We start from the raw sequence: 122251 nt of genomic DNA, 5'->3' as shown, positions 1-122251 counted from the left end.
GCTGGGCTTTACCCCTAGGGCTTCTGATTCAGTCCATGTGGGCGAAACCCAAGAATATGCATTTCTAACAAGTTCCCAAGTGATATTACTGCTGGTGGTCCAGGGACCACAGTTTGGGAATCACTAATATGGATAATACATAAACAAAGAAAAATAGTACTTCCCTTTATAGACTACTGGAGAATCACACTGAGCTGAGAGGGTTGGTGGAGGTGCATGGCCTGGGGTCAAAGCAAAGGGGTCACAGTGTGTAGTCTATCCAGGTTCATGACCTCAACCACACACTGAGGCAGTGGTTGGCACTATGTCACTCCTCTAAAGTGTGAGGGGACCAGTCACTCATTGGTTCTTAGAACAGCTCATCTGGACACTGGTAATTTTATCACATTTCCCATCTGGGAAAGTCCCGTGGGTAAGAAATTAAGTTCCTGAATCCCACGATCTCTGTTGATCTTAACAGCTATTCAAGTTACTTATTAAATCCATAATTCATACAAGAATATAGGGAGTTGGGAGAGGTTAAGTAAATCAATGAAACTGCCTTCTAAAGCCTACTTAGTATTGAAAGCTGGAATTATTCTAAAGCTTTTCCCCTTGTGTCTGGAAGCCTCAAGGATTCTGATGAATCTACCAAGGCAATTGATGCTGGCCAGGTGTTAAGTTTTTAAAATGGTGAGCTGTATTACTTTTCAATTATAATTTTATAAAAAAATTTAAAATAGGGTATGGCAAAAAAATTCAGTAAAGCTTGTCTGAGATGGCTACAGAAAATAATTGCAAATTGTATGTGGTTAATTCTCATGATTTATGATGCATTCCCAGTAGCCAATATAGAGAAGTGAGCAAATAGGGTAGGCAACCTCTAAGACTACCCCCTAGTGTTTGTGCATTTGTGTAATTCCCATCCTTGAGTATGAGCTGGGAATTGGAGACGGTAAGGGCAGTAGGTAAAGCTGGAATTACTCTACAGTGTTTCCCTTTGTGTACTGAAGCCCCAGATCTCCCAGTGCCCTGATCTCTCTCATTTATGGCAGGTGATGCTCTCCTGGGATTGTTCAGTTTCTGTTATAATTAACGGTATTTTAAAATTTATTTAGGAAATGTAAATAGCACAGGATTTGCCATTTTAATAATTTTGAAGTGTAGAGTTCAGTGGCATTATGTACATTCTCATTGGCTTGAGGGCGTAGCTCGATGGTAGGATCCTTGCCTATCATGCGCAAGGCCCTGGGTTTAATCCCTCCCCTCAATACATTCACATTTTGTGCAACCACCATCACCATCCATTCCAGAACTCTTCATCTTACATAATTGAAATTCTATACTCATTAAATTATAACTACCTATTTCCCCACCTCCCTCAGGTATCTGACTTCTTTCATAGTGGTTTATTTTGAGGCTCACCTATATTATAGCATTTAGTAGACTTCCCTTTTTTTTCCAAACATTTGTTGAGTTATAGATAGACACAATAGCTTTATTTTATTTATTTATTTTTATGTGGTGCTGAGGATAGAACCCAGTGCCTCATGCGTGTGAGGCAAGTGTTCTACTACTGAGCCACAATCCCAGCCCTTTTCTTCAATTTTAAAGCCAAATAAATTTCATTGTGTGGATATATCATGTTTTGTTTATCTATTCATCTGTCCATGGACGTTTGGGTTGTTTCTGCTGTTTGGCTAATGTGAACAATGCTGCCATGAGTAAGGGTGCAAAAATATCTGTTCAAGTCTCTTCTTTCACTTATTTTGTATATGTACCCAGAAGTGTAATTACTCGATCATGTGATAATTCTATGCCTAATTTTTTGAGGAACTTCCATGTTGTTTTCCACAGAGGCTATACCATTTTACATTCCCACCAGCAATATTCAAGTGTTCCAAATTCTCTACATCCACCAACACTTATTATTTTCTGCTTTTGTGACATATTATTTATTTTTAAAAATATCTAAAATTTTTTAATTTAAAAACTGTAGAATTTTAACAGTATCGTTGAAAAAAATCAAACATAGTGTCTGGCAGGAAATAAGCAGGTAATATGAAATGTAGAATATTTGCAAACTATATGGGGTTCATACCTGTAATACTTTAGGCACACTGACTTACCAAGAGATAGGTGAGTCAATGATGTTAACAAAAAATTCACTTAAAGAGTAATATCTGTGAACTTGGGATGTAGCTCAGTGGTAATGTGCTTGCCTAACATGCATAAGGTCCTGGGTTCCATCCCAAGCACTAACAAGTAAAACAAAGCAAAGTGAAACAGAGCAATATTTGTACCTATAAACATTAGGTAGTGAAAATAAGAGATATCATATTAAATGAAATAGGCACATTGAAGAATACATATACATAACATGATAATGTTATCAGCATCCCAAGCCAGAGGCTCTCCTGGGGTTTTGACAGACTGGATCCAACTGCTCACCTGCATAAGAAATAAGCAAGGAATGTAAAAAGGAAAAATGAATATACTTATAGTTTGACCCAAACTGGGAAGGTAACTAACCTACCTCCAGGGGTCCTACAGAAGTTGTTACAATTTATAGAAACAAAACCCAGGAGATACACATATATAGATTCAGTTAGGTTGTGCTAGCAATGTGCAATGTTACAATGGCAGTTTTTCAACCCTTGCTGGCATCTGTCCAGACTTTGGGATGAGTTCCTGTTTCCATTTTCATGAGATAACTCAGTTGCAGAAAAAATAGTTTTTCAGGAAATGTGGGCAATAAGGTTTTAATTTTAAACGTTTTCTGTTATGATAATAATTTTGAAGAATATGTATATTTTATGTAGATGTTGTTCTTTACATGTAAATTACATACAGAGAAACATGGGGAATATGCATACATTTTCAGTAAATATCTTTGGGTCAGGGAGGAAGAGTAAGGCAGATGGGACAGACAGTGTAAATTCAATTTATAAATGTACCTTTTTGTCTCTTGAAATTTTGTAATCAGGAAAATATACTACGATAGAAATTTGTAGAAAGCAACAATCTATAACCTGACTGACAAAAAATCATGTACACATTATATTTTGGCAATATGTGTACAATATACTGGTTTGTTGGAAAAAGTACAGAGTAAGGCAATTATTTTGGCAGTGCATCTGTGGGTGTATGTGTTTCTATGCCTCAAGCTTCATCATCTCAAATAATCACACACTCACACATGCAGCTTTCTCTTCAGCTCAGGCAGGAAGTGGAAGTGGATGTTTAGTTGTTGGGTTTAGAGACCAAAGAAAATCTTACATCCAGAGGATTGCTGTTAGTGGGTGGCAAATTCCAGAAAGATCTGGTTGATGTCAGGAAGTTCAAGCCCCTCCCTCACTCCCTCCTCCCCTTGCAAAGCTTCCTGTCTTAAGGCTTTCAGAACTGCAATTCTGATTCTCATCACCAGATGGCATCTATCTTCATTCTCTCATATTCTCTCTCTCTCTCTCTCTCTCTCTCTCTCTCTCTCTCTCTCTCTCTCTCTCTGTCACATTTTTTAGAAGGAAACATGTTATTTACAAATAGTGTTTTTATTGTTTATCCCCAGCTACAAATAGTGCTTTAATTTTGGGGGTTTGTTTATGTTTCCTGTGATTTATATTTTAAATATCTGAGGTAAATTTTTATATAACAAAGATTAAAAGGTTGTCTATTCAGTTGCATATACATTTCTCTTTTTCTCTCTCTGTCAAGGTTTTGTGGTCTGTCCACATTATAGAGAATACTCCCTGGAAAGAACATGTAGCTCAGGCCCATCAAGTACCATGCTCCTATAACAGTTTCTCACCCCTTCTTTCCACTTGCCTCTTGGTAAGAGAATAATTCTGAGATGTCCTAAATGAAGTTACAGGCCGGAGAATGGAGGGAGGAAAGACATAAGAGAAGGTCATTTTAACTCACAGCTTCAAGAGAAGGAAAGAAGGAAGGAAGGAAGGAAGGAAGGAAGGAAGGAAGGAAGGAAGGAAGGAAGGAAGGAAGGAAGGGAGGGAGGGAGGGAGGGAGGGAGGGAGGGAGGGAGAAACCTGCTCCATATTCCTTTCCTGAATGTGGCAGATTACCCATCAGGGCTACATTGCATTCTGCTATCCAAATAAATAAATCAAACAGTAGCAAAAAACTTCTCTTTGTGGGCTAATTTCCTAATCCTGAACTTGACCTATTTCATGTTTTCCTGCTCCTCTTACCTACAACCAATATAGGTTGAGTATAAATGATTTATATTTCTTCTCATCAATATTATGTGGACATTTTTCTAGTAGACATTTCTATTTGGCCAGGCTGGTAGCTCAGGGAATTTCTCCTAAGACCTATTCTTCACCTTTGGGCTAGTATCTGTACAACTCAATAAAATCTTTATTTTCAGGGACTTCTTAGTCTCAAAAGTTTGATTTAACACTCTCTCCAGGCCACTTTACATATAGTCAGCTAGAGCAGTTTCTCTGAAGCTGGCTCTTATATCATTACACAAACACTGTCAGAGGCAATCCACTACCTATCAAGAGAACTACAAACTCCTTCCCCAGCTGGCATTCAATGTTCCCCACTCCATGGATCCTGAATAGATTTCTAGCCCTGTCTCCCAAGTGCTCTGTGTTCTTGGCAAATTGAATGGACTGCTCTTTCAGGGGACTCCTCTGTTCTTTGTTTGCCTCTCTAATAGTTTGGGGACTAAGTGGACAGAACTTGCATATACATAGTGACATATTTGATCAACTCTTTGAGGAAGGATTCTCATTCTCATTTTAAGGATGTGAAAACCGAGTCTTAGAGTAAGTATCAATTTTTATCTTTGGGAAAGACATTGGAATTATAGAAGTAGGAGACTTGGTGGTAGCTTGGTAGTCACAGTGAACAGTATTATTTTGGTCAGAAACAAAGATGAATGGATAAGGGGCTCTCCTACTATGTGTGGTATTAATTTCATTTTTTCCCTAGGATCTTAATGATACACATTCTTTGTAAAACACTTAGAAAATACTTGAAAACAGAAAACAGGAAGAGAAAGTGAATAAACACCCACAATCCCACAACCGGAACAGACTATCCCTTTGTGGGGTTTGTTGACATCTAGTGGTGGATTTGAGAATGTCAAACTATACCTATAAATTAAGATACATCAAGATAGGGTAAAAACATTTCCAGGTTTCATCTTACTCTGGTTTCAATAGGTAAAATTTCACACTTTTATCCCATTGCTTCTCCTTTAGATGTTGGACATCTAGGGCTCAGGATATAGCTGTGTTACATATGTTTGGAATGGCACACATACATTATGAAATGACACATGTATATTGATACCAATTCACTTTCTCTAATGGAGATGAAATCCATTTCTTTATGCTAAAGGTCCAAGGCATAAGGATCAACATCACTTGGTCTCCAAGGAAGTGACATATAGAGGAAAAAGCACAGGCTTTGGAATCACAGGGTGGGGAATGCACACAAATGATCTAATATTTATTTAGGAGCATTGTATAGTAAAACAATGTGGTAAAATTATTTATATTAGATGAGAAATAGCTAAGATGAATTTGGAATCTCTAGAGTAACTACTACATGAATAATAATGTATAATTAGCAAGATAATAGGGAAATTGGAATTGTAAAAAATCATTAACAGTCAAAAAAGGGCAAGAGTAAAAGAAAAAGCAACATTGAACAGGCAGAGCAAACAGAAAGCAAATAGTAAGATGACAGACTTAAACCCACATATACCAGTGATTATGCTATAGGTAAACATCCTAAGTATTCAAATTAAAAGACAAAATTTGTCAGGTTGGATTAAAAAATAACAACATGTTGATTAGAAGAGATCTGCTTTAATATAAAGCCACAGAAGGTAAAGTAAAACAATGGAAAAAGATGAGCAATGCAAATATTAATAATGGAAAGTGAAAATAGTTGTAGTAGTATCAGATAAAGTCGATTTTAAAACAAGAAACAGGAGTAAAGACAAAAAGGAACATTTCATAATGGCAAAAGAGTCAGTTGGCTAGGAAGATAAAATAATTCTAAATTTGCAAGTATCTAGTAATATATCTTCAAAACATAAAAAGCAAAATTTGATATCACTATTAGAGAAGTAGAAAAATCCAGTCACAGTGGAAGAATTTTAAAACTATCTCTTATTATATAAACATATACAGAATAAAAACTGGGAAATAAAAGAAAATAGGAAAAAATAAGCCCACAATTTAAGTCCCTATTACTTAGAGAAATTTGTTAACATTTTATTAAATATATTGTGTACAAATATATTTTCCTGTGTATTTTTGTGTACATGGTCTATGTGTATGTGCATTTGAATAAAAATAAATCATAATATAATGCTATCTTGTTATCCATGTTTACTTGAAAATAATGTATACAATATATACCTTTCTATTTAAAAAATTTGATTGTTATACTTTACATTGAAATTTAAATTAATTAATTAAAAATTATGGTACTGGGAATCGAACTTAGGGACCCTCTACCTCTGAGCTACATTCCCAACCCTTTTTATTTTTATTTTTAAATTTTTTACTTTTTTCCGCGGTGCTGGGGATTGAACTCTACCAACTGGGCTATCTCCCCAACCCTATTTTTCATTTTGGGACAAGGTCTCATTAAGTTGCTGAAGCTGGTCTCAAAGTTGCCATCCTCCTGCCACAGCCTCCCTAGTCACTGGGATTACAGGTGTATGCCACCATGTCCAGCATCTGTTACAGTTTTTAAAGGCTGAATTGTAGTCTATTATATGAAAGTGTAGTTGATTTCTTTCACCTATCCCTTATTGGATATGAGGTGGTTTCGAATTATGGAATTATAAGAAATACTGCAATGCACATCTTTAAAGATATACTTTTGTTGTTCATCTATCCTACGTTTTTCTGTTATGGTGTTCCAGAAATTAATTTTTTCAAAGACATTTTAAAAACTTTTAATTATATAATCATAATGTCATTCAAAAATTGTACCAGTTTATACTCCTAAAAATCATGCTAAGAACTTTCAATTCTCACAAATACTGAGAATTATAATTTCTGTGATAATATATAGTGTTTCTCTGTCATTTGAATTTGTAGATTCTTGATCACTAGTGAGGTTGACTATTTAATTAATTAATTAATTTAGTGGTACTGTTGATTGAACCCAGTGGTACTCTACCACTGAACTACATCCCCAGGCCTTTTTATTTTCAGGTTTGAGACAAAGTCTCACTAAGTTGCCCAGGCTGGCCTTGAACTTATGATCCTCCTGTCTCACCTTCCTGAATAACTGTAATTATAGGAGTGTGCCTCCATGGCCAGTTACTATTTTTTAAAGTAATTCTTTGGAAATACAACAGAAAAGTGCATAAACCATAAATATATATCTTGATAAATTTTCATAAAATAAGCATATTTGTGTAGCCAGAACCAAGACTAGGAAAGAGCATTACCAGCACCCTGAAATACCACTGGTATCATACTGTATTCAGTAAACCCTCTCCCCCTACAAAGTAAACCATTATTTTAACTTCTAAAAACATAGATTAGCTTTGTCTGTTTTTGAATTTTATCTAAAAGGAATCATCTTCTGCATACTCTTTTCTACCTACCTGTTTTACTCAATGTTATCTAGTCATTAATCATCCATTTGGTGTATGTGGGTGTAGTTTGTTCATTATTATTGTATAGCATTTCATTGTTTAAACATAATGGGGTATTTTATAGCTTTTTGGGGGGGAGGTACTAGGGATTTGAACTCAGGGGCATTCAATCACTGAGTCACATCCCCAGACCTATTTTGTATTTTATTTAGAGACAGGGTCTCACTGAGTTGCTTAGCGCCTTGCTTTTGCTGAGGCTGACTTTGAGCTTGTGATCCTCCTGCCTCAGCCTCCCCAGCCACTGGGATTACAGGCATGTGCCATCATGCCTGGCATGGGATATTTTAAATAAAATTTTCTCAGTATTGTTAAATAATAACAAAATCAGTATGAATACAAAATATTTGTACAGCATAATTAATAAGTTAAAATAACAGCCAAACATATAATTCTCCACTCTAAAACTGCAGAATATAATTTCTTTTTAGGTATAAGTAGAATGTCTGCAATATTTGACTACACAAGGAGCATAAAGCAAGTCTCAACAAATAGCAAACTTTAAAATAACAGGTAGTTTATTCACTGACTATTGTGAAATTAAGCTGAAAATTGACCCCCAAATTAGAAATCATTGTGTTTTGAAATTAAGAGATATATTTCAAAATAATCTAAATGTCAATTAAGAAATAAAATGGAATTAGAAAATATTTTGAAATGAATGATAATGAAATTATGACATTTAAAAATTCATGGTATATGAAATCACAGAAGTCCTTTCTGGGGGTAGAAATTGACAAACTGATTCTAAAATAGCATACAGTAGCCAAAAGAATAACAGTGGAATGAATCTGACATAACTTTTCTATGTACATATATGAATACACCATAATGAATCCCATCATTGTGTACATCATAAGAATGAGGTCCTAATAAAAATAAGATATATTCCATGCTTGTATAATCATATCAAAATGGATTCTACTGTCATGTTTAACTAAAAAAAACCCAACAAATACATAAAAAAAAAACCGAGGGATTAAAAAGAAAGTGTAGCCTCATTACATAGTGCCATAAATGCTATGCTAAATAAATTTTGACTTCATCTCTAAAAAAAAGAATTTTGAAAAAAAAAAAACAAAATTGAAGGACTCACACTACCTTATTTTGAGACTTACTGTAAAGTACAGAAATCAAGAATGTGATTTTGGGGACAGAGAGACATATAGATCAATGAAACATAAGAGAAGTTCAGAATTAAACCCACAAATTTGGCCAATTGATTTTCAGCAAATATGTTAACATAATTCAGTGGACGAAGAATAATTTTCTCAACAAATGGTACTGGAACACTTGGATGCTCATATAGAAAAGAAAGAACCTTGAGTCATACCCTCATACCTCAACAAAAATTAACCAAAAATGTATAATTGAGCTAAAATGTAAGGACTTAGGCTATACAATGTCTAGAAGAAAACAAAATCTCTGTTATCTTGTGTTACGCAATTTTTTTTTTTTTGCTAAGACACACAGAGCACAAATCATAAATAGTAAATAGATAAGCTAGATTTATAAAAATTAAAAACTACTGCTGTTTTTAAAAAAGCTATTAAGAAAATGAAAAGTCAAACCAAGGACTGATATAAAATATTTGCAAATCAACAAATCTAATAAGGAACTTGTATCCTGAATATATAAATAATTTATGAAATTCAATAATAAGATAGCACACAACTGAATTAAATAATATTGGCAAAAGATTAGAATAACCACATGTATTAGAGTGTCTTAAAAATGACAAGACCAAATGTAGTTGAGGATTTGAGTAACTGAAACTCTCATAATTTTGGTAGGAATGTAAAATGGTATAATCACTTTGGAAAACAAATTTTTTATAGTTAAACATGCCTTTTCCATATGACACAACAATCCCACTCCCAAGTATTTACACAAGGGAAATAAAAACGTAGGCTAGCACAAAGACTTGTATGCAAATATTTATAGCAGCTTCCGTTAGTAATTGGCCCAACCTGGAAACAACCCAAATGTCCATCAACTGGTGAATGAATAAACAAATTGTGCTCAGCAATAAAAAAGATCAAGCTATTAATACAACAACAACATGGATGGAACTCAAAAACACTATGATAAGTGAAACTCAGATACAAAAGACTGATTTCACTTGTATGACATTTGAAAAAAGCAAAATTGTAGTGGCAGAAATCATGTCAGTAGTTAGCAGGGGCTGAGGTTGAAGAGAGGATTAACTATACTGGGCACAAGGGAACTTTGCCACATGATAAAACTATTCTTTTTTTAAAGTGTTAACAGTTTTTATTTGCCTGTATGCATCTCAGGATATGGACTTCTTTTTTCAGAGTTACAGGCGTGAGTTTATTAGAAGGGATAGGAAAGGGGAAAAAGGGACATTTTCAAGAGAGAAAGTGGGTCCTCTTGGAGAGGAGAGGGAGTGCATGACTCTCCTGCCCTCCTGTTTGGTTGGGGGTCCCAGGGAAATTTCCAGAGAGTCCCACCCAGGTACACCTCTTGACTTTTGACTGACAGCAGAATGATATCAGACTTTCAAGTCTCCACTGCCATGACAACTCTAGGTCACTTTGGTCCATGCTGACCAGTTGTAATTGAAAACTATTCTTACAGATTTTGTGGTTAGGGGCAATTATCCTTACCTCTGTGAGTTCCAGGATCTGGTCTGATCTGTTACCCACTTCAAGGTAACTTGTGTTCTTCTTATAGGCATTTTGGGGCCTGCATTTCTCCTGCAAATAACAGACAGTTTACTGAGGAATGCAACATATCCTGTCCTCTTAAGCCAGGTCGGGCTGTTTGCTTTTTAAAAGTGAATGTATGTGGGTGGTCAGCACAGTGGGCCCGCTTTATAGAATTATTCCCTTAACGTCATGTTCCCACCACTCATATCTGTATGCCCCCTATTTTCCCCTCTCAAGGACTTTAAGTCTCTAAATTCTTTTAGGGTATTGAATGTCCACTCATTCTGGCTGCTTCCTGCGGAAAGAAAGCAAAGTAGAGGGGAAATGACCCAAAGTCTTTGTTCTCTATTGGGTGGGGCATGGACAATTAAGGGTGTTTAGCATTAGGGCAGTCCAGATATCCATGGTGACAGCTGGTAGGTGACAAGTTGAGGTGTACATAGGGTAGGGATCATGTGAAGTCGATGACCCCCTACCAGCCACCAAGAGATGTTGTAGGAGAAGGGATATCTCCAGAGAAGGGTCCCAGGAGTTCTCAGAGAGAAGGAGGAGCTTAACTTAGGACCAGTGGAGTTTTTGGCCTACATCATGGAAAAGAATTTCAACAAGTGCCTGTCGAAGGCATAGATAAAAATTTATTCAGGAAAGTTGATACACATTCAAGGGAGATGACAGGAGCAATCTCAAAAGAGAGATGCCTTTTGGGTAAAAGCAAGAAAAATACACTTAAGGGGGAATTCAGGCTATCTCCAGAGGGAGAGACAACCAAAATATTCTATATCTTGACTTCTATATCTTAGGTACATGACTTCATGCACTTGTCAAAACTCATAGAACTTTACACTTCAAAAAAGTTAACTTTATGGTGTGTAAATTATACCTCAACAAACCTGATTTTTTTTTTAAAAAATCAACCAACATGTGAAGAAAGCCTGAAAACAAACTAAAAAATCTATCTCAAAAAGTTACAAATACTACATTAAACTGGGTTAAGTTTGTGGAGGTATAATTCTTCTACAAAGTTACGTTTTTCCCTCATGACTACACCTGATGGTTCAAGAATCTATCAACGATCCTTGCCTCCTTGTCTTTATCAATTATTTAATTGAGGGGGTATAACAAAATGATAACGTTTGAAACCTATCATTCTCCTTCTCCTTTTCCTCCTTTTCTTTGTTTGTTTGTCAGTACTGGCGATTGAACTCAGGGACGCTTAACCACTGAGCTACACCTCCAGCTCTTTTTATTTTTTTATTTTGAGACAGAGTCTCACTAAGTTGCCAGGGCTGGGTTTGAACTTACCTTTTTCCTACCTAACCTCCAAATAGATGGAATTATAAGTGCACTCTGTCTTCGATGTTTATTAGTCAACATTCTTCTAATATAGGAAGGCACTTTTTTCCTTCATTGAATGGGGTTTGGGGTTACCTTAAATATTGTTTCTACTGGAAAGACAGGCAACTGCCTAATCACTCTCCTATAATAAATCTGATTGACCCTGAGAATGTGCAGCTTTGATTTTGTTGTCTTAGTTTTTTTCATTCCAACAGTTTAGAAAATATAAGAGATTCTGTCCCAGTTCAAATTGTTTCTTTGGGTGTCATTTAAAAAATAATTGGTTTGGTTAGATAATGCTAAAGTATAAATTAATTTGAGGAAAAACATATTACAGGATAGTATTTAAGATATGATATTCATATTTAACCCATGTATTCTCATAGATCCAGGTATATATGAGAATAAATTATATGGTAAAGACTTATTTCAAATGGTTGGGAGAACAGTGGTCTCATCAGTAAATGCTTTGGGGAAGCTAGTTATCTATCAGGAAAAAAGTAAAATCAGAGTCCTATCTCATGATTCTTTAAGTTCAAAATTGATTATATAAATGTATAATAGTATTATAACCATAGAATATGAGAGTATTTTTCATAGGACTCAGTTGAGGTGGAAAAAAAAACAGATGCAAAGACTAATGAATTTAGTTACTTCAAAATTGAAAAACTTCAATACATGTAAAGACAACATAACCAATATTAAAAGAAGCTATAAGGGCTGAGGGTGTGGCTCTGTGTTAGAGTGCTTGTCTGGTATGCGTGAAGCCCTAAGTTCGACCCCAGTACCACACACACACACACACACACAAGCTATAGACTGGGAGTAAATATTTGCAACTTACAAAACAAAGAAAACAGTACTACCAACATTAAATACAGCCCTTCTGGAATAATAAAGATAACAGAACAGGAAAGTAGGCAAAGTTTGTAAACAGGCAATTTATAGAGCTACGAATGACCATGATAAGCATGTAAACATTTGCACCACTTAACAGCAAAATATAATCTATAATATTAGTATACCACTTCTCAGTTATCTGATTGGCAAAATTTGCAAAAAAATTTTACAGCATTGTTTTTTACTTCTAAAAATGAAAGAAAACTTAAATGTTCCTCAGGAGAGGAATGGCTAAATGAATCATAATATAGTCACAGGAGTAGAACACAGTACAGCAGTATGGAGATTCCTCATAAGACTAGGAATGGAACCACTATATGACCCCACCTATCCTACTCCTTGGTATTTATCCAAAATAACTAAAATCAGCACACTATGGTGAAACATGCATACCAATATTTATAGCAGCACAATTCACAACAGCTGAGTTTGGGAACCAGACTATTTGCCTTTCAACAGATGAATGAATAAAAAAATGTAGTTTTACTCAGCCATAAAGAAGAATGATAATTTCATTTGCTGGCAAATGACTGGAACTGGAGAACACCTTGCTAAGTGAAATAAGCCAGATTCAAAAAGTCAGGGATCAAATGTTTTCTCTCTTGTGTGGAAGCTGGAGAAGCAATAGAGATAGAGATAGAGATAGGGATTGAGGGGGGGAAGGGGGAGGGGATCTAACTAGGAGATAACTAGAAGGGAGACCAATAGAGTAGAGTTAGTGGGTCCCGAGGCAGGGAGGGAGGGCATGGGTAAGTACTGGGGAATGAAATATACCAAATTATGCTATGTGCATGTGTGAATATACCACAGTGACATAAAATTATAAAGCACTAATTAAAATTATCACGATCATGATCATGATCATCATGATCATCATCAACATCATCATAAGAAGGGAGATCAGTAGAGCAAAGCTAGGGGATCAGGAGGGGAGGGAAAGGGAAGGTAGAGGGGAATTGGCCAAATTATGTTATGTACATGTACAAATATGGCATAATGAATCCCACTGTTATGTATAATATAATATAATGCACCAGGACAAAAGAATTACTGGGTCCAAGAATTAGGACATTTTGTTTATCATTTAATAGATTTTGCCAAAGTGCCCTATATAATATATAATGTTGAATCAGAACATCTGCCTCTAACAGAGTGCATGAGTGAACATTTCTCCAGAATCAACAAAATTATTCAATTTCTAAATTTTAACAAACTCATAGCTGAAACATTGTAAGACATAGTTGTTTTGATTTGCATTTCTTTGAAGCTGAGCATCTTTTCATATGCTTGTCGGTCATTTGTACTATTCTCTGTGAACAAATCAGTTCATATCTTTAGCACATTTTTTCTATTGGATCATCATTTTATTAATGATTTGTGAGAGTTTTTTTTTCTTGTACCAGGTATTGAACCCAGGAGCACTTAACCACTGAGCTACATCCCTAACCTTTATTATTTTTCAGTGTCACTAGGTTCTTTAGGGCTTCAATAAGTTTTTGAGGCTGGCTTTGAGTTTGCAATCCTCCTGCTTCAGCCTGCTGAGCCTCTAGGTGTGAGCCCCTAGGTGTGAGCCATTGCACTGGCTGGGAGTTTCTAAATTAAAAATTAGCCCTTTGACATCCAATGCTTATGGTTTCTTTTTGAACACTACCAAGGTTTTAAAATTTTATGTGATCAATTTATCAATATTTTCCTTTAGTGCAGAAAGTCAATTTGAGTTCTGGAAAGTCATTAGTAAGGTCTTACAGCATCTTGGGCTCCCTGGCTCACTTCCTAAAAGGGCCTCCAGCACACCGGGCCCCCTCACAGGGAGGGCCTCAGGCTGGGGTGTCATATTTCAACATTCTAAGAAAGAGGCTGCCTGGAGGGTCTATATTTAGAGTATGACTCCCCAGCAGAGACAGGTGGATATTTGGGGACTAACTTCTACATACTTTGTCCCTGAGTTCTGGGATTATTCTGAGGGTCTTGGGCAGGCGGTGCAGAGAAGATGTAACAAGGCAGGGAGTGAAAAGACCTCTTTCTTCTGGCCACTGTTTGGGATCTGATACTTTGTCCTTTAGTTTGTGAGGGGGAAAATGAGATGAACGGCAGGGGTGTCACAGCGATTCGCAGTCATCCACAGACCCTCACCACCATTGCCAGTGGAAAGTGATGAACACTGGTGGTCAATGCTATGGTGACAGTATATGTGGAGAGCAGATCCCAGAGGTATCTCACCAGTGTCATGATGGAATGAAATTTCCACCTGTTGAGCCTCCTTTCTATCTGTGATAGCAGTTGGTCCTTTTATGGGTGTGGTAAGACTGATTTGATTACATGCTTATGTAAAATCCAAATAAAGGTCCTTTAATGGAAAGACAGTTAATCTATGATGTCACTAGTTTGTGAGACACTGGGTTCTTCAGGAATTAAGTCTTCATTAAATCATTCAGGAGTCATTTCTGAAAAAGTTCTCAGACACCTGACAGGAAACCATATGTTCAGTTTGAACTTCAAAATGTTTTAAATCATTTTTGTAAAACTGTCAAATTAGAAATCAAATGTCTTTCCAAAGATTAATGTATAGATCACATTGAAAACTGCTGATTTTGATTAGGAAAATTTTTACTTAAAATGTCAATAATTACTAGTCTGTTTTGAAAGCTGTGAAAGTTTGTTGAAACTAGAAAAAATTTTTAAAGTGTCACAAAATAGTATAAACAAATGAATGTGTCTTGTGTTATTTTTACAACCTGAATATTTTTTATGTCGAATAAAAATGACTTTATTGCATTTTCCCATTACAAAAAATGTGATAGCAAAAGAAAAAAAAAAAGGAATATATAAAAGAAAGTTAAGGCTCTACTTTCAATCTTCTTTCCTTTTAGGCACCTCTTTCCCCAGCCAATTTGGTGCTGGCGCTGTAGATACTAAGCGAGGGCGGGATGTATAGGAGATAGGTGGGAAGCATTGATCTTTTAGTCCACCAGGAAAAGAAAGGATTCCTTAAAGATGCAGGAAAGGCTACAACCAAGGCCTGGAAGTGGGTGGGGGGTAAAGACCCACCCTGGCAAAAAGAGACCGGTAAACTCCAACCGCAAGGCGGTGATGCCACTTGTGGGCTCTTAGATTGGAGAGGACAGAGATGAGTGACAGGGTTGTTCGCGCAGAGGCACCGCGCACAGACCAGAGGAGGGGGCTGTCTGTGCTTGAAGAAGGGGGTCCTGTTGACTGCCTGCCGACGGGTGGGGGGCTGTCGGGAGGAGATCGAGCGATGACGCGCGGCCCTCACGTGACCCGGAGCTGCAGAGCGACGCAGCCTAGGGTGCAGTCGTCACTCGCGTCTGGCTACCAGCTCCCCGCTGCCCTGCGCACGGCGGGCTAGCATCGGGCCCGGGGAAAGCGGAGCAGGTAAGGGTTTTTGGGCCGCGCGCCGCCGCCAGGCCAGCAGCAGCTTGCGAAACCGGCGGCGGTACATGGACCGGTTGAAGAGGTGTCTGTGCAGGCTCAAGTTCAAGGAGCCTCTGCCTCTGATTCTCCCGAGTGCCCTTACCCCCATTTAAATCTGTGCAGAGGAACCATGGGCTCTGACAGGGAGGCTGGTGGGGAGAGTGTCTCAGGAGGGAAATGCAGATTGAGATGTCCATCCTCTCTAACTCTAATCACTGACCGCACATGTCCGCTGGCTTCCTGATCATTTCAGAGGAAGGGACGCGCCACGGTGGCGTTTGTAAAGAAAATGGTGGGCCTTAGTGACTGGACGGCTGGGTTGATAGGGGTGGTGTCTCTGAACGAGGGGAGGGACGTTTGATAACCGAGTTCCTGAATCCGAAAAGGCAAGTATTGGGATCTGTGGCCTGGGTGCTGGTCTAAGCACTCATTGCTTCTCTTTCTGACAATAGTTCGGTGTGGCACTGTTTGTGGTGAGGCGAGGGAAGGAGAGGAGAAAACTGCACAGGATCTATGGAGGTTAGTGTGAGCATGGGCACAGTCTGTGAAGTTCTATATGAATTCTATGACAAGCATTTAGGCATTGCTATCACATTGGGATGTGGGTTGGGGCTAGCCAAGCAACTTTCCCCGAACTGTTTCTTTACCAAGCTTGGGACTTTCAACTTACATTGTATATTGAAGACCAATAAAGACAGCAAACTTTTCTATAGATAATTTTATTTGTACTTCAGTTAATATTGGGAAGAATATGAATTTTTATATCAAAGAATATTACTATTTTTTGAGATAGCCCTTGGGGGGAAGGATAATGATTTTGCTGAAGCAAAAGCCCTCCCCCACACCTGCATCTGCTGCTGGAGACGCCTCAAAATGGGTTTTAGGAGTCGATGGCAGTAGGCAGTGGTTCTATAGTCATGGGACCCGGGGGGCCTCCATCTCTTCTACCACACTGCAGTTTTACAGATACCTCTGTCTACCTGACCATCTTGGTGAAGGAAATGGTGGACTTTTGGGGGTATCTCTAGGACGTTACAGGTGGTTTTAAAGTAATTTGCCTCTATCTTTCCCCTTTTTATTTACCTGTCTCCCTTTTATACCCTGTGAATTTCAGTGCTGGAAAAGCCCTAGGTTCTGCCTGGTGGGAAATGGCTCTCTCTCAGAAAGGCAGGCATAACAATCCATGTATTAGATGCTAGGATGTCACAAACACTCAACATTCATCCCCTTTTTTTCTTTCTCTTCCTAGATCTTCCCATAGGCTTGTAGTAGGGCTATTTACCACTGGAAACAAGAGAAAGAAGGTGAGACTGGACCATAACTATGGAGGTTAGTGTGAATGTGGGCAGTGCATGGGGATGACAAGAGGGGGTGGGCTAAGCAGGATTCTGAGACTTGAGAGAGTCTCACTGGAGGGCCCTTCTGACTCTTCTACACTCTGCCAGCTTTCCACAGTGATAGCATATGCCCTATTGATTTTAGTGCAGGAAACAGTAAGAATATTGGGGTGAGGGTGGAGTGTGGTGTGACTGAGAAGACTTGAGTAAGGGAACAGAAGATGAGACGCCTTAGTAAACTAGACCTGGGCCTGGGAAAGGCAAGCATTGTGGTTAGGAATTAAAATGACTTTTTCTACCAAGCACTCAGTCTTCATTGTCTCCTATGTGTTCACTTATCTATAGATCTATCTGCATGTCTGCTACAGAGCTTGAGATAACTGGAAACAAAGAAACAAGAAGAAAATTGTCTCCAATCAGTATAGACTGGTAAGAGGGTAAGGAGTGGCTGGGTCAACTTCTAGGATGGGTTAGTGGAGACCAGTGTGCATCCAATAAAGGCCAGGGTCCGGTCTGGAGGATTCTCAACCTCTCCCTTTCTCAGTCATCTTTACACCACCTCTGCCATTAACTTCAAACCCTCACCTTAATTCTGATATAGGGAAAAGAGTGTGACAACCTCTGGGGAAGCGAAGTGAACTGAGGGAGTTGATATATCTGTCCCATTAAGAACAAACTCTTGCTGGGTATGGTGGAACATGCCTGTAATCCCAGCAGCTCAGAAGGATGAGGCAGGAGGATTGCAAGTTCAAAGTTAGCCTCAGCAATTTAGTAAGACCCTGTCTCAAAAAAAAAAAAAAAAAAAATATATATATATATATATATATATATATATATGTGTGTGTGTGTGTATAAAAAGGCTAGGGATGTGGGTTGGTGGTTAAGTGCCCCTGGGTTCAACCCCTAGTACCAAAAAAAAAAAAAAAACCCAAAACAAAGCAAACAAGCCCCACCCCCCCCAAAAAAAACCTCTCTACTCCTGTATGTCACTCCCTGTGTCTGTCTGTCTTTAGGTCCAAAGATCTAATGAATTTTTGTATCTACTTTAGGGTGTATCACCAAGCAAGAGAAGGAAAAAGGAGGGGAATTCTTTGGATCAGTACAGGTTGGTATGAAAGTGGGGACCTGTGGGAATGGTGACCAGAGTAGGTCTAGTAAAAGTTAAAGGCTAGAAGCTTCTCAGTTTCTCCCATTCATCATCAACCTTCCCACCATCTTTCCTGGTATATGGAAGTATCTCAGAGGAAAATTTTTGGGCATTGGGGAAAATGGGGAGAGGGTGAAATAAGGATGGAAAGTTTGCTAATTATCTTGTTCTCCCACCAAGCACATAATTTCTGTCTTTTCCTGTTCCTCTGTGTATCCAGCTATATGACACAATAGAATTGGAAGAGAAATTTTAGTTTATTTCCTTCCTTCACTTCTAGGTCCACCACCAGTGGCAGCTGTAGTGGCTGAAGACCAGCACCCTCACAGGCCTACTTCCAGAACTATCACGTTCTTTTCTCAGCCCGAGTGAGCCTCCCATACCTTGTTCGTGCCTTCAACAGGGGTGATTACATGGGCCGCATTCAGGAAGTGGGCTGGGCAACTGCAGGACTGGTGATCTGGGCTGGCACCTGCTACTACATTTACAGATTAACCAAGGGAAGAGCTCAGAATGAGAGGAGACTTGCCAGAAATGGGTCCAAAGTCAAGATGGAGACTGTGGTTGGGGTACAGAACCAGACCTTGGCCACGAGTGAAGCCTTGGCTGGGGCAGAGATTGAGACTAGACCCAAGGCCATGACTGGAGCAGAAACTGGATCAGGAGGTGGGCCTGGGGTTGAAATAGAGACCAAGGTCACTGCTATATCCAGACCCAAAGCCAATTCTCAGTCCAAGGCAATGGCTGAGGCAGAGACAGAGACTGAATTTGAGGCCAAATCAGTGGTTGGAACACTGATCATGACAGAGGTAGTGACACTGACTGAGGCCAATGCCAATGCTAGGGAAGTGGCCATGAAAGAGGCAGTGACCCAAACTGATGCTGAGGCTGGGGGAATAGTGAAGAAAGAGGCAGTAACGCAGACCAAGGCTAAAGCTTGGCCAGTGGTTGCCAAGGCAGAGGCCAAGAAGGAAACAATGACCCAGACCAAAGCTGAAGCTCGTACATTGGCTGAAAAAGAGACAGAGATTAACAAAGTAATGGTGACACAGAGTGAGGTCTTGGCAGTGACCAAGGAAGTGGTCAAGATTGGGACCATGAACAAGACTGGAATTGTGACCGAAACCAAGACAAGAACCTTGGAAGAGACTGTGAGTGTGGCTAAAACTCAGTCTGAGATAAGGCCTGATGCCACAGTTGATGCTAAGGAAAATCTCAATGGCATGTCCAGGGCAGAGGCTGGAGTGGACATGATGTCCTGCGCACAGTCTCAGGCTGTGGTCACGGTTCAAGATGATGACATGCCTGGTGCTGGGGATAAGGACAAGGGGAATCTCAAAATCATGTGTAAGGCAAGCTCTGGGATAGACACAAGAGCTTCTTTCCAGCCCCAAATTGCTCCCCAGACCCAGGCTGAGGCCATGCCTGGGGCAAGGGTTGTTGACAGGAGTAATGCCAGTGCCATGTGTAAAACAGAGGTAGGAGCAGATATGAGAGCTTGTGTAATACAATCTCAGTCTATGGCCAGAAAACAGGCTGAAGCAACATCTGGTGCCAGGGTTGATGGCAGGGTAAATACTAGTGTCATATCTAAGGCAATGACTGGAGCTGATATGAGAGCTGCGGCTCAGGCACAAGCAGTATCCAGTGCTCAGGTTGAGGCCATACCTGATGCCAAGGTTAAGAGTAGGGCCAATCCCAATGCCATGGCTAAAGCAGTGGCCAGAACAAACATGAGAACCTATTCACAGGTTGAGGCCTTGACTGATACCAGGGATAAGACCAGAAGCAATCCCAATGTCATGACTAAGGCAGGGGCTGGAATAGACATGTTGTCTTGTACCCAGATTCAGCCTGTGGCCAATGTCCAGGGTGATGTCTTGCCTGATGGAAGAATCAAGGCTAAGGGCAATGCCAATACCATGTCTAGGGAAGGAGCTGAGGCTATGGCCCAGAGCCAGGGTGAAACCTTACCTATCACTAGAGGTAAGGCAAGGGGCAAAGCCAAAGCCAAGTGTAAGGCAGGAGTTGGGACAGACATGAAAACCTGTGTACAGCCTCAGACTGGCACCAAGACCCAAACTGAGGCCTTGACTGATTCCAGGGTTGATGGCAGGGGTGATTCTAATGCCATTTCTAGAGCAGGGTCTAAGGCAGACCAGAGGACCTGTGGTCAGCCCCAAGCTGTGGCAAATTTCCAGGGTGAGGCCCTACCTGGTGCCAAGAATAGGGTCAGAGGCAACTCCAACACTGTGCCTAAGGCAGGGACTATGGAAGCTTCAATGGGCTCTTCCAAGTCCCAGGCTGTGACCACTTCCCAGAATGAGGCCTTGCCTGGTGTCAGGAATAAGGTCAAAGGCAATACCAATGCTGTGCCTAAGGTGGAGGCTGGGGCAGGTACAACAAGCTCTGCTCAGCCCCAGGTTGTGGCCAATTCCCAGGGTGAGACCTTGCCTAGTAACAGGAATAAGGTCAGAGGCAATCGCAATGCTGTGCCTAAGGTAGGGGTCGGGCCAGATACGGTGTGCCCTGCCCAGCCCCAGACTGTAGCCAATTCCCAGAATGAGGCCTTGTCTGGTGCCAAGAATAAGGTTAAGTGTAATTCCAATGCTGTGCCTAAGTCAGAGGCTGGGGTGGGCTCTGCCTGTCCCCAGGCTGTGGCCAATTCACAGGGTGAATGCTTGACTGGTACTAGGACTAAGGTCAAGGGCAATCCCAGTGCCATGTCTAAGCCAGAGGCTGGAGCAGGTACAATGGGCTCTGCCCATCCAAAGGCTGTGGCCAGTTCCCAGAGTGAGGCTTTGCCTGGTGCCAAGAATAAGATCAGGGGCAATTCCAATGTTGTGCCTAAGACAGAGAATGGGGCAAATACAAGAGACTCTGCCCAGTCCCAGGCTGTGGCCAATTCCCAGGGTGAGACCCTGCTTGGTGCCAGGAATAAGGTCAGGGGCAATCCCAATGCTGTTCCTAAGGCAGAGGCTGGGACGGATAAAACAGGTTCTGCCCAGTCCCAGGCTGTGTCCAATTCCCAGGGTGAGACCTTGCTTGGTGCCAGGAATAAGGTCAGGGGCCATCCTAGTGCTGTGCCTAAGACAGCAACTGGGGCAGGTACAACAGGGTCTTCGCAGCCCCAGGCTATGGCCGTTTCTCAAAATGAGGCCTTGCTTGGTGCCAGGAATAAGGTCAGGGGCAATCCCAATACTCTGCCTAAAGCAGGGACCAGGACAAGTATAAGGGGCTCTGCTCAGCCCCAAACTGTGGCCAATTCCCAAGATGAGGCCTTGCTTGGTGCAAGGGACAAAGCTATGTCCAATTCTGAGGCAGAAGGTGTAGCAAAAGATGAAGTCTATGCAAAGCCTGAGTCTGAGGCTGTGCCCACTTCTGAGAGTGAAGGTGGGACAGACTCTCAGGCTTGCAGAAAGTCTCAGCCTAATATTCATGACTACTACTGGAATGGGATTGGTGTAGAGGACTGGATTGCTGCTGAGCGGTGGATCAAGTTTAGGTTTCAGGCCATGGATGGAGACTGGGAAAATAGTGTGTCCTGGGCTGATAATGAGAATGAAGCCAGTATTGGGTCCTGGAGTGGAACTAGTGATAAGGCTGGTATTGTTAGTTCCTGGGCTGTGGCTTGTGATGAGACCAGCATTAAGTCCTGGGCTGGAGCTGGGGCTGGGGCTAGGGCTGAGAATGAGGTTGCTCTTGCATCCTGGGTAGGAGCTGGGGATCAGGCCAGTGGAGGGCTCTGGGCTGGGGGTCAGGCTAGTGAGGGGCCCTGGACTGGGGACAAGTCGAGTGGGGGTTCCTGGGTAGAGGCTCAGAACAAGGCCTTTGGAGGATCCTGGACTGGGGCTGAGAACCAGGCCAGTGGCGGGTCTTGGGTTGTCTCTGGGAATCAGGCTATTGGAGGGCCCTGGGTTGTTGGTCAGGTCAGTGAGGGGTCTTGGCCTGGGGGCCAGGCAAGTGGTGTTTCCTGGGTTGTGGACCAGGCTACTGGAGGGTCCTGGACTGTGGCTGAGAATCAGGCTAGTGCAGTGTCTTGGGCTGGAGCTGGAAATATAGTTAGTATCGGTTACTGGACTGGAGCCATGGACCAGGCCACTGGAGGATCCTGGGCTGGGACTGGTGATCAGTCCAGTGGTGAGTCCAAGCCTAGATTTGAAGATCAGGCCAGTGAAAAAGGGTCCTGGACTGGGACTGTTGGCCAGGCTGGTGGAGAGTCCAGGTTGGGACCTGAGGACCAGTCCAGTGGAAGGTCTTGGGCTGATGCTGCAGATCAAGCCAGTGGAGGGCCCAGGCTTGGGCCTCTAAACCACTCTAGTGGTGCATCCTGGGCTGGAACTGGGGACCAGACTGGTGGAGGATCTACACCAGGGCCTGCAGACCAGTCCAGTGGTGGATCTTGGGCTGACACTAGGAACCTGGCCATCGCAGGGTCCTGGACTGGGACTAGTGATCAGTCTGGTGGTGGATCCAAGCCTAGTTTTGAGAATCAGGCCAGTGATGAAGGGTCTTGGGCTGGGCCTATCGCCCAGGCTGGTGGAGGGTCTAAGTCAGGGCCTGAGGATCAATCCAGTGGAAGATCGTGGGCAGATTCGGGGAATCAAATCAGTGGAGGGTTCTTGGTTGGGGCTGTGGACCAGGCCAATGGAGAGTCCCAGGCTGGGGTTCGGGACCTGGCTGGTGGTGGGGCCAAGCCTGTATTTGAGGACCAGACCAGTGGAGCAGGATGCTGGGCTAATGCTGGGGACCAGCCTGGTGGAGGATCTAGCCTTGGGTCTGGAGGTCAGTCCAATGGAAATTCCTGGGCTGGTACTGGGGACCAGACCAGTGGATGGTTCTGTGCTTACACTGGGAGTCAGACCAATGTAACAGGGTCTTGGGTTGTAGCTGGTGGTCAGGATGTTGGAGCGTCCAGGCCAGGGTCCATGAACCAATCTAGTGGTGTGTCCTGGGCTGGCACTGGGAGTCAGGTCAGTGGAATGTCCTGGGCTGTGGCTGGGGATCAGGCTGGTACTTGTTCCAAACCTGGATTTGAGAATCAGGCCATTGGAGGAGGATTCTGGGCTGGTACTGGAGATCAGACTGGTGGAGGATCCAGGCCAGGGCTTCATGATCAGGCTGGTGGAGCAGGTTCCTGGGTTGGAGCTGGTGGTCATATCATTGGAGCATCTATATCAGGTCCCACAGACCAGTCCAGTGGTGGATCCTGGGCTGCCACTGGGAGTCAGGTCAGTGGGGTGTCCTGGATTGGGCCTGGGGATCAGACTGGTGGTTGCTCTAAACCTGGATTTGAGGATCAGGCCAGTGGAGGAGCTTCTTGGGCTGGTGCTGCGGATCAGACCAGTACAGAATCCTGGGCTGTGTCTAGACCTGGGAATGAGGCTAGTGGAGGATCTAGGCTGGGCTCTGAGGACCAAGCCAGTGGAGGGTCCTGGGCTAAGTCTGAGGACCAGGCTAGTGGAAGATTCTTGGTCAGTGCTGAGGTGGAGGCCAATGAAGGATTCTGGTTTGGGCCTGGGAGTGAGGCCTTTATAGGTTCTTGGTGTTGGACAGGGGAAGAGGCTGTTATTGTGGCCAGGTCTGATTGTAAGCATGAGTCCAGTATTGAATCCACATCAAGAACTGGGGAAGACATTATCATTAATTCTGGGTTGGGAGATGAGAACAAGGCCAGTGTTGGGTCATGGATCAGATCAGAGGAGGCAGCTTATGTGGGTTCCTGTGTGGGGGCTGAGGCTGGTGCTGAGGCCAGAACTGATGCTGGGGCTGAGATAAGGACTGAAGCTGTAACTGAGATCAGAGCAGAGACTGGGGCTGAAATCAGGGCTGAAGCTGGAGCTGAGGCTGTGGCTGAGGCCAGAGCAGAGGCTGGGGCTGAAGCCAAGGTTGAAGCTGGAGCTGAGGCCAGGGTTGAGGCCAGTGCTGAGACTGGGGCTGAAACCAGGACTGAGGCCAGGGCTGAGACTGGAATTGGGGCCAGGGCTGAGGCTGGGGCTGAGGCTGGAATTGAGGCTGGGACTGAGGCTGGGGCTGAGGCCGGGGTTGAGTCTAGGGCTGAGACCAGGGCTGAGACTGGGGATGAGGCCAGGGTTGAGCCCGGGGTTGAGACCAGGGCTGAACCTGGGGCTGGGGCTGGGGCCGGGGCTGAGGTTGGGGCTGAGGTCAGGGCTGAGGCCGGGGCTGAGACCTGGGCTGAGGTTGGGGCTGAGGCTGGGGCTGAGGCTGGGGCTGAGGCTGGGGCTGAGACTGGAACTGAGACTGGGGCTGAGGCCTGGCCTGAGGTCAGGATTGAGGCCAGGGTTGAAGCTGGGGCTGAGACCGGGGCTGGGGTTGGGGCTGAGGTTGGGGCTGAGGTCAGGGCTGAGGCTGGGGCTGAGACCTGGGCTGAGGTTGGGGCTGAGGCTGGGGCTGAGGCCGGGGCTGAGACTGGAACTGAGACTGGGGCTGAGGCCTGGCCTGAGGTCAGGATTGAGGCCAGGGTTAAAGCTGGGGCTGAGACCTGGGCTGAGACTGGGGCTGAGGCCTGGCCTGAGGCCAAGATTGAGGCCAGGGTTGAAGCTGGGGCTGAGACCTGGGCTGAGACTGGGGCTGAGGCCTGGCCTGAGGCCAGGATTGAGGCCAGGGTTGAAGCTGGGGCTGAGACCTGGGCTGAGACTGGAGCTGAGGCCTGGCCTGAGGCCAGGGTTGTGGCCAGGGCTGAGGCTGGGGCTGAGGCTTGGGCTGAGTCTGGAGCTGAGGCTGGAGCTGAGGCTGGAGCTGAGGCTGGAGCTGGGGCTGGGGCTGAGGCTGGAGCTGAGGCTGGGGCTAAGGCTGGAGCTGAGGCTGGAGCTAAATCCAGGTTGGGGTTTTGGCCCTGGGATGGAGATGCAGCTACCAAAGGGTCTAGGTTTGGGGCTGAAGAAGAAGCTGGCATAGGATCTTGGACTTGGTCTAGGGATGTAGATGATGATGAGCTAAGTAGAGCATCCAGCCCTGATATTGAGGAGATCAGTTTAAGGTCCCTGTTTTGGGCTGAGAGTGAGAACAGTAGTGAGTTCAGATCCAAGAGTGGAAAAGATGTTAATTTTGAGTCTGGGACTGGGGATAAGGCCAGCGGTGAGGATAAATTTGAGGCTGCTGATGGATTTGATATAAGGACTTGGTTCTGTACTGGTAATGAAAACAGAAATGAAGACAAATCTACATCTAACGGTAAAGCCAAAAAGCTGGCTGAGTCAAAAGGTACATATCCATCCATGGTCCCAGGGGCTGGAATGGGGCCATGGGATGGAGCCATGATCTGGTCAGAAACTAAATTTACTCAACAAAGTGAGGGCAGCTTTCCAGTTGAAGATGAGTTCAGAAAACAGGTCAGGTCTGGGGAGAAAATTCGGCCCTGGTCCTGCCGCTGTAAACGTGAAACTAATATGGATCCACGAGATCTTGAAAAACTCATTTGCATGATTGAGATGACTGAAGATCCTTCTGTTCATGAAATAGCCAATAATGCTCTGTATAACAGTGTTGATTATCCTTATTCCCATGAAATTGTTCGTAATGTTGGGGGAATCTCAGTTATTGAAAGCTTGCTGAGTAATCCCTACCCCAGTGTTAGGCAGAAGGCTTTAAATGCACTGAATAACATCTCAGTGGCTGCTGAAAATCATAGAAAGGTGAAAACATACTTAAACCAAGTTTGTGAAGATACTGTCACCTATCCCTTGAACTCAAATGTGCAGTTGGCTGGACTAAGATTGATAAGGCACCTGACTATTACTAGTGAATATCAGCACATGGTTACAAATTATATTTCAGAATTTCTTCGTTTGTTAACTGTAGGAAGTGGAGAAACTAAAGATCATGTTTTGGGAATGCTTGTGAATTTCTCTAAAAATCCATCTATGACAAAAGACTTGCTCATTGCCAATGCACCAACATCACTGATTAATATTTTTAGCAAGAAAGAGACAAAAGAGAATATTCTTAATGCTCTTTCACTATTTGAAAATATAAATTACCATTTTAAAAGAAGATCAAAAGCATTTACCCAGGACAAATTCAGTAAAAATTCTCTTTATTTCCTATTCCAACGACCTAAAGCCTGTGCCAAAAAACTTAGAGCTTTAGCAGCAGAATGTAATGACCCAGAGGTAAAAGAAAGAGTTGAAGTATTAATAAACAAACTCTAATTGGATATATGTTCCTACACACATTCGAGTAATATTTTGGTTTTGCAGTCTGGAAGTGATACACATTGTAAATTGTGTTATAACTTCAAAACTGATGTTACCTATGATGGTCTGTAGATGGACCATTTTATGAGCACCAAATGACTTTAAACTTGTACTGAAAATACATGTGTTGATTTTTATCTTGTCTGGATTGAGATATTTTTAGTATGCTTCTTGAGCAGAAACTGAGCTGATTCTTCATAAGTAAGGTAAACTTTGGTCCTTTGTGTGGACTTATGTTTATACATTTGAGACTTTATTTTTATGTCATCAATAAAGTTGTGTGTTTTAAGCAGCAGAAAAAGAGACATTGTCATTTTCCTTCAGTGTATGGTCTGTTTGGAGAGACAAGGTGTATGGAAACAAAAATACATTAACAAAACCAGGACCATCTAGTCACGCTCAGATGCATCCCATCAATGCTTAGAGGCAGCAGAAGCTGCTGAATCCAGCAGTGCTCAGGGAAGGTTTTACAGAGGACAGGGACACCGGGACACTATAAGTAAGCTGGGCTTGAAGGATGAGATAGAAAGGCCAGAAGGGCACTCAAGGAGGGAAGAGTGGTGGGAGAAAGGCAAGGAGCAGGCTGACCTGCCTGGAGTGCAATGTGTGGGGAGGCGAGTGAGGGCAGGGTCTGGCAGTTGGGGTGAGTCCTGTCCATGGAACACCCCTGGTTGCTACACTGGGTGTCCAAGTAGTACCCATCTGACCCTGGGAGACAACAAAGCCTTCCGTGACCAGAGGAATGACAGGAAAATCGCAAGGCGATTTGTGTGCAGGATGGGTGCCAATTGGGGTGGGGCCAGGAATGGTGACCGGAGATTGGAAAGCCAGTTAGGAAGTTACCACCCTAGTCCAGGCATGAGCTGGTAAAGACAAGACATTTCAGTGGTGTCTGTGGGAATGGTAAGGACAGGATGGAAGGAAGAGACCCTTTGAGCCACTAGGTGCTGGGTAACAGATTTCTAAGGCCAATTTTCTTTTATGGTTCTAGGGACATTTGATAGGAAGGGACATGTCCTCTTTCTTGGCCAACTCTAGCATATATGTAAGTGAATAAAAGAGTTGCTGCCTTGAAATAATAATAAGAAAATGCGGTCAAAGAAAGAATACTTTTTAGTGCTTGCATCAGATTTATTAGTTGGTTGGGGTGGGGACTTTATGGAACGATGCAGAGTGTTGCTGGGATCCCCAGAGGAGAGGACCCACTTCTCTCCAACCCCAGAGTGTTGGCTGAGGAAAACTCTCACACTGTGCTGCTGGGAGCACACAAGGTGCTAGGTCCATTGAGATACATGTTCAAGATGCACGTGCCCTTCAACTGAACGATTCCACTTGTGAAAAGTTGTCCTCAGGAACCAGTCCATCAATTGGCTTGGACGAAGCTGTGCATCTTTCAAACTGTTTTGTTGAAGGGTGAAAAGGTGAATTGACCCAAGTGTCTCCACATAGACAGTTGGTTAAATAAACTAAGGTGTATCTACACATCGAAGTATTCTATAGCTGTTGAAAATGTTAATAGACATCTACATGTATTTACATAAAAATTCAGCATATAATTTTAAGTACAAAAAGCAGTCTGTAAAAGCATATATGATACCTTTTACAAAAAATGCATGTATTTAAATGATCTATATGTATTTACTGGTGCTACTCTGAGAATATTAATAGTTCTCTATGAGTGTTAGACTGATGGATGATTTTATGTTTGTTTGTTCATTTTACTGATCTAGATTTTATGATAACTATATAATAAATAGGAATTTCTTTCATAATTTACCTAAGAGGGAGAGGATAAATTTGGGATAGGCAGGTCTGTCAATAGTATATGAAGGGCCTAGAGCAAAAGTATGAGTCGAGGGCTGGCATATTTATGTCTAAATGTTTGAACCATATACCTTAACATTCCAAATAAATATTTTAAATAAAGTTGTAAATATTTAAATATTTTAAGCTATTTTAAGAATCAAACTATTCTCAATCCTAGCATTTGATGGCTCCCAACTTTCTATTGAAAAGAAATAACATATTGTAGTGGATTCTGCCATCTGCTTCCCTGATCCTCCTTCAGAAAGAAAGAACTCATTATTTCAGTTGCTAAGAGTGCTGCTGGTAGACAGCCCTCAGCTGCCAACCCTCTTCAGGAATTGCCTCAGCTGAAGACAGTCCCCTCCCCCAAGGTCACACTTGCTTCCTGCGGGCACTTCCTATCCTATGACTGAGGGTCATAACCTTCTTGTTTCAAATTGGAACAGCTTAACTTTTCCTGCTTCCTTCTTTTCCCTTCCACAGGTATTGATCCCAAGAATATTCCCTAATAAAAATTCTTCATGCTGAACTCTGTCTCTGAGTCTGCTGCCCAGGAAGCCAACCTGAAAGAGTTGGTCAAGAAGTTGTTCAAGGAAGCAAACACTGTGATGCAGTTTTGGAAATGGATTGCCTGCTGGACAGCTGGCAATGAGGATCTCATCATTGGTGGTAGGTGGAGTAGATAGGTCCTGGAAAAGAGGTAGAAGAAGAAATTGTTAGAACCTTCCCAGGTAGGGTACTGGGGTGGCACACAGGTGGGAGGGAATGCATTAGTTGGTGCTGGGTATCAGACCTTTGAGAAATATGAGGGAAATACTAAATATAAAGAAGGGGAGAAAATTGGATGGTTATTGCTAAACTTTATTGACCCCCTAGAAAAAATAATGAAAATGTGAATAAAATTAATCAGTAATTAAAAGTTACATTTGAAAACCAGAGGGTTTCATGGATAGCATAAGAAGACACTTTCCCTTTTTCCAGATATAGAGAAATCTGAGGACCAGGCATAAGACTTATTGAAAGCAAGCTTAAAAGAAAGTTAAAATCCCAACCAAGACAAGGCTTCTATGCCAAGGTCAAGGCCCTGATTAGGAAGGAATGTGACCCTAACACATGGGATGGGGACCACCTGGTGGATGTTCCTAAAAATCTTATGTCCCCAGATTCTTCTGAACCCATTGGATATTAAGAAGTGTTCCATTCTTCCCTATTGAGCATTACCACTCTATCTTGTTTGAGGATTCAGAGTTATTTCCCCTGTAAGATAACATGGAACTCCCTTGGAATTTGCCCCTATCTGCCATCCCAGCATTGGACCTATAACTTAGCGGCAAGCCATAGCATAACCTAGATGAGGATACACTGGGTTAATAAGGAGAAGGACTATATCAACAAGGAGCTGCAGGACCTAACCTAGCCAGCAAGTATTAGCAGGTGTTGAGGGAGTAAGCAAGAGACTGAATTTTGAGGAGCTTGATAAGGGGGGCTGGAATATAAAATTGAATATAGGAGAATAAATCAATTTGAGAGTGCTTTCCTAGGATATGAGATTTAACACCCTGGCAAAAAACCCAGGTGATGATTTGAACTCACTACTAGGATTGCTCTTCAAAGTATGGAAAAACAATAGCTTACTTTAAGTGAGGTATAAATGCCAGAGTGACTAGAGCAGATGGTAAAGGATTAAATACTTGGAGAAGTGAGAATGATTGAACAAATATATTATGTAAGGTTAAAAAATCTTCCAGAGGTCTATATTCCACAGGACACACTGTTTACTAAACTGTAAGGAATGTACCAGTGAGTGAGGCAGCACCATCACTAAGAATTTTGGTGGTGACACTGCCTCTGCAGGCCAGATCTCAGAGTAGAAGATGATGTCGTGGAAAAAAGGAGTAATGACAGATATGGTGATGACTGAAACAACAGAGGCAGGATGGCTGCACTCAACTGTCAGAAGTCAGGTGGGTGCAAACACCACGTACTACAGGGTCAGAGTGGCAGATGGGGAGGCCTAATCTGCAGAAACCTACAGAGATGATTAGTAGAACATAGTGCTGAAGGTGGATAAATGGTTAAGAAATGGTTAATAGGACATGGACAGTCATTTTAATATGATGCCTTGGTGAAATTAGACAGTTAAGAATCTGTACCATAAATAAATCAAAGATGGTTGGCAGTCTGAGAGAAGTTACTTCGAAAACAAGTCAAAAATCCCTTGGTTAACTTGTGATCCTAAGTCAATTTTTGACTCAGAGCACACTGTTTGAAGGAGAGGCTGGGTACCCAGGAAGAATGATCCTTCTATTGTATCATGCATAGTAATGATTCCTCCATCCTTCCATTGACTCAGGAAATTGTGCCAAGCAAAAAGGAATACTCAAACATTTTGAGGACAGATAGTTGTTCTGAGTTGATGTGGATACCCAGAAACCTAAAATGCCATCATAGCACCAAAGCTCCAATGGGGGATGTGGGAGCCAGGTAGTAAATGGGATACTAGCCTAGTCTGATTTACAATGGATCCACTGGGTCCACAGATTCACCCCATGGTTATTTTCTTTATTACTGGATGTATAATTAGGATAGATGTAGTTGTTACTTGGTGTGAACACAATTATAGTTTCTTGGCCATGGAATCAGGGCTATTTGTAGATGAGAAAGCCAAGTGAATGCTTCTGAAACTGCATTCCCCTGTCCTGGCCAAGATGGTAAGTGAAAACATATAGCATCCTGAGGAGGGAGGATGGCAGAAATTAGTGCCACTTTTAAAAACATAGAAAATGTAGAGATGTAGTTTCAGTTATATTTTCATTTAATTCACCAGTTTGGCCCATGCAAAATATGAACAGAACCTGGTGGGTGAGAGTGGACTATTTCAAACTCAAATGGTAAGGCAATTCCAATGGCCATGCCAGATATAGTATCTTTGTTAGAACACATTAACATAGTCTTAGGTACCTAGTATTCAACTATTGCTGTGAAAAATATGTTTGTTTTCCTCTCTTTATAAGAACAGAATATCAGAAAAAGCTCACATTCCCATAGACAATATTATGCATTTGCCGTTTTTCCTCAAGACTCTACTGTCACATCTCTGTCATAATATAGTATGAAGAGATCTGGACGATCTAAATAAACTTCCGAAGGGTTATCACTTTGAATGCTTCGCTAAGGCACATGCACCACAGAGGGCAAGAGATAAACCTTACAAAGATCCAGGGGCTGGTCACATTAAGGGTAATTTTAGGGGTTTACTGGTCTAGGGAATGCTGGGAGATCCTCTCCAAAGTAAAGGACAAGTTTAGGGCATTTTTCACCTTCTCCATGAAGAAGGAAGTTCAATACCTGATAGGCCTCTTTAGGTTCTTGAAGCTGCACATTTCACTCCTGGAATTACTATTTCAGCCCATTTACTGGATGACACAAAAACTGCCAGCTTTGAGTGGGGCAGAGAGCAGAAGAAGGCTGTGTGATCCAGGATGTAGTTTCAAGCAGTCTCGACACTGGCCCATAAAAAAAGACAGACTCTATGGTATTAGAAGTATCTAAGTTGGTTAAAGATGATAAAAGATGTGCAGTTTTCATCACATCTCTGTGGGAAAATCACAATGTAGTGAGGTTTCTGGACCAATGCCTTTTGTTTAGAGAACACAGAGAGACAGATGTGCAGAAGCTTTTTCCTAGGCAAAGTGCAGATATTTAGGGTTACAAGTTGAAATGTGCCAACAATGAGTGCCAGATTACATGTGATACAGGCACCCATTTTCTCCTTACTGTATGTGTGTGTGTGTGTGTGTGTGTGTGTGTGTGTTTACATGTGCACAAGTGTGTGTGATATGCAAGATCCTCCAGATCATGAGGGTCTCTCACATCTAGTTCTAAAGTTTAAAAGGCTAGGATATCAATAGACAACATTCCTAGATATTTTGGAAAGTTAAGGGTTTTTTATAATCAATTCTGGGTCATATTCTGGTCTGATTCTTTTTTCTGCTTTTTGAATTTAAATTTTTTTGTTCTAATTAGTTATACATGACTGTAGATTGCACTTATGCATTTTGATAAATCATACATACATGGAGTATAATTTCTTATTTTTCTGATTATACATATTGTAGGATCACATCTGTCATGCAGTCATATATGTACATGAGGTAATAATGTCTATTTCACTCTACTATCCTTCCTACCCCCATGCCCCTTCCCCTCCCTTATTCTAGTACTGTCATAGTAGCAGACTTGGGCCTCAGGAGTTGGTTTAAGATTTTGTGTATACTGGTCTTGCTGGGCCATGTGCCAATGAGGAAGCATTCAGCATTGCAATGCAATCTTTCTTCTTGGACAAAAAGGTTGGTTTATGGAAATCAGATGAACTAATTGGCCTTTAAGGGGAAAGCATATAATTAGGAGTGGAGGGCAAGGGGGAAGCAAAGTAACATTTTTCTTCCCTTTATATTTTTCAAACGCAAGAGAACACATTTCAGAAGGGGAACAAGTGAATTCTGATTTGAATTCTTTGAGTTTGAGGTGCCTGTGGGATTCCTAATTAGAGATGATCAGTGTTCAATTGAAAGGTATAGGTCTAGATCTCAGAAGAAAGGTCTAGGCTGAAGAAACATATGGATGGTAACTGAAGCTGGGGAGTAATACAGATATCCTCAGTGAGGAGTACAGATAGAAAAAACAGGACAGAACACCAATTTGATATAGGTGGAATTTTGGCAGAGGAATTAAAACTGAGTGTACAGTTTCCCATAAATATTATAATGCATATCTCTGAACTTTAAAAAATTATGCAAAATATACAACATTAAAATCTTCACCATTTTTGGTGTATAGTTCAGTAACATTAAGCACATTCACATTGTTGTGCAATCATTACCACCATCCATCTCCAGAACTCCTTCCATCTTCTCAAACTAAAATTTGTACTCATTAAACAAATCCCATTCCCCTCTTCCCATCCTCTGGAAACTCCCATTCTATGTTATGTTTCTATGAATTCTGCTCAAGTTCCCTCATATAAGTGGAAGAATACAGTATCTGATTTGTGACTATTTTATTACACTTAGCATAATGTTCTTGTATTAATCTTCTCAGGGTGCTATGACATAATACCATATATGGAGTGACTTAAACAATAGAAATTTATTTTCTGGAGGCTGGGAATTCCAAAATCGAGGGCATCTAGTCTAGCAGTTTCTAGTGAAGGCTCTCTTCATGGTTGCTTTACCACTCTGTCCTCAGATGATCTTTCCTTGATGCATTGTCAGGGGGTGGTGGGGTGGGAGAAAGAATGAGTTATTTTGTGTCTTTTTTTTAATAAAGACATTAATCATGTCAGGGACCCCCACCCCCAGCATTTGATATTACTTCCTTAGAGACTCCATCTCCAAATGCTGCCACACTGGGGGTTAGAGCTTCAACACATGAGTTTTGGGGAAGAGGGACACATAATTCAGTCCATAATGATCTTCAACCTTCTATACATTCTTTATACAAAAATTGGGGTCCTAGTCTATGAACAGTTTCAGAACAGTTTTTAAAATGTAATTTTCATAATTATAGAGTACTGTAAGGATTATAACAGTGACAACAATAACATGAATTCAGCAGAACATTCTTTCATCCTTCTCCATCTTCAGATTTCTCCTATCTAAAGATAATTATTTTCAAATTTCTTAAATATCTCTTTTGGTATTACCTCCATATTTACAAATAGGCTTTTCTTCTTGAATTTTAAAAATTTATAGATGCCATGGCTTTGTACAGTGGAAAGATTCAGTTGTCTTATACCTTCTACCCTATACGCAGCCTCACTTCTACATTCTGCCCAACATATTGCTGCAATATCACTATATCATGTTAAATCAATATTTAGTGTTTTTATTATGTTTATGTAAATATTTCCACAATTGAAGTGTTAGAAGGAGAGGCACTTCAGAGCATAAAATATCACTGGACAGCCTGGCTTCAAATCATGGTTTTGCCACTTGATAGCTGTGTGATCTTGAACAAATCTCTTCATTGTTCTCTGCATCACTTTTTCCATATTTAAACTGGGAATAACAGCAATGCTTATCTCTTAGAATTGCCGTGAATATTAAAATATTAAGTATTCAGAGTACAACTAGGTACATTAGTAATTGGCATATATTTTGCCAATTACTAGAATAAATTTTTCTTGGAGTTAATTATTGCCTTATTTTTAGTTTGCTTAGTTTTTAATGTACCTGTAAATAATTCAAACCTCAGTATTTTAGTGGAAATGTAACTCCTCTCAAAATGGTCAAATGCAGTAGCAACCTATCAGTTTCTGTTCTTTCTGTACTTCTGCTCCATTATGAAAGACTGATCTCTAGGCCTAATGTACAGGTATTATCCTGGGGATATTCCCTTGTCATTATACTTAATTTTTCTTAGTTGCTTTCATGTTGGGTCTTGCTTTTGCTGAATCCTATGCCTTCTTGTGTCTTGAGATTTATGACCTCATTTTGATGGAGTACCTTTTTGTTTCTGAGAAAAGGTATATAAGACATAAATACTTTGAGATTTCACATGTCTGAAAATGCCTTTCTTCTACCCTCACACTTGTTTAATAATTATTGGACATTAGAAATCTTGGTGGAGACCATTTCCCCCAATTTTTAAAAAAATTACTTTTTAACCAAAGCTATATGTGAATATAATTTTAAAAGTCAAATGATTATACAAAGCTGATGCATTAGTTTGCTTGAACTTCCATAACAAAATGCCACAGATTAGGTTGATCAAATAACAGAAATTTATTTTCTCATAGTTCTGGAGGCTAGAAGTCCAAGATCAAGGTCCCCTCAGGGTTGATTTCTGGTGTGACCTCTTCTCCCAGCTTTTAGATAGCCACTTTGCTGTGTTCTCACATCACCTCTTCTGTGTGCACAGGCAGAGAGAGTTTTAGGTATCTCTTCTTTAAAGGACACCATTGTGGCCTAATTTAATGTCAGTTACCTCCCTAAAGGCCCTATCTCTGAATGCAGTCATATTTGGGATTAAGGTTTCAACATATGAATTTTGGGGAACACAATTCAGTTACTATATTATGTGCATGTATGAATACATAACAAATCCCACCATTATTTACAAATATAAAGAACCAATAAAATATGGAAAAAAATTCAGTTAATAATAAATTGCTATGAAAACAACAATATCTTTATATGTGTTTCTCACTCTCAGAGCAATCAGATGATTCAACTGATTATTTTTGTAATATCTATGTCTAAATAACATGCTTATATTGCTATTTCTTGATTTTTGAGCTTTAATAATTGATTTTCTCCTATGGATATTGGAGTTTAGATCTTTATTTTATACCCATCCCTGCCAATTCTCATCATTTCCAGATTTTTTACTCCCTGCCCTCCCAATTGTTGTATTATTACTGGCATTATATTGACAGTATTATTTTGACTATGTACATACTATTGATGGCTAATTCATAGTACATTGATTACTTTTCCTGTCCTGCACAACTTTTTGTTTTCTCTAGATTTAATCTCTCCCTCCCCCATTTTCTTTTTATCATCAACATATCTCCCAAGTATCCATCAAATCATGTAAATATTCTCCTATTACATTCAAAGAAATTAGATATTCTATAAATTTTTATTTTTTTTGACAAAGTTTCTCTTGGGAATCTTCTGACATGCTCCAAAGTAGACTGCACTTTAGGCACGCAAGACGTTTATTTTAGGATCCATTTCACAACAACTTTGATGATTCTTCTTGCTCACTATTATGTTGGATTCACTGTTTCCTGGATCTCTTATCTCCCTCTTTCTTGGTTTATGTCCTCTTGACAGAGCACATCTTCCAGTAGCTTCCTGAGAAAGTGCATATGCAAAGCAAATTTTTGAGATTTTTCAAATCTGAAAATGTTACCCAACACTTGATTAATAGCATGGCTAAAGTTGGAACTTTGAACTGGAAATTCTCTAATGTTCTCCTTTTAGCTTTCAGTATTACTCTTGAGAATTCATATCTCACTCTGGCTCTTTTTAAATATGTTTATTTTTAATAGGTAGCACATGCATGGCTTAAATTAATAATAAAAATGCAGCAAAAAAACTCCTTCCACTGTTGTCCTTCTTCTGCTCAGTGCTCCTTTTCTCCAGATGATCACTATTATTAGTTTATCTTTCTAGGATTTCTTCTTGCATATGTAAGCAAATAGAAACATAAACATTCTTATTTTACCCCTTTACATGGAAGATAAAAGATAATATACATACACATACATTCACTCATTTGCTGTCTTGCACCCTATTTTTTATGTTGTTTGTTTGCTTGTTTTACTTAACAATACATTCTGGCAATATTTCCATGTAAGCACTTAATTTGAGAGCTTGCATTGGGAGAATGTTTCTTCTTCCAATATGAAACTTGCACTTAATTCTGTTTTCAATACAATTTATTATACCCACCATCAGCCATACTTATGAGTCAGAGTTCTGGTTTAATTTCTCCAGGGAGTAAACCACCTGGGAGAAGGGAACTAAGGGCTAGAGGGAGTCATGGGTGATCTAATTACACCTTATTAAAAATTTCAACCAATCCTTCTGTCCTTAGTCTGAAGAAAACACTTCAGAAGTAACTAGCACCTCTTGAGCCTTTATAGAGTTCTGTGGAGTGAATGACATATCCCTAGCTCCTCCTCCTCATCATCAGTGGCAGGTAGATTTTAGGGTTTTTTTCCTGCTTTTCTAGGTCATCCCTTACTATCCACCTATCTTTCAAAAAATTGTTAATATAGCACATGGAATATCATTTGTTTTTATATATCTTATTTTACTGTTACTTTAATGGGATTTAATATGAACCTGATATATTTATATACACACACACATACACACATGCATGCACGCACACACACACACACACACACACACTTATGTATATATATATGTTAGAGAGATTTTAAAGAATTGGCTGGCAAGTCTGAAATTTTTAAGGCAGGTTGGAAAGTCAGGTAATAGTTACAATCTTGACTGGAATTGATGGGGCATGTAGCATACTTAGAAATTCAAATAGGATTTCTGTCTTGAGACACAATTTCTTCTTCTCTATGAAGATTCGTGTTTTGCTATTAGGAACTTCAACTGATTGGATGAAGCCCACCCCCACAATGGAGGGTAATCTATTTAAACAGATTATAAATGTTAATTACTTCTACAAATTACCTTCATGGCAATATCTAAACTAGAGTTGACCAAACAACTGGGCATCATAACCTACTCAAGTCGACACATAAAATTAACCACCATACTCTACCCCTTGTCAATTTGGCTTGTACACATCTCCAAATAAAGAAATAGTAAGGTAATACTTTCTTCCAACATGATACAAATATTATATGTACAACTGAAATACACTAATCTTGGGCTGGAATTGTGGCTCAGTGCTGGAGTGATTTCCTAGCATGCATGAGGCACCTCATACATGCTCCTCAGCACCACATAAAAAACTAAATAAAATAAAGTTTTTTAAAAAGCTGAAATTATGGGCTGGGTATGTAGCTCAGTTGGTAGAGAGATTGCCTTGCAGGCACAAGGCCCTGGGTTCAATTCCCAGCACCACAAAAAAAAAGCTGAAATTATTTTAAAAATGCACTAATCCTTTCCACAGGAGAAGAGGATACAAAGTCCTTAGGTAGTGTTCACACTTTCAAAAATATCTAGTAACTTAAATACTGTGATGTAAAGCTAATGCATCTTATGTTATGTGATAAAGGAATAAGGGAGGGAACAAATCAAAGATATTTGCTATACACACAAACATAATCATAAAAAATAAGGAATAAATACACATAATGATCACATTATTGATTTCTATGATTGGTTATATGGTTATTGCTGGGTTTTGTAACCACTTTCTTTCACTATAAATTTCATATTCCCTTTGTTCTTCACAAGTACCTCAGCTAGTAATGATGTTTTGCTAGCTTGGGCAATCTAAACCTTCAATCTTGAAGGGTCTGGTCTTTACTAGTCCTACTTGAATTGAATTGTCTGTAATTTCATATTGGGTTGTAGTTTTCCATTAATCCTGTTATTTAATCAGGATCTCTAACACCAGCTAGTAAGTACAGCAAGTCCCCTCATTGGCTGTTGATTCAGAGGCATGAGGAGTCCAAATTGATTGCTAGTAGTCTTAACTTTCAGTTCAATGCAGTCATCATTAAGTTTACTTCTGGAAGCATTGCTCCCTTTTTAACTAAGACCTCTAGGCAAGAGGAGCATAAGATCATGGAGACAAGAAGCAAAACTTTACTAGTAGATCACTAGGGATGATAGTGATGTCATTCCCATTTCTAACCCCTTGATTACTGGACTTGTGAATCATGGTTATGGGAAAAATAGCACCATATACTGGATGTTGATTTAGAGCATACACAGCTTCCTGGAGAATATTACCCCCACGTGGAATTGCCTATAAGGAAATGTCAATTAGTTGGATCTGTAGCTGAGTCTTCACAAGGCCATCCACCATTCAATCAAGTCAGCTGCTTCAGAATAATGAGGTACATGGTGTAAGCCCAGTGAATTTCATGAGAATGGGCCTATTGCATTTCACTTGCTGTGAAGTGAGTTCTTTGATGAGAGGAAATGGTGACATCCAATTCATAATGGGTTGGTAATTTGGTAGTCCATTGTTAGGTGTTCAGTTTTTACTAGGACCCAGTAGCAAGCCAAGAACTGTTTCTTTAAAGGTAACTAGTTATCCTTGAAAGATTGCATGGCTTTGGTCCACCATCTTAAGTTTCTGTACTCTGATTCACCTATTGGGAGCCTATCAATAGCTTTAAAAAGCATCTCTATCTGCCATTGCTAGTGACACTTCCAGCACTATTGAATCTTTTGGATCACACAGTCCAACTAGCAGACCAGTTTGCAAGGTAGTCTGGACTTGTTGCAGAACTTTCTCTTGTTCTGGGTCCCCCCTTAAAACTAGCAACTTTTTCTTGGTTACTTGGTAAATGTGACAGATTAACACATCTGAACAAGAAATATGTTGCCTCTAAAACATCTGGACACTATCTCTTTTTTGGTGGTACAAGAAGTCAGGTGAAATAACTTACCTTTCATCTTGGAAGAGCTATCTCAACATGCTCCACACAACTGGACTACTAGAAATTGTGCCGAGATGAAAAGCTCCTGATTTTTTGGTGCTCCTGATTTTTTGGTGCCCCTGCCTACATGCAATATATGGCTAATAAGTCTAGAGTAGTTGTATTTCTTCCTCACTTTGTTCAATTAGCATACTGTCATCAATGTAACTTGTCATCAAGTGTGGTAACTTGTGGAAGGGAAATGATATCAAGGTCACTGTGGACTAAATTATAACATACAGGTGGAGAGTTGATAGCCACTTGACTTAGGATAATTACTGTTTTACTGATCTTGCAAATTGAAAATAAACTTTTGGTGTCTTCACAAGTAATTATTGAGAAAAGCATCATTTATTGGGTCAATAGCTGCATACCAGTGTTTAGGGAATGTGTTATTTTGCTCAAGCAATGAGAATACATCTGAAGCAGAAGCTTCAATTGGAATTATCACTTCATTAAGTTTATGATAATCCACTGTTATTTTCCAAGATCTGTTTTATGCACATGCCAAATAAGCAAGTTGATTGGGGATGTGGTGGGATAATCACCCCTCCATCAAGTCATTGATGGTGGCACTGAAACCCCTACAAGAATGTGATATAAGAAACCTATTTTCTTAAATGGAGGAAGTTTAGTTGTACTTGGCCTTTCCTACCATAACAGCCCTTGTTCCACAAATAAGTGAACCAATATGGGGATCCTGCTTGCAGCTAGGTGTCTATTCCAATGATCCATTCTTAAGAATTATAGGGAAAGAACCATAGGATGGGTTTAGGGGCCTACTGGACCCACTGTGAAATGACCTAAACTAAAATTCCATTGATCTCCTTACATTGATAAGACTGTACTCTGACTGGTGAACCACAGTGATGCTTTGGGTTTCCCCAGAATTAATGTCAATTCAGAGCCAGTAGTTCCTGCAAGGTCTGTTTATTTCCTTTTCCCCAATGCATATTTATCTTGGTCCCAGTTCATACAGCCTCTTGGGGAAGGCTGAGAGAAGGACTATCAGCAAAAAATTTTGGCAATTTACAGAGTCCTTCCTCAGAAGGACCTGGGTTCCCCTTCATGCAATGGGTTCTGGATTGTAAAGTGGCTCAAGCATGAGAATTCATTGAGGGGCCAGGACTGTATTAGATTTATGATTTCAGTTAGACTTCTGTCCACTTGACCTAAAACTCAACAGTTTATACAAATTAAGTAAAAATTTAGTAACCTGTTCACTTCTTTTACTTCCAGGGATACAATGATCAACTAGGTATTGCCATAGGTTTGCAAATCGGACTACTTCTTTGACTTTCCTGTTATGATAATTTACTTCTTTGACTTTCCTGTTATGGTAATCTGTCCTCCTTTGTCTTTGGTGATTGAGTGCTGTCATTTGACTCTGTCCATTCCAAGATCCAATTATCCCTTTTTCATTTAAGGATCCTAGTTCAGTGGTATCAGTTCTCAGTGTAATTCCTACCTTTCAGAGAAAACTAATCCCAGAGCACTTCAATGATTCTGGGTCTGTCCTTACAAATGTATTTCTTATGGCTTGAGTGAAAAATGTGCCCTCTAGACCCTTCCAGTGTGGGGAAACAGGTCTAATATGATAAAGTCACCCTAATATTCCAATTTCCCCAAGCCCTATGATACCTTTTGATACTGTATATGAAGGAAGTTCTGGCATTTCAACTTAGTTTAGTATGGGTAAATTTTTTTATCCATATTTCATCCAATCAAACCATTAGAGTGCTTTCTAACCCCCTAAATTGAAAAATTAAATCCAGAATCTATGCAGAATTGTTCCATACTGATAAATTTGACTGGATCAGATTCGATATTCTTTCCACCATTATCCGGTATCATTAATATCAATCCCTTGGTGTATTTTATGCATTTGTCTACATAAATTAGAAAATCATGAAGTTCTTTTGGAGTTTAGTATATCTCCTTATGGGTCACATTTTCTACCTCTGCTTTTGGTGTCTGCTGTGACTTTAGACTAGTTATAAGTTCAAAAGCAAAGAGAAATGGTAAGGGTGGGTCTTGAGGAAAATCAACAATGACTTACAAGGTGACTACTTTTTGGAGACCACTATAGTTTCCTCAAGCAAATCAGGGTTAATGTTAGATGGGGATGGAAGAGCTGCTTTTACTGACAAAGAAGACTCAGTTGAATTAGTGTTTTAAGGTCCCTAGCTTTATCAAGATCTACCCCCATGTCCTCATTAAAACTTTTGAAATTCTGTTACTTCCACATGAGTGGCTATATTTTAATATTAGATACTCTGTGAGTTAGAAATTCAATTAGGCTACTCACAGGATAAGATTATGGGTTTGGGTTTCAGAAATCTCAGTTCTGAAGCTCAAGGATAAAGTGTTAAAGGATAAAGGATTACTTTGGGGCAGACAAACTTTCAGGTCATTTATGCAGGGTTTGAATATGAAACCCTGAACTCATTTCTTTCTTCCTCCATTTCATTTGGCACAATCGGGAGTAATCAACCAATCTCATTTTACCTAGTAGTTTGACAAAAATGTTCTAAGGTATCAAAGGTCACCAAAACCTTGACTTTCCCAAGTATGTGATTAGGAGTAGTCAGTTATGATATTTTGTATATTTCTAGTGACTTGTCATTTCATAGGTTATCAGTGCTCTATTTAAAACTGGAAATAGTCATTAGAGTCTTTAAATCTAATCTTATTGGAAAAATAATTCCAATACCCTGAAATTGAAAATTAAGGTTATGTTCCCATAGTACTGCTCTTGGTACCAAAATCTGTATTTAGCAGGGTTCTTCAGAGAAACAGAACCAACAGGATACACACACACATGTACACACACACATTTCTTTTGAGGAATTAGCTTATGCAATTGTGGACCTGACAAGTCCGAAGTTTACAGGGCAGGCTGTCAGGCTAGAAATTCAAGTAAGAATTGATATTGTAGTCTTCACTCCAAAATCCATAAGGTAGACCACAGCATGTTGGGAACTCAGGTAGAAATTCTATGTTACATTTTTAAAAAATTGATTCCTTTTAGTTATTCATGGCAGTAGAATCCATTTTGATAAAATCACACAAACATGGAGTATATCTTATTCTAATTAGGGTCCCAGTCTTGTGGATATACATGATGGTGTGATTCACTGTGGTGCATTCATATATGTACATAGAAAAGTTATGTCAGATTCATTCCACTGTCTATCCCTGTCTCCTCTCCCTTCCCTTCATTCCCCTTTGTCTAATACTCAGAACTGTTAAACTTTTAATGCAGAATTCCTTCTTCTCTGGAAAATTTGTTTTTGTTCTTAAGGCTTTCAACTGATTGGATGAGGCTCATCCACATTATTCAGAATGATCTTCTTAAAGCCAGTTGATTAATAATGTTTTTCACATATACAAAAACACTATCATAACAACATATAAACTGGTGTTTGGTCAAACAATGAGGAACCAAAGCCTAGCCAAGTTGACACATAAAATTATTTGCCAAATGCTCAGTAAAGTATATTTTTAGTGAACTTTCTCAAATCTGGTTAAAATATTTTATTTTTTCCTTTATAAAATGAATCATATTTATTTTTGATGTTTTATAACATAAAGTAAAAATTCATGATGCATAACTTTACACACTTGCTTTTTAGAGATGAAGAAATATGGTTAAATGGAGTTATAAATAGTTGAGCTGGAGGAGCAGAACTAGGGGTTGGGAGGGGTTTTTAGGGAGAGACTTTTAGCATCTTTGTACAAATTTTATTGTTTAATCATATGAATGTATCATTTTGATAAACAGAAATAAAATTAAAAGTTTTATAGGAATTCTGCATAATACAGCACATGCATATATGCACTCATCTGCCAAAAGAAATAGTGACAAGAAAAATAATTGGAATGGTTCAGAAAAATATTAAGAAAGTAAACATCCTACTCTTACCGTATCTCCATTCTTCATTTATTTTTGTGCAGGGACTGGGTTGTAGAGAAAATGATGTATTTTCATGCTTGAAAGAGGAAAAATGAAGAAAAATTGTATTTCAACAGAGTAAGGGGTATAAAAGGGTTCAAAGAAGATGTACAAATGCCTTATAATTACTTTTGTAAGTGGATACCTGGCAGATTGGGGTTTGTGGGGACAGGGAGTTCTCTCAGATTAAAGGCCTTATTCCACTCATGACTACATTCCCACCTACTCACCTCAGCCAGAGGTAAAACTGTATATAGAGTCCTGAAGTAATCCATCACATTTGAGGATGTGACTTAAAGAAGGAGATTGAATTTCCTAACTGTTGTAAAAGTTGAGTAGAGCAAGTGTTTCAGGGGAGGGAGAGAGGAAAGAAAGGGAAAGTACTGAATAATGAGACTGATCAAATTATGTTCTGTGCATATACAAACATGGCACAATGAATCTCAGTATTATGATAATTATAATGCACCAATATCTGTTGTGGAAGACAACATTTACCACCAGTACTAACTAACATAAAGCCTCAATTTTAAATATGAACAAAAAAACAAAAAACCCAAGACATACAGTAAACCTAGTTGCATAAAAGGTAGATCCTATATTATTCAAAGTTTACAGAAAATATAAGAGAACTTTAAGAAACTTCTAACTTGTATTCCCAAAAAAATCTGAATAGATAGTACATACATAGAACAAGAACAGATCATTCTGAATATGAGAAAATGGACAGCCAAAATGAGTTCTTGTCAATTAAAAATACGATGGGTGAAATTAAAAATAAAACTTCACTAGAAGGGCTAAGAACCTAATGTATATGGCTGAAGATGGATTTGATTATTGGGAGAATTAATCACGGAATTCTTCTTAATTCAAAAGAGAAATAAATTAGAAAAGGTATGTGAAACAGGGCTTCAATGCAGGCAATTCAATAGCTACTCAAGGATTGTGAAAAATTAAACAATTAAATACTAGAAAAAATACTCCTCATGGTCTTGGTCCTCTAGATCTAAATGACACACCAAATGCTGATTGGGAAAAAATATAAGGCATGAATAGAAAGAATAGACACATCCTAGTGAAATTTATTACTTATATGAAAAGCATAAAACCATACAAGCTTCCAGAGAGAGGAAAAAGGTAACTTTTAAAGAGAAGAAAATGAGAAGACTATTGGGTTTCTTGTCTGAAAATTTATGCTACAATAAAAAATAGAATAATGGAGGAATATCTCTAAAGTTCTGAAGAAAAAAGAACATGAACCTAGAATTCTGTACACAACCAATCACATATAGTAGCAATAATTTGTGAATCTTAATATAATTTTTAAGAAAGAATCCCTAAAATTATACTGACATGCTATCAAAATAAAGTAATAGAACTGAAATTTAAGATGACAAAAACACATTTGGAAGCAGAGTTAGGATAGGATTGAAGGTATATTAAAAGTCACATCTTACTTGAAATTGAGAACAGTTATAGATACAGGTTAAATTGTAACAGTGGTAGAAGATATGTTTATATATGTTTGATAAGATTTTTTTTTATTTAAACAAATTGGATACATGTTGTTTCTCTATTTGTACATGGAGTCAAGGCATACCATTTGTGCAATCATAAATTTACATAGGGCAATGTTGTTTGATTCATTCTGTTATTTTTTTCCCTTCCCCCCACCCCTCCCACCCCTCTTTTCCCTCTATACAGTCCTTCCTTCCTCCATTCTTACCACCCTCCTTAACCCTAACCCTAAACCTAACCCTAACCCTAACGCTAACCCCTCCTATCCCCCATTATATGTCCTCATCTGCTTATCAGCGAGATCATTCGTCCTTTAGTTTTTTGAGATTGGCTTATCTCACTTAGCATGATATCCTCCAATTTCATCCATTTGCCTGCAAATGCCATGATTTTATCATTCTTCATGGCAGAGTAATATTCCATTGTATATATATGCCACAGTTTCTTTATCCATTCATCAACTGAAGGGCATCTAGGTTGGTTCCACAATCTGGCTATGGTGAATTGAGCAGCTATGAACATTGATGTGGCTGTATCTCTGTAGTATGCTGATTTTAAGTCCTTTGGGTATAGGCCAAGGAGTGAGATAGCTGGGTCAAATGGTGGTTCCATTCCAAGCTTTCTGAGGAATCTCCATACTGCTTTCCAGAGTGGCTGCACTAATTTGCAACCCCACCAGCAATGTATGAGTGTACCTTTCTCCCCACATCCTCGCCAACACCTATTGTTGCTTGTGTTCTTGATAATCGCCATTCTAATTGGGGTGAGATGAAATCTTAGGGTGGTTTTGATTTGCATTTCTCTTATTACTAGAGATGTTGAACATTTTTTCATATATCTGTTGATTGCTTGTACATCTTCTTCTGTGAAGTGTCTGTTCATTTCCTTAGCCCATTTGTTGATTGGATTATTTGTATTCTTGGTGTAGAGATTTTTGAGTTCTTTATAGATTCTGGAAATAGTGTGATAAGATTTTTAATTGCAGCTACTAGTATAATCAATCGCATTCAATGTAGAATTTACAAGAGACTAAAGGAAAGACTATGCCAGGAAATACCAAAAAGATGCAATAAGAAATTTTGACTAATAGAAAACAAAATGATGGCTGGAATAAGACTAAAAGGAAGCAATTACAATTAATGTGATGCTTAAATTCCTCTATTAATAAACAAAACTTTTCAGATGGGCTTAAAAGAACCAAATGGTCAGAAGTGGTGATGCATACTTGTAATCCCAGTGACTCAGGTGGCTGAGGCAGGAGGATCACAAATTCCAGGTCAGCCTCAGCAGTTTAGCAAGGCCCTAAGCAACTTAGAAAAACCCTGTCTCAAAATAAAACACGAGTAAGGGAGCTGGGGATGTCACTGAGTAGTAAAGCAACCCTGAGTCCAATCCCCAGTACACACACACACACACACACACACACACACACACGAACCAAGCAATATGATCTTTGTAATGCATACATTAAAACCAGACATAGCATGGCTGAAAATAAAAAGATAAAAAAAAAACCAACCACATGCAAATTTTAAAAATCAGGAGTGTTAATATTGATATAAAATACATTTAAAGTAAAGTGCAATAAAAGATACAAATAAGGTTATTTTGCATTTATAAATAATATGCTCTAACAAGAATATAAAAGGAAACTTCATTCCTCAAACAGCATAGCATTGAAATATGCAAATAAAAATTGTGGACAATATAGCAGAAAACCCTATTATCCACTGAAATTTGAACTAGCAGTTTAGCTTATTGAAAAATAAATTGAAACATGGGAGTAAATAATGAAATACATGTTAGACATTTTATTTTAATTCAGAATATATAAATATACATTCATTTGGCTGATTTTGAAGTAGGGGCAATAATTTTCCTTTGAGTATAAGTCTTCTGATTAGAGTTTCCCATCATTTTTCCTCTATAAACCACAGTCATGATGTATCATGTAATTTTCAGTTTTGTTTAGTCGATCTCTAAAACTTACTCACCTTACATAACAGAAACTTTATACACATTGAACAACAACTCATCATTCTTTCCTCTACTCAGCCCCTGGCAACTATACTATTCTACAGTTTTATGAGTTTGATTATTTTAGATACCTCATATAAGTGGAATCACACAGTATTTATTCTTCTGTGACTGGCTTATTTCACTTAGCATAATGTCTTCCAAGTTCATCCATATTATCACATATAGCAGGATTTCCTTATTTTTTTTTGTGGTGCTGGGGATTTGAACCCAGGGCCTTGTGCTTATGAGGCAAGCACTCTACCAACTGAGCTATATCCCCAGCCCCTTATTTTTAAAGGTGGAATAACATTCTATGGCATATATTCCAAGCTTTCTTTCTTCATTCATCTGTTGATGGACATTCAGGTTGTTTGCAAAACTGGACTATTGTGAATAATGCAGCAAGGGACATGGGAGTGCAGGCATCTCTTTGAAAGCTTGATTTCAATACTTCTAGATATAAACATGGAAGTTTAATTTTTGGAGGTATCTTTATACAATTTCCATAATGTCTACACCATTTTACATTCTCACCAGCAGTGTACTGTACAAGGGTTCCAATTTCTTCACGTCCTCACCAACACTTTCTATATTTTGTCTTTTTGATAACAGCCATTCTTATTGGAGTGAGGTGATATGTCATGGTTTTGATTTGCATTTCCTTGATGATTAGTGGTGTTGAGGACTTTTCATATATCTGCTGGCAATTTTTACACGTTCTTTGGGAATGTATTCAAATCCTTTACCCATTTAAATTAGATTATTGTTTGCTGCTGAGTTGTTTGAGATCCTTATATATTCCAGATATTACTCCCTTGTAGAAAAAAACTCCAGTTTTAAAGATATCAATTCTTCAAATACAGATTTATTGCAATACTGCACTAAATGTTTACTGTTTTATTCTATATATTGTTCAACCTTGTAACTTGACACATCTTCATACATATGTTCTTTATACTTGCAGGATGTAAGGTGGAAATTGTTAAAAGTGGTTGTTAGTAGAATGGGCATTTACATTTTTCCTGTATACATTTCCTGTATACATATGTTTAAAAGAAATAAGTGTATATCACAAGGGAGGATGGATAGATAAGATAGATATATACTGATTTTTCTACTGAGGGGATATATCTTTTTTTTCTAAGAGTAGTTTTAAGTTTTTTAACATCATATATGCCTGAGTCATGTATGTCTGTGAGAATCTGATGAAAGCTATGATTCCTCTCCCTAATGAAATGAACATGTGTATACACACAACTTTAATACAATTTCTGATGGTTCACAGAATTGATGAGGTAAGAACACCTACTCTAGGTTAAGTCTGGTCAGTGTGGCCAGTGTGGACTGTTCCTTGGGCCTGTGCATACTTTTGACTGAAGATGTACCAAGATGGATATGAACTGGCAGGCAGTGAACCTGCAAAAAGGTTAGGTTCCTCCTGGGTGACCTGCAGTTAAGGAGGCCAGAGAGAAGTCTAATAGGCTGCACTTCTCAGATCAGGAGGTGACAGCAGTGTTAGAAGCACTGAAAATAAGGGCAAAAAGGTGGTAGGGAACAGATTTCTCTTCTATGAATTGTTGAGTTACCTCTGTGGGACTGTGGGGGAGGAAATGAAGGAGCCAAAGGTCTATACTCAGGTAGTTACCTGAGTAAGTGTGGCATTTATCATCTTAGTCATATATCCACATGTATTTTTGGATTGAGTAAAAAACAGGTACCTAAATACACCTAATAATAGGTTCTGGAATGTGTGAGGGTTGAAAGGGTAGCTAGTTCCCTACTTCTTGACAGGGTAGGGAGGATGGGATCATCTCTGCATCCTTCACCCTCAGCTGCCTCAGCCTTAGTAGATTGGAATCTGATCCAGGAGCAGGTGTTCATAGCAGCCATCAAATCACAAGAAGTTCATACAACAGTCAGACAAGACTTTGGAAACTTAAATGTATGTTTTTTCTTAAAGCAAGCAACACAGGATTTTGTTGCTTTTATTTTACCAAATTGCAAGTTGAGTCAAAAGGAGAAAAAGGAAATGAGTCATCTGTAAAATGACCAAGATTAGACAAATGATGATCACTTCATGGACTAATTTATAGATCATGTAAAAATTTTCAGTTTTCAATTTTAAAACAAGTTAGTATGTCTTGAAAGCTAGTATTTGGCCATAAGTAGTACAAACATTTTTCTTGAGTAACAAATAAAATTTCATTATTTACAAATAATGAATTAATAAAGGCATATTTTTTCCTCCCACTTAAATTTTCCACTCAAATGAAAATGGCCACTATTTGTTTTCTCAATGGAAAAGTAATGCACTAATGATTGTTAAAAATGAACAAAAAGATTTAACAGCATAAAGCCCTCCCATTATTTGTCATCCTTTTCTGAGATTCTGCCACCCTACACTTTGGCATAGGGTTGCAAGCGAAAATATTGGACCTTCATAGCTGAAGGGGTGGGAAAAAGCAGTTGGAGTAGAAATAAAGAAGATAACAAAATAGTTCCTCAATGAGGAATAAAAGGCTAATGGACATAGGAGCAGATGCAGCCTCTCCGTGTTAACCAAAGAAAGGCAAATTCCAACCATGAGGAGAAGCTAATTCTGGTCTCTGGAATTGGTAAAGAGGAAAATGAGTGGCAGGACCTGATGTGGTAGGGAAGGTAGGGGGAGGGCCGGCTTCTGCCGCACTGCTGGTGGGAGTGGTAATTGGGGTCCTGATCTCACAGATGACGTGGCCCTCACGTGAGCTAGAGCCGACGTGTGCAGACGTCCTTCTAATACTGGTCTTCGTTTGGTCTTGCGCTCTCCCTATTATTGCCCGAGAGCGGGCGGGCCTGCGGTAGAGAGAAGGAGGAGGAGGAGAAGGAGGAGGAGGAGGAGGAGGAGGAGGCAACTGCCTGAATCCCAGCAGGTCCGTGCGTGAATGGGCGCTTCCTGGGAATCCCTGCCTTTCAAGCAGCGGAGGGCGGAGACCGAAGAGACTTGGCATGTTTTCTTCACACCCTCGCACTATCCCTGGCCTTTCCTAGAATAAAAATGGTGGACTTTGGAGTGTCAGATTCCGGGGAAGACCCCAGAATATGAGGGGGAATCTTTGGCATCCCAGGGCCTTGAATCGGGAAGGGCAGGTATTAGGATTGGTGTCTTGTGTGCTTGTCCATTCTACCAAGCCAGAATATTGGGGCCGTGTGACTGTATGATTGTCGTTATCTCGCTCTCTCTTTTTTTTTTTTTTTCCCCAGGAGGGCACTGTATGATTTGGAGCGAAGAATAATCTACCACGAATTCCTGCAGGTCAGTGTAAAGCTGGGATTTCCCCGCAGTCCCCAGACCTTTCCATAACTTGAGACCATTAACTCTCCAGCAGTTTCCCAGCTGTTTTTTTTTTTTTCTTTTTTTTTTGGGGGGGGGTGGTCAGGGAAAAGGAATGTATCAGTACCTGCACGGAAAATGGTTATCACTCGGGGTGGGTTTGGTTGGGGAGGGGGACCGAAGAGCTCTTTTGGTCGTCTTTCACTCCCAGAATTTTCCGTACTCCCACATCCCGCCTCCCTCCCTCCTTTCCAGCGGTTCCAAAGGGGTGTGGTTTTTTTGCTGGGAAAATGGCCGACCGCTGGGGCTGAAGGTGGGGGGACACCGGATAGCGCGGGAGGGCTGGTGTCAGCGGAGACCAGCGAAGTGAGGGTGGGTGAGATACAAAAAGGTGAAATCCGTCTGACATTCAGAACCCCAAATTTGGAAAAGCTGGTATTGGGATTCTCCGACGTGTTCTTCTGTCCACTGCTGTGTCGCCTGTGTCTGTGGATCTTGCCCCTGAAGGCCTGTCCAACCCTAGCAGCAGGAAGGAGAGAATTTTGTCCAGATCCAAGTAGGTCAGTGAGGGCGATGGTACTGGGGACATATGGGGTGGAGGATGATGGTGATTGCAAACTGTAGGGGTCTGATGGGCCTCCTTCTTTATCCCTCACTTTTCCTTCTCTCTACACCGGGAGCTTGCAAAATAAAGTGCTCTGCAGGTAACGCACAGGCAAGAAGGTGATTGGTAGGGGGCGGGTGTCAAGAGAGACCTGGCGTGGAGGTGGGGTGGAGAGGACTTTACTCCAATTCACTGTTTGGGATACAGTGTCCCTGACCTTAATCTGTCCACCAAGCCCTCAGTCTTAAAGTTTGTCAGTTCCTAAGTTTGGTGGACGTGGAAACCGAGATGAAGAAAGGAATTTGTTGCTGAGCAGGAGAAATTGGTATAATTGGGCTGGGTTATATTGAGTGGGGAGGCTGTTCTGATACCTTTGAGATGGTGGGGATTGTGAAAGCAGGGGTGGAGTGCAAGATCTTAATGCATTTTATGTCTATCCGGCTTCTAGTTGCTACTCTCCTCCACCATCCTTATCTTTATAAGGAAGTGGGTGTGGTGTCACCTTCAGAGGAAGTGATTGACAGAAGGGGGGATGGGGTGGAGAGTTGGAGGTGAGGATCATCTGAGGAGGAGGAGGAGGAAGATAATTTCAAAGCTCCAACTCTTTGAGGACAGAAGCTGTCCTCAAAGCTGGGAAACATTGTGGAAAGAGAGACAAGGGTCAGTGATTCAGAACAGGGACATTATGTACTGTCCTAGGTGAGATTGATCTGTCTCCTGAACTCTCAGCACCTCCCTCCCTGTTCCCTATCTGCAGATCTACAGGACTTAGTGCACTTGGAGGCTACAAAAAGAAGAAAGAAACTACCAACTTCTGCTTGTGTATGTGAGGACACCACTGCCCCAAGATATCTGGTAGGACAGAGGTCATAGGGAACTCATCAAAGACTTTGAATTTAACATTCCTGGGTCAGGTGGCAGAACATGAGGTGGGAAAGTCAGTATATGGGGACATTTTCCAAAACGAACTTCCCAATAGAGGAAAACAATCAGTGATCTAGATACTAGCCCCTAAGTCCTGGCCAATATTCCCATAGGTTTATATGTTTGCAGGTAAGTGGTTCAGTTTGTCTGCATGCAAAGGCACAAAAGGAGGAGGAGCCCATGGCCTGAACTCTTTCCTTTATTCCTAGGTCCCCCTGTATCTGCAGTTGTAGCAGAGACTGCCCTCAGCAGCTGAAGACTCTACCTTCTAGTCGTAAGAATTTTTTTGGGCCAGAGCAAGCCTGGTCTGTGCCTGGGCTAAGGAATTTGCCCCAGCTGTACCATGGGCCGTACTAGGGAAGCTGGCTGTGTGGCAGCTGGTGTGGTCATCGGGGCTGGTGCCTGCTACTGTGTATACAGACTGACCTGGGGAAAAGATGAGAATGAGAAAATCTGGGATGATGATGATGATGAATCTAGTGACATATCAGAAATTGGGGTGGAGACTGAGAAAGGATCTAAGACTAACATTGGAGTGGGAGCTGGAACCCAAACTCAGGGTGATGTAGAGATCAGGGCTGAGGTAAGCTTGAGTCCTCAGAGTGTTCCAGGTGTAAAGAAGGAGGCCCACTTGGGATCCCAGAGTGGAGGTGGCCTAGAGGCTAAGGCCAAGGCCCTTTTCAACATCCTGAAGGAACAGGCAAGTGCAAAGGCAGGCAAAGGGATTAGGGTTGGCACCATCTCTGGAAACAGGACCCTCGCACCAAGTTTGCCCTGCCCAGGAGGGAGAGGAGGAGGCTGCCACCCCACCAGGGCTAGGGCTGGGAGCAGATCAAGTGGAAAATCCAAGGGAAAGACACGAAGTAAGAGCACCAGGGTTCCAGCTACAACATGGCCTGTCCGCAGGGGCAAGTTCAACTTTCCCTATAAAATTGATGATATTCTGAGTGCTCCTGACCTTCAAAAGGTGCTTAATATCTTGGAGAGAACAAATGATCCTTTTATTCAAGAAGTAGCCTTGGTTACTCTGGGTAATAATGCGGCATATTCATTTAACCAAAATGCCATACGTGAATTAGGTGGTGTCCCAATTATTGCAAAACTAATAAAAACAAAAGACCCCATTATTAGGGAAAAGACTTACAATGCCCTTAATAATTTGAGTGTGAATGCAGAAAATCAGGGCAAAATTAAGACATACATCAGTCAAGTGTGTGATGACACTATGGTCTGTCGCCTGGATTCAGCTGTGCAAATGGCTGGACTAAGACTCTTAACCAACATGACTGTGACTAATCATTACCAACATTTGCTCTCCTATTCTTTTCCAGATTTTTTTGCTTTGTTATTCCTGGGAAATCATTTCACCAAGATACAGATTATGAAACTAATTATAAACTTTACTGAAAATCCAGCCATGACAAGAGAGCTGGTCAGTTGTAAAGTACCATCAGAATTGATTTCCCTCTTTAATAAAGAATGGGATAGAGAGATTCTTCTTAATATCCTTACCCTTTTTGAGAATATAAATGACAACATAAAAAGTGAGGGGCTTGCATCATCTAGAAAAGAATTCAGCAGAAGTTCACTCTTTTTCTTGTTCAAAGAATCTGGAGTATGTGTGAAGAAAATCAGAGCATTAGCAAATCACAATGATCTGGTGGTGAAAGTAAAAGTTCTAAAAGTATTAACCAAACTCTAATTTGGAGTCTGTCACCAAAAATATTGTGGCAATTTTTAAGTTTGCCATTGGGAACAATGTGTTTTGTAAATTCTTTGTTTTCACTGTGCTTATATTACGAAGATGCTTTCAGCTGCTATTTTGGAATAATGAATGCAGCAGATTATCAACAGCGATTGATGCTGGGTTTAGAATGGACCATTCTAAGGATGCCAAATGAATATTAGAGCTTGTAGAAAGAAAGCACTTATCGATTTGATCTTGCTACATATATTATTTTTACTCTGTACTTTTAACTGACAGTGAGTATACATCATAAGTAACACTTTTGCGTTGGTTTACATTTGTTAATATATATGATTTGTGTTTTATCAATAAAGTTGTGTGTTTTAAGCAGCAGAAAAAGAGACATTGTCATTTTCCTTCAGTGTATGGTCTGTTTGGAGAGACAAGGTGTATGGAAACAAAAATACATTAACAAAACCAGGACCATCTAGTCACGCTCAGATGCATCCCATCAATGCTTAGAGGCAGCAGAAGCTGCTGAATCCAGCAGTGCTCAGGGAAGGTTTTACAGAGGACAGGGACACCGGGACACTATAAGTAAGCTGGGCTTGAAGGATGAGATAGAAAGGCCAGAAGGGCACTCAAGGAGGGAAGAGTGGTGGGAGAAAGGCAAGGAGCAGGCTGACCTGCCTGGAGTGCAATGTGTGGGGAGGCGAGTGAGGGCAGGGTCTGGCAGTTGGGGTGAGTCCTGTCCATGGAACACCCCTGGTTGCTACACTGGGTGTCCAAGTAGTACCCATCTGACCCTGGGAGACAACAAAGCCTTCCGTGACCAGAGGAATGACAGGAAAATCGCAAGGCGATTTGTGTGCAGGATGGGTGCCAATTGGGGTGGGGCCAGGAATGGTGACCGGAGATTGGAAAGCCAGTTAGGAAGTTACCACCCTAGTCCAGGCATGAGCTGGTAAAGACAAGACATTTCAGTGGTGTCTGTGGGAATGGTAAGGACAGGATGGAAGGAAGAGACCCTTTGAGCCACTAGGTGCTGGGTAACAGATTTCTAAGGCCAATTTTCTTTTATGGTTCTAGGGACATTTGATAGGAAGGGACATGTCCTCTTTCTTGGCCAACTCTAGCATATATGTAAGTGAATAAAAGAGTTGCTGCCTTGAAATAATAATAAGAAAATTCGGTCAAAGAAAGAATACTTTTTAGTGCTTGCATCAGATTTATTAGTTGGTTGGGGTGGGGACTTTATGGAACGATGCAGAGTGTTGCTGGGATCCCCAGAGGAGAGGACCCACTTCTCTCCAACCCCAGAGTGTTGGCTGAGGAAAACTCTCACACTGTGCTGCTGGGAGCACACAAGGTGCTAGGTCCATTGAGATACATGTTCAAGATGCACGTGCCCTTCAACTGAACGATTCCACTTGTGAAAAGTTGTCCTCAGGAACCAGTCCATCAATTGGCTTGGACGAAGCTGTGCATCTTTCAAACTGTTTTGTCAAAGGGTGAAAAGGTGAATTGACCCAAGTGTCTCCACATAGACAGTTGGTTAAATAAACTAAGGTGTATCTACACATCGAAGTATTCTATAGCTGTTGAAAATGTTAATAGACATCTACATGTATTTACATAAATTTCAGCATGCAATCTGAAGAGGAAAAGCTCTCTGCATTACTGTTTCAATAATACATCCCATTTTTGAGAAGTACAAAACATTTACATGCATTAAAACTTGTGATAGTGTGTACAGAAATGAGAATAGTTATCTGTGTTTAAAATGCTAATTTATGAATTTAGTGTTTTAATCTTTCTCTATTTTCTCATATTTAATATATATTGAGTATTTCGTGTAATCCATAGGAAGGAATAGTCCTGGGTATGAGTGAGGTAGGAAATAAAGGGGATGATAGAGTGGGAAAATAGGAGGGGTTTACATGGATATATTTGCAGCACACACTGTGTGGCAAGTATTTTAACCGAAAGGAGAAAGGCTTTAATATGACATATATGTATTATGTATGTAAATATATAGTGAAGCTGTAGATAATAAAACATTCAGATGATATACAATTGAATAATGGAATATATAAAACATGCTAACTAGTGTTGGAACATAGCAGTTAGTTACTAGAAGTGGGCACCCTCAGTTACCTAAAAGACAGCACTGAGAGTGTTTGGTTTACCATTTTTTCCTAGAGTGTCATTCTACCATACATGAGTGGTATTTAGTAAAGAGATTTCAAAACTTATTTCTCTGAGGAATAGGGTATTTTTCAATTCTAAGAACTGAAAATGCTTTCTTGATGGGATATTGTTAAATTTTACAACATTCCTGATTTCTAGGTGGCATTATTGTGATTGTGATATGAAGTCTAAGTCAATTTTTCTTAAAGTAGGGTTTATAGAATTCTGGGAATACATATACATGTTTTTGGGTTTCTCAACAATCCCATTAATGTATTCTAAATGTTCTCTCTTCATTTCTCTGGTATTTTAAAGAAACACATTGTAAATATATTCTGCATCTTTAAGAGTTGCCTAACGATTTAAGAGCCAAATTTTGGGTTTACAGTCATGGTGCTAAAGGGAATTTGTGTATTCATTGATTATAAGATGGACATTTTCTCTCACAATTTGATAATCCCCTTTTACCCCTACATACATGGCCTTGCTATGTTGCTGAGGCTGGCCCTGAACTTCTGGCCTGAAATGCTCCTCCCACCTCAGCCTCCCCAGTAGCCAAGACTACAGGTGCGCACCACCATGCCTGGCCCAGTTTAATATTTTGAGGACATGAAGCCTCATACAGTTGATGACACTTTAGCATTATGTCGTAGTTCAATTGGAAGTAGTATTTTTCCTCTCTTGGTAGTATGTAAAATGATTCACTTAATAGTCAAAGACATTGAAGATCAATGAAATTCTGTTTCTAGTTAATGAGAAAAAAGAATGTAGTTAATACAAAAAGGATGCACTTGCTCTGTAATACATCACTTTATAGTTACAGTGGTTTGGCAGCTGTTCCAGCCAGGAAACTGGCAGAGGGTTGAGACTAGGTGGTCAGATTCTTCCTACTGAAGGAATGACTAAATCAAGAAAATTGCTGTCATCAGTATCATACTCTTGTTGCAGATTATGATTTAGGGCCACCAAAGCAATACTATTAGTGTCATGGAATTAATGTTAAATTCATATTTCTTTGGTTTTGCAATTTGGTTTATTTTTAATTTGTAAGGTTCTTTATACTTTGTATGAAAGCTATAAACAAAGGCATTTATGTCTAGTTTTAGGTATGTAAATAAAATTATAATAAAAAAATTTCAGATCATGCTAGGGGCCCTTGAAGAAAATTTCCTCTTTTTGGAATATTATTACAGTACTCAAATTTGATAATCAATACATTTTTATCATAGCATGTACATTATAGAATAAAAGGGGTGGGCCGTACCTATATTTGTGCTGTTTGGCACTTTACATCATTTATTTCCTCCACTTAATACCTTTAGCAATCCTGTCAAGTAAATGTTTTAATTGTAGAGGAAATGAGATTTGGAGAAGGTAGGTAAAATTTTTATTTTATTTTATTTATTTTTATTGGTTCTTCTTAGTTACGCATGACAGTAGAATCCATTTTGATAAAATTATACAGACACGGGATATATCTCATTCTAATTAGGACCTCATTCTTGTGGGTGGGAACAATGGTGGGATTCACTTAGGTATTTTCACATGTGTACATAGGAAAATTATCTTAGCTTCATTCTACTGTCTTTCCTATTCCCATGCCCTTCCCTTCCCTCCATTTCTCTTTGTCTAATCTACTGAACTTCTATTCACCCCCTCCCCACTTATTGTGGGTTAGCTTCCACACATTCGAGAGAACATTTGACCTTGGTTTTCTGAGGTTGGCTTGTTTTACTTAGCGTGATAGTCTCCAGATTCATCCCTTGACTGGAAAATATCATAGAGTCATAATAATAATAAGGTAAGTAAAATTCATGAGATCACTTGTTTAATAAGAAGCAGGGATAGTTACCTTCCAAACTTGAGCATTGGATTGCTCTAAAACAACTTAGTATGAAGACAGATATCTGTCTAATGCTCTGTGTAATCACCCTTTGGTGGGAATGGAGATGAGTTTCCTATGTTGAGATCATAATTTTGTGCACATACACACACACACACACACGCGCGTGTGCGTGTGAAGGTATAGAGGAAAAAGCAAAGTTCATGAATTGCTAGTAGATGAAGAACAGAGAAATTGCTATTTATCTTGTTGCAATGAGTAATTGGGGTATGAACCCAATAATAATAATTCCATGTTCTGTCACCTGATCTTGAGATGTCAAATGACTTTTATACCTGGGTTTAATTAGTGGAACAGAAAACCAAGAGTGACAGGCACTGAGCTTGTCCATCTGCTCCTTTTCCCTCCTTCCATGTTCCTTTTCATTCTTCTTTGCTCCCTGTCTCTTGCCTTTGTCCCCATTTCCTCTCTCTAGGAAACAGTTGTTGGTAGTCTCTCTGTGCTTCTGTGTCTTTGGGGATGACCACTTAATTTCCATGAAGCAATGCAATGTGCCAGTGGGCATTTAATAGAGGATAATAATTGCCATTTCTGTGGTCCTAAGGTGACCCTGGGTGTGACTGGATGCCAAGACTTTTGGAACCCTTGTTGAACAGAACAGAGACTGAGAAGGAGCTAGTCTTAGGTTGGTGCCCCTCGAAGTGGTTTGCGTGTAGTTTTGATGTCCCACACCTGGTGTCATCTAGACGAAGTGACCTGCTGTGTTTGGGAAAGCACTGGGTGAAAGAGATATAGGGCAGGACACACAGATGTCCTAACGTTTCACTTAGAAGGTTGTCACAATCATTTGGGGAAGGACAGAGTTCTGGGATTGCAGCTGTGATTGTGGCAGCTCATGGGGACAGGGAGGAGGCAGTGCCCTCCCTTTAGAGACAGTACTGGAAACTCAGTGCATCTCCTGCTGTTTGGGTTTGCTCTCATCTAGCAGTTGTAGGGTCCATTTCAGTCCAAATGTGTCCAAAGGCAATTGTACAATGATGGATTTCAGTTAGTTATAAATCGTTACCCAAATAAGATTTCAAGACTCAGGAAACAGGTTTACTTTTTTAAACGTTCATGTTTTACCTGTCTTGTTTCAAAAGAGATTCCAAGTGTAGGTTTGGCAAATTGATGTGATTCAGGCAAATTTTACGTTTATGACTCTCTTTGGTTTTGTTTAGTTCCCTTGAGAATGACTTTTAAAACAGTGCTTATGACTATTTTCATTGCTGGCTTTTTACATTAAGTTTACATCACATGCCAGGTTGCAGGTTATCTGTGTTTAATCTGTGATTCTCCTTGCTTTCACCTAGAGCTGTCTCTGGGCTTTTGTGGGCTCCTGGCCTGCTTTGCCTGGGGCTGTGGTATAAGCAGGATAAGGAACATTGACTTCTCAGAGTAGTGTACCTCCTTGCTTCACCTTCTCCATTGGGGTCCTCTCAGGCCTGTGTTAAGGGCCAGGACAATGTGTGTGTTTGAGGAGAGGAATAGGAGGTAGAGGGGAAGAGAGGGAAGGAAGACCTATTGCAGAGATGCTTTTCTCCTGACAGATTCATGCAAATGTAATTCCACTTCTCATTGAGAGTGGGCTAAGTATCACTCTCTGACCCTGTTGACCGTAGCATCTTAAAAAGTGAGAGGAGCTGTTACATGAGGGGCTTTGTTTGGGTACAGAGCCACCTCAACTCCTGAGCATTTGTAAGCTTGCAGAGGACATAACATGCTATCAAGTGAAATGGGTTTTCCTTTTGATGATGATTTATGTAAAATAGATTTATCAAGTTGATTGGATTCTTAGTGCTTGCTTCTCAGAACTTTCTAAGATCAGTTGACATCAGAATCCAAATTATCATAGCAGGTTGTTTATTTAGTGCTCAGGAAACGTATCCACCTCAGGTAGATTCTGGTGCCATCAAAATAGAAGTACCTGATGGTACTTCTAAAATTCATTTAGTTTTCTTTATGTTTTTTTTTCCTTATATGTGATTAGTGCAGGTAATCAAACCTTATTTATCATCCCTTTATGACTTCTAGGTGTTTGGTCATACTGAGGAATGTCTAGGTTATAAGAATAGACTCACATTCTCTTCAATCTTTTTATAAATACATTTTAATGTTTTTACTTTAAAAAATTTTCTGTTTTGTACAATAATGAATATTACAACATAGACATCTGTTCTCAACACATCTTTCCAGACTGCATACTTTGTAAAGAATGCATTCTACTATTCTTTGGTTTTTATTCTTCATGAATATAAACATAATATTTATGTTTGCTACTTTTGAAATATGGTTCACTGATTTAATATTGGTGAAGTCCTGTATTACAGAGCTCATTTTATTAAAACTAAAATTAATAATTTGGGTGGTTTCCTAGCTCAGGACTAGAAAACAGGCTGGCCAGAAGTTTACTCGGTGTCACTCTTTTGGGCTATACAAGACAATCATCGAAAGTGAAAGGTAAAGGGAAATAGGCAGGGGAATATGGAAAGCAAACAACAAGTTGAGTTATCCATCTGGATATAATTTTTTAACAAAAATATAAACTCAACTGATTATCTTAAGTGATTTCTTCAGTGAGGACATAAAAATTACTGCATCTAAAAACAGTCAACGTCGAATGAATTGAAAAACATTTTTTTTCCTATCAGTTTTCTCTCATTCTTTTTCTCTTTTATTTCTTTTTGTGGTGCAGACAATCAAACCCAGGTCCTTGTACAAGTTAGGCAAGCACTCTACCACTGAGCCATATTCCCCTCTGTCAATGCTCAAGAAAAGTCAGTTGGTACTCCACAGGATATTAACTCTCTTTTTCTTCCATGGACATAATCTGGATAGTTTACAGCTGCAATAGTCTCTTCATGTTAGATAATACTATGTTAGGTGATTCCTTAAGTTGCAGCTGGAACCACAGTGGCGGTGGCAGTGACAGAGGCCTGGGTTCTCCAAATAAAAAAGCAGTATGAATCATTGTTGTATTTTTTCTGACCAGAAAGTAAGGCAGTTGACCTGATCCTAGGATTGGAGATGGGGTCAAATGGATCTGGGATAGCACATAAATTGAGTTAGGAAAGGTTGTTATTCTCATATAGTGTTATGAATCCATTATGAAGAATTCTAAGACACCATGAGTTAGCATATGATGTATTTTGGGCTATGAAAAGTCTACAGTTTGTAAAAGGTAGTCTGGACCCAAAATTTGGAGTCAGCAATTGAAGTATTCATAATATCTTTTGTCAAAGAAACAAGACAATGAATATGCATTGGAAGATAGCATTTGAGCATTTAAAAAATATGCTGACTAATCCTGTTCTCCAAGTTCATATTGTCATTTGTGCCTTGCAACCAAGGACAAAACAGACATTGATGTGCTAAACAACATGTTATTAAATCTTGAAGACATGAGCAGTTTTGGAATCAAGATTTTTTCATCATCAAGTTTTGATATTATAGTTATATGGCTTAATTTTTCACTCACATAATGGACTCTTTTGATAAAGATAAATTTATCAATATTTTCTTTCATTTTATTTTATTCTTTTAAAAGAAAATTTCCCATACTAAAATGTCATAAAGATTGTATATACTATATCCTGGAAATTTTATTGCTTTGTCTTTCACATTTATATTTCACCTGGAATTCATTTTTGTGTATGGTGTAAAGTAGGAGTCAAGATTCCTTACCCCACCATATGGCTATCTAATTGACCCAACACCATTTCTTGAGAAAACCATTCTTCCCTCACCATACTTCAGTGTCACCTTTGTGATTTTATGTTACTATATATAAATAGATCTATTTCTGGACTTCTTATTCTGTATATTGGTCTGTTTGTTTATCTTTGCACCAATGTCTTTGTATCCTGTCACAATTTCACAATTAGTGTAACTTTGTAATACAACTTATTTGCTCGTAGAAATCATCTTTGTTGTTCTCTTCTAAGGTTGTCTTATTCTTGACTTTTTGCATTTCCATATGGATTTTGAAAATAAGCTTGATGAATAATACACACACACACACACACACACACACACACACACACACACACTAATTGCACCCAATCTGTACGTTAATTTGGGAAGAATTACCATATTTACAATACTGAATTTTCTATCCCATTAACATGGTTTGCTCGTTCATTTATTTAGGACTTCTTTAATTTCTCTTAATAATGCTTTGTAGTTTTCAGATGTCAGATTTCATAGTTTTGTCAGTGTTATGCTAAATGGTGTGGATTTTAACATTTCATTTTCATATTGTTTGCTGCTGATATATTGGAAGATAGCTGATTTTAAAAAAATCTATTTGTTTCTAATAAAATCATTTTTACTCATAGAAAAACCCTCACAAAATTTGCACTTGTTAATGGGATACCATATGATGTTTTGATACATGTACATATTATGCAATCAGGATAATTCAGAATCCTTTCTTCTTTTGAAGTATACAGTATTCACTTGCTACCTACAGTAACCCTACTGTGTAAACAGCACACTAGGACTTCTTATTCCTGTCTCATTGCATTTGTATACACTGACCAAACTTTCCTCATCCTAGCCTCCCCCTACTCTCCCAGAGTCTAATAAACACCATTCTACTTTCAATTTCTGTGAGACCATTTTTTTATATTCCACATATGAGTGAGATCATGTAGTCCTTGTCGTTCTGTGCTTGGCTCATTTAACTTAATGTAATTTGTCCAGGTTCATCCATGTTGCTGCAAACAAGAGTTCCTTCTTTTTAAGGGCCAAATAGTATTCCATTGTGCATATACTTCTTTATCCACTCATCTGTTGATGGACACTTAGATTGATCTTGGCTATGGTGACTAGTGTTTCAGTAAACATGGAAGTACAGATGTCCTTTTAACATAGTGATTTCATTTAATTTGGATATATTCCCAGCAAAGTGATTGCTAGATCATGTGGTAGCATCATTTTTAATTTTTTGAGAAAGCTCCATATTGTTTTTCAAAATGGTTGTACTAATTTACATTTTCAGTAACAATGTACAAGTATTCCCTTTTCTCTACATCCTTACCGACATTTCATCTTTTTGATAATAACCATTCTTACAAATGTGTGCTAGTGGGAATATTTCATCATAGTTTTTATTTTTATTTCTCTGATGCTTAGTGATGTTGAGAATTTTTCATATACTGCTGATCATTCGTATGTCTTTTGATGAATGTCCATTCAGGTACATTTTTAAAAAATTGAGTTGTTTTCTTGTTACTGAATTGTTTGAGTTCCTTGCATATTTTGGACATTTAACCCCTTATCACCTGTATGTTTGACAAATATTTTCTCGCACTATATAGTTTGTTTTTTTGATCTATTGTTTCCTTTGTTGTGCAGAAGATTTTTAGTTTGATGTATTTTTTCTTTTTTACCTGAAGTTTTAGGTCATATTTTAAAAGTCATTGCCCAGAGCAATGTTATGGAGTTTTTTCCCGTATGTTTTCTTCCTATTGTTTTATAGTTCCAGGTTTTACATTTAAGTCTTTAATCCAGTTTGAGTTTATCTTTTCTGTAATGCTGGGGATTGAACCCAGGGGCACTTTACCACTGAGCTCCATCCCTTGCCCCTTTTATGTATTTATTTTAAACTTTGAAACAGGGTCTCACCAAGCTTCCTAGGTTGGCCTTGAACTTTCAATTCTCCTACCTCAGCCTCTTGAGTAGCTAGGATTATAGGTGTGCACCAACACACCTGTCTTGAGTTGATTTTTGTATATAGTGTGAGATGAAGGTCTAATTTTATTCTTTATATGGATAGGCAGTTTCCCCAGCACATATTATTAATGTGTATCTATTCTCCATTCTGCATTCTTGGTACCTTTGTCAAAAGCCAACTGACCATAAATGCATGAATTTATTTCTAGTATTTGTTTTATTCCTTTGGTCCATGTGTTTGTTTTTATTCCAATGCTATGCTGTTTTGATAACTGTAACTGTGCAATGATGCCTCTACCTTTGATATTTTTGCTTAAGATTGCTTTGGCTGTTGAGGGTCTTCATTTCTTCTTATGAATTTTAGGACTTTTTTCTATTTCTGTGAAAAATGACATTGGAGTTTTGATAAAGATTGCATTGAATCTGTAGATTGCTATGAGTAGTCTGGCCATTATTAACTATTAATTCCTCTAGTCCATAAGTATGTGATTTTTTTCCATTTATTTGTGTCTTCTTCAATTTCTTTCATCAATGTTTTTAGTTTTTAGTCTAAAAGGTTTTATCTCCTTGGTTAAATGTGTTCCTAAGTACATTTTTTGTGTGTCTATTGTGAATGAAATTATTTTCTTGATTCCTTTTTTTAGATAGTTCATTGCTCATGTATAGAAATGCTACTGATTTTTGTTATTTAGTTGATTACTTACAACAATTTTTGGTGGTGTCTTTAAGGTTTTCTATAGATAAGATCATGTCTTCTGGCAACAGGGACAATTAACTTCTTCCTTTCAAACTGGTTTTAAGTTATTGCTTTCTTGTGCCTAATTGCTCTGGCTGGAACTTCCAGTACTATGTTGAATAGAAGTAGTGTGAATGGATATACCTGTCTTGTACCTGATCTGAGAGGAAAGTATTTCAACTTTTCACCATTGGCTCTGACATTAGCTGTGCATTTGACATATATTGTGTTGAGTTACATTCATTCTATATATAATTTTTTGAAAGTTTTTATAGTGAAAGGGAATTGAATAATGCCAGAAATTTTTTCTGTATCTACTGAAATGATCAGGTGGTTTCTGTCCTTCATTTTTTTTCCATACTGGAGGCTGGACCCAGGGGCACTCTGCCACTGAGTTATATTCCCATCCCTTTTTATTTTTTGAGACTGGGTCTCACTAAGTTTCCCAGGTTGGCCTCAACTTGAGATCTCCCTGCTTCAGCCTCCCAAGTAGCTGAGATTATAGGCACGCACCACCACACCTGGCTTCTTCATTTGTTAATGTTGTGTATTAATTTGATTGATTTGTATATGCTGACCCATCTTTTCATACTTGGGAAAAAAATCTCACTTGATCACTTGAATGATCTTTTTAGTATGCTATTGAATTCAGCTTGCTAGTATTTTGTTTAGGATTTTTGCAGTTATGTTCAATAGGGATATTGCCTGTAATTTTCTGTTCTTATAGTTTGGCTTTGGATGAGTATAATGCTGGTCTTCTAAAATGAATTTGGAAGTATCCTATGTTTTTCAATTTTTTGAAATAGTTTGAGATTGATTGATACTAGTTCTTTAAATATTTGGAAGAATTCAGCAGTGAAACCATCAGTTCGGAGACTTCTTACTACTTATTTAAATCTTGTTACTCACTATTAGTCCGTTCAGATAAAGGGCTCCAACACAGCCTGTATCTGTGCAAAGCAACCTGAAGTTTGTGTTCACAGGTGCTGACCTGGTCCTGGGATGGGACTGGAGTCAGATTCTACAGGGATAGTCCTGAGTCCTGGGTCCATGAGGGCTGACCTAGAGCCTGGAACTTCAGGGGTGGTCTTGTAGTCTCAGGCTTCCAGGTCAAGCCTTGGCACCAGGATTCAATTGGTTGAGGCTACAGGAACTGGCCTGGTACTGGGCAAACCTGGAAACTAAGTGCCCAACTTGTGCCTGTGGCCAGTTGTGCCAACCCGTACTGGTGTAGGCTTGAAGTCTGGGCCTGTGTGGCTTGACCTGACTCTGGACTGCTTCAGAGTCTGGAGTCAGAGAGGCTAGCTTGATGAGTAGGGTTTGTAGACGCCAGGTACTAGAGCCAGTCTGGAGCCTGGAGCTGCTGGGGCTGGCCTGATGGTGGAGCAGGCCCAGAGACTGAGTTTCCAGGCAGGCTTAGAGATCAGAACTATGATGGCTTGCCTGGCACTGAGTTTTACTGGAGTGGGTCCAGTGTGGGGTCCAAGGCAATGTTTAGTGCTTACTTCTCTTTCCTTCCCCCAAGCAGAGAATGTCTCTTTCCATGCTGTGTGTCCTAGGGTTGGAGAAGGGGTGATGTGCGTACTCTCTTCAAGTAGTCTTTTCTTATTTCTGTACTGCACCCAGGTGCTTTAATCCTTCACCTGGTTTCCTTAGATCCTATGAAGTTATTTTCACATGTGGATAGTTCAAGTGAATGTTTCTGTGGATGGAGGTGGTGGTGGGAGTATGAAAGTTGGAAAATCCTATTCTACCATCTTGGTGACATCTGTTAGGGTGGTTTTTAAAAAATATATAATCACTGATTCAACAGCTTTACTTGTTATGGTCTATTATCTACATAAAGGAGACTTTTTTCTATATCTTGAGTCACTACCAAGTTCTTATTGGTGATTTTTGTGTTTCTAGGTATTTTTCTATTTCACCTAGGTTTCTAAGTTGTTGGTATATAATTGCTGCAAATATTCTCTTATACTTTTTGTTTATGTAATATTTACAATAATATTCTCAGCTTTATTTTTGGTTGTTAATATTTGTGTCTTTTCTCTCTTTGTCAGTCTTATCAAAAGTTTTGTCATTTTATTTTTCTAAAAGAACCAACTTCTAGTTTCATTGATTTGGTCTATTGTTTTACTATTCTTTCTTTCATCGATCTCCACTGTCATTTTGTAAATTTCTTCTTTCTGCTAGTTTTGGGTTTAGTTTCTTTTCTCTTTCTAATTCTTTAATATGCAAAATTAGATTATTAATTTATTTTATTTTCCTTAATATAGGCCCTTACTGCTATACATTTCATTTTAATCTATGCTTTTGTCATTGCTCACATTCTGGTGTATTATGTTTTTAGTTTTATTCATCTTAAAATACTTGTTAAATTTCACTTTAATGTTTTTTAACCCATTAGTTATTTAAGAGTATGTTGTTTGCTGGGCACAGCGATACACACCTGTAATCCCAGTGGCTCAGGAGGCTGAGGCAGGAGGATTGTGAGCTCAAAGCCAGCCTCTGCAAAAACGAGGTGCTAAGCAACTCAGTGAGACCCTATCTCTAAATAAAATACAAAATAGGGCTGGGGGTGTGGCTCAGTTGATCATGAGTACCCCTGAGTTCAATCCCCAGTACCAAAAGAGAGAGAGAGAGAGAGAGAGAGAGAGAGAGAGAGAGAGAGAGAGAGAATGTTGTTTACTTTTCATAGATTTGTGAATTCTCTACTTCCTTCTGTTATTGATTTTTAGTTTCATTCCTTTCCATTGTAGTCAAAGAAGATACTTTGTATGATCTCAATATTTGCGATTTCTTAGACTTGTTTTATCCTAACATATGGCCTATTTTCACAATGGAAAAGAATATGTATTATATTGTTGATGGGTGGAGCATTGTACATCTGCCTGTTTGGTCTAGTTCATTTATGATTTTGTTGTGCAGAAACTTTTTAGTATAATGTTCTACTTTTCTAATTTTTCTTTTGTTCCTTATGCTTTTGGTCTCATATGCAAGATATTATTGCCAAGCCCAATATCATGAAGCTTTTCTTGTATTTTTCCTTCTAGAAATTTTAGAGTTTTCTTTTCTTTTTTTTTTTTTTTTCGAAGAAGTTTTTTTTTGGTACTGAGATTGAACCCAGGAGCACTTAACCCCCTGAACTACATCCTGGGCCCTTCTTGTTTTATTTTTTTAAATTTTGAGACAAGGTTTTGCTAACTTGCTTAATGAAGCTGCTTAACTAAGCTGCGAGGCTGGCCTTGGACTTGTGATGCTTTTGCCTTGGCCTCCCAAGTGGCTGGGATGACAGGAGTGTGCCACCATGTCCAGCTAGAGTTTTCCATTTATATTCAAATCTTTAATATGTTTTGAGATTATTTTTGTTTCTGGTATAAGATAAATGTCTAATTTCATTGTTTTGCCTTGGATATCCAGTTTTTCCAACACCTTCTGTTGAAGAGACTGTCCTTTCCCCATTGCACATTCATGATGCCCTTGTTGAAAATGAATCAGTATTTGGACTTCTAACAACATGATTAGTTTTGTGGGTCTTTCAAACTTTACATAAACAGAATCACATCATATATATTGTTTTGTGCCCCTTTTTGCTAACATTGTCTGAGATTAACCCCTACTGCTGTACTGCTCCATATAGTATTCACTGCCACTTATGAATATAAATATCACTTATGAACATACTGTATTCTATTTTTCTATTCTACTGCTGATGGATATTTGGGTTGCTCCCAGTTTAGGGCTTTTATGAACAGTGCTGCTATGAATATTCTTATACATGTCTTTTGGTGAACATGTGCATGTATTTCTGTTAGGTGTAAGGTCATAAATTATGTATGTTTTTACTCTGAAAACAAAATTAGTGTTTGACGCCTGGAATGTAGTGATTTTGGCAAGGTAAGTGCTACTCTATGGGGGGTCTTATCCAAGATACAGCTTTGTTCATCTCTATGTCCCATTGACCTTAACATTTGATATTGTAACCACAATGTGTTTTGCCTTAATCCTACTCTATGAAATAATCAGTGGTGGCATTTTAGCAAACATCACTCCAGAAAACTCCCTATACACATAAGAGCATAAACGAACCTTTTTAAAAAGCCCATATTTCCAAGAAAATAAAGACACAAGAAATAAATATTTAAAATATCTCTATATCACTATGCTTTATTTCATGAAATCTGCTTTATTGCTTTATTATGGGTTCAAGCAGAATGAATGCATATTAGTGGCTGAGGGTAGGGGAAGTAAGGAGACATGATGCTGTCCTGTATTCTAAGAGAAGACAAGGAAATAGAAATAGTTACTCCAAGAGAAGATATGTTTTCTCCCTGGAAATCAGACAAAGGTAAAATCTAACTCAAAGTAAATGCCCTTTCTTTCGGCATCTAGGATTGGCAAAGAATAAAGTAAGTGACATTTCTGGTGGGATGTGGGCAAGAGAAAGGGGCAGGTACATTTTTGCACCACTGTTGGTAGGAGGGGAACTTGGGGACCATGGCTCGTTGGTGATGCTGGTGACATGTATTTCAGGTGACCAAGAACTCTCCAGAGGTGAAATGTTTTTGATGTTGCTATCAGATCCCTGTTAATTTTAGAAAGATGTGTTAATAGGTGCATGAAGAAGAATCTGCTCTGGTTACGAAGTGCAAGTTGGTGTAAGAATGAAGATTGCCTGGAAAGACTTAGGGTCAAGATCATGATAGAATCAGCGTCTTCTACAGCGCTTCCCAGTCTACTGGCTCATTTCAGTTCTCTAAAGGATACATAGGACCAGGAGGAGAGCTGGTATTGGGGATCTATTAGTGAGAGGTGGGAAACGTCCAGACAGTCTTAACTCAGTACAAGGACCGCATCAATCTACTGAAAGAGGCTGGTTTGTCTGTAGAGGGCAGCATAACCCAACAGAAAGGAAAAGGAAGTCAATGACAGGCTATTTGGTACAAACTGAAGAAGCTTGTGTTCCTTTAAGGATGTGTCAGGCTTGAACCAGTCACAGGGGATGGTAGGGGCAAGTGCTAAACCAAAACTTACTCTTCTACTATTTTCAGAAAATCTTTAATCACATTCTTTCGGGATCAACAGTGTCAATATCTATAAAGCACAAATGGGGATGGAGTAGGGTAGAGCAAACAAATGGGTATTTGTGGAGGGTCAGGATTATAAAGTAGCAGGAGGACAAGGTAGATGGTGTGCTTGAGACCTAAATGGCAGACTTCTAAAAGCTAGATTCCAGCTTGCACCTGAATCTTATGTACCAGGGTATCGAAAATCTCCATTCTCTCTTGTCTATCTACCTATACACAAAAATATAGGAAGGGGAGGGAGGAAATTACTCCATATAATGTGATATACGTAGAGATAAGGAGTAAGTGTGAAGTGTTAGAGTCAGAATACAGGGTGCAGAGGTAACTCAGCTTCTTCTCCCAGGCTTTATTCTACTGCCCTTTTTCGATGCTGGAAAAAGGCATGTACTGTACCTCAGGAGGTACTGTGGAAATCAGGCAGAAGGAGGTAAATGTCAGAGGAGGAAAGTTTGAAAATTAAGATTCTAACTCAAGAAAGATGCAGATTCCCCTGTGTGTGTGTTGACATGTCTCTCTGAGAACACTCATATCAAAGTGCCACATATATTACAAGCCCCTAAAGACATATGGGATGGCATTAAAAAGCTTGTGACTGGGGAAGGGAGAAAATAATATGATTCCTAGAACATCGCCACTAGATAACTCTTTCAAGAATAAGATCCATTTGTGCCTTGTCATAAATGTATTATGTCCACAGATTGATGAATTACAAAACACAGGTGTAAAGATAGGTTCTAGATTGATTCAGTGCTTCCCCACTAACAAGAAGATGGAATCTGGTCAGAAAAGACCAGAAGAGTGGGTCACTTCAGACAGGGGTCAGGACAGGTACAGGTTTTGGTCAGTAGCTAAGGGTGCAAGGAAACCCAAGTCCTGGGGATGAAGTATATGGGAATGATGGGCAAAAGGATCCAAGTCTTCAAAAAGAGTATACTTTCCAAATAAATAAGAATTACATAGTTTTAAAATAAAAATAATAATTTGGGAAGGGGTGATGCCAAAGACAACAAAAATGTCAGTTGTATTCTTGACCTCTCCAAGTGTCCTTCTATTCAGGGAAAAAAGTTGTTTGCTGAGCCCAAGGATGCTGGTTTTTCACTTAGCCACGGTATCAGTAGTCATTTGTCCAGCCTTTCAATCTGTGGAAACAAGATCCCCACCCCCCACCCCACCGTGAGGGAGGAAGCTTTGTGTGCCCCAGATAACTCGAATGCCAGTACTGAAAATCAGGGCCAGATTAAGATGTACATCAATGAAGTGTGTCAGGAGACTGTGCCACGTTGCTGCAACTCATTTCTGCAGCAGGCCGGATTAAATTTGTTAATAAGCATGACAGTTATTAATAACATGCTTGCCAAGTCCGTTTCAGACTTGAAGTTCCCTTTGATATCTGAGGAAAGTAGCTGTGCTAAGGTTCAGGTTTTAGAACCGCTGATGGGTTTGTCTGAAAAGCCAGTCTTGGCGGGGGAGTTGCTGGGTGCCCAGATGCTGTTCTCATTCATGTCCCTCTTTGTCGGAAGTGCAAACAGAGCGGTTCTCCTGGAAACTCTCACCCCTTAAATGGCCTTCTGGGACAGCATGGGACTGAATCCACACAAACGAACCCTGTTAGGTTTGCAGATGTCAAAGAATCTGCAGTGGGTGCTACTGAGGATCCAGCCTTAGGCAGTCACCCTGTGGTTGGGTGCACGTTCCAGAAGCTACATTGAGGACCACACTCTTATTGGCCCGGCAGGCCCCCCACCCCGCCCCCGCCGCAGAGCTTTGGGCAATTCCTTGGTTTTGCAGTCTGCAGGCATCATGCATTGTAAATTACTCCCTTGCAGCCCTCTTCATGCAGTAAAGGGCTCGCTGTGGCGCCTGCCGCGGATAACGCACATCAAACGAGAGCACCACCAGGGCTCTCATTGCCTGTGACGGTCTCCCTGTCTGAGCGGGACCACTTTGCAGAGGCCAGGCCCATCGGGGAGCTCACGCTGAAAACGCATCTGCCGCTGCCTATGTCAAAGTATTTTCCTTTTCTCTTTCTTCGACACCAGCCAGTGGATGGTGAACCTGTTCATCCAAACAGTGCACTCCCCTTGTATCCATCGTACCGTCTTAACTTCCCCCGCCCAAGTCTGCATCTGTATGTATCATCAATAAACTTATGTGCTTTGATTGACAAAAAGAGAGAGACATGGTCCTTGTCCTTGAGCTTGCAGTCTTCACGAAGAGAAAGGCCAGGCCGATGTGCACAATAAACGCCAGCTGACTGGGGGTGGGGGCTGCTCCCTGACAGATGCACACTTGTCAGTGCTCACAGGAGACAGGGGCAGAAAGGGGCGGCTGTGCTCAGCATAACCTCCAAGAAAGGAGATGGGGGCAGGGCTGACAGGTGGGGGTCAGGGAGGTTGGGGGAATGTGGATGGAATGTTGAGAGAACTGGGAGAGAAAACACCCTCAAAGCAGGACACAGGAGTGCCAGGTGCAGAGGAATCCCTTGATAAAGGGGATTCCTTGACTGCCTGCCTAGGGAGGAAGGCCAGTGCCCTTGGTGTTTGTGCATTGCTTAGTGGTGGTGGTCGGTGGTGGCCATTGTGGTGGGGGTGATGGGGGGGCTCCCTGTCACGCATCCATGCACATCCAATGCATAATTATCACAGTTAGGATTGCCACTTGCCCGGTGCCTGCTTTACCTCTAACTCTCCTGCACAGCTGCTGTGTCGCACCTGCTTCCAGCTCTCCTTTCGGTCTTGGGATCCCAAGCACTGCTTCCTGGCAGGGTGAGAGGGTTGTCTGCTGCTTCATTGGGGTGAAACTCCCTTCCTCCACAGCTCCCTTTGTACCTCAGGTGGGGCCCAGGAAGGGAACAGGGGAGCCCTCCATGAACTCCCTGTGGGGGTGGTAGGGCAGATGTGGAGGGTGCTTGGCACGACCAGCCTCGGCCTGTCCATCCATCTGCACACCCCTCCATACTGTCCCTGTGAGGCACGGCAGTGCCCCTGTGGGCTTGTGGAACCATGGGTCCACAGGGCTGGCCAACTCATTCTGCCACACCCTCCCGTCCCAGGGAGCTTTCATCCCTGTCTCACCAAAGTCATGTTCCCTGCAGGTTTGTGATGTATCAGGCAGTGGTCTCCTTCTCCAAAGCCATGATTTCCCTTGGATGGTGCTGCTTCTGTGCCAGGTGCCCTCTCCCGGACAGTCTCCCCAGGATGCTGCTGCGGGTCACCATGCCCTGGCCAGCAGTGGTCTGTCTGCCCGCAGGGTGCTCTGCCTTCTGCCTGCTCTCCTCCACATAAAACTTTGCTTCCTTTTCATTTCTTCTTTTCCTGTCCCCTGGAGTCTGGGTTCCAAGTGGTTTAGAGCTTTCCTGCTTGTACCATGCGTCCCACACTCTACGCTGACCCGAGCACCTTCCAGGTCTCCCTACCAACTCTGGGAAGCCCTCCACCTGGGAATAGGGACGCTGCATCTTCCCAGCCCTGTGCCTTGGATGGCCAGCAAGAGACCTGTGGTCATTGCCATGCCATACCCCCCATGGAGGCTCACTCCCACCCCTGATCTGGGGCCTCCTTGGCTGACTCTGGGGCCCTGACTTGTTTCCCAATAGCAGCTGATGGGACCACCCGTTCCCCCAGGCAAACCACAGTTGGGCCAGGTCATCTGTTTGACAAGGAGGATTTCTCTGCCGACAGCACCTTCATCCTCTTTCCCTGTCCAGCCTGCTCTGCCAGCACTGTCTTCATGATGCCTCCTTGCTCCTAGCTTGTGGCCCAAATTAGCATGTGCCTCCCCATTCCCCTGCACGCTACCACATTCCAGGTGCTCATTTGTGTACAGTTGTCCCTCATCTGTCCATCATGAGGCACTGGAGGCTTCAAGGCTGCAGCTGACTCCTAACTCAGGGAGGGCCTCAGAGGCTTCCTACCCATCTCCTCAGCAGCTCTCTCACCGGGAAGCCTGCAGGCATATCCAGGCGCCTCCACTGTGGGGCCTCAGCCCAAGGCAAAACCTTCCTTGTCCGTTTCCTGGCACTGCCCTCCCCAAAACACTCCCTGTGTCTGGAGGTGCAGCCCTCTGAACTGCCCTCGGAGAGTTTATAGGGAAGCCAGGTAGAAGCCCAGTTCCATGGGGGTTCTGTCTCCTCAGGGAGGCCTGTGGAGGGGAGTAGGGAGCCTGCCTGCCACCCAGGGCTTGATCAAGACACTGAGAGAGAGGCTTTCAACAGTGGCCAGAGCACCGGTGCCCCCACCCCATAGGTCACACACAATGAAAACAGCCCTGAGCCACCAATCGCAAAACTCACCAGTCTGCTTCAACTACAGGACCGTGTTTCTGGGCTTTCCCATGGCAAACACTGGGCAGGCTCATCCATGCTGGGCTTGCCAGGTACTATGGGGAGGTGCCCTGCCTGCCAGGAAGGTGCTTCCGCCCCAGCCTGAGCTGTCTCTTCTATAAATCTGCAACTGCCACCTCAGACTGCCTCAGACTGCTCCAGAACGGGCCCTGGTTTTGCTTCTTATTCATCTCATCGGTACCTTTACATCGAGTACCCGCAGGCACTGGCTTCCACACTGTCCCCTGTGCTGCCTCCTCTCCTGGGGATCCTGTGGTTTGAAGCCCCCCACCCCACAGCCCTGAAAGTGCACGCGACGTTGCAGACATCCAGCTTCCCCTTGGCCGTCTGGTGCCAAGCCCTGCATTCTCACCAGGGCCCAACGTGTCCCTCTCAAAGCAGTTTCCTCCCCACTCCGCTCCCTTTTAAGTGGCACACGTGCACCAGCACAGCCCCACACACCAAGTCAACCCCTGTGCCTTAGCATTGCTCGGCTGCGCCAAGAGATGGGCAGCTGTGGGCAGGATTTGCTCCTGCCTCCCTTCTAGAATTCACTAACAAGGTCTGAACCCCAGGAGGGCCCTGTCCCAGAGCCCAGCACAGAGCTGTAGAAGGTCGCCCCGCCCCTGCCTGTTACACGTGCTGCATGCATCTTCTCAGTCTGCCACTTCCCTCCTCACTTTGCTCATGGCCCCCTTTTCACCCAGAAGGTTCATTTACCTTGACTGCCTCTGTCTTTGTGGGGGGGCAGCTCAGTATGTCCCTCCTCACTCCTTGACTACTAAAAAGGTCTACTTTATAGTCCCCCGGTGCTTTCATACCATCCCATTTCAAGTTTTGTCTCATGGGTCTGTCTGCTGGCAATTTCCTTTTGGGCAAGATCTGTGATAGTGATGTGATTCGCCTTCTTTCCCTGATGGAAAACCACTGGGTGAGCACTCCATTCTCGTGCCACTGTGTGGCACATTGTGGCATCCTCATGCACCCAGCCCAGCAACTCCTCTGTGCCTTCCTGGCACTGAAGTCTCTCCTGAGGCACATCCCTTTCTCCCAGGAACCCTTGATGCACTTGGGGAGCCTCAGCTCGCTGGGTGGCCTGGGGCAGGTGGTGTGTGTGTGTGTGTGTGTATGTGTGTGTTGGTGGGAAGGGGCACGTGGGTGCTTGTGAGTGGCCCTCAGCCCCCGGTACCCTTTTAGAGTCACTTTCTGTCCCATGAGAAACTTGGGAACCTGAGACTCTAGCACTATCTGTATCTGGGCAGTAATATCTTTTTTTTCTCTCAAATCACCATGTCTGTGCAAGACCAAACCAAGTTCCTGAACAGTGTTTTGTGTCCAATTATAAATATTATGTATGCTGTAATAGCATTCATTAGCATATGTGATTTTACATTTTCTTATATGTTGTAGAATATTTCTAGTATCGTGAATTTTGTTTTTCTTTCCCCTGGCAAGTATATTGAGTGAGTGAGGGAAAAGATCAATAGGACACTATTTTTTTCCTGTTTTACTTTTGAGTATTATATTATGTATGCATTTCCCATTCAAAAATAAATTTACTAAGAAACAGCTTTTGCTGCAGTGTAGAAAATTATTGATATGGCATTGCCACTCTGCTGTCAGGCTCTTTTTTGTGAACTCTCTTATTAATTTTATTATTTTACCTTTTTTTCTATCTGATTTTTCTAGTAGACAGTGTACAAATTATGACATTTTTATCTCCCACTCTTCAATAGTTCATAGTTCATTTCTTTTACTTATCTCACTGCACTGACAAGGCCCTCCAGAACAGCAGTACTGATGATACAGTGCATATTTCTCCTGTTTCTGATTTTAATAGTCTCTTTCAGTGTATGGTTGATGTCTGCTGGAGGTTTCTGAATAAATAATATGTCATATATTTATATAATCAAATTTATAAAGCAGTAAAAATGAGTGAACTAGTCCTGTATGCATCAATCTAGATTATTCTCAGAAACCTAATACTGGGTGAAGTATCAGTTTGCAGAAAGATACTGTGAAAATGCTATTTATTTAATTAAAATATCTGAGATGGTACTATATATTATTTAGTATATCTAAATTGCTTCTGGAAAGGGATACAGGAAATTGTGAATGCAACAAAATATATACTTTAATTTTATTTATTAAGAAAAAGATTATGATAAAGCACAGCAAAATATTTAACATTTGTTGCTAATTACAGTTGATAGTTACATAAATCTTTGCTATTTTCTTGCTTTCTTTTTTAACTAAAAGGAAGGTAGGTGTATTGTGTGCCTGATATAATCAATACAAGTACTTTCATCTAAACATATCCCCAAATATCTTATAATAGTAAGAATTGAAAAGGAGACCCCAAGAGTTTCCCTGCATAGAGAGGTCACATACCAATCAGATTGACATCAGACTTACTATTCATAGTACTTGATTCTAAATATCCACATATTTTAAATGTCCTTACACCTAGAGAATATGCTCCCCTCTAGTATTCTGTGCCTTAATACACTATCCAGCTTGTATGTTTTGCCCATAAAGATGTTATTTAAGCACATGCTTAGTATTCACAAAGTCCCAGGTTCAATCCCCAGCACCATAAAAATAAAAGAGGTATTTAGGACTGGAAGTACTAAGAAATTTTACTTCTTATAGAACTTCTTTTCAGAAGTATTTGAACATGTACTTCAGAAAAATGAGGCAATAAGTCTAAAGTAAATATGGAGTCTAGGAAATAGTGTTCCCAACTTGAGAAAGCAGTTAAGATTACTTTTTTATTTTTTAAAAATGTTATTGGTTCTTTTTAGTTATACATGACAGTAGAATTCATGTTGATATAATTGCATATAATTGTATATAATATCTTATTCTAGTTAGGACCCCATTCTTATGGATGTGCATGATGGTGGGATTCACTATGTTGTATTCCTGTAAGTACACAGAAAAAATATTTCAGATTTATTCCACTGTCTTTCCTTTTCTTATCTCCCTGCATTTCCTTCATCCACCTTTGTTTAATCTACTGAATATATATTCTTCTCCTCTCCCCACTTATTGTGGGTTAGCTTCCACATATCAGTGAAAACATTCAACTTTTGACTTTTAAAAAATGTGTCAGTCAAATACCAGGTTCTGATTAACTAGACCAAATTGGAGCAAGATGACAGAAGATTTAGGGGAGTGTATGAACTCATGAATAACAGATGACCTGGTAAAATGAACTGAGATATTAGAAATTTATTGAGAGATTAGAAAACTGGAGGCAAATTAGGGAAGAAAAACAATTCGATGAATATCTAAGAAAATATTACAGTAATGGTTTCCAATGAATCATGCCTTCTGGTATCTACAGCATTGTGTGGTCCCCTCCCACATGAACTTGGGCCTGGCCATGTAATTTGCTTTAAGTAGTTTAAATGTTAGCAAATATGTCTAAGAAGAGATTCAAACAGCATGGCTTATACTCTTCCTGCTCTGAAACCACCATGTGTGGAGCTGCCACGCCAATTATGGAGGATGGGACCATGACGAACAGAGACAAACTTTTCCAATTGAGAACCCTTAGAAAAAGTTGCCAGGTAAAATATAGTTCTCCCAGTTAAATTTGAATTTCAGCTGAACATCATATTTTTTAGTGTATGTCCCAAATATACTTTAAAATACTAATTGTGCATCTGGAATTCAAATTTAACTGAGTACCCTATATTTTTATGTATTAGTTGTTATAGTTTGGATCTTAAGTGTCCCCAAAGGCTCACGTGTTAAAGGCTTGGTCCCCAGCTGATGATACTATAGGACGCTGTTAGAAACTTAGCGGGTAGGGTCTAGTGAAGGAAATGAGGACAACCGGGATCATTCTCTTGAAGGAGATGTCAGACCCTGGTCCCTTTCTTCTCTCCTCTCCCCTCCCAACCCTCCCCTCCCCTCCCATCCCCTCCTCTCCTCCCTCCTCCTCCTCTTCCTCCTCCTCCTCCTCCTTCTTCTTCTCTCTTTCTCTCTCTCTCCCTCTCTCTCTCTCTCTTTCTCTCCTCCTACCACTATGAGGTGATCAGCTTTGCTGTACCACCAAAAGCAATATGAAACCATGAGCCAAAATGGACCTTTCCTCCTTTAAGTTGTTTTCCTGAGGTGTTTTGTCACAGCAACAAAATGCTAAATATGGCACATCATAATAGATATAATGCCATATCATACTAGATATGGCAACCCTAGCTATAGGAAAACCAGCCCTCAGATGAACTGCCAGCGGACTCTACTCATATAAATGACCTCAGGAAGACCAGCCAAAGAACCAACTAGGTAAATTAATACAAGTCATTGATACATATGATAAAAAAATTAAAATGGCTGTTTAATGCCACTGAGATTTAGAATGTTTTATGAAATAATAGACCACAGATATACAAAACAAAAATGTGTCCTTGCTTAAAAAGTACAGGTAATTAAGGTATAGAATGAGTTCAGCATTTGATGTAATGGAAGGGAAAAGAATCTATTGAATCCTGAATCTGAAAATAGTCTCACTTTAGTGACACAAGGGGCTTGACCTTGGATTCTAGAACATTTCTAAGCAACTATAGTGGGATGGATTAAATTAGAAGCTAATCCCAAGCGTCCCTAGGATCTGACTGTAAATATGAGGTGGGACTGATTTTGAGCTAGCTCCCAAGTTACTAAGAGGGATGCAGGTAAATATTCCTAGTAAAAGATGCATTCATAACCTGACATCGTTGGTTTATACCTTGCCCCTAACCACCACACCAGAAGAAAGTGGACAGATACACCATGAAGTGATCTAAGGAATATAAAGGCAATCCTCCCACACCCCAAGAAAGGCCTGGGTTGAACTTGTGAAAACTCCTTAGGGATTGAGAAACTAATCAGGTGTTATTACTGTCAAAGAGATACCTACATGAGGTTTTAAAATAAAAGGAAATTTTCCCTTCTAATAGAAAGAATGAATTGATTCTATATCATCATGTGCATGCAGCTAAATGTCAGTTTTCTTTTACATTCTGATCTATAGCAACCAAGTCTTCTATGAAAGCCTTCTATTTTCAACTGCAGACATTGATAATCATGAACTGAATTTAGATGATTGTGACTATATAAGTGCCACTCATTGCTGAGCCATGAAGTACCTTAGTACTTGAACCCATCTTCTATAGTTTTAGAAACAATTTACAGATCACCTGTGTGGATGAGATTTCAAATAGGCATAAGACTTAATAAAAATGTACACTTGTCAAAATGTGGAATATAGAAGAATATTTTAAAAAGACATAAGAAAGAATAGCAGAGCCTTTACCTTCATTTTAAAAAGTGCAAACTGAATAAATACTAGTGGAAGTTTATTAATTACAATAGTTTTATATACATATGCATATATATAATTTAAATTTAAATGTAGGACTGGGATTGTAGCTCAGTGGTAGACTGCTTGCCTAGCACCTGTGAAGAATTAGGTTCAATTCTCAGTACTATACAAATAATAAATAAATAAATAAAATAAAGGTACTGAGTTCATCTGCAACAAAAAATTTGAAAAGGTAAATGTAGTTACCTTACTTAATTGATTTTTAATTTTCACTTCCTTCCAAAGAAAGAAAAAATAATAAAAGTTATCTCTGTCTTGCTCACTACTGAATTCCAAATCTTTTGAATACTTCCCAGTCCACAAAGGTGTTCAAGAAATATTTGTGTACTGTATGATTAAACTAAAATAATAATAACACTATAAACACTGAGAATAGAAGAAGGGGAGGGAGAAAGATAATATAAATGAGCTAAAGTGTCCTATTTTCCTATTAGGAGGTCATTACAGATATAAGTATATTTGTGTACTTTTGAAGATAACCACAAGAAGAGGGTTTCTCAACCTTGGAATCATTAACATTTGGGCCAAGGACTATCCTGTGCCTTGTAGGATCCCTAGATTTATCCACAAGAAGGCCAGTAGCACCCTTATCCCTGTGTGTGACAATCAAAAATATATCTAGACACTGAAAACTGTCCTCTTGGTTGGCAAAATCACTTGTAGTTGAGAACCATTGCACCTGAAAAGTTAAGAAAAGTTTGCACTGTAGAGAGTGATACCAAGTCTAGGGAAAAGTAGAAAGGGAAACTGTTTTCATCATAAACTCTACAAGAAATGTTTTGTTGTCATATGTGTATTGTTCTGATAATTAATATTTGTGAAAAATTAATGAGGTGTGAAAGGCTAGCAATGTAGGATGAAGAAGAAGGAAGAATCAGTAATGACTGGAGTTCTAGCATGTGTACAGCAGTAGATGGTAGTCGTGTTCACTGAAACAGGACATGGCAGAAGGAACAGTTTTGGTATAGGACCAGGAAATGATGACACTATTTCAAATATGTTGAACTGAAATATCTGTGGGATATGCAGTCTGTAGGCATCAAATAATTTGATCTTGAACTCAAGACTTGAACTTTATAAACTTGTGAGTCATTAAGATAGAGGTGATAATTGAAGTTATGGTAATGAATGAGATTCTTGGAAAGAGAAAAGAACAGGAACCCAAGGAACAGCAAGATACTGAGTATGTAACATTCCAGTCTTTTTCATTCATCTGCTGTAAATATTAATTAACATATTTCTAAAAACAAATTTTATCTTTGAAAAAAATAATACACATTTATTAAAGCTATTTAAAAAACACATAGAGAAGTACGAACTGTTGTCCAGAACCATAATTGTAACTTGAATGATCAAATTGAGTAGATGCTGAGCATTAACTATGTGCCAGACAGATGGAGATTCAATAGTAAACAAAATGGGCACTATTACTGTGTCCATAGAGCTTATCATCTATTAGGGAATACAGTCAAAGGAAACAGAAAATACAAGTATGGTGAGTGCCATGAAAATTAATACTAGAAAGTCACTTCAACTAAAAGATGCAATGGGGTGTGATTTAAGCATCATTGATGTCATTCATTTTTCTCTTAGTAGGCATGAATTCAGTTTAACAAACAACAAGAAACTATTGTGAGTACCTTTGCTTTCTGTACTATGAGGTATGAAAAGTTCAGGAAAGCTGGCAGTGAAAATGGAGTTGGTTGCCTTTCTGGGAGTGACTAGGGGTTTTGTCCAAACCAAGGCTCTTAGTATATTGGGCTCTGACTCCTTCACAGAGAGTATCTCTGTGGGTTTGTAAATTGGTTTTATGCTTGATGGTTTGTTCAGTTAATTTCCCAGAAGCTCTAGCTGCACTCTTTTGTCAGCTACTAGAAAACAGTAAATGCCAGAAAAGAAAGAAGCTGTCTGTGGCTTTTTTCTTTTCTTTTCTTTTCTTTTCTTTTTTTCTTTTTTGACACTGGCTATTGAACCTAGGGGCACTTAACCACTGAGCCACATCCTCAGCCCTTTTCTACATTTTATTTAGAGACAGGATCTTACTGAGTTGCTTAAGTTCTCATTAATTTGCTGAGGCTGGCTTTAAACTTGGGGTCCTTCTGCCTCAGCCCCCAGAGTTGCTGAGATTACAGGCATGCGCCACTGCACCCAGCTTCTGTTTGTGCATTTCTTAAAGATAAGAAACAAATACACTGTTGACTACAGAAACCTTGATGAACCCTGATAAACCCTATTATGTTATAAGAAGCAGAAAGACATTGAGCTGAAGAACAAATGAGAGATAGGTTATATTTGTAAGAAATAGTCTGTCTCCTTCAGAGCTCTGGAAATAATTTTATGCTGAGTAGCAGGGGAGAGGATAGACTACACTTTCAACAGCCCTGCAACTACCTCTTGAAAGTTCTTGGTATCATTAAGACAACTTTTGACCATTGTCCTAGATGAAAATTCTGCAAATAACTGGTTCAGGAAAACCTGATATCCCTTTAAGGCAGGAAATAAAAATGTACCTGTCATGAAAAAAGGAGAAAAGGGACATAAAAAATGGACAGCAGATGAAGTAAACTCATCTGAAAAATGTTATCATAAAGTAGATGAAAAATGTCATCAAATACTTCAAATGAGCTTGGAAGTTTTAATGAAGCAACTAAGCAAGACCTCACCAAAGAGATGGCAAGATAAGAATAAGATGAAATGTGGGATGTCAGGCCCCAGAGAAAATGTGGGAAAAGAAATTTAACAATCACAAAGATGAAGGCAAAAAATGGCAAGATCACAGGCAAGAAAGAATATACAGGAAAAGTATAGCAATTATGTCAAATCTATGTAAGTTCAGGACTAAAACCAAAACAAATATAGTGATTAAGGTTACAGAACAAATGTAAGGGTGATAAATCCAGATGGAGTAGAAATTATATAACTAACAACAATAGGAAGAGGAAAGAAAATGAAGGTGGGAGGTAATGTCCATATGTTGATTTTCTTATTCTTGATAATTGGGGTCAAAAGATACCATCTAAAGCAGGTAAATATGGCAATAGAGATATAAGTATATTTAATATTAAAAAGTAAACAAGAAGAAACATAATTTAATCAACTAAATTTGGGTAGCTAAAAAGAGAAAGAAAAGGAAAAATGACATATGTATAAAGTTAATTATTGAAGCATTATTTATCATAGTAATAAAAACTATCTTAGTTCCTAAATATCCACAATAAATAGTGCACTCACTAAATAATTAGGGCACAGTCGTGCAACAAAGTACGATTCAGCTATTAAAGGAAAATGTTTTTGTAGTGACAACTGAGGATTGACAAAGTTATTCACATACTGCCATGTATATGTGTGTGTGTGTGTGTGTGTGTGTGTGTGTGTGTTTATACAGTATGTGTGTAAGTTTATTCACACGAGATCTCTGGAATGATGCACAAGAAACTGATAAAATACCTCTGATGGGAGAGAATTGAGGAGTTGGTGAAAAAGAGGGAGAATAAAGGAAGATTTTCTTTCTTTTTTTAAAATTTTATTGAGACAGGGTCTCCCTCAGTGGCCTAGGCTGGTTGCAAACTTTAGATCCTCCTTCCTTAGCCTCCCAAGTACCTTGGATTACAGGCATGCACTACCTCACCTGGATGGGAGATTTTTTCAACGTAAATTCTTATCTTTTGAATTTTGAGCTACTAGGACATGTTACCTATATTTTTTAAAGTAAACTAACTTTGAACTTAAAATGGAATGTAAAGAATCAGATAACCAGTCATCACCCAGCCTTATATTTAACATTACATGAGATGTCCAACACATGTTTGTTTCCCCACTCCACATACATCATTCTTTGCTCTATCCCTATGAAGACCAAAGCATACAAAGCAGTGTCCTGGTTGCCAAACTGACCCTCTGTATTCCTGCACTTTCTCATTGTTCACCATTAAAATTAAGTAATTAAAACAAAAAACTCACACAAAGAGAAGCAATGTACTGCTTGTACCTTGCTCAGGAAAATTGGAATTCTCAAAGCTAATTTTTAAGATTTGCAGCCATCAATTTGGAGTTTTACTAATTTCCAAAACCTCCCATTACATATCAGGAACCAGGCCGGGAAGACTGAAAAAAGATTTACTACAAGCCACCGGTAGTGAGAACTCAGAAACTAAAGGAAGTGTCCATCAAAGAGGAGATTTATGGAGAGGACAAGAAGGAAAAATACCAACTTCATGTTTCCTGCCTCAAATCAGTTCCCAGACTGAAATCCCAGATGGGACTGGTTATTAGATATGACCAAATAACTTCAGGGAAATGTATGAACACTGAGGACAGTTTTTGCATCCTTCAGCACAAACTATAAAAGTACAAGGTCAAACCTGGGACAACTCAAGCTGACAGAGAAGACTGGTGATTACATCTCCTGTCATTTCCCTTACCTCAATTCCCTCTTCCACTTCAGAAAGTCACCAATATTATCTACTATCCAACTTAAAGGTCTAGAAAATGAAATATAAAGAACTCGATACAAATGCATACCTTAACAACTGATCTTTGTAAAATTCAAATATTTATTCACACAGGGCTTATGTGACATGGTTATTAGGAGTGCATATTTGTGGTAATAACTTGAGCAATCAAATTGTCTTCCCTTCATTCAAAATCATCCCATATCCAGATATACAAGAACAAAGAACAATACAACACTGATGGCTAGACTAATGGAGGCCATGCCAGGGATTGAAAAAAAGTATGATTGAATAAACAAGAAAAACTAGTTTGGGTTTCTCCACTGCCAGAGAAGTAGGAGAGGAAGAAAATATTTGAGTAAAATGAAAGAACGTAAGGGTTTTTTAAAAGACTTTTGGAAAAAAATATATTTCTAGAAAACTTTGTCTGAACATTTTGTCTTTTTCCACTTCCCTCCCCTGTCAGAGAAAAAATAGTGAGGCATTAGACCATTCATATTTTTAATTGATATTTCCATCAAGGTTCCTGGGGCTGAGTGCCGCTCACAAGCACCCACGTGCCCCTCCCCACCAACACACACACACACACACACCACCTGCCCCAGGCCACCCAGCGAGCTGAGGCTCCCCAAGTGCATCAAGGGTTCCTGGGAGAAAGGGATGTGCCTCAGGAGAGACTTCAGTGCCAGGAAGGCACAGAGGAGTTGCTGGGCTGGGTGCATGAGGATGCCACAATGTGCCACACAGTGGCACGAGAATGGAGTGCTCACCCAGTGGTTTTCCATCAGGGAAAGAAGGCGAATCACATCACTATCACAGATCTTGCCCAAAAGGAAATTGCCAGCAGACAGACCCATGAGACAAAACTTGAAATGGGATGGTATGAAAGCACCGGGGGACTATAAAGTAGACCTTTTTAGTAGTCAAGGAGTGAGGAGGGACATACTGAGCTGCCCCCCCACAAAGACAGAGGCAGTCAAGGTAAATGAACCTTCTGGGTGAAAAGGGGGCCATGAGCAAAGTGAGGAGGGAAGTGGCAGACTGAGAAGATGCATGCAGCACGTGTAACAGGCAGGGGCGGGGCGACCTTCTACAGCTCTGTGCTGGGCTCTGGGACAGGGCCCTCCTGGGGTTCAGACCTTGTTAGTGAATTCTAGAAGGGAGGCAGGAGCAAATCCTGCCCACAGCTGCCCATCTCTTGGCGCAGCCGAGCAATGCTAAGGCACAGGGGTTGACTTGGTGTGTGGGGCTGTGCTGGTGCACGTGTGCCACTTAAAAGGGAGCGGAGTGGGGAGGAAACTGCTTTGAGAGGGACACGTTGGGCCCTGGTGAGAATGCAGGGCTTGGCACCAGACGGCCAAGGGGAAGCTGGATGTCTGCAACGTCGCGTGCACTTTCAGGGCTGTGGGGTGGGGGGCTTCAAACCACAGGATCCCCAGGAGAGGAGGCAGCACAGGGGACAGTGTGGAAGCCAGTGCCTGCGGGTACTCGATGTAAAGGTACCGATGAGATGAATAAGAAGCAAAACCAGGGCCCGTTCTGGAGCAGTCTGAGGCAGTCTGAGGTGGCAGTTGCAGATTTATAGAAGAGACAGCTCAGGCTGGGGCGGAAGCACCTTCCTGGCAGGCAGGGCACCTCCCCATAGTACCTGGCAAGCCCAGCATGGATGAGCCTGCCCAGTGTTTGCCATGGGAAAGCCCAGAAACACGGTCCTGTAGTTGAAGCAGACTGGTGAGTTTTGCGATTGGTGGCTCAGGGCTGTTTTCATTGTGTGTGACCTATGGGGTGGGGGCACCGGTGCTCTGGCCACTGTTGAAAGCCTCTCTCTCAGTGTCTTGATCAAGCCCTGGGTGGCAGGCAGGCTCCCTACTCCCCTCCACAGGCCTCCCTGAGGAGACAGAACCCCCATGGAACTGGGCTTCTACCTGGCTTCCCTATAAACTCTCCGAGGGCAGTTCAGAGGGCTGCACCTCCAGACACAGGGAGTGTTTTGGGGAGGGCAGTGCCAGGAAACGGACAAGGAAGGTTTTGCCTTGGGCTGAGGCCCCACAGTGGAGGCGCCTGGATATGCCTGCAGGCTTCCCGGTGAGAGAGCTGCTGAGGAGATGGGTAGGAAGCCTCTGAGGCCCTCCCTGAGTTAGGAGTCAGCTGCAGCCTTGAAGCCTCCAGTGCCTCATGATGGACAGATGAGGGACAACTGTACACAAATGAGCACCTGGAATGTGGTAGCGTGCAGGGGAATGGGGAGGCACATGCTAATTTGGGCCACAAGCTAGGAGCAAGGAGGCATCATGAAGACAGTGCTGGCAGAGCAGGCTGGACAGGGAAAGAGGATGAAGGTGCTGTCGGCAGAGAAATCCTCCTTGTCAAACAGATGACCTGGCCCAACTGTGGTTTGCCTGGGGGAACGGGTGGTCCCATCAGCTGCTATTGGGAAACAAGTCAGGGCCCCAGAGTCAGCCAAGGAGGCCCCAGATCAGGGGTGGGAGTGAGCCTCCATGGGGGGTATGGCATGGCAATGACCACAGGTCTCTTGCTGGCCATCCAAGGCACAGGGCTGGGAAGATGCAGCGTCCCTATTCCCAGGTGGAGGGCTTCCCAGAGTTGGTAGGGAGACCTGGAAGGTGCTCGGGTCAGCGTAGAGTGTGGGACGCATGGTACAAGCAGGAAAGCTCTAAACCACTTGGAACCCAGACTCCAGGGGACAGGAAAAGAAGAAATGAAAAGGAAGCAAAGTTTTATGTGGAGGAGAGCAGGCAGAAGGCAGAGCACCCTGCGGGCAGACAGACCACTGCTGGCCAGGGCATGGTGACCCGCAGCAGCATCCTGGGGAGACTGTCCGGGAGAGGGCACCTGGCACAGAAGCAGCACCATCCAAGGGAAATCATGGCTTTGGAGAAGGAGACCACTGCCTGATACATCACAAACCTGCAGGGAACATGACTTTGGTGAGACAGGGATGAAAGCTCCCTGGGACGGGAGGGTGTGGCAGAATGAGTTGGCCAGCCCTGTGGACCCATGGTTCCACAAGCCCACAGGGGCACTGCCGTGCCTCACAGGGACAGTATGGAGGGGTGTGCAGATGGATGGACAGGCCGAGGCTGGTCGTGCCAAGCACCCTCCACATCTGCCCTACCACCCCCACAGGGAGTTCATGGAGGGCTCCCCTGTTCCCTTCCTGGGCCCCACCTGAGGTACAAAGGGAGCTGTGGAGGAAGGGAGTTTCACCCCAATGAAGCAGCAGACAACCCTCTCACCCTGCCAGGAAGCAGTGCTTGGGATCCCAAGACCGAAAGGAGAGCTGGAAGCAGGTGCGACACAGCAGCTGTGCAGGAGAGTTAGAGGTAAAGCAGGCACCGGGCAAGTGGCAATCCTAACTGTGATAATTATGCATTGGATGTGCATGGATGCGTGACAGGGAGCCCCCCCCTCACCCCCACCACAATGGCCACCACCGACCACCACCACTAAGCAATGCACAAACACCAAGGGCACTGGCCTTCCTCCCTAGGCAGGCAGTCAAGGAATCCCCTTTATCAAGGGATTCCTCTGCACCTGGCACTCCTGTGTCCTGCTTTGAGGGTGTTTTCTCTCCCAGTTCTCTCAACATTCCATCCACATTCCCCCAACCTCCCTGACCCCCACCTGTCAGCCCTGCCCCCATCTCCTTTCTTGGAGGTTATGCTGAGCACAGCCGCCCCTTTCTGCCCCTGTCTCCTGTGAGCACTGACAAGTGTGCATCTGTCAGGGAGCAGCCCCCACCCCCAGTCAGCTGGCGTTTATTGTGCACATCGGCCTGGCCTTTCTCTTCGTGAAGACTGCAAGCTCAAGGACAAGGACCATGTCTCTCTCTTTTTGTCAATCAAAGCACATAAGTTTATTGATGATACATACAGATGCAGACTTGGGCGGGGGAAGTTAAGACGGTACGATGGATACAAGGGGAGTGCACTGTTTGGATGAACAGGTTCACCATCCACTGGCTGGTGTCGAAGAAAGAGAAAAGGAAAATACTTTGACATAGGCAGCGGCAGATGCGTTTTCAGCGTGAGCTCCCCGATGGGCCTGGCCTCTGCAAAGTGGTCCCGCTCAGACAGGGAGACCGTCACAGGCAATGAGAGCCCTGGTGGTGCTCTCGTTTGATGTGCGTTATCCGCGGCAGGCGCCACAGCGAGCCCTTTACTGCATGAAGAGGGCTGCAAGGGAGTAATTTACAATGCATGATGCCTGCAGACTGCAAAACCAAGGAATTGCCCAAAGCTCTGCGGCGGGGGCGGGGTGGGGGGCCTGCCGGGCCAATAAGAGTGTGGTCCTCAATGTAGCTTCTGGAACGTGCACCCAACCACAGGGTGACTGCCTAAGGCTGGATCCTCAGTAGCACCCACTGCAGATTCTTTGACATCTGCAAACCTAACAGGGTTCGTTTGTGTGGATTCAGTCCCATGCTGTCCCAGAAGGCCATTTAAGGGGTGAGAGTTTCCAGGAGAACCGCTCTGTTTGCACTTCCGACAAAGAGGGACATGAATGAGAACAGCATCTGGGCACCCAGCAACTCCCCCGCCAAGACTGGCTTTTCAGACAAACCCATCAGCGGTTCTAAAACCTGAACCTTAGCACAGCTACTTTCCTCAGATATCAAAGGGAACTTCAAGTCTGAAACGGACTTGGCAAGCATGTTATTAATAACTGTCATGCTTATTAACAAATTTAATCCGGCCTGCTGCAGAAATGAGTTGCAGCAACGTGGCACAGTCTCCTGACACACTTCATTGATGTACATCTTAATCTGGCCCTGATTTTCAGTACTGGCATTCGAGTTATCTGGGGCACACAAAGCTTCCTCCCTCACGGTGGGGTGGGGGGTGGGGATCTTGTTTCCACAGATTGAAAGGCTGGACAAATGACTACTGATACCGTGGCTAAGTGAAAAACCAGCATCCTTGGGCTCAGCAAACAACTTTTTTCCCTGAATAGAAGGACACTTGGAGAGGTCAAGAATACAACTGACATTTTTAAAGCTTTGAGCGCTCCAGGTATTTTTATGTTCATATGGGAATGGCCGTTGTTTTATTGGGTGTGCTCTGTTGGCCTTGCCACCCCCTGAGTGCCTGTCCTCTGTGCCACCTGGGGCCCCAGGTTCAGTCCAATCCTCATCCTCACTCCAAGGGCGAGCCATTGTTGTGAAATCAAACCAAATCTCGGGCTCCTCTTCATCCAGTTCCTGGTCATCATCCCATTCATCTTCGTCCTCCTCCTCCAACTTGTCACTGTCATCTCTTCCTATGGTCAGTTTGTAAACACAGTAGCAGGCACCAGCCCCAATCATTAGTCCTGCTGCCATCCAACCCATTTCCCGGGCCCGGCCCATGTTTAAGACTGTGCCAGCCTTGAAGCAGGATTGGGAGGGCCTTGGTCCACCTGATAGAAGAGAACTCTTAGGGCCAGGGTGAGAGATAGTGATCTTCAGCCTCTCCTAGGCTCCTGTAGCTCTTGTGATGAATCTATGAGTGAGAAAGAGTATTAGATCTCTGGGTTGCGCCTGGGGTTGTACCTTACCAGACAGGCGGATTGGAGTTTGAGTTCTTGTTGAGATAGTTGGATTATTAGGGAACTATTTCCTTGTTCTTTTAATTTTTCCCCTGTCCACCCTGCGGATACACCGTTTGTGTTTTAGGATCCTAATAGAAGGGCAGGAGCTGGGGCTCTGGTTATGACAACCAGGAGGGTGGCAAGAAGATCTAACTCTCAAGTAGTTTCTTCCTTCACCACACGAATCTCCACCCTCAAAATCTCACAAGCAGTTTTCCAACCAACCTTTACTAAAGTCAGACGAATTCCTCCTTCTTCTCTTGTCTTCTTTTGTCAGTGTCCCCTCCACAGTGATAGATGAATAGAGTCTGAAGAAGGACAAATGGAAAGACAGGTAGGTGGCAATAGAGGACTGAAAGTGTAGTGAATGGATCAGCACTGAACACTCAGGTCCCAATATTCGGTTTTCTGAATGTTGGGCCTTTAAGTTTAAAATATTTCTCACACCCTCTTGACTTTCCTAACACGAACTTCCCCCGCCCCCCTCGTCGTCCGCCATTTCCCCAGCAAAGGCCGCCACACCCCTTTCCCTGCACTGAAATGGGAGGGGGTGTGGAGAAAGACGGGGCCAGGAGAGGGCGACTCGGACCCGGCCGGCACAGATCCCAGCCCCCTTCCTCCGCCACCCCCATCCATGGTCCCGGGCTAATCCCCCACCTTCACACCACCCTGCATGGTTCCCACCAAAGCAGTTTGCTCCTTCTCTCGCCAATACTTGCGCTGCAACCTACAGACCTGCAAAAAGACAGGGGACCGAGGGACGGAGTGCTTGGTGGACCGACCAGCACCCGGGACGTGGTGCCCGGATTGTGGAACCGTTCTTTCCTTGGATTCTCCGTAACCGCCATTCACTCCCCTCACCCCCACCCGAAGCCCGCCACTTCTCTTGAGTAAAATGAGCACGGGGTGGGGTGGGGATGGGGGTGGGGAAAGGCATTTAAAAAGTAGGCGAGAAAGGGGCACAGCCTCCGTCGGCCTGAACTTGGACCCGCCGCGCTCTCGATCTTCTCCCACCCCCATCTCCTTCCAAGCAGCGTCAACCCTCGCACCGACCTGCACGGTCCGAGCTAGTTTCCTTCTTCCTTCACACGCCTGCAGAGTATTAGGGGGTTGGTACCCAGACGGAGGCGACTAGCAGGACTTCTGCTCTAGGCGGCTCTTAGTCACGTGACGGCCACGTCACCAGCGAGCTCTGGCCCCCAATTTCCACTCCCACAAGCAGTGCGGCAGGCGCCAGCCTGCCCCGTACCTCCCCCCATCACACTGGGCCCTGTCTGTCTTTTCCTCTATAAAAACTCCAGAAACCAGAAGTGACCCTATCTCTTTGGTGTTTGAATTTGACTTTCTGTTCAGGAAGGGGCAGCATCTTTTCTGGGTCTTCTCTGCCCTTACACTTCTTGGAGAATTGTCTCATCTTTTCCTTGGCTCTGAAACTCCTGCATCGCCTTCCTTAATTTCTACCCCTTTCTGTGTTCAGTCTCTGCATCAAAATTGGCTGAGGAGGAGCAGTAAAAGAAGCTCAGGTAGTAGTGAGATTTTTATTAATATTTTGATCCATTTATGTTCTGTTGTTCCTCCTTTTATAATTGACTCATGATATGCTATTTTGTAATCAGAAAATACAATAAAGTTGTTTCCATTTGGGAAAAAGACCAGTTCTAATCTTATTTTTAAAGGTATGTAACATAAGCAAGATTTTCCAGTTAATAAGAAGGCCTCATTGAATTGGCAAAGTTAATTTGTTCCACATTGAAAATATTTTCCTCTAAATTACAGCTTTAAAACACCATATTAAAGTTTAAAAACACATCTTTACAAGTGAAACCAGTCTCCAGGGCTTTCAGTATGATTTATAAATTGACAAACAAATGAATGAGAAGTTCAGTGTTCTGATTGTGACCATTTTAGATGAGTAAACCACTGTCCATATCTTCCTCCTGGCTGAACTCATAGTATTAGATGTTAGCTCTTGAGATCTTGTAGAAGGCTGCTGAATAGCTTTCACCATGGCTTCAAAGGACAGCTTTCATACTGACTTCAATTTCAGGTGAAGTTTACAACTTCTGATGAACTTTACAAATTAGTAACTTCACAGGTTAGCTTGCTTTTCTTTAAAGGATGTTGTTTAAAATCTATTATGAAGTTTCATGATGTAACCCATAAATCAATCAGAAATTAGAGAACTCCATTATCCTATTGATAAAAATGAGGCTTAAGAGGTGGAATTTTCATTCCATTGTGACACTGGTGAGATGTCTCTGGGATCTGCTGTCCACATATACTGTCACCATAGCATTGACCACCAGTGTTCATCACTTTCCACTGGCAATGGTGGTGAGGGTCTGTGGATGACTGTGAATCGCTGTGATACCCCTGCTGTTCATCTCATTTTCCCCCTCACAAACTAAAGGACAAAGTATCAGATCCCAAACAGTGGCCAGAAGAAAGAGGTCTTTTCACTCCCTGCCTTGTTATATCTTCTCTGCACCGCCTGCCCAAGACCCTCAGAATAATCCCAGAACTCAGGGACAAAGTATGTAGAAGTTAGTCCCCAAATATCCACCTGTCTCTGCTGGGGAGTCATACTCTAAATATAGACCCTCCAGGCAGCCTCTTTCTTAGAATGTTGAAATATGACACCCCAGCCTGAGGCCCTCCCTGTGAGGGGGCCGGGTGTGCTGGAGGCCCTTTTGGGAGGTGAGCCAGGGAGCTCATAATGCCTTGCTGTCAAATATTAGAAGTTAGGAACATGTTGCAACTTTCCCGTCTTCCCCAAACGGTTTCAGTCCAAACTCACTCACTAGTATCATACCTCCATCTCTCTAAATCTCTACCTCATTTGTTTTACCATAATTCCCTTACATTGTTCTTTTGCGACACTTTACTTCTCTTAGATATGTGAATTCTATTTCTGAATCTTTACAGGCAGAACACTCAGATTCAACTTCCCATCATTCATTTTTTGGCTGCTAGGTACCTACATAAGTGACTTTCGTTTGTTTTACATGTATACATTAAAAAGAGTTAAGGCATATGTAAAGTTTAACAAACATGGATGCCTTGGTGTCCTACACGTGGTTCTATAGTACAGACTCATGTTTGCAACATTTAGCCTGGCTTCAAGGACAAACTTCACTCCTACCTGTCCCCATTTTGGTACGTCCTCTAATTATTCTAGTGTATTATCCAACAACACCATTCTCTTAGTTTTTCCGACCTTCCATGGTTTGAATCCATTCCCTCTCTAAATCCCCACAGACATTATAACCCTTTTATTTCTTTTACTTCTTTGTCACTTCAATCCAGAATTCCTACTATGAAACCTGGGAACAAGCATTTAAAAACTAACTTGGTCTTCATTATAAGATCAACAACAACCATGTATTTAAGGACATGTCATGTGCTTGACATTCCACCTTAAAAGCAAAATAGGAAATGCTTAAGTGAATCCCTCAGATAAGCCTGTTAAAAGTTCCTGAGCCTGCAAAAGGCTCTGTGATGTCACTGTCAAAAGAAACCTTTTGGCTTATATCAATATGTGGCCACATGTGATATGTGATTTACAAAGTACCTGAAAACAACAACAAAAAATGGATCAGTGAATGATAACATTAATGGAATTGTAGAGGATGAAAGGAAAAAAACCTCTAGAATGTTGTTATTTTGAAAAACTATATTCCTTTTTGTATTGTCTCTTAGTGAAGGTAGTATGATTGCAAGTAACAGAACCTAACCTGGTTAACATAAGGAGGAAAGGCTGAAGACTAGGGTCAACTCTGATGGGTATAGATAGGAGGAAATGTGGGAGGGGGGATGGGAAAGACAATAAAATGAATTGGACATAACTTTCCTACATTTATATATGAATACATGACCAGTGTAACTCCACATCATGTACAACCACAAAAATGGGAAGTTATACTCCATGTATGTATGATATGTCAAAATACATTATACTGTCATGTATAACTAAAAAGAACAAATAAAAATTAAAAAAAGAAAGGAGGAAATTCTAGATGATATCTTCAGGATACTATAAGTCCACCCCACCATCTTTCAGGTTTTTATCTCTCTGCTCAAGATTCATATTTTAGTAAGAGAGTGTTTGTTTGCTCTTTATTGGTCACAATGGCCATCCTTTTGCTAGGGAAATGTAGGTAATGGGAAATGTAAAATGCATTTCCTTTCTTTTCCAGAGAGAAGTGTAAATTATTTCAGATATTGTTGTTGATATGTAGAAGTCATTTCACTATTCTGGATATTAACCTTTTGTCTAGCTATGACTGAGATGCTGGGGGCCTATCTGCTATAGCATGTCTTAGTTGTAACTTCCATATTAACTAAACTTTAGAAAAGTACAGTTATAAAATGGTAATGCATGGGTCATCCTTTGACCAAGGCCACATGGCTTCTGTGACAGGGTTCTACAAGGTTGCATCTACAGTTCAGGGTCTTGTCCTCAGCACTGTATGATCCAACCCTGATTCTGTCTGTACACTGAGAGCAGATGCTTCTGTCAAGGAAAGACTCTCATTTATAGAAACATACATAAATCTGGATCTGAATGCTCAAATCCATGGGTCTCTGCATTCTTTTTCTGTTAAGTAGGCCAAAAGGGAAACTAATTTTTCCTGAGAAATAAAACTGTCAGGGGTACTAGAGGTTTCTGTCAGTCTTACCTGCCCATTCTCTCTCTGTAGATAAGCTACTACTTGGGAGGCCACAACCCCAGAAGGTTGCTTGGTGAACCTGCAATCAGAGCAAGGATATTCATTCACCTTAAGAAGTGGCTTTCTGCTGAGGAATCTTGAAGTACTCTTACACATTATGGGTATGATTCTGCCAAGAAAAGCTGAATGTTCCGTTCTTCTTAGCCAACACTCCCTCTCCTCCACACAGTGCTTGGGTGGGAACTACTAACACTTTCCTCTGACTCTCTTTTTCATATTCCTGTGCTTCAATGAGTCCCTTTGGTGCACATGATCATACTGTTGGTCTGGCTTCTGTTTACTAAATTTCAATTATATCCCAGTATTGCTTCCCAGAATTTACATCCATATGAATTTTCCTGGAGGTTTGGTTGTTCCCAAACTCCTCAGTCTCTTGATTGACTTCCATATTGTCTGTGGATTTTAAAGTTATACTCAGATAATGACCTTATACACAAGCTAGTAGGAAAACATGTCACTAAGGATCTTGGTGTTCAGAAAAGGTATGTTACTTTTTGTACCATGTTATTTGTTTTTGTGCTGTGTATTAGTTAAGATTGTTGGGCTGCAAGCAATTGAAATCAAACCTACTTAAACAATGAGGGAATGTAATTATTTTATTCCTTTTCCTATCTTAAAAGTTAAATCCCAGGCGAATTATTAAGCTCATCAAACCAGTGAAATGGTTTTACACTAATTGCTAGATGCCAAGTTCAGCCAACTTTGTCTTAGTTCCCTTAATAGCTATTTTGTATACAGATATTCTCTATTTGTTCCCAAGTATATTTTGTAATGTTCTTTGTATATCACTCACTTTGTCAGTGTACATGCCTTCTTATCTTACAGATAGTGGCTACACAGATGTGTTTTCTGTTCAATCTTTTGTTACTGGCTTTTGAGAGCTCAGTGCCTCCTTCTTGCTAATTTATGCAAGTGAAAGTCTGTTGTTCTTCTATTCAGAAGATTGGCCTAATCAAAGATTTACATATTCTCAGACACACTTATTAGATCATTCAGATTCATCCAGGTTTGTGTTATGTGCTAAGTCCCCAAAGACATTAAGATTACTTTGAATGAAGTGGTTAACACTCTCCACCAAGTGAGAAATGGTGGGACTTTTAGAGGCCATCACCCGACATCACTCTCCCACTTCTTATCTTTTATTTTTTCCTAAAATGAAAATAGCTTTGTAGTATTTTTTCCTCATAAAAGAAGGTGGGCTGGAGGTGGGTGAGGGCAGAACAAAAATAACAAAACATTAAGAAAGTAAAAGCTGCACTCTCACTCCAGGCTTCCTTTTTTGATGGTTGTTCACTTCAGATCTAGGACTAGATTTCAGAGGAAATGGTAGACATTAATAGCTGGGAGGAGGGGAGGTGGAGGGAGAGGCTGCAGTCCCAGGAGTTTAGGGAAGGAAGAGTCAATTTTTCAAAAAAGCACAAGTGGTCAGCAGCCCCAGGGGAAGATGCTGTCCCTTTCTGATAATCTGAGGAAGGGAAACACAACTACAGGAGATGGGATTAGCGGAGAAGAAAGGGTAACAAGGCCTAGTATGGGGGAGGGAACAGAGGGGGGCGGGCCCTCTTCTGCCGCACTGCTGGTGGGAGGGGAAATTGGGGGCCCGAGTTGGTGGATGACGTAGATCTCACGTGACCAAGAGCTGACGTGTGCAGAAGTCCTTCTTGTCCTGGTCGTTGTTCCCGTCTGAGTACCAGCTCCCCATTGCCCTGAGGGCGGGCGGGCCGGAGTCAGAAGGAAGAAAGAGGAGGAGAAGGAAATTGTCCTGGATCCCTGCAGGTCAGTGCCTGGGAGATTCCATAAAGTGGGGGTGGTGGAGGGCGTAGGGCGGAGACCGTCGCAGGTCCTGAGGCGCCTCCGTCGTCTCTCCCACTCGCCGCCCGTTCTCCCAGACATATGTCCCGCCTGTGGCCCATTTCGATGCTGCGAAACGGTGAGCAGAGGGGTGTTTGGGGAGGAGCCCAGAAATAGGGAGCTATGAATCTTCTGGGAGGCAAGGCCCGCAATTCGGAAAGGGAGCTGTGGCCTGGGTGTTGCCCCCCAGTCTACCAGGACAGTGCTGGCGGGGAAAGGCTGGACATGGGGGGGCGGGGGTGGTGGGGTGCAACGAGATGTGTCAGCAGAATCCTGAGACGGGTAACTGGGTTGGGAAGCCTCTGACAACCAGGCCTGTGAATTAGGAGAGTTTCGTTCTCTGGGGACTGGTCCGTCCACCAAGCACTCAGTAGCAGCTGTTTCCCGTCTTTCTGCCTGTAGCTGTGTCTTCCTGACCACCGCTCTGTGTCTAGTGGGTCCGAGCCTCTCCTGGGTGGCCAGTCTTTCCGTAGGTTGCGGCACAACGCCAGGCAAGAGAAGAGGAAGGAAATTAACCCTGATCGGTGAAGGTCGGTTTGAGGGTAAGACCATATGGGGGACCTTAGGAGGGGCGGGGGTGAAGGTGGGGGAAAAGCAGAGACGGTAATCTAGGTTCAGGTCTGAGTCTGAATGTGTTTCTCACACTCCCCGGACCGTGGCGAAATGGCGTGCGGTGTGTGTGCGTGTGTGTGTGTGTGTGTGTGTGTGTGTGTGTGTGTGTGTCTGTGAGTGCGCACGCGGGAGGGAGGGGGGAAAGGGGGAAATGACAGCAAGGAAACCTATCAGGTAGTTTGTTCATAATCCTTCTCTCTCAACAGCACTTAGTCCCCATGTTTTCGATCTGTCATCCTGCAGGTCTGCTGTAGCAGGTGGCACCACTTGAAGCTAGGGAGGAAGTTTCCCAGGATCGGTAGAGGTCGGTGTGGGCGTGGGGGCTGTCTGGAATGGGGGAGGGGTTGGAAATCTGCCGCGGTTTGGACAGGCTCACCCAATTCTACTTTATTTTTCTTACATCCCTGCGTTTTAGGCTAGGGAGGGGGCAGGCATTTTCATGCTTTGGATAGCACGTGACGTTAAAAAATATCTGATAATCTGGATGGTGATTCAGGAAAGTGACAAATGTACAATCCTTCAAGCCTTCGTTTCTTACTGGCTCTGGTGCCTCCACAGATCACAAAGATTATTGGGCGTGGCACACACCCCCAGCCAAGGGAAGAAAGAACAAACTGCCTGTTTTAAGGAGGTTAGTTCAATGGTGCTACTCCCTGCAGACACCAGAGATTGTGGTGACTGAGGCCCCAGCCGAATCTATGGACTCATTGCCTTTATCTGTGCTTGGGCTCCGGTGGGCTGGCAGGGCGTAGGAAGATGGTGAAATGAGGGGGTAGAGATTTTGTCAATGACCTATATTCCCTACCCAGCATTCAATTACTATTCTTCTGTTCCTCTGTGCAACTTTCTGCATGGGACAACAAAAAGAGAACAGAAATTGAAACCCTGTTTCTTTCCTCCACCTCCAGGTCCACCTCCAGAATCAGATACTGTGGCCTTGAAGTGACTGAAGAAGATCACACTCCACAGACCTGCTCCCAGGCCCACAACCCTCTTTCCCTACCCTGAGTGACTACTCTGTTCCTTGGTCCCTGCTATTGTCAGGGACGATTGCATGGGCTACGCCAGGAAAGTAGGCTGGGTGACTGCAGGCCTTGTGATTGGGGCTGGCGCCTGCTATTGCATTTATAGACTGACCAGGGGAAGAAAACAGAGCAAGGAAAAAATGGCAGAGGGTGGCTCCGGGGATGTGGATGATTCTGGTGACTGTTCTGGGGCCAGGTATAATGACTGGTCTGATGACGATGATGACAGTAATGAAAGCAAGAGTATAGTGTGGTACCCACCTTGGGCCCGGATTGGGACAGAGGCCGGGACCAGAGCTAGAGCCAGGGCAAGGGCCAGGGCTACCAGGGCACGACGGGCTGTCCAGAAACGGGCTTCCCCTAATTCAGATGATACTGTTTTGTCCCCTCAAGAGCTACAAAAAGTTCTTTGTTTGGTCGAGATGTCTGAAAAGCCTTATATTCTTGAAGCAGCTTTAATTGCTCTGGGTAACAATGCTGCTTATGCATTTAACAGAGATATTATTCGTGATCTGGGTGGTCTCCCAATTGTTGCAAAGATTCTTAATACTCGGGATCCCATCGTTAAGGAAAAGGCTTTAATTGTCCTAAATAACTTGAGTGTGAATGCTGAAAATCAGCGCAGGCTTAAGATATACATGAATCAAGTGTGTGATGACACAATCACTTCTCGCTTGAACTCATCTGTGCAGCTGGCTGGACTAAGATTGCTTACAAATATGACTGTTACTAATGAGTATCAGCACATGCTTGCTAATTCCATTTCAGATTTTTTTCGTTTATTTTCAGCAGGAAATGAAGAAACTAAACTTCAGGTTTTGAAACTCCTTTTGAATTTGGCTGAAAATCCAGCTATGACTAGAGAATTGCTCAGGGCCCAAGTACCATCTTCACTGGGTTCTCTCTTTAGTAAGAAAGAGAACAAAGAGGTTATTCTTAAACTTCTGGTCATTCTTGAGAATGTAAATGACAATTTTAAATGGGAAGAAAATGAACCTACTCAGAATCAATTCGGTGAAGGTTCCCTGTTTTTCTTTTTAAAAGAATTTCAAGTGTGTGCTGATAAGGTTCTGGGAATAGAAAGTCACCATGATTTTTTGGTGAAAGTAAAAGTTGGAAAATTCATGGCCAAACTGACTGAGCATATGTTCCCAAAGAGCCAGGACTAATTTCTTGACTTAGTAGTTTAGAAGCAACACACATTGTAAACTATTCCTTTTCTCCACCTTGTTTATATGGTAAAGGAATCCTTTCAGCTGCCAATTTTGAATAATGAATATCATATTGTATCATCAACGCTGATATTTAACCAAGTTGGTCTTCAGGTTTAAGCTGGATAAATGAATATCACTACTTATTCTGAAAACATGTTTGTTGCTTTTTATCTCGCTGCCTAGATTGAAGTATTTTTACTATTTCCTCTGCGTAAGTGACAGTGAACCAATTCGTCATAAGTAAGCTCCCTTCTGTCATTTGCATTGATTTCATTTGTGTATTGTCAATAAAGTTATGTGTTAATGCTGGAAAGAAAAAAAAAAGAAAGAAGAAAGAAAGAACTATTCTTGTCCTTTGGTTTCTAATCTAGTTGGAGAGATAAGAAACATACAAACCAAAAGATAACTGAGGATATCCAGAGCAGACACTCATTGTCGGATGTGTGCCCTCAGAGCACAGAGGAGGCAAAGGATTCTGTGGGATATGCCAGTCAGCTAAAGTTTCATGGAAGAGGTGGCCTTTGTAAATGAGCCCTGAATGTGGTAGCATGGTTAGGATGTTCCATGATACAGGATCCAGGAGAGAATGGTGTGAGAAAGGCATTGAGGTAGGAACCTTCTTCCTATGACTGTCAGGAGAGCAGCCTGCATACAGTGGACAGCGTGGGGAATGGGAGTAAATAAATATGGAAAGTTAGGTGAAGCCAGTTGTGGAAAGCTGTTTCAATATTATCTCACTGGACACTGAGAGCCACTAAATATTTTTGGGTAAAAAATTATTGGAATCCATATAAATGTCCCCCTCTCTTCTGTGCTATGTCAGTGAAGGTGTGGCAAAATGGACCCTTACAAACCCTGGTGGTGGCCATTTGGTAATTCATATCATAAGCCTTAAAATATGTAAACCCTTTGTCTTAAGGAAGTAATTGAATAATTGGCCAAAGTTTGCAGGTACAAGGCTGTTCATCTCAATACTAAGGTAGTAAAACTTGGAGATGACATGTCTAGCACAGTGGATTGGTTAACTAAATTAAGGAATGGTCAAGACAGTAGGATATGATAAATATGCTGATGGAATCCATATTGCCAGAAAAAGATATTCATCTAGCATTGTAAAGTAAGAAAGGTAAGTTAGATAGCAGTATTCATTCCTTTTTGCCGGGATGAGGGGGATAGTAAATCATGTTAAAAAACACACTAAAATCTTTGGAATTATGTAATTCCAAATAGTAACAATAGCTGTCTTTGGGTAGAAGGATAATGAATGAGCTTTACTTTTTTTACTTTTTATTCACCTATTCTTTTTTAAAATAAAACGAATATTGATTTTTTAGGAGATTTTTGAAAAAAGGAAAGTATTGGTAATGAAGCAGGCCATTGTTTTGAATGTGTACTGAGTGGGCAAATAATATAGGTTAAAAATGTGATTGGTTGACGTTTCCTCTCCAAAATGATAGTGGTGAAAATGAGGCTTATTATGAGGATTAAACGAGGTAATATATGCTAAGTATCTACACTATTCTGGCACATAGCAGTTAAGAAAAGTGAGTACCCTTAAGTATCTAAAATGCAGGGCTAATAGTTTTTTGGTTGACCTTTGTTTTGCTGGGGCATTCTGCCATATTTCAGTGTCATTTAATAAACAATTATAACAATAAAGGTTAACATTTATTAAGTGATTACTGTGTAGAGTTCTGTCATTCCTACAAGGTAACTCTTAGAGTAATTTCTCAAAGTAGCAAGGTTTTCTCTTTTTTTTGAAGGACTCAAAGTGTTTCCTTGGACATGATTTCATCAGCCTCCATAATACCTTCCTAGTTTTCTTGGGAATACTTGCCTGCTTTGTATATGACACCAGGAAAGGGTAAAATTCTTTGATTATAACCCAGTTTTAGCCCAAGGTTTCCATATGTGTATTCTAATATCCATAGTAGATGAAAGGGCTAGGAACTAATTGACTTGAAGTTGTTGGATATGGTGACCCCTCCGAATCATGCACATTTGATAACAGTTTTAAGGGCAGGATGAGGGAAAAGAGAATGAACACTTTTTCATATTCCTATTGTTTGTTTTTCAATCCAGGAGCACTTAACCACCAAACCACATCCCCAGCCTTTTTTTTTTTTTAAGTTAAATTTAAAAAACATTTTTGTTTTGAGACTTGGACTTGCTAATTAGCTTAGGGACTTCCTAAATTGCCAAGGCTGGCTTAGAACTTGTTATCCTCCTACCTCAGCCTCTGAGACACTGAGATTATAGGTGTGTGCCATCTTCTTGCTCTGATTATTATATGGAGGAAAAGATTGTGGCGGGGTAGAGAAACCATCTAAGATAAATTGAGTTTGAGGTATCTGAATGACATTCAGATAAAGATGCATATTTTAATTTGAATGTGTTGATTTGGCTTTCAGAGGAGAAGACTGGGTTGCAGGTTCGCATTTGAGAGCCATCAGAGATAGGTGATAATTGGCAACCTAAGTATATTAGGATGTGCCATAGAGAAGGTACCATCAGCAGACGGCTGCAAAAAGAACTGTGTAAGGGACTGTGGCAACTGTAGAAAGAAACAGAATTAAAACTATGTATAACCTTTCACATACTTTTATTATCCAAAGACTTATATGTTCTTACATAAAATTGGATCATACTGCAGGTAAATTTCCAGGCCCTGATTTAAAATTTTTCTTATCAAAAAACAATCATAAATATTTTGGAGATGATTGAGAAAGTAGAGGCAATGAGTGCAAACTTGTCTCCTAACCAATATGTAGCTTGAACATCTGAAAAATATGCAGATCAATCCTTGTTGAACTTAAGACACCAAGTCTTTGCTATAAAAGGAGTTTAATTAGTGAAACAGAAAACCAACTGTGACAGGCACAGGCCTGAGCTTGTCCATCTGCTCCTTTTCCCTCCTTCCATGTTCCTTTTCATTCTTCTTTGCTCCCTGTCTCTTGCCTTTGTCCCCATTTCCTCTCTCTGGGAGACAGTTGTTGGTAGTCTCTCTGTGCTTCTGTGTCTCTGGGGATGACCACTTAATTTCCATGAAACCATGCCATGTGCCAGTGGGCATTTAATAGAGGATAATAATTGCCATTTCTGTGGTCCTAAGGTGACCCTGGGTGTGACTGGATGCCAAGACTTTTGGAACCCTTGTTGAACAGAACAGAGACTGAGAAGGAGCTAGTCTTAGGTTGGTGCCCCTCGAAGTGGTTTGCGTGTAGTTTTGATGTCCCACACCTGGTGTCATCTAGACGAAGTGATCTGCTGTTTTTGGGAAAGCACTGGGTGAAAGAGATGTAGGGCAGGACACACAGATGTCCTAACGTTTCACTTAGAAGGTTGTCACAATCATTTGGGGAAGGACAGAGTTCTGGGATTGCAGCTGTGATTGTGGCAGCTCATGGGGACAGGGAGGAGGCAGTGCCCTCCCTTTAGAGACAGTACTGGAAACTCAGTGCATCTCCTGCTGTTTGGGTTTGCTCTCATCTAGCAGTTGTAGGGTCCATTTCAGTCCAAATGTGTCCAAAGGCAATTGTACAATGATGGATTTCAGTTAGTTATAAATCGTTACCCAAATAAGATTTCAAGACTCAGGAAACAGGTTTACTTTTTTAAACGTTCATGTTTTACCTGTCTTGTTTCAAAAGAGATTCCAAGTGTAGGTTTGGCAAATTGATGTGATTCAGGCAAATTTTACGTTTATGACTCTCTTTGGTTTTGTTTAGTTCCCTTGAGAATGACTTTTAAAACAGTGCTTATGACTATTTTCATTGCTGGCTTTTTACATTAAGTTTACATCACATGCCAGGTTGCAGGTTATCTGTGTTTAATCTGTGATTCTCCTTGCTTTCACCTAGAGCTGTCTCTGGGCTTTTGTGGGCTCCTGGCCTGCTTTGCCTGGGGCTGTGGTATAAGCAGGATAAGGAACATTGACTTCTCAGAGTAGTGTACCTCCTTGCTTCACCTTCTCCATTGGGGTCCTCTCAGGCCTGTGTTAAGGGCCAGGACAATGTGTGTGTTTGAGGAGAGGAATAGGAGGTAGAGGGGAAGAGAGGGAAGGAAGACCTATTGCAGAGATGCTTTTCTCCTGACAGATTCATGCAAATGTAATTCCACTTCTCATTGAGAGTGGGCTAAGTATCACTCTCTGACCCTGTTGGACGTAGCATCTTAAAAAGTGAGAGGAGCTGTTACATGAGGGGCTTTGTTTGGGTACAGAGCCACCTCAACTCCTGAGCATTTGTAAGCTTGCAGAGGACATAACATGCTATCAAGTGAAATGGGTTTTCCTTTTGATGATGATTTATGTAAAATAGATTTATCAAGTTGATTGGATTCTTAGTGTTTGCTTCTCAGAATTTTCTCTCCCTAAGATCAGTTGACATCAGAATCCAAATTTAGGGGGCTGGGGAGTAGCTCAGTTGGTAGAGTGCTTGCCTTGTAAGCACAAGGCCCTGGGTTCGATCCCCAGCACCCCCCCCCAAAAAAAAAAAAAGAATCCAAATTTATCATAGCTGGTTGTTTATTTAGTGCTCAGGGAACTTATCCACCTTAGGTAGATGCTGGTACCTTCAAAGTAAAAGATCCTGGTGTGTCCTTCTCTGCTATGGGAACTGACCTGTTGCTGAAATCCAGTACTTCTCCTCTGACATCTTTTGTCTGCTTAGATGCTCCTTTAGTAGAAGTGGAGCATCAGTGTGTGGTACTTTTATGAATATTAATAGGTATGATCAATTTGGCTATTAGTTTGAGATATATACTCATTTTTGTTAAGCCATGCAATTTATTCTTTTTTTAAAATTAATTTATTTTTAATCGACAAATGTATATTTATGGGATACAATGTGGTATTATGATACAGGTATACATTGTGGAATGATTAAAACAGGCTAACTTGTATATACATCAACTCACATACTGATCATTTTGTGGTGAGAACAATTAGAATCTACTCTTTTAGCAATATTAAAATATACAACACATTATTAATGATAGTTACTATTCAGTACAATAGAATAGTAGAACCTACTCTTTCTAAGCAAACATTTGCACTCTGATTAATATCTCCCTTTCCCTGTCCATCTCCTACCTCTCAGACCACCATTCCACACTCTAGTTCTATAAATTTGACATTTTTATATTATATATGTGAGATACTGTCTTTGTTTTTGGTGTCTGACTTGTTTCACTGAGCTTAATATTTTGTAGATTCATTCATGTTGTTGCAATGGACAGAATTTCCTTCTCTTTAAAGGCTGAATAGTATTCCATTGGGTACACACACTACATTTTCTCTATCCATTCTTCTGTTGATGAGCACTTACGTTGTTTCTATGTCTTTACTATTCTGAATAATGTTGCAATAGTTATGGGAGTGTATGTGCCTCTTTGAAATACTGATTGCATTTCTTTCAGATGTGTAATCTACCCTGGAGTGTGACTGCTGGATTATATAGTGATTCTATTTTTGGTCTTCCAAAATTTTTGTGCTAACTTGTATTACCACAGTGTACAAGGATTCTCTTTTCTCCATATCCTCATGAACACTTTTTTATCTTTCATCTTTTTGACAATAGGTATAACAGGCGTAAGGCAGTATCTAATAGCTTTAATTTGCATTTCTCTGCTGATTAGTGATATTGAGTGTTTTTCATATACTTGTTTGCCATTTTATGTCTTTTGAAATAATGTATATTTAGGTTATTTGCCTGCTTGTTGAATCCAATTATTTAATTTTTTACTGCTGAATTCTATGGGTTCCTCTTATAGTCTGCATATTAATCCCTTGTTGGATGAATAGTTTGCAAATATTTTCTCCCCTACTATAAGTTTTTGTCTTTAGTCTGTTGCATGTTTCCTTTGCTGTGCAGAAAACTTTTAGTGTGATAAAATTTCTTTTGTCTGTTTTTCCTTTTGTTTCATGTACTTTTGGGGACCTTTCTAAAAGATCTGCCCAGACCAATGTTGAGGAACTTTCCCCCTTTGTTTCCTGAGAGTTACATACTCTTAGGTCAAAAGACCATAATATTTGCAATGCCTTCTCTCCTATGTGTCTCACCATTTTCTGTATTTTTAAAAATTATAAATAATATATTACTATAAATTTTTTGAAACCCAAAGAAAATTGTTGCCTTTTAATTTTTCCAAATATCATTTCTGTGTTTGTTAAAATGGAATTTTAACTATGTTCATGATCATTTTTTGTGACCTTCTTTCAATAAGCTATAATGAAAACCCAGACCTAATGAAACGAATCCATAAAAGAAAAATTTTAATTTTCTTCCATCATTTAAAATGATTCAAATGGATTGTCTTTTGATATTAGAAAAGATGGAATATACAAAAGACTGAATCAAAGAAGCAAATTTTAAAATATTTTATATAGTTTTGACCCATTCAAAATGTCTTAGAAAATGATTTTTTATAATCAATTGTGGTTTATAATCATTAATCATCACCTCTTAAGTTAGTCCGTATGATGGATAGTGAAAAATGGAAGCATTAAATTGCACAATGTCAGCTATAAAAATCCAAAGCAATTCTGGTTGCTTTTCTTCTGATATAATGGTGAAACTTTTAATTATGAATGTCATAACTTGTTAATGCTTATAAATATATGCCAAACCTGTGTAATTATATTTGTTTTGTTGGGTATTATTATGTTATTATATAGTATTAGTAAGATCCCAGAATTGTTTTTCAGCTATTTTTAACTGCTGATAGACATTTCAGATGTATTTACTTCAACATAGGGAAAAATTAGCATTGAGGAAAGAAGGTGATATAACTCCTGGACGTTGGAGGACAGGATTTTACATAAAATTAGGCATTTGACTCTACCCTGAGACAGCTTTGGGAGTTTCCAGCACTCTCAGAGATTATATTTTATAATGATTTCTATTGTGATCTTCTTTATTGTGTTTTCTTAAACCCTTGAAGTAATACCTGCTTATTAAAAATTAAAAAGATAAATATATAGAGTAAAATATAAAAACTGGCTTCTTCTCAAACATCTTACTAGTAACCTACTGTTACTAGTCTGATGCTTTCTATGGGTATATGAACACAAATAATTATTGTATGTGCATTCTTAAAAGAACATGAACTAAAAAAAAAACCACGAACTCACAGTTTATATATTGTTCTTTTCTGCAACTTTTCCATTTACAATTTATTATGTGTATCTATCCATGTATTTCTTAACTCACTTAACTTTGTTCATAATGTCTTTCTGTGTATATTATCTACATTTTAGGTAGTCTTATCACTCAGCCTTTTCCCTTATAGTTCCTAGGTTTTTAACGTTTAGACAAGCATTTCCAACCTCAGATTTTAAAAGTATTTAAAAATATTTTCTTCAAGCTTTTAAAAAATGTGTGTGTGTGTGTGTGTGTGTGCACGCGTGTGCGCGTTGTGTGTGTGTAAGCAAACAGGAGCACTTCTTTGTAATGCTTTTGTTATATACTTTTGTATGTAGCATACAGTAGAGATAAACGGTTATTTCTTTTTCCTGGTCCCAAACACTGAATGTGTCATCCCCTCCTTCACTGTCTGCAGGACTTTTCATACACCATAAGCCATGGGTTATTTATGAAATATTATTCTTCTTTGTAAATGAAAACATTGCTCTGTTCGTTATCTTTGAGATATAATGCACTGAGTACTGTTAGTGAAGTTCTGTATCACAGAATCTGTTTTATAAAAGATGGAATTAATAGCACTTTGTAGCAATCCTCATAATCTGTTGTGCTATGCATTGATTACAAAGTGATTAAAACACCAAAATGATAAATAAAATGCACTTGGACTATGAAAATGCCATAATTTATAAAAGGTAGCTTAATGGGTGACTTAATCAAATGCGACAACACATCACTGAAAGCAATCTTCATATTGTCCTGGGGCATGTGACAATGAATGCTCTAATTTGTGTATTTGAGAGTCTAAATGTCTGCTGGCTGATATAGTCTTCCAAACAGGAGGGTTATTTGAATATTGTCAATTGTGTCTTGGAAACAGATAAGAAACTGGTCTTTTTTGAGGTATGGAATGAACTAGCAAATCTAGAAGCCTTGAGCACTATGAATTAAGACATTTTGGTGAATGTTCAAATTTCCCCTCTCTTTTCCTTCAGAGTTTAAATAATGTTATTATTATTTCTTCTTTAAAGGTTAGACAGAACTAACATTTAAAGTTTTGTGTTCTTGGTTCCTTTTTTAATGGTAGATCTATTATCACATTTCCAATCTTATAATTATTGGTCTAGTCAATTTTTCTGTTTCTTGGGTTAATATTGGTAATTTCTGGTTTATTAGGAAATTATACATTACCTTTAGATTTTCAAATTTGATGTCATAAATTTGTATGAAAAATTATACTTATTTTAATCACATCTATTTATATGGCTCTGTCCTTTATTATTGATAATTTATATCCTTTTTCTTCCCTTGGTTTTATTTAGTTATACCTATAAAGTTTCTATCAATTTTACTGATCTTTTCAAAGAATTACCTGTTTTATCACTTCTGCAATTGTTTTCTTAGTCATTATTTTTAATTAAAATGTCACTAATTCCTACTCTCTCTGGGTTTGTTTTACTTTTATAATTCTTCAAGAAGAGTGTTTATTTCCTTTATTTATGGTATAATTGAAAAATAATGATCCTTAAGATTGTGTATTTTTAGTTGAGTACAGCTTTAGCCATGTCTTATAGGTTTTGATATGATGTATTTTCCTTGTCCTTTGTTTCCCATATAGCTTGAAGTTTTATTTTAAATTTTCTCTTTGACCAGGGATTACTTTTGAGAACCATGTTGTATCATCAGGCAGTTACCTTTCATGGTCATTTTTTGTTATTATTTCTAATTTTATTTTGTTAAGATAAAAGGGTATGCCTATACCTTTACTTCTTTTTAGAATGTATTAATGTATTTTTATGTTGTGAAGATCATGATCAATTTTTTAAAGTTTCATAAAAAATGCACTTCTCTCCTTATATAAAACAAATTTCTATCTTTTGAGTTATAAATTTTAATTATTTAGATCCTCTATGTCTTTGATTATTTTTTCATCTACTGGATTGGTCAAATTCTCATGGAAGTATATTAAAGTTCTCCTTATAATTTTAAGAGTTTTTGCTTTATTGTTTAGTTGCAATGCTAAACTAATGTTTAGTTTGGTACATGGAGGATTAGAACTGTTATAAGTTCTTCTTAAGTTATGCCATTTGTCATTTATACATACAATGATTTTTCTTGAGTTTCTGACCGTGTTGCCCAGGCTGGCCTTGAACTCCTGGGTTCAAGTGATCCTTCTACCTCAGTCTCTGGAGTAGCTGGGACTACAGGCATGTGCCACCCAGCCTGGTTCATACCATGATTTAATTGTGTATTAAGAGCCCCTTTCTCCTGCTTAGATTTAGATTCCACTTCGATTTATGTGACTATTTTCAATCCTATTTTCTTTATGTTTACATATGCCTGATATCCTGTTTTCCAGTGTCTTGTTTTAACCTTTCTTTGTCATTGTGTTGTGGGAGTGTTTATTGTAAACAATATATAGTTGAATTTTATTTTTAATGTAGTATAATGGTCTGTGCCTTTTCATTTAGTTAATACTGTTAACTTTATTCTTTCCATTTTATTTGATGTTTTCTATTATTTGTTTACTATTAATTTTATTTTGGTGAGCCTCTTTACTTTCTATTTTTTAGTTTATTCAAATTTGTGTTCTTACACATTTTTCATATCGTTTATTTGGCAAACCTACTATGCTTTTCTGAACATTTCAGTCCATAAGTGCTGACACTCAAAATCAAGCAGTGTTTCTCTACTATAGAATCCAAGTGAGATAATCATACCTCCCACAAAGGCACCCTGTTTTCTCACTGTTTGTGACTCCAACAACAGGAAACCTTTAGAAATGTTCATACAAAATCTAAATAACATTTAGTATATAGCCGTTAAATTTTTGGGGTTGGAATTAGTGATTGAGTTAAAAGTTATTTATTTAAAAGCTGTATGTTCTTGGGGAAGTTATTAATCACTGTGTATCTCAATTTCTTCATGTGAAATATGAGGGAGTTAAATAAGATGCATAAAGTGGAGAGCAGTAAGTAACTTACTGGCAAGTAGTAAGTGCTGAATAAATGCTGCATGATAGTTTAGATTGGATTATATGCTCTCTGAATCTTTGCATTTCCAAATGTATCTTAATCCACCTTGATTTGTGAAGAATGACTTGGCTGGGCACACTTTATGGGTGTTACTACTTTTATCTTAGCATTGTGTATATTTTTCCTTTGTAGGCATGTTTTTGTACTATTCCCTGTCATTGGATTTATTAGTTTTATGAGTGTACTTTGACCTTTTTTTCATAATCCTGTCTGGTACTTGGTGTATCCTTTCACTCAGTAGTCACAAGACTTTATTTAGATTAGGGGAAATTTTTATTTCTTTACCTGTTACTTCTCTTTCATCCATTGCTTTGTCTCATTCTAGGAATTCATTTATTTGTTGGGTCATTTGGAGCAGTCCTCAACTTTAAAATCTTTTCCTTCATAATTTGTTGCCATCTGCAGCAACGAGACCATGGGAAAGAATCGGAGGCGGACTGGGAATGACCAACTTCTTTATTTTTCTCAGAGGTGCTTGCTTGCTCAGAGGTGCTTCTTCTCAGAGGTGCTTCTTCTCAGAGGTGCTGTTTCTTTTTCAGAGAGCCTCGCTTCTCAGGGGAAGAGAATGTCTTATATCCATTAACGCAGCCAATCAGCTTAGGATTAAGTAGCACGATAGGAGCACGTGCCACGGTAGCAATTAAGAATGAGGAACATGTGTTGACCGAGAGCGCAGGGGAGACATCAACCAATCAGGCAAAAGGTCAGGAGAGATCACGCCATGTTAACACTAATTTTGTGCCACCTCTTGGCCCAACGCCAGCCGCCATCTTGGAACTACTTCATCAAACAGCTGTAAATATGTCTGTACAATAATTTTCATTTATTCTTTAGATTTTCATATGATCCTTCTTACTACTTATTCAATTCTCAACAGTGACATTCCCTATTTCATTTAATTGGACAGTGATTTAAAGTGTGAAAATCATGTTTTTTGATACCAGAAATTATTGTTTTGCTTGAATTGTTTCTTTTTATGTATTACTTTTGTTGCTCAAGATAATAACTGAATCTTACAAAAGTTCTATTTCAGTTGGAGATAATATAAATAATATAAGTTTTGAAATGCACAGATACCAAATGAATAGTGACATAAAGAAGTAAGAGAAACTTGGAGAATGGAAAACTCTAAGTCTTCTGGAAAATAGGTAGAACTGAGATTTCATTGAAAGTAGTTTCATGCTTTTGTTTATTCTTAGTTGTACCAACCATTGTGCTTCATGTACTATTTTTTAGACATACCTAGAGAGCCCTACTAAGTGATAGATTAAAGATTTTCAGAAAGTATATTTAAACTGTTACCCATAATTTATCTGTTCTCTTAATCTGACTTCACCACCTCTCCCTAATCTCTGTGTTTCACATAAGCACATTATCTTACTTATAACTTAAAAGAACAAAGCTCAATGACAGAATAAAAAACAGAAACTACTCCAACACCTGGAAATTAAATAATACGCTATTGTATGACAAATGGATAATGGAAGACATCAGGAGGGAAATAAAAATATTCTTAGAGGTAAACGAGAACAAAAATACATTATATCCAAATTACTGGGACACTATGAAAGCAGTACTTAGAGGAAAATTATTTCATGGAGCGCATTCAATGAAAGAAGAAAAAAATCAACAAATAAATGACTTAACACTACAGCTCAAAGTCCTAGTAAAAGAAGAACAGAGCAACACCAAAAGTAGTAGAAGACAGGAAATAGTTAAAATCAGAGCTGAAATCAATGAAATTGAAACAAAAGAAACAATTGAAAAAATTGAAAAAAATAGTTGGTTCTTTGAAAAAATAAACCCTTAGCCACACTAACAAAGAGAAGGAGAGAGAAAACTCAAATTACTAAAATTCGGAATGAACAAGGAAATATCACTACAGACACGAGTGAAATACAAAACATAATTAGAAGCTATTTTGAAATTCCATACTCCAACAAAATAGAAAATCTCGAAGATATCAACAGGTTTCTAGAGACATATGAATTACCTAAACTGAACCAGGAGGACAGACACAATTTAAATAGATCAATTTCAAGTAATGAAATAGAAGAAGTCATCAAAAGCCTACCAACAAAGAAAAGTCTGCGACCAGATGGGTTCTCAGCCAAGTTCTACAAAACCTTTAAAGAAGAGCTCGTTCCAATACTTCTCAAAGTGTTCCATGAAATAGAAGAGGAGGGAACCCTCCCAAACTCATTCTATGAGGCCAATATCACCCTGATTACCTAAACCAGACGGAGACACATTGAGGAAAGAAAATTTCAGACCAATATCCTTAATGAAGATTGATGCAAAAATTCTCAACAAAATTTTAACAAATCACATACAAAAATATATTAAAAAGATAGTGCACCACAATCAAGTGGGGTTTATTCCAGGGATGCAAGGTTGGTTCAACATCTGGAAATCAATAAATGTAATTCACCATACCAACAGACTTAAAGTCAAGAATCACATGATTATTTCGATAATGCAGAAAAAGCATTTGATAAAATACAGCATCCTTTCATGCTCACAACACTAGAAAAAATGGCGATAGTGGGAACATTCCTTAATATTGTAAAAGCCATCTATGCTAAGCCCAATCTATGCTAAGGCCAATATCATTCTAAATGGTGAAAAACTGAAAGCATTCCCCCTAAAAATTGGAACAAGGCAGGGATGCCCTCTTTCACCACTTCTATTCAACATTGTCCTTGAAACTCTAGCCAAAGCAATTAGACAGACCAAGGAAATTAAAGGAATACAAATAGGAAAAGAAGAACTCAAAATATCCTTATTTGCTGATGACAAGATTATATACTTAGAGGAACCAGGAAATTCCACCAGAAAACATTTAGAACTCATAAGTGAATTCAGTAAAGTAGCAGGACATAAGATCAATGCTCATAAATCTAATGCATTTTTATACATAAGTGATGAATCTTCAGAAAGAGAAGTTAGGAAAACTACCCCATTCACAATAGCCTCAAAAAAAATAAAGTACTTGGGAATCAATCTCACAAAAGAGGTGAAAGACCTCTACAATGAGAATTACAGAACTCTAAAGAAAGAAATTAAAGAAAACCTTAGAAGATGGAAAGATCTCCCATGTTCTTGGATAGGCAGAATTAACATTGTCAAAATGGCCATACTACCAAAAGTGCTATACAGATTCAATGCAATTCCAATTAAAATCCCAGTGACGTACCTCACAGAAATAGAGCAAGCAATAATGAAATTCATCTGGAAGAATAAGAAACAAAGAATAGCTAAAGCAATCCTTAGCAAGAAGAGTGAAGCAGGGTATATCACAATACCAGAACTTCAACTATACTACAAAGCAATAGTAACAAACGGAATGGTATTGGTACCAAAATAGACAGGTAGATCAATGGTACAGAATAGAGGACACGGACACAAACCCAAATCAATACAATTTTCTCATACTAGACAAAGGTGCCAAAAAATATGCAATGTAGAAAAGACAGCCTCTTCAACAAATGGTGCTGGGAAAACTGGAAATCCATATGCAGCAGAATGAAAATAAACCCCTATCTCTCCTCCTGCACAAAACTCAACAAAAAATGGATCAAGCACCCTGGAATCCGACCAGAGACCCTGCATCTTATAGAAGAAAAAGTAGGTCCAAATCTTCAACATGTCAGCTTAGGATCAGACTTCCTACTCCCATAGCACAAGAAATAAAAGCAAGAATCAACAACTGGTATAGATTCAAACTAAAAAGCTTTCTCTCAGCAAAGGAAACTATCAGCAATGTGAAGAGAGAGCCTACAGAGTGGGAGAAAATCTTTGCCCCTCATACTTCAGATAGAGTACTAATTTCCAGAATATGTAAAGAACTCAAAAAACTCTACACCAAGAATACAAATAACCCAATCAACAAATGGGCTAAGGAAATGAACAGACACTTCACAGAAGAAGATCTACAAGCAATCAACAGATATATGAAAAAATGTTCAACATCTCTAGTAATAAGAGAAATGCAAATCAAAACCACCCTAAGATTCCATCTCACCCCAATTAGAATGGCGATTATCAAGAATACAAGCAACAACAGGTGTTGGCGAGGATGTGGGGCAGAAGGTACACTCATACATTGCTGGTGGGGCTGCAAATTAGTGCAGCCACTCTGGAAAGCAGTGTGGCGATTCATTAGAAAACTTGAATGGAACCACCATTTGACCCAGCTATCCCACTTCTTGGCCTATACCCAAAGAAATTAAAATCAGCATTCTACAGAGATACAGCCACATCAATGTTCATAGCTGCTCAATTCACAATATCCAGATTGTAGAACCAACCTAGATGCCCTTCAGTTGATGAATGGATAAAGAAACTGTGGTATATACATACAACGGAATATTATTCAGCCATAAAGAATTATAAAATTATGGCATTTGCAGGCAAATGGATGAAATTGGAGAATATCATGCTAAGTGAGATAAGCCAATCTCAAAAAATCAAGGGACGATGATCTCACTGATGAGTGGATGATAACACATAATGGGGGGATAGGAGGGGGGCAAGAATGGAGGAAGGAGGGATTGTATAGAGGGAAAAGAGGGGTGGGAGGGGTGGGGGGGAAGGAAACAAATAACAGAGTGAATCAAAACTATTACCCTAGGTAAATGTATGATTACACAAATGGTATGCCTCTACTTTATGTACAGAGAAACAAGATGTTCCCATTTGTTTACATTAAAAATAAATTTAAAAAAAGAACTAAGCTCAGTGTTTGTTGTGTACGAGAAAGTAGGAGAAAGCAGGGTACAAGCAAAGAAATTGTGTAGAGACTGGCCTGATCAACAACTGATACCATTTCCATTTCCCAATGATTTCATCCTGCTTATGTTTCCAGGGGAAAACTCTGAATAGTAAGAATGAGGAGAATATACAGTGATTTACTAAGGGATGGAGGGACACAGAATATCATTAAACATTGTCATGTACTTTCCGACTGGATTCCTGAAAAGAGAATGTCATTTCCTCCCTTTTTCAAAGATGGTTTATTTTCTATGAGTGCATTTTAATTATACAGAGTCATAAGTTTCATTGTGGTATATTCATTCATGTATGTAAGATACTTTGATCATATTCATACACCCATAATCCTCCCTTCCCCTACTCTCCTCTCTTCCCCTGATCCTCTTCCTCTTCTCTAATAGTGCCCCTTCTAGAAGATGGTTTCTTACTGTCTCTTTTAAAATATATATATATGATTTTAGTTGTTGGTGAATCTTTATTTTATTCATTTATGTATATCAGTGCTGAGAATTGAATATAGTGCCTCACATATGCTAGGCAAGCACTGGATCACTGAGCCACAACCCCAGCCCTCCTATTGACTCTCAAAAGAGAGATTTAATATTGCATTAGATGTTGCAAATATATGCACATTTACTTGTGTGCGTATATGATAGAATATTATGTTTCAGATAAAAGCTTCTGTTCTTTCTTTTCCCTTGCAGAATATCTCTTACTTTTCCATTTTCCCCATTCCTTACATCAGGAAAGGTTTATGAAGAGATTTTAGATTTCCTAAGACCTAAATATATAAAAATGCTGTGCCAGGTATATACAAAGATTTATCTAGTTACAGTTTTATTTTTCTTTATCCTGCTCAAAACTCACTGTGTTCAATATAAATGTTATTTCCTTGCTCCAGTTGTTGAAATTCTGACACAATCCCATCAAATGTTGCCTCATCCTCATTGTCTATTGGCTTTCTTTATGGAATTTCTGCAGATGTATTTTAAAACTTTCTTTCTGCCATATCTTCCAATTTATCATTCATATTTGCACCATTTTTATCTTTGTGCACTTCATTCTGTGTGATTTCTTACTATATTTAAATGACCTAATTTTCTCCTTGTTTGTGTTTGCCTCTACTAAGGCCAGATGTTTCACTAGTTCCAGATTAATTTTTATGCTAGTGTCCTTTGGGTTCTCTAACATGTAGGATTGGTGACTTCAACTCCATGCCAAAGTGGGGGTTCTATTTGCTCCCACAGAACATTTTTAAAAAATATTTTTAGTTGTAGATGGACACAGTATCTTCATTTTGTTTATTTATTTATTTTCATTTGGTGCTGAGGATGGAACCCAGTGCCTCACATATACTAGGCAAGCGCTCTACCACTGAGCTACAACCCCAGCCCTAGAACTCTATCTACCTTTGACTTAACATAAAAGACAAGCTTTCTTGCCATATATTTTTGGCAAGGGAAAATAAAACTATCTTGTTATTATTCCCATGTTGATTACACTTCTGTAGGATTTGAATTTAGACAGGAGCTCAGTACTAGCTGCCCATTTTCCATAGCCTAGAGATATTGCCTCCTATCTCCAAGTGAAATTATGTTCTTAAAGACAATATCAATCTGTATGTCTTTATCTCCAGCTCATTGTTGTTCAGCGTCTTCTTTATTTCTGGGTGATTTCCATTTCATGATTATGAATTTGATTGTATTGCTATTTCTAGAGAAGGTACATATTCTATTATTTCTGTGAGTTTTAAGTGGTAAGAGGGAAGCTTTCTAAGTCAGTTTAGTCTGCTATTGATTGACAGTTCCTCAGATATGTTTATTGAATTGGATTGTGTAGGTGACATGTCATGTTTCTTAGATACCTGAAAAGGGGCCAAGGGTGTTGCTCAGTGGTAGAGCACATGCTTAGCATGCACAATCCCTGGGTTCAATCTCCAGCATCACACACACACACACACACACACACACACACACACACACACACACACACACACAAGCATACACACTCACACATAAAAAATCACCTGGGATATTGCAGTTTTATATTGCTTCCAGACAGAATGTGTGATTACAAGGCATTTATGTTGTCCTCTTTGCCTAGTTAATGGTACTTTTCCTTATTTCTGCTTAAATTTTATCTCCTTATGGAATTTTTCCCTGTCCTCTCTCTTCCCCCTCAGAATGTGTCTTGATCTTCTAGTATGTACTTCTACATACCTATGTTCCATTACTTCTTTGTACTCATGTGGAATTGTAATTGTTTATACACTTGTGTGATTTTTTGATTAATGTACATATGCTGCTATTGGTGAACTTCATGAATTCAAACATGCAGTCTGTTTTTCCTGCTACCATATGAGTTGCATTGGTGCTCAATAAAGACTTATTAAATGAATTAATGAATACATTTCTATAATGACTATTAATCTCATTATAAATAAAGATTTAATTTATAAAAATCGAATAAAGATTGTGCTATTTAGAAAAAATAAACATATACACTCTGGACCAGTGGTTATTAATAAATTTGGGGTCACACTTAATTTTTTTAAATTAAGAAATTAAGAAATTAAGAACTTGTCAGCAATTCTAGACTCTTTCTCTCTCCTGAAAAACCCATATGCATCCTTCTCTCACTCCCAATACACAATCATTTATACAATTGTCAGGGGGTTATAGACTTGTGCAGTTGAGAATACCTGGTCTGGGTTATTCAGTATGGTGAGCAGGTAGGTGATAGTTTCTTGGACACTGGTCTAATCCTGACTGAGGAGCGACCAGGGAGAAAGGCCATTGGCAGGCAGCAACCCTGCAGCAAGACTAGGTTCCTCCTGGGATCCCTGAAGATTTAGAATTTAGGCCTCTGGTGGGAGGCCTTCCAGACTGCACACCTCAGCCTTGGTAGGAGGCAGCAGACAGGGTCCAAGGAAGTTTCCACCCAATCACTGCAAAAAAAATAAAGGCAGACATCAGGCAGATCTGAGGGAGCTCTATCCTCATCAATTCTCCAGAGTTCATGCAGGGATCTGTTCTTGTTTCCATGGCAGGAATAGTGCTCCCCACTCTCCTGGGGCTAAGAACCTATGAGGGAATTTGGGAGAGAGAGAGGAAGGAACTAAAGGAATGTACTCAATTCACCACGTTGGTCACCTACCCATGTACATTTTTGGAGTAAGCAACAAATTCCTGAATGTAGCGAATGAGAAGATTTGTAACATAGGAGGGAGTAGAGGAACAGCACACCTTCCCCTCCCTTTGACAGGACGGGATGGATTTATCATCTCTGCCTCCTTCTCTCTTGACTCCCTTGGTCTGAAAGTCCTTACTTTTGCCCAGACTTGAATCTCATTGTTCAGAAGGATTCAGTCTAAAAACAGAAAATACCTGAGCTGAGCATATTTATAAAAAACATTTCTTTTCTTTTCTTTTTTGGTACGAGTGTTTGAACCCAGGGGCGCTCAATCATTGAGCCATTTCCCAGCCCTTTTTATTTTTAATTTTGAGACAGAGTCTCACTAATTTGCTTAGTGCCTCACAGAATTACTGAGGCTTGCTTTAAACTTCTGATCCTCCTGCTTCAGCTCTGAGGTGCTAGGATTACACACCTGCACCACAGTACCCCACTTACAAAACACTTCTTATGTAGAAAAACAACGTATCTGTGAAATTTATTTGGATTAAGGCACTTGCATAAAGTAAAACCTCTCTTTAAGTTGGAAATTTTTTATGATAGTTTTCCCCTTCTCAATTTTTTGAAATGAAAATAGCTTCATTGCTTTTTTTCTAATTGTAAATATGATTGCATGTTTATGATTATTTTTAAGGCTACAATAGTACCCTAAAATATGAGGAATATGTACAAATCTCATATTTATTCCCTGCTTCTATGGCTGACATCTTGCCTGTTCTCTAACACCCATCTCTGTCTGCTTCTCTTTCCTTTTATTTTGGTGAAATTACATGGTTGCAGGGAAATGGAAGGTATTGAGGATGAAGGGTGATCAGGCAAGACTCAAGAAAGGCAAATGAGTTTGAAAACTATTGTCCAGTCAGGATACTGGGCACCGAAATCCTGAAAGATATCTTTGCATAACATTTTATAATTCCCTTCACAAAGCTCTTGCACATTGTGACACGGGCTGTTACTTCTCCCTAATATCCATGTTCTTTGCTTTCTCCCGGGAAACCAGCTAGGTTAGTGTCCACAATGTCTCTTATGATTGCATGCATGCATGAGACTGAATTATGGCCAGTAGACTGTGCCAGAAATGCTGTATTCTAGAGATTCACTCATTTAACTTCCCTATTTGTGATCTGTGCTGTCCCTTCTTCAATCCATGGAAAGAACTTTGAGTACCTAGAAGAGGATGGAGCCACAGGTGAAATGAACCTCCCTGCTGGCCTGGAACATTAACTTCAGACTCCAGTGAATGAGAAATAGTTTTCTTATAGCCATACTATTTTTGAGTCTTTTGTTATAACAGTTTAGATTTTTGTGTTACAATATTAATGAATTTCTTTCCTTCCTTCCTTTCTTTCTTTGCTTTTGGAATTTAGGAGATGAGAATTACACTAAGCATATTTCCCCCTTCATAATATACTATCTTCATTGGTCTAATCAAAACACTTTCCCTCTTTTCTCTACTTATTCATTTAATACTTTGTTTCCTTTCACATATATTCTTCACTTCCATCCTCTTCCTCAGAGGCAACAGTTCTAATATATTTATTGTATGCTTTTTTGTTTGAGTTATTTTAAAACTTACCTTATTTTCTGTGCATGAATTTATGTAGTAATATAGTGCTGTGTGTCTCATTCTGGTTATTTTCCTACTCAGTAGTATTTTTAAAAGATCCATCTGTTACTCTGTGTACCTGCAATCTAGTTTCTACTATTGAATAATATACTACAGTGTTCACCCACCTTAATTTACTTCTTCATTTTCCTGGAAATGGAATCTAGACTGTTTCCAACTCCCTATTACTGCAAACACTGTAATGAACTTCCTCATGCATATCTCCTTATGGGCCTATGTGTGAAGTGTTCTGGAATGCATATATATAAGAAATGTGATTGATGGGCCACAGGGTATATGTATAATTAATTTAAGTACTGCAAGATTGCTCTTTGGAATAGCAGATCTAGTCTAAACTCATCAGCTGTATTCCTTTAACTCTGAACCACCAGTAACTAGTGATCTGACGCAGCTTTACAACTTATAAATGGATTACATTTTAACTAGCAATTATCTGATTAATAATAATTTGAACATTTCTTCATGTATGTGTGTGTGTGCGTGTGTGTGTGTGTGTGTGTGTGTGTATTTGTGCATTTGTAGGACTTGGGATTGGACCTCAGGGTGCTCTACTACTAAGCTACAACCCCAGCCCTCTCAGCCATTCTAACTTTTTGAGACAGGGTCTCTCTCACTAAGCTGCTGAGGCTGGCTTTGAACTTGTGATCCTCATTCTGCCTCAATTTCCCAAGTTACTGAGATTACAGGCATGCACTATAACACTTAGCTCCTCTTCATGTATTTCTAAGCATTTTGATTTTCTCTTCTTCAAATATAGTTTTCATGTGTTTTATCAATTTGGGGCAGTGTATTCCTGTCCTTTCTTTTGGATTTTCAAGAGTACTTTGCATGTTAGTTTTTAATGTTTGTTAAAGGCATTGCAAATATCCTTTCTCTGTCATCTGTTAACTTTGTTCATGGTATTCTTTATTGAATGGAAATTCTTATTTTTATGCAATCAAATCTTTTGACTCATGGCATCTATATCTGAATTTTCTTTGTGGTGATATTGATCACACCCAGGGCCTTGTGCATGCTATGCAGGTGCTCTACCACTGAGTTATAATTCCAGTCTTCTACAACTCCTGAGGTTTTGTTTAAGCAATTGTTATCTAATTCCAGGCTATAAAGATATTTTTCCTATGGTATTTTCTATTTACTTCATAATTTTAGTTTTCATATTAAGTTCTTTAATTCTCTGGAATTCAAATTTATACTTGGTGTTAGGGAGGGTTCTAGTTTTATTTTTCTCAGATACTCTTTCCAGTATCATATGCTAAACACTCCAATATTTCTTCATTGAGTTTTGGTTCCAATTATATAGTATATTAATTTTCTACATTTATGTAAATCTGACTCCAAACCTATTTATTTATCCTTTCCCTATTATTTTAATTACTATGGTATGGCAGGAACAGCTAATAGTCAACAATGATCTTTGTAATTACTTTCACAGCTGTCTTGTAGTTAGATTGGGGCCTTATGACTCAATCTGGACAAGGTGCTATAAGTAAAAGTAATGTCAATGGCTTCTGGGTCAGTGTTGCCTAATCTGGACACTTCATATAACATATACAAGTAAGGCTTTAAATTTCTCCTGAAATATGGTTTTTACTAAATCCCACATATTTCAATATTTGTTATTTTAATTGTGAAGTTTTCAATATTTCAAATTTGTTACTTCTCCGTTTTAATCCATGAATCATTAAAAAGCCTATTCAAAAATTTCCAAACAGGTGGATTTTTAAAATGTCACTCTGTTATTCGTTTCTGTCCTAATTGCATTTTGACCAAATAATGTGATTTTAATGATATTGATTCTTTAAAACTTGTTAATAACATTAACTTTTTGGCTTTAGGGCCAACAATATGATTATTATAAATGTTCATTGTATGGTTGAGAAAAAGCATATAATCATATTATTGGGTGCAAGGTTTTGTATATGTACATTAAATCAGCTTTTTGATTGCATTTTTTACTAATTGATATCTTGACAAGTTTGTTCTCTTTGTCTTTTACTTTAGAGTGTTGTATTGTCTGATGTGATTGCTGATTTATTCCTTTCTTTTATAGCTCCATAAGATTTTTTCTTTATATTTTTGAGGATATTTTATTAAATCCTCACACTTTTATAAGATTTTGGTGAATTGTAACTCTCATCATCATCTTAAAAACTTTCTTTTTTAGTACTTATATATTTATAGGGAACTGCAAGGATAGTAAAGAGAAGTCTTCTGCACCTTTTACACAGTTTTCCCCAATGTTTACATCTTCTATAATTTCCATAATTTCAAAATTAGGAAATTGACATTAGTCCCAAATGTGCAGCTGATATTAGTCCAAAATGTGTGTATAGTTCTATGCCATTTTATCACACTACTGCAATCAAGATACAGATCTAGTCTATCACTGCAATGATCTCCTTTGTGCTACACCTTTCTGGACACACACTTCTCACTCCATCATTTCTAACCCCTAGTAATCATTAATCTATTCTCCATCTCCATATTTTTCCATTTTAAGAATATTATAAACATGGAATTGTACAGTATATGAATTTTCAAGATTTTTTCCCAACTCATTACAAGGCCCTTGAGATCTGTCCAAGTTGTTGTTTGTATCAGTAGTTCATTCCTTTTTATTGCTTAATAGTATTCCATGGTGTGGATGTAATGCAGTTGTTTAACCATTCACCTATTCTTCAATAATGTTTTTGGAAGTGTTTGTGTGATGTAAGTTTTTCAATCTTTTTACTTCAAAAGTTTCTGCATACTTATCATTAGCATGTTAGCTGGATTTAAAGAAAATTGATGGTATATTTTAGCTAGTTAGTTTAGCCCATATTCACTTGTGATTATTAATGTATTTGAATTCTGTGCTTTCTATTTATCTTGCTTTTTTTCAAGGAGGTTTCTCTTTTCTCATTTCTCATCTTTTGGATTAAACAAAATATTTTTTCTTATTGAATTTTTTCTTTATTTCTATAGACATAATGTAGTCACTCTATTTTTATTTTAGTGATAACTCTTGAAGTTTTATTATTCATGTCTAACTTAAGTCTGGGGATAATCAATATGTTGTCAATAAATTGAAAATAGGTGAGACCTTCAACTGTGATCAATTTGGACTGATTTAAACTTATGTTCTTAAGTCAGACACATTCAAAATCTGCAATTCTACTCATTTTTGTTCTGATATTGCAATATCACCCTAACCTAAGATATTTTAATCTTTAAAAATATGAGACTCGTGAGAAAATTTGCTATTTTACTTATCAAGCACAATGGATATTATTTTTAAAAAGCTCAAAGAGGCTCAGGATTTCCTGAATCACCTATTGTGGTCATCATTGTTCCTAATTTCACTAAGGAAATACGATAAGGTTGTGAATTAAACTAATATCACAATGAAGCAATAGACAGTGTTAATTTTCAAAATCACTCTTCAAGAGGTCTGTCTGACAGCTTTAAGTGATATGAGATTCATGTAGTAGGATTCCTTAATTGCTCTATTTTGTCTTTTACAATGAATTCCATATTCAAGCTAATTCATGTTTTCCACTGAAAGTTGTTCAGTGTCCTTAGAAGCAAATATCTGCCTCTTCTCCTTGAAATTGTTTTAAAGGAATAACAGCCTCGTTTCTTAGAAAATATTGTCAGAGGGAAAACTATTTATTTATTTATTTATGTACTAGGGATTGACCCTGGCTGCTTATCCATGAGCCACATCCCCAGCCCTTGATTTGAGACAGGATCTTGCTAAGTTGCATAGGGCCTTGCTAAGTTGCAGAAGCTTTCGTGGAACTTTCAATTCTCATGCGTCAGCCTCCTGAGTTGCTGGGATTACAGGCGTGTGCCACAACACCAACCTAGGTTATTGATTTCAACCCCAGATTATGGAAGGAAATCTCATTTGCATTCTAACCACTTCAACCCAAATATTCCACATTTTCTTGAGGATCTATTGTTTACTCTTCTATTTCTAGTCTTACTCTTAGTTTGTAGCCTTTTGCTTAAATGCAAACAGGGAATTTATGGAAAGACATTGAGATATATCTCACAGTTAGAGAAAAGTTGAATAACCTAGAATGATAGGAGGTGGAAACAAATGCAGCTCTTGGGACCTTGAG

The 122251-nt window shown here is 40.0% G+C and overlaps 5 protein-coding genes across 18 annotated transcripts; 4 read left to right on the top strand and 1 right to left on the bottom strand.

Moving 5' to 3' along the window:
- The first annotated feature begins 15738 nt into the window (after positions 1–15738).
- ARMCX4 (armadillo repeat containing X-linked 4) lies at positions 15739–27699 on the top strand. 5 transcript variants are annotated; one of them, XM_079122727.1, is made up of 7 exons: positions 15739–15930; positions 16422–16488; positions 17219–17298; positions 17652–17735; positions 18356–18411; positions 18734–25217; positions 25254–27699. In XM_079122727.1, exons 6-7 carry the CDS (start codon positions 18867–18869, stop codon positions 26622–26624), a joined length of 7722 nt encoding a protein of 2573 aa, XP_078978853.1. In that variant the 5' UTR covers positions 15739–15930; positions 16422–16488; positions 17219–17298; positions 17652–17735; positions 18356–18411; positions 18734–18866; the 3' UTR covers positions 26625–27699. The 5 variants fall into 5 exon arrangements, with proteins under 5 accessions (XP_078978853.1, XP_078978852.1, XP_078978849.1 ...); XM_079122726.1 differs by having other exon boundaries at positions 18734–25241; positions 25278–27699; XM_079122723.1 differs by having other exon boundaries at positions 18734–27699.
- A 1320-nt stretch (positions 27700–29019) lies between these two features.
- ARMCX1 (armadillo repeat containing X-linked 1) lies at positions 29020–54054 on the top strand. Of its 9 annotated transcripts, none has more exons than XM_079122733.1 (5): positions 29020–29144; positions 50354–50405; positions 50856–50983; positions 51785–51882; positions 52161–54054. In XM_079122733.1, the coding sequence occupies exon 5, from the start codon at positions 52295–52297 to the stop codon at positions 53651–53653; it is 1359 nt and encodes a 452-aa protein (XP_078978859.1). In that variant the 5' UTR covers positions 29020–29144; positions 50354–50405; positions 50856–50983; positions 51785–51882; positions 52161–52294; the 3' UTR covers positions 53654–54054. The 9 variants fall into 9 exon arrangements, with proteins under 9 accessions (XP_078978859.1, XP_078978856.1, XP_078978855.1 ...); XM_079122730.1 differs by having other exon boundaries at positions 50837–50983; XM_079122729.1 differs by lacking the exon at positions 29020–29144 and adding an exon at positions 49957–50022 and having other exon boundaries at positions 50837–50983.
- Positions 54055–69573: 15519 nt separating this feature from the next.
- Positions 69574–71378, top strand: LOC306651091 (protein ARMCX6-like; the record flags this gene model as incomplete). The annotated part of the gene is made up of 3 exons (XM_079123615.1): positions 69574–69633; positions 69904–70034; positions 70196–71378. 3 exons carry the CDS (start codon positions 69574–69576, stop codon positions 70764–70766), a joined length of 762 nt encoding a protein of 253 aa, XP_078979741.1. The 3' UTR covers positions 70767–71378.
- Positions 71379–87202: 15824 nt separating this feature from the next.
- On the bottom strand, positions 87203–90120 carry ARMCX6 (armadillo repeat containing X-linked 6). Of its 2 annotated transcripts, XM_079124980.1 has the most exons (4): positions 89995–90112; positions 89599–89676; positions 89167–89249; positions 87203–88853 (listed from the first exon to the last, which is right to left on the bottom strand). In XM_079124980.1, exon 4 carries the CDS (start codon positions 88718–88720, stop codon positions 87815–87817), a length of 906 nt encoding a protein of 301 aa, XP_078981106.1. In that variant the 5' UTR covers positions 88721–88853; positions 89167–89249; positions 89599–89676; positions 89995–90112; the 3' UTR covers positions 87203–87814. The 2 variants fall into 2 exon arrangements, with proteins under 2 accessions (XP_078981106.1, XP_078981105.1); XM_079124979.1 differs by lacking the exon at positions 89599–89676 and having other exon boundaries at positions 89995–90120.
- A 5168-nt stretch (positions 90121–95288) lies between these two features.
- Positions 95289–100052, top strand: ARMCX3 (armadillo repeat containing X-linked 3). Its single transcript, XM_079124978.1, has 5 exons — positions 95289–95447; positions 95925–96064; positions 96378–96438; positions 96693–96765; positions 97043–100052. The coding sequence occupies exon 5, from the start codon at positions 97189–97191 to the stop codon at positions 98326–98328; it is 1140 nt and encodes a 379-aa protein (XP_078981104.1). The 5' UTR covers positions 95289–95447; positions 95925–96064; positions 96378–96438; positions 96693–96765; positions 97043–97188; the 3' UTR covers positions 98329–100052.
- The last annotated feature ends 22199 nt before the right edge of the window (positions 100053–122251 follow it).

This window comes from Sciurus vulgaris (genome assembly GCF_902686455.1).
Source record: "Sciurus vulgaris genome assembly, chromosome: X".
NCBI lineage: Eukaryota > Metazoa > Chordata > Mammalia > Rodentia > Sciuridae > Sciurus > Sciurus vulgaris.
Note: the sequence above shows the minus strand (reverse complement) of the source record. Positions and strands in the feature narration are given on the sequence as shown.

Excerpts from the sequence above, each read along its gene's own strand:
- ARMCX4 (XM_079122725.1), top strand. The coding sequence starts at position 18,867 with ATGGGCCGCATTCAGGAAGTGGGCTGGGCAACTGCAGGACTGGTGATC.
- ARMCX1 (XM_079122733.1), top strand. The coding sequence starts at position 52,295 with ATGGGCCGTACTAGGGAAGCTGGCTGTGTGGCAGCTGGTGTGGTCATC.
- ARMCX6 (XM_079124979.1), bottom strand. The coding sequence starts at position 88,720 with ATGGGCCGGGCCCGGGAAATGGGTTGGATGGCAGCAGGACTAATGATT.
- ARMCX3 (XM_079124978.1), top strand. The coding sequence starts at position 97,189 with ATGGGCTACGCCAGGAAAGTAGGCTGGGTGACTGCAGGCCTTGTGATT.